The 144,179-nt window shown below is 40.2% G+C and overlaps 4 protein-coding genes across 8 annotated transcripts; 3 read left to right on the top strand and 1 right to left on the bottom strand.

The window, feature by feature from the left end:
- The first annotated feature begins 7,279 nt into the window (after nt 1-7,279).
- Nucleotides 7,280-12,913, top strand: H2AZ1 (H2A.Z variant histone 1). Its single transcript, XM_067553728.1, has 5 exons — nt 7,280-8,107; nt 8,601-8,678; nt 9,315-9,428; nt 10,193-10,322; nt 10,508-12,913. Exons 1-5 carry the CDS (start codon nt 8,105-8,107, stop codon nt 10,567-10,569), a joined length of 387 nt encoding a protein of 128 aa, XP_067409829.1. The 5' UTR covers nt 7,280-8,104; the 3' UTR covers nt 10,570-12,913.
- A 402-nt stretch (nt 12,914-13,315) lies between these two features.
- DNAJB14 (DnaJ heat shock protein family (Hsp40) member B14) lies at nt 13,316-45,293 on the top strand. 2 transcript variants are annotated; one of them, XM_067553705.1, is made up of 8 exons: nt 13,316-13,668; nt 22,605-22,779; nt 34,089-34,234; nt 36,389-36,574; nt 36,942-37,036; nt 38,527-38,636; nt 39,625-39,797; nt 42,829-45,293. In XM_067553705.1, the coding sequence occupies exons 1-8, from the start codon at nt 13,536-13,538 to the stop codon at nt 42,951-42,953; spliced, it is 1,143 nt and encodes a 380-aa protein (XP_067409806.1). In that variant the 5' UTR covers nt 13,316-13,535; the 3' UTR covers nt 42,954-45,293. The 2 variants fall into 2 exon arrangements, with proteins under 2 accessions (XP_067409806.1, XP_067409817.1); XM_067553716.1 differs by lacking the exon at nt 22,605-22,779.
- Nucleotides 45,294-54,498: 9,205 nt separating this feature from the next.
- Nucleotides 54,499-63,542, top strand: LAMTOR3 (late endosomal/lysosomal adaptor, MAPK and MTOR activator 3). 3 transcript variants are annotated; one of them, XM_067553818.1, is made up of 7 exons: nt 54,499-54,535; nt 56,842-56,894; nt 58,222-58,256; nt 59,112-59,170; nt 60,168-60,301; nt 61,433-61,496; nt 62,662-63,542. In XM_067553818.1, exons 2-7 carry the CDS (start codon nt 56,886-56,888, stop codon nt 62,733-62,735), a joined length of 375 nt encoding a protein of 124 aa, XP_067409919.1. In that variant the 5' UTR covers nt 54,499-54,535; nt 56,842-56,885; the 3' UTR covers nt 62,736-63,542. The 3 variants fall into 3 exon arrangements, with proteins under 3 accessions (XP_067409919.1, XP_067409909.1, XP_067409924.1); XM_067553808.1 differs by lacking the exon at nt 54,499-54,535 and adding an exon at nt 54,554-54,657; XM_067553823.1 differs by lacking the exon at nt 54,499-54,535 and adding an exon at nt 55,408-55,871.
- Nucleotides 63,543-64,963: 1,421 nt separating this feature from the next.
- Nucleotides 64,964-114,033, bottom strand: DAPP1 (dual adaptor of phosphotyrosine and 3-phosphoinositides 1). Of its 2 annotated transcripts, none has more exons than XM_067553796.1 (9): nt 113,743-114,033; nt 93,905-94,027; nt 89,114-89,247; nt 77,460-77,590; nt 74,763-74,810; nt 71,816-71,878; nt 69,228-69,313; nt 67,343-67,430; nt 64,964-66,173 (listed from the first exon to the last, which is right to left on the bottom strand). In XM_067553796.1, the coding sequence occupies exons 1-9, from the start codon at nt 113,829-113,831 to the stop codon at nt 66,123-66,125; spliced, it is 813 nt and encodes a 270-aa protein (XP_067409897.1). In that variant the 5' UTR covers nt 113,832-114,033; the 3' UTR covers nt 64,964-66,122. The 2 variants fall into 2 exon arrangements, with proteins under 2 accessions (XP_067409897.1, XP_067409889.1); XM_067553788.1 differs by lacking the exon at nt 113,743-114,033 and adding an exon at nt 101,652-101,764.
- Nucleotides 114,034-144,179: the final 30,146 nt, after the last annotated feature.

Genomic DNA, 144,179 nt, shown 5'->3' on the forward strand with positions numbered 1-144,179 from the left:
GCCCTAATCCCTTTCTTTACAGCTGCTAACATCTCTTAGGGCTTGTCTATATGAACACTTAGTTCAGGGCAAAGGTGGGGTGTAAATCTACTTTGCACTAGCCTAGCATGCTCTAAACATCTGCGTGGTTCCTAGTGCACTTTAATCTACCCACTTTGAAACAGAAATAGATTAAAGCTCACTAAGAAACCTTGTGTGTGTGTGGCAACAGGGTCCACACAGACACAGTACATAGCCGACTAGTGCAGGGTAGATTTAAACCGCAGCTTGCCACAAATTATATTCATATGGACAGGCCCTTAGACTCATTTGAGTCAGCATTCAGTACATGACCTATTTCCCCATTTAATTTTAAAGGGATATTTTGACTCCTAAAGGGATTTCTTCTAATTATTATCTGACCGATCAACACCCATCACTCAGCCCTCCCCTTCAAACAGCTGAACAATTCCTGCTCCCATGAGGCAGTGTAGACTCATTATAAAAAGGTAGTCAAGTAGGGTGGCTGGTGTTGCTTAGTGAGAGAGTTTTTAGGAGCACAGTTCTGTAAGAATATGGTGGTAAGATACCCTTATATTCTATAATATATAGTACTTGGAATTCTTTTGTTTTTGTGCAACACTTTTGTTTATAAGCTGTCTCTTACCTTTTGTTTAGCTAAGTAGTTTGGCCCTTCCCTGTTAAGATGCTGCTCATTTCTTTTTCAATATATTCTTGCTTTTTTTGTATTATGTTAGTATTCATAGTACCTTTCTGAATAATGCACTATACTTGTACTCAGAAAGTGACTTCTTGCTCGGCTTAGACCTTGTCTGAACAGAGTTACACTTTTTTAGGTGGTGATTCTTTTAATCTAAACTGACACAAATTTTTGTGTAGACACTCCCTTTTTGATTTTAAACATCTTACATCAGTAAGGGAAAAAATGACATGTTAAGCTTAAATGGAGTTGAATGATAACACATAATTAACTAAATCTGTTCAAAATAATACCCTTAGTGAAGTCGGATCACATGAAAATAAAAGATTTGTGGCTGATGTAGCGATGTAAGCCACCCGAGGAGTGGGGGAAAGGGAAGAATGCCAGTCTATGGCAGACCTACTTTCATTTCTTCAGCTCTGTTCTTACAGAGTTCTCTACAATACTTCCTAGCCCAGACTTGTGGGAAGAAAGAAAGGAGGATGAAAACAAGTTTCCTTTTACTATACCAGCTGTGCTATTCCCACAATGTCTTATGGAGCCCAGTTTTCTATCCCTTTGTAGGGAAAAAGGGGGAACTAATCCTTTGAGGTAACTCCATATACAAATCGCTTGGCTAAACAAGTCTAAAATATACTAATTCATGTCAACATATTGCAGAAAACACACTTATATCAGTAGTCTCAGCTCTAGCTTTCTAGAGAACTGCAATAAATAGTAATACTTAATGCTAATAAGTAACTATGTGGAAGTGAATTTCCAAAATGGTGTTTCTAATTTTCCATGGAACCTTGCTATGGTATTCATGTTTAGCAGCAGGTCTCTCATTCTGATACCATAGGACTTGGATAAGTTTAGCACTGGCACATACCAAAAAAAAAAAAAAGTCTGAAGAATATGATCCCATACACAGTCTGGGCTACCATGCTGAAACAGCATGAAGTGTGACCTCCAAGTATTATATTAGTGATGAGTCATGGCTGGTGTCCAAAATAACTGGGCTTCATTTAGCAAGGTGACCCTTGTCTTGCCTTCTACTGTCCCCCACAGACTGAATGTATCTTGAAATTGTGGGTGGGAACCTGGGCAATATTGTGAAGGGGGATAGGGGGAACAATTACAGGGAAGAATTGTGGCGGAGGAGAATAAGAAAGCATGGTGGGCAAGTGAGAAGTAAAAGACTATCCGCTCCCCTATCATCCCCTTTTGGAACAGGAAAATAAGGATACTTCTAGTCTAAAGAATGGACCGAGGGCAAACAGTACTTATCCCCTTGGTGTCCTTTCCTAGTTCCATGCTCTCCCCTTGCTACCCCTGCTCCTAAATACCACCAATCCACCCAAATCTTTGTTCACAAACTGATCCCATTCACATTGCCTGCAATAACCCAATCTGTTTCCTACTCAGTTTAAAACCAGCCCAAGCTTCTTCCAACCACTCCCCCATTTGCTCAGAAGCATACCTATACTTTCAGGTTGGGAACCACTCCTCATACCTAATCTCTCTACAGTTCAGAATCTCCCCCCCCCCCCTCAAAGCCCAAAGACATACACCTGACCCACATGCGCACAACACTCCAGCTTAGAAGAGCTATCTGAATAATGTGCCCTGCTTGTTGCTGCATTTGGACAAACAAGCAACAGGAAAGGGCTCTGGCTGCAGAAAGCTCTGTATCTTCATTCCAAGGTCAAAGAAAATCTGCACCACAGAAGCCTGGTTTTCCCTTCTCTGTACCTCCTAGACATGTTTCCCTAAGAGTTTCTGGCTTTCCTAGCATGAGGAGCACTAATCTTGGGGCTCTGGGCACTATTAAATACATGTATTCCCCTTCCTAGAAGGAAGGTCTTATGTTTGTTAAAGTAGAGGAATCTGAGTCACACCTAGATTCTATTCATAGCTCTCATGCAGACTTGTGATTGGGTTTTTTGTTTGTTTTTTAAGGCAAATAATTCATGGCCTGTTAAAAATTGCTACCTTAGGACTAGCTCCATAGGTGTGAGCTTATTTGGGAACAAGAATACCTTGTTCAGATTTAGTTTAACCTGTTCCTGAATATCTCCATGTGTCGACAAGCCCTTAGAGGAGGGTGTTCAGTGTCTCTTGAAAAATCAGACCATAAATGTATTCGTCACTTATCTGTTTAAAATAGTGATACTTACCTCTTTCACAAAGGTGTTCTGAGGTTTAAATGTCTGCCAAACTGATCTCTGGATGAAAAGCTGTATAAATGCAAAGCAGTATTAGAAATAACTCTCTATTGCATTTGAGGAAATTGGAAACGGATCTCATTAAAACTAACCTATATAAGAGAGGTAAATAGTCGTGTCCTCCAGGGGTCTGGACCGGGACCAGTACTGCTCAACATTCATAAATCTGCAAATTTTGCTACCTCATTGTTTACCTCCCTCCCCCCGCTGCCTTTTTTTTTTTTTTTTTTTTTTTTTTTTTGAGATGATCCAAAACTACTTAAGATAGTTAAGTCCAAAGCAGACTGCTAAGAGTTACAAAGGGCTCTCTCAGAACTGGATGACTGAGCAACAAAATAGTAGATGAAATTCAGTATTGATAAATACAAAGTACTGCACACCGGAAAACATAAGCCCGGCTATACATATAGTAACCACTCAGAGATCTTGGAGTCATTGTGGACAGGTGAAAACATCCACTCAATGTACAGCAGCAGTCAAAAACGCTACCAATGTTGGGAGTCATTAGGAAAGGGATAGATAATGAGACAGAAAATATCATATTGCCTCTTTATAAATCCATGGTGTGCCTACATCTTGAATACTGCGTGCAGATCTGGTCACCCCATCTCAAAGAAAAATCTATTGGAATTGGAAAAGGTACAGAAGAGGGCAACAAAATGATTAGGGGTATGGAACAGCTGCCATATGAGGAGAGATTAATAAGACTGGGACTTCTCAGCTTGGAAAAGAGAAGACTAAGGGGGGATATGATAGAGGTCTATAAAATCATGACTGGGATGGAGAAAGTAAATAAGGAAGTGTTGTTTACTCCTTCTCATAACATAAGAACTAGGGGTCACCCAATGAAATTAACAGGAAGCAGATTTAAAATGAACAAAAGAAAGTATTTCTTCATACAATGCACAAGCAATGAGTTCCAGAGGTTGACAGAAAATGTTGTGAAGGGCAAGACTATAATAGAGTTCAGAAAAAAAGTAGATGAGTTTATGGAGGATAGATCCATCAGGGGCTATTAGCCAGGATGGGCAGGGAGGCAAAACCATGCTCTGAAGTGTCCCTAGCCCCTGTTTGCCAGAAGCTGGGAATGGGAATAGGAGCTGGATCACTTGATTACCTGGTCTGTCCATTCCCTCTGAAGCACCTTGCATTGGCCACTACTGGAAGAGAGGATACTGGGCTAGATTGACCATCGGTCTGACCCAGTATGGCTGCTCTTATAATATAAAAAGGCAGGATTAAAGTTTGAGTTGTCAGGAAATGCAAGTTAGGTTTTAGGTACCTAACTGGACATCAGTGTCGCATGAAGTTCCGCCCTTTGGGTTTTTTTTTCTTCCAAAAAAACCCCAACAAACTTACAAATAACTTGTTGCAACTGGAATTTGAAACATGCACCTCACTGAGGTGGGGGGTCACATCTGCTGCTGCAGTCTAGTTTGACACACTTAAATTTTTTGATTCCATCAACTGTAAAATTACAACAAACTGTGGGGCTCCTGCTATAACAGCCTCTCCATACAATGGCTGGGCAAGGAACTGGTTACTACATAGTTAAATAGTTCAGCATGGCTTATTCTTGCAGTGTCAATGTGACCTTAACTGTCCATATTTTGGAACATCATCATCCAGGCTCCTTACAATATGGACTAGATTTACAAAGAAACTTTGGCATAGTGATGTTCAGCTTCACAACACTTAACTTTTAGGCATTTAGAAATTTACTGGGATTCACAAAGCCTGGGTTAGGTGCTGGCTCCCTATGTGATGACTGGGGGGGAGATGGGTACCTCAGAATCAGATTCACACGAGTGAGCAACTTGGGCAGCTCTTCTGCTACAATAGCCATGGGCGATGCCAAGCTGGAAGGGAGGGTGTGCTCAGCCCCACCACCCTCCTGGAGCTAGGTGCCAAAGCCCAGGCTGCAGGGAGGTGCCTCTCACTGTCTGGGCTCCTCGGATGCAAACCTTCTCTTGGTGCTAAGCTCTATGCTGTTCTAGCAAGAGGCCTGTGAGGAGCACTACTTCCCTCATAACTTTTAGTCCAGTAACTTGATTCCCACCCAAGATGTGGGAGACCCCCAGTTCCAGTCCCTGTCCCCCCCCTCAACCCCACAGAGTGAGAAGGGCTCTTTCAAGTGAATGCCCTAAGCCCTGGGCAATGGGGTATCCTGGTGTGGGGCTCCCTCAGTCTCCACTGTTGAAGCTGTTCCACTATGGATGAATAACACCCTCCCCCCCCCCCCCCCACACACACACAAAAAGCACTGAAGCACGAGGGATGGTGCTGGGTCTTTCGCCTCCCAGGTGAGTACTACAACCACCAGACTGGCTACAGAGTCATTCTCATACATGGGGTCTCTCTACCCAAGAGTCCAGTGGTTGGGGCACTCACTGATTAGATGGGAGATTAAGTTCAAGTCTCTGTGCCATAGCAGGGATTTGAAAATAGGTCTCCCTCTCTCTTCCTAGGTGAGTACCCTAACCACTGGATTGTTGGCTCTAACAGATGTATTTAAGCACGTCACTCCAGGAGAGTGTTCCTGGCTGTGAATCGTGAGCAGAGACTGACATTTATCTACCTTTGAAGAACTTAAGCCCTGCCCCTTCACATTTCTTATTGACTATCTCAAGCAGTCCCTGCTCAGCTTGCTGGCTGTTGTGAATCCCATTCTTATGTACTTAACTCTTCCTATGCATTGGGCACCTCACTAGCAGCTGAGAATACCGCTGTGTGGAAGGGCACACATGAAAGTTTCTCTGTGGATCTAGACTTAGGTATCAAAGATGCAGATGGGGCTTAGAGGGAGTCTCAAAAATACCTGGATGCCCAACTCCCATTGACTTCAGTGGAAATTGAGTGCCTAGGCACAACTGAAAATTCTGCATCTTTAGACATCCAAATACCTTTGAAAATCTGCCCCCTTGTCACTAGAGACACTTAACATAACTATCCAATAGTCGTCTCCCTCTAAAGTAGATTTTATTAAAAAGTGCTGATGATACGGTCAAGATGGACATGCTACAATACCTAGAAATGCCACCTGTTTAGATTTGTCAGAACTGCATTTCTTTGAGCAGTCATCTGCTGTGGTATGTTCAGGATCTATGTACAGAAGCTTAAAATATAAATATCAGGGCTTCTTATTTTTGTATTTGATTTAAAAACTCACCCATCACTAATTAATTGGGGGTGTATGTACATAAAAATATACTAGAACTCTTGACCAAAAGTTAGCTAAAGTGACTGCCTGCCTTCCTCCAGAACATTACTTGAGCAAATTCCAGTATTATCCTCTCTCAGGCAAAAGCCTGAAAATGATTTTATCTAGCACTGATAACTAGAACTGGATGACTTGTCACATCAGAATACTGATTTGTCAAAACTTTAAACATTCTGCAGAGATGGTTCAATTGCAATGAAGGCCAGATGGAAAGCTGGCAGAGTTCTAATGCAGTCCTGCCTGGGTTTGTGCCTGCTGCCTGGTTGACTGATGAGGAACATGGAAGTGCTGGCTCCCAAGCTTTTGGTTCCTTGACATACTGAGTTTCCATTATCCATGACAGTCAGCTGAGGTGGCTATCCCTGAGACAGGAATTCCAGGGTTTTCCTTTTCAAGCAAAACTTCCAAATTTAAGCTTTTTGTTCCAAAATAAAACACAACTAAACTTTTATTTAAATAATCCTGTTTGTTTTTATTTTTCAGCATAGCTGATAATCCAGTTGATGGAAAATGAATTCATAAATCAAGGGGCTTCACCAAGAATATCCAGCCACTACATGTTCTGATTTTATGACAGCTGACTAGGATATATAGGAATTGCCATACTGCATCAAACAATAATGCCTTTGGTCTCCTATCCTGACAGTGGTTCATACCAGCTCCTGCAAAGAATATTGCAAGATGCCTAATGGAGTTATAGAAAAATCAGCCTAGGAAAGCTCCCCCCCCCCCAGCAAAATGTCTACACAGGATTTTAGGCGAGTTCAGATTGCCAATTAATTTTAACTGATGGTTTGGGAGGTGGGAGGATGAGCTTGTGTAGACATACACAGAGGCTGCAACATGCCTTCAAAGGTTTAAGCTTAGGAAGGGTGAGCATTTCAAACTGTTGTTAATGTTAAACTAATTGAACTGGAAACACCTTCCTTGCTATCAACTCAGGATTGGAGCCTTTATGGCCCGGGGAACCTGTGGCTACGAAGGATAACACTCCTGCGACTCTGGAAGAAATGAGAAAGTCCTAAAGAAATCTCACTCTTAGGCCTGAGTCTGGGGTAAGCAGGCAGCACCTGGGCAGTTGCCACAAACTGCCCTGCTGTGGTAGTGAAGACATGTAGTATGGCCAGCTCATGCAATTGCTGGTACCTGCCATGAAGTGCTAGCTGTTGGAATGGTGACTATAGGAGACTCCTTTGGGCTCTTTTAAGGAAACCTTTCTAAGTGCCCTGCTCAGGTGTAAAAAACTAAACTGGGATCTGAGAGCAGCCAACTCTACCGGCTCAAACTCCAGGGGAAAAGGACACCCCACGCCTGCCTCAACACACGGGGTGTTTGATGCGCCTGGTTTTTAAAGCCAGCCCCCATGCCGGGTGGGGCTCATGATTCCTGAACGTCAGCGTTTGGCAGTGGTGCTCGCTGCACCCTCAGGCTCTCCCGGGCTGAGACGAGCCGGGCCCGCGGAGGGGAGAAGCTGGACAGCTGTAGACAAGCACGGGGCAGAGGCGGCCCCAGCTTCCCCCGGGCAATGGGGAAGGCAACTAGGCGATCGCAGCAGCAGCACGCCGCCTCCAGAGGAAGTAGCGCGCGCGCGAGGCCTGAGGACGAGTATAGCCGGAGCTAGGTGGGGCGACGTCACTCTAAATATGGGCGGAGTCTCCATGGAGGACTAGATTTAGCGGGTTCCCCGCCCCGTCAATCAATCAACACTGGCAGCCCTGGCTGGTGTGTGATTGGGCCCGGCGGCTCAGCGAAGCCCCATCCTCGCTCTGTAGCGATTGGCTGGTGGTGGGATCCAGGTTCCCGGATGCGGGCACGTTCGGCGGTTATAAAGCGCTCGCGGGAGAGCGGGCGTAGTTTGAATCGCGGCGGGTGCGGGGGGGAGCGCTGGTAGAGCTAGTTGGGCGCGCGCGGTGGCTGTGGTACGATCTCTTCCGCCTTCTCCTGTCCCCGCGTGGAGCTGCAAAAACACCGCTTATAATGGTAAGGGAGAGCGGGAACAGGGCTGAGTCAGCGACGAGAATGAGGGTGGGGGAGGGCGATCGCGTCGCCTTGGTGCGGCAATGACAGAAGTGAACGACCCTTAGCCGTGGAAGCGCGCGAGGGAAAAAGGCGGTTGTGAGTGGGTGGTGGTCGGACGAATGGAGGCGTTCGTGGTAAACCTCTACGAGGAGGGGGAGGGAAGTGGCAACTCCAGTCCGCACGCGCACTGGGGCCGCCGGTGGAGACGGAGTGAGCTTCGGGCGCATGCGCCCTCGAAGCAGCCCGTGCCACTAAGCGGGGGGGGGGGGAGGGCGCATGCGCATCAGTGGTGGCGCACGCGCGGGGTGGGCGCGTGGCGCCTAGAGCCGCTCGCGGCTAGGGGGCGGGGGGCACCAGCGCAGCTGCCTTTGCCGCCTAAATTCGGTGGCGCAGGATAGAGCACGCGGCGCCTGAGGCATTTGCTGTTGCTCACACAAATCTCTCTTTGCATTAGGCTGGTGGTAAAGCTGGGAAAGACTCCGGAAAGACCAAGACGAAGGCGGTGTCCCGCTCGCAGAGAGCCGGTCTGCAGGTGAGTGCCGGGCCTCCTGTGTGTAGCACAACTGCCCCGAACTGGGAGGGGTTTGCCTGAGGGCCATCCAAAGTTACAGGGGAGCCTGCCTTTTACTGCAAGTCTTGTGATTTGTGGTGCCCTATTTTAAAAGTCCTAGCTCCTTCTATTGGTTATGTGACCTCGTTTTTCTTAACTTCAGCTTGTTTCCCTCTTGTTCAGACAAATGTCAAGGTTTTTATGCTTTCTGGGTAGAACCTCTAGGATCTGTGTTTAAATCTAATCATTGTAAAAGATCATTTCTATTTTGTGAGTGGCTGACTCTTGACCCTCAGCTGGCTGGGTTTTGATGAGGCAGGCCTTCAGCAAGTGTTGCTTCGGGTGGGGAAGGGACTGAATCTATGCTGTTCATAGCAGCATCAGCCACACTGACTGCAGTGACCAGGTCAGAGCCATGCCAATGGACTCCCCAACTGGGGTGGAGATCTGCTAGAAGCACGCTCAAAAAATTGCTACCTTAAATGCAGACATATTTATGGCAAATCCAATATATATTGCCTCAGTGCTATACACAAGCAAGAGGTGTAATGGTTGCAGCTTGGCATGCACTTTTGCCCAGTGATATCTACAACACTTACCCATTCTGATCTCTTGCAGTTCCCTGTTGGCCGCATCCACAGGCATCTGAAATCTAGAACCACCAGCCATGGGCGTGTGGGAGCTACAGCTGCTGTATACAGTGCTGCCATCCTCGAGTACCTGACAGCTGAGGTAAAATGGCTGATGGGGAGATATAGACGAAAGCTGAAGCTGCATAATGACCAGGGCTGCTTGTATTCTGCAATTGTATGATCATGGAATTTGCTGTAGAGCTGTGCTCCAGAATCTCAGTTTTCCCTGTTTCCTTTTTTCCCTGTTTTTCACTTTCAAGTTAGTAAAAACAAACTGATGTCCCTGAGGCCAGATCTTCACTAAAAAGTTATGTTGCAACAGCTGCATTGCTTCAGAGTGAAAAATCCACACCCCTGAGCAGTGTAGTTACACCATGCTAATCCTTGGTGTAGATAGTGCTGGGGTGATGAAAAGTCTTTTGTTGACCTACCTGCTGCCTTTTGGGGAGGTGGATTACCTATGCTGGTGGGAGGACCACTCCTGTTGGTGTAGGTAATGTTTTTGTAACTTGAAATGTTGCAGTGACAGCACTGTAGCTGTGCTGCTGTAGTATTTCAAATGTAGACGAGGCCTCTGTTTGCAGACCTGAAACTGGCTTGAAATGTGAGCAAACCCAGTCATGTCACATGGAGAGCCATGGACTTCCCTAACTAGGCAGTTGTGGGATTTGCCTCCCCCCCCCCCCCCAAGATGCCGCAATACTCTGCGTTTTTTGTTGCAGAATGAGTATCTTCAACTATAAGGCCCTTTATAACCTCTTACGGAGCCCTAACCTACCGTGCCTGCCAGATATTGTTTGAGATTTCATTAACTACTGCAATCTGTGCATGATGGGCAGGGACTGAAAGTGCTTCTGTCTGCAGGTTCTTGAGCTGGCAGGAAATGCATCCAAAGACTTAAAAGTGAAACGTATCACTCCCCGTCACTTGCAGCTTGCAATAAGAGGAGATGAAGAATTGGACTCTCTCATTAAGGCAACAATTGCTGGTGGTGGTATGTAACTTCAACTCATTAGTATTCAAACTAAACTTCAAATCAATTAGGCTTCTCACCACTGATTGCTTTTTACAAAACTTTTTTGATCATAATACACACATACAATACTAATATCTGGGTTTCAGATGATACAGGGAAAATCCACTTCAACCTTGCCTTAATTCTTGTATTTTTTATCTTAGGTGTAATACCACACATCCATAAATCTCTTATTGGAAAGAAAGGACAACAGAAAACTGTCTAAAGGATACCGGTATTCCTTGTTATCTCAGGACTCTTAAGTACTTAAAACAATTGTCCAGTGTTGGTGATTCCAGTGGACTGTATCTGTGAAACACAATTTTGCCTTTTGTAACTTTGAGAAGCTAAAGCTCACTGAGCATTCTAACAAACCAAATTTCTGCATTGAAGTCTTAACCATATTTAAGTGTCACCATGGCTTCAAAGAAGCTGTTGTATCTGTAGGGATTTTTGATTGAGCTGACTGTTTTAGATCTGTTTGATTTTAATGTGAAGCAGAAGTTAAAGGAAATGTTTGGTTTTTGTACAGACTCTTCATCCACTAGAGTGGAAGTATTCAATAAATGTTATATCAATACTAGTTTGTATGCATTAGCTGTTGCTAAAATTTTGATAGTGGATCTTCACCAAAAGGAACTGTTAGGAAGAGCTATCGCCACATTTCTGGACCCAAGGAAATGTCATCTTACTGCTACAAGTTGCGAATACTTTAACATGATTCAAGCAAGTTGTATTGCCAGAATGTTATTCTATTTAAATTGTGATGCTACTTAAAATGACGCTTTATGATCTGTAATGTAATCAAACAGTGTAGACCCTAAGCTCAAAGCTGTTTAATGGGACATAGGAATGTAGCATGTAGTTTGAGGGGCAGATTAATCTGTACTTAGGGGGGAGCGCCCCTTCTTACTGTCATGTATAAATGGTCCCAAAGACTATAAAATCTTCACAGTATTTAAAAAAAGCTTTTCTCAGATGCTACAATTGAGGAAAGACTTCTACCTCTTGTTTTAGCTTTTTATACAAACATTAATGTTAACCTCTGCAAACACATGCAGTATTGGCATAACTAACAAATACTGCCTTTTTTAGTATTGCACTTTATCATACAATACTACACTAACCTTAATGGGCTCTTGAAATTGTTTAGCTACTTGTTACGCTACTTAGTGGGTATAGTGCTAAGCTGGAGCCACAATGTCTCAATACTACTACTGTAGGCTTTACAAAACCTGTAGAGGCATCTTAAAGTACACTACACAATAGGGTGTAAAATTAGAACCATGTCAAGCAAAGTAGTGCATCAATTACTTAATCTTGAATACTTGATTGATCTAGTAAAATACAGTACAGTAAAATACCTCCATTGGCTCTTGGTGAATCTTAATGTTTGGTCTAGTACAAATGGGACCCAACTCCTACATCTTGTTAAAGCATATGGTGGCTTGCAGCCTCCATCTGCAGAAACTGCTTCAGTTATCCAACACTACCCCTAATTTTGCTGCTCAGTTAAAGGATACAACTCCAGTACTAAAAGTTGCTGTTAACAGTGGGATATCTTTATTTAAGTAGTAGTTCTGCATTTTTATTTTAAAACTACTCAAGCATTTTTCCTGCTTACCAAGCCCCAGCAAACACATAACTAGAGGGGAAACTAAATCCTGGTTAGCCATCAGCTCTTGACTGATGAAAGTGTCATTACACCTGTGGTCAAAGTAGGAAATTGACCTGTAAGTGAATTCTTGTCAAGTGTTCTGGGGCAAACTTCTACTGGAGGGGGTGGCTGTAGTTTAGAGCTAGAGTGGTGGCAGGGGCTTTGACTGAAGTGTCATCGAGCTTGTTGAGAACAGGTAGCATCTACAGGAACTTTGTTCCACAACTGGTAGAACTGCAGCAGGTTTCAAGGGCTTGAATCTTGCCAAAAGCCCTGCAGATGCAGCCTTAAATTAAAATGCATTCTGGAGAGCAAATTTTAGAGCACTTCTAGGGCCTACTGCAAAGTGTTTTATACTTCCCTAATAGAACATGTACATAGCAGTCAGCAGAATATCAGTTTCCTAGGATTCAGCCCATCAGTTAAGCTTATAGGATAAAGAGTTGATTCTGCTTTGGAGGGATAATCTGTCACTAGGTTATGACAACTCAATGCTATATAACATGCTCTATGCTGTAGAATAGTTTAACATTTTTTTTTTTAATTTGATTAGATAAATACTAAACTACAACCAGCTACTTCATTCTTATCTAAAGCAAGGGAAAACTAAGTGCTCTCCATTTAGGAAATAATTCTGCTGCTAATTAGTTTCTGGTGCTAGGAAAATAGCCCCAGGAATCTGAAATGTTTCTACACTTACTATTGGCCTTTCTAAAAACAGACCCGCTGTGTACCATCCTCTGCACAGTGTAGCTTGTTGCGCTGTGTATAGTCCTATGTTTTAGCGATACTCAGTTATTGTGGCCTGCGGCTGTGCTTCACAACACCCCCATGACTGCAGCTTTCTACTGTCCCTAGTTCCTGATGCTGCTCTGGGTTTGTCTGGGGGACAGATCCCGTTTGGGTGAAGAAAGTTAAAATCAGTTGTTTCAAAGGCAAACCCTGCCTCTCTGCTTCAGAGCACGGTGAGCTCGTCTGTAAGTGGCTGGCGCCCACCAGGGCACTGGTAAGAGCATGCCATCCTACTCCTAGACACTTGCCCCTGCCCGCCTCCATCTTCTTGCCAGCAGATGCCCTACACAAAAGCCATCTGCCCAGGGCTCACCATGCTGCGGACGGCGGGGGCGTCTGCCCGTTTTCTCCAATAGTCCCGCAGTGTCGCTAGAGGGGGTGCAGCAGGCTGCACCTGTCGGAGGGGGCAGGGAGGCGCGCGGGGACGGACGGTGGACAAGCGAACCCTCGCAAGTTCTCCGGACCGTCGCTGGGCACCCCCGGAGTAGTGCGCATGCGCGCGCAGTGCCTGCCAGCTCTCCGTCACGCGCAGTTTGGCCCGGAAGTAGCTCGCTGCCCGGCCGGTCGCTGTCAGAGCCGCGCGCTGCAGTTGCCGTAGCGGCGGGCAGGAAGATGAGACGAGCCGCCGGGATGGCTCGTGCGGAGTGAGGCGGAAGCCCAGCCCTCCCACCCGCGGCTCCGCTCTGGCTTCAGGCCCCTTTTCTCTGCGCTGCGGCGGGCGGAGGCGGCGCAAGGAGAAGCCCATGGAGGGGAACCGGGACGAGGCGGAGAAATGTATCGGGATCGCCCGGGAGGCGCTGGAGGCCGCCAACCGCGACCGGGCGCTGCGCTTCCTCCACAAGGCCCAGAAGCTCTACCCCACCGACACCGCCCGAGGTGAGGACTGGACACCGCTTCCCGGCGGGCCGCCCCGCCACACCCCTCTCTTGGGCCGCTGTCGCCTCGAGCTGAGCCCTCACTCCCCACCAGCTGCCCCGCTGGCCAGGCACCCCAGGAGGAGTCCCCGAGCCCTTGGAGAAAGCCCAGATGAGCTCTCCTCGGCCTACCTAGTCTTGAGGCTCCCTCCAGCCTGCTGCTTCCCCTCTTCTGGGTTTGCCCAAAGTAACACCCCCTGGGCTGCCAGTGCCTTGGGTATTGCTCATCCGGGGGGGGCGGGGAGGAGACCCCAGTTAGTAACTTCTGGGCCACCTTCACCCAATGTGCCCTCTTTGTGGCCATGCCCCATAAGCCCAGATGCACACAGATGAGCAGAACGTGTCCCTGAGCTTTGTGCCTGTGAAATCACTCACCTGAGACTTCAGGTGATGTGCACAGAAAATTGCACGTGTTCTGTTGTGCCTGTATAGCTACAGGCCAAGGACAGGCCCCTAGAAGTGAACCAAAAATGATTCATTTATTTGTTCACTTGTATTCCAACTGGTAAGGCTGTATACATGTAATGGGGAAACGGAACTGTAGAAGATTTAACTGCTGATAGATTAGATGTTTGTGTATTTAAAAGGAGAAAGTGGAGTCAGGGAGAGAATCCTTTGGCTGGAATCTGGAATTGAAATCAGTCATATACAAGCACAAGTTCAGTTTTATTCTACTTCCCAGGACTCATATTTCATACATGTTGCCAAAGGATATGTCTACACAGCAGCTAGAAACCCATGGCTGACCTGTGCCAGCTGCTGATGTCTAGTTGCTGTGTAGACGTAACCTAAATGGCTTGAAGAGTTAACTGAAATTCAGAAAAGCACTTGGCTAAAATGCTTAGTACTTAACTAAAACAATTGGAAGGAACATGATTTTGGTTTACCATATTCTCTTGTTAAAAGGATTTATTGTAGGTCAGCCGAAGTTCTTGTTTGCACTTTTAGCCACCGGCATAGCTGAACTGGGGCAAATCATTAGTGCATATGTGCTTTATACCAGAGTATGTTGCACTAGTGCAAGTTGTCCTACTCCATTGTGAACTGGGTCTATAGTAGTGGGCTGCACTGGTAGCTAAAATCTTAGTATAGATAATGCCTTAGTTTTAAAAATTATCAATGTTCCCCTTTTGACTATACAGCATCAAAAAAGGGAACAGAAGAGAGGTCCAGCAATATTGGGGAAATTGGGACAAGTCACTCTAGAATTTAATAGTGTCTTTGGCCAGTTACCCACTGAAATTTGAAAAAGTATTAGCATCTTTCTAGCAGTTGTTTAAAAGATGGTCCTTAAGAGAAAACAATAGCATAATTTCAAGTTTCATTGTCGATGGGGCCATTTTCTGTTTTAGGATCTTCTAGTCATGTTATGCCAGAAGTTTATTCTAAATGTTACTGCATGCAGTGGCTTATTGAGTTTCTAGTCTCCACTTAAATTCCCATTATTTTGTTCAAGGGATAAGGAAGTTTCCTTTTATTCTTTTTACTGAAATGAAGATTTCCTCAAAATTAAATATTACAGTATAGAATACTTCAAATTAAAATTGCACACTAGGGTGATGCTCCAAAAATATTAACCCTAGCTGCTGCAGATTTATGCTGTAATATCAGGTGTATATTTACCAAACACTTTCCCTCCTCCTGTGCCTGCCTGTTAAATTTTGTGAGCAAAGCATTCAATACAAGGGCTTACAATATCTGGGTTGGGTTTTTTTTTTTAATTTAAATTTTTTCTGAAATACAAGATAGATGTATTACGGATCATTAGGAAGAGGGAAATCCATTGCCTCCTTATCTCTGACCAGAGCCTGAAGCAGAATTGATAGGTCAGATAATTTGCACCTCTTCCACGTTAAATGCGTGTCTTAAGTAAGTATTACCAAAAGCCTGTGATAACCAAAAAACCTGCCATGGCTTAGTTGGATGGCCTCCATGGCCTCTATCTTTTGTCTATAAAAAGGAATATTGGACTGGAAGAAGGAGACCATGAGTATGAGTCTCGCCTCTTACACTGACTAGTGTTAATAATTTTGTACACTTGACAGTCTATATGGCCTTATGCCCCTACTTTAGGAGGCAGGCAAAAAATTTCATATTTTGTAGGTAAGGTATCTAAGTGGTGCAAGGCCACTTTTTGGGAATACAACCTAAGACTAATGTGGCAGATCTAAATTTCACCCACTTGGCCACACTGCCTCTCAGAATGAAGATGGCAAAAAAATGTTTGATTGTGATGTCTGTAAAATGAGACTTGCTGCCTACCTTTCTTTGTAAAGTGTTTGTTTCACTGCACAGAATGGATGGTTAATGAGGCTATAGTGTATAGGACCCTTATTTTATTCATTGTGGAAATTGGTAAGTGTGTCATGAATGAGACAGAGGGCTGCAGGAAAAGAGGATAACTGTATGGCTATGGCACTTGACTGTAACCAAGGAGAGTTGTGTTCTATCTATTGTACCACAGATTTCCTATGTAATGTTGGGCAAGTCACTTAAATGAAAATTTTTGCAGATGACCACTACTTTTGTACATTTCATTTTTCAGGTATTTAACTTAAGACACCTAGAGCCTGATTTGTTTGAGCTCTTACAGTTCCATCTGTAGCCAATGAGAGTTGCAAATGTTCAATCCTATGAAATATCAGGCCCTAAGAGTATGTCTACACTGTAATCTGAGCCCAGGATTAGTGGGACTCGAGTCAGCTGCCCCATGTTTGGGAACCCTGGGCTCGACTATCTTTGTATTGTATTTTAACCGTAGGTTAAGAATTTTCTGAGCCAGGTTCAAGCCTATGGCTCTGGGGTCCCCACTGTAGTGTGCAGACCTGAGTTGAAGTAACCATATCCCAGAGTCCCCAGCTGACAATCACTGTTCTAGCCCATCACAGTGTGTAGTTCTTTCCTGTTCCAGGTCCATATTAGAATCTTAGAAGATCTGAAAACTATTGAGAAGTGTTTGGGGCTTTTTAGTGTGTCTACACTACTATTTTTTAGGAAATTTCTCACTGTCATACCAGTGCAGCTCCCTCTGTGGTAACAATGATGAGAATGCTCATGGAGACAGGCATTTGATGTTTTTTACCACTATGTCATCCAAGTCACTGCTGTTTGTTGTGGCAGACTTTACAAAAAGATGGAGAAGAAGGTTTTAACTGCTGTTTCAGAAATCGTGCCAAACAATTGTGACTGCATGTTCAGTGCTTGTTCAGCTGCACCCATTGCTGGCACCAATTGTCAGCAAAGTTTTTTTTGCTAGTGTAAACAAGACTTCTTCGTAAAATATGCTGACTGCTGTGATGCTGTTTCATAGGTTTTATGAGGGTGAAATATAAAGTGATAGTTTATCAAGTGGTCTTAGCTAATGACTTCACTATAGCATATTTATATCATTCTTAATCATTTTAAAATTGGACTTGACTCTAAATCTGCAGTTTTGATTGGTACCAGAAGTGTGGCCAAAATTGTAACTGAATGGGAAACTGTGATTACAAATCTTTGCTGGACAAGCAGATGTTGATTAGCGTAAAATGGCAGAAATACGGATTTGACACCTCAGAGACCATATTCTTCCCACAAATGTGTGCACGATTCCAACTGAAGTCTAACGGTGTGTCTGTGGGAAGATCATAACTCTAAAGTTGGTACCTAACAGATTTTAGTGAGAGCAATGATCTTTCTCGGTAATTCCCTAAGATTTTCATCTATTTTCTTATTTAACTATGGTTTTTCATTAAAAGGGTGGTGAAGCACTGGAATGGGTTACCTAGGAAGGTGGTAGATCTCCATCCTTAGAGGTTTTTAAGGCCCGGCTTGACAAAGCCCTTGCTGGGATGATTTAGTTGGGTTTGGTCCTGCTTTGAGCAGGCAGTTGGACTAGATGACCTCCTGAGGTTCCTTCCAACCTTAATCTTCGATGACTCTATTTCTGGCATTATGCTTCATAGACTTCCAGAGTTCCTTGCAGAAATACCAGAGCTCATTTGGGCAGTTTAATTGGGTGTCAACTAAACTATTGAAATCAAAACTGTATTTTCTTCACCAAAAGGTTATTTGAAAGTAAATGTTGTATTTATTGCATATTTGAAGCAAATGTAGTGCAGTAAGCTTTCATTCAAAAGCAAAGAGCAGAAAAATTTTGGGGGAGTTGGGGGGGAAACTTTGGTTTCCATTTGAAGAGGAGAAAATTTTATCTGTTAATGAAACAAAAGCATTGTGTCTTTTCGAATATCAATACATGCACTCTGTAAATCAGTTTTAAAATGTCATTAGTATTAGCACGCTCACTGCTGTCTTTGCACACCAAAAGTCTTGTTTCTGGCATGCAAACTGGATCTTTCATTTAGAGGAAATGATCACCCCCCACCTTTTTCTTTTTTAGTTTAAATTAGTAAGATGTTTGTAACTATGCATCCAAGTAACTTAAATATGATGTTTTGCAGTTCTAATACTTGCAACTCTCAATGGTTAAAATCTGTGCTTCTGATCTTTGGAACCTTTGTATGCAGACTTTGAATGTTAGCTTTTGAAATGTCTTAATTATGAAATTTGCTACCTCTTGATCTATAGAAAAGAAATAGAATGAACATTAGCACTGCCAGCTTTTCACACTGACCAGCCAATAGACATCCACTCTCTGGGGATAACAATAATTCAGTTCATATAATCCATTAAATCCTTAGCCTCTTAGGCCTTGTTCACATTTAACATTTTTCTTAATCCCCCCAAGTTCTCCCCAATTACACTATCAGTGATGCAGCTACAATGGTGGTAGCAATGGTGGGAGTGCTAGTGCAGACATGCCAGCATCTTAATCAACTTCCTATCTAGACTTTCTCAAAGCATGTTTAGTTATTACAATGCTAGCTGCCAGTCTTCACTAACATTCCCACCATTGCTACCACTTGTGATCTGCACCAGTCCTTGTGCAATGATGGGAGAAATGCCACTTAAATCCGCCGGTGCAGTGTTGTATGTGGTAGTAATTTCTAATGTCAGTTCCTGTCCAGTAGGAAAATAAGTCCATAATCAGTTTTATTCATAAGACCACCAAAAGAAACTGAACAGCCACAGCTTCGAGTCCTTGTTAACCTGGGCCAAATATGAACTAGGAATGCTACAATTTAAAGTTTCCGTTGTCTATTACCAGTCTGCCTCTATGTCCAGCATAATTGGTAGAGTCACCCTCTTAAGTTCTGAAGTTAGTGAATGACATCAGTAAGATTCCTTGAGAGAAGAAACTCTTGAATAGATTATAATTCAAAGTGAGTACAGCTGGTTTATTTTCAGTTTTCATTTAATGGAAACCATGAAACTGGCCATAAAATCTCTACAGAAAATCTTAATGCGTCTGACTTATTTCTCATGCACAGAGAGGGAAGAAAACCTAATGTGACCTGTTGGTCACTCTTGCTGAGGTAGGAATGAGTGCAGGAGGCATAGGCGAATGTTGAAGCCAGCTGACTTTCCAGACTGAGATTGCAGACCCTAGACCACTGAAACCAGTGGTAGAAAGAATGGATGAGAAAATGGGAGAAAGGGAGAGATTTTCCCATAGAAAACAGTTCTTTTCCTTTTCTTTTCCCTCTGCTATTTTTTGGTATAGTTTAAAAGTTAGGCTCATTATTTCTGCTTTCTGAATGAGAATAAACTAATCAGAAGTGGGGGGAGGAAAGGCGGGAGGGAAGAGAACCCTCAGTAGGTTTAGGAGAAAAGTTCTAGTTCTCTATTCCCAGCCTTTTAGAGAGAACAATGTTATTTAATAAAGTAAAACTCCAACAAGCTTAAAAAGTGAGTAGAAATTTTTTCTTCATGAACTTATAAAGCATTGTGTTGTTGATAGCTTATGAAACTTAATATCTCCCTTATGCAGTCTGCCATCTTATTCTGTTGAAAAGTCACTTTATAGCTCTGGACTCTGTCAACCCCCTAAGTTAGGATAAAGTTGCTCCCCCTCTATTGATGGGATAAATAACCACTGACTACGTGAAATCAAAATCGGAACAAGTCACAGTGCGTCTTCCATTGCATATTAAAAATTGGCAAATTTCAGCTCTATTGGAGTTTAAATAAGAGAGAAGGATATTTAAGAGCCCAGTAAAGCCCTACCACCAGTGTCATGGGTTCAACCTTAGAGACAGATGTAAGGTAGATCCTGGGTCATCCAGTGCTTCGGACAATAATCAATACTTTGAATTTCACTTGTAAGTGGATTGGGAGCTAGTGCAGAGCAAGGAGCGTGAAAGCTGTATTGATGTTGGCCCAGCTCAGGTTAGAAATGAACAACCATATTTTTGGTAGCTGAAGATTAACAATGGCTTTCAAGGATACCCCTAAGTAGAGGGCATTAGAACTTTCCAGCCTGGCATAAGAAGGCATAAGAACTGAGATGTGGTCCACTTTCAAATTTTGTTTCTCATCACTTTAGTTAGTATCTGAGCATCTTATAATCATTAATAGTATTTAATTTATATAATTTATTTATATTTTATTTATATAGACACTTTATTCCCAAAGGATTCCAAAACAAACACATGGATTTATCAATTTATAAATTATCAATAAAAGAGAACCTCTCTTATCTCACTCTGCTAATTTACAAATCTGATCATTCTCACTAAAATTCCAGTGTATCACCCTACTTTTCATTGATTTAATGGTAAGTGTTGTAATATTTCTGACTTCTGATATACAGTCCAGTTTAGCTATAATTAAATCTAAATAACACCTTTCAGAATAAATGAAGTGACTTGGTTTTTTTATCACATTGGTTCACTGATTTACAAAATGAAGTAACCTGCAATGGGTCTTGTAGTCATCAGAGTGAGTTAGCAGGTTTCTTCTGTAGTCAGAGATTCTCTCATTCTCCACTGAAAGGCACATCTTGTGAAGTGATTAGTCACAACTACTTAACAACACACAGCAACACAACCATTCAGGACAGCAGTTTATTAATTCTTTATTGTTATATTTAATACATTTTGTTTTTAGGGACATGCCTCTTTATAATTAGATGTAGTGATTAGAGTCTTCAATATTAGTGTGTGTTCCTTTGTGGCATCTAAAAATATAGTGGAATTAATTGTTGAAAATTATGCTTAAACTATATCTTGGCAAGCTTCTTCCAGATTCCCATCTTCATTTCTGCAAACAGTCTTAAATTTCCCAGTAGAAGAGGTGTCATTGTTGGGAAAGTAAATTAATCCAGAAGTTAGATGGAGATCAGTAAAGGTTTGTTTCCTCCACTAAAATGTACAAACAGTATCCACAGATAACAGTCAGGCATCTTGGCTTCTACAGAGGACATAGGCCCAGATTCTGTCTTGCTTTGTGACTACTTTATGCCACCCTGCCAGTATGAAGCATTTCTAAAGTCCAAAGTACAGTGATCCTCTGGTGGCATAGAGCCAGCTACTGGTCATAATAGGTGACATGATTGTTAAATTTCACTGCTGCCCAGAGGGTTCTGAGTTGCAGCAGAGAAATTGTATACAGTATTGTTACAGCCATGTTGGTCCCAGAATATAAGAGAAACAAGGTGGGTGAGATAATATCTTTTATTGGACCAACTTCTGTTGGAGAGAGAGAGAGAAGCTTCCAAGCTTACACAAAGCTCTTCAGCTCATCTCTCCCCCAACAGAAATTGGTCCAATAAAAGATAATTATCTCACCCACCTTGTGTCTCTAAGAAGAGAAATTGATCAATCTTGTTAATTTCATTCTTCTACTTATCCTTCCTAATCAACAGTAGAAACACAGGAGCTGTTTGGAGACTCAGGAAGACAACAGTTCATTGGTTTGTGTTCAGTTCACATTTGGCAGGATATCTCAGCCCCATAAGTGTTAGAAACTTAATATTTTTATAAAGAAAAACATCTGTATTCTTCTGTAGAAATTGATCACTTAAAACCCACACTAGCCAGGAAAAGCTTCCTATTCATTTCTAGCAAATAAGTGAATGGATTTATTATTTTTCAAGCCCTCCATATGCTATCTTTGTGAATGGAATGTAAAAATGTCAATGTCTGATGACATCTGTTTCAGTGAATTGCCTCCTCTTTATTGGATCTCTTTTGTATTCCTTTCAGAGCTCTGGGGATATGTACTACTTTCACATGTCCTCACCTTCCAGTGTGTACCCTTCTCTTCATACTGCTTTTCTTAAGACTGCTGTTCTTCTAGATAAAGACGATTGACTGATACTGGGACTCACTTTGTATTCTCCAAGAACCGTTCCCTAATCTGCTGTTGTGACATGAAGCACTCCTGCTCCTTGAGTCTCAGCACTTTGCTTTGTATAGCACTTCAAGCTCTTGGACCAGGAGAAAGGGCCAAGAATTAAGCCCAAGATTTCTGTATAAGTACCTCCATATTTGTTGTTTGGCCAATCCTGCACTGGTCCTAGGGGATGAACTAAATAACCTATTTCAGTATTTCTCAGACTCTGGTCTGTGGACTGCTGATGGTCCGTGGAGAGCTGACTCCTCCTTTCTATATCCATGTACTTATTCAGACATCTAGGGCTTTCATTGCAAAAGGAGGATGAATGCTTGTAAAAATCAGTTGGAAATTCAGTATCCAGCCTAGCTGACTCCACTACTAAGTGTTGCTACATTAGAAGAGAAGAAGGAGGGGACATTGGGGACATGAGATGGCCACTTACCAATTTCTAAATGCTTTCCCTTGTAAGCAATTGCCTGCTATAATTGCTTCAGTAATTTTGTGTTTGTGACTAGGAAAGGATGTGGACCAGGTGATTTTGAATGGGGGAGGAGAGGATCCATCAGACACACTCTTAAAATGTGGTTCATGTAATGAATACGTTTCAGAGCCCCTGCCCTAATAGGTCTCTTCCATCTGCAATGCGTATTATGAAATTATGGTTATACTGTCTCTTTACAGTTTTGTTGGAAGCAATTATGAAGAATGGAAGTGCTGCTGGGAGTGCTCCTTACTGCCAAAAGCCAGCAAATGGCACTGATCAAAGTAAGCCCAGTAGTACAAAGGACAGCAATGTATCTGCTGCAGGTGAAAGTGGGAAAGGCTACACCAAAGATCAAGTGGAAGGAGTACTCAGGTATCGACTTACATAAACATATCACCTCTTGTTATCATAGTTTTATTCACTTAAGCTTCCAGGTGAAGAATCTAAATAAGCATCTCTCAGCTCTAGCTCAGTTTTAGAGCAGAGATGCTGTTACTGAATGAATACTTTTTTTTTAATACAAAATTGTGATATACATTCATACCTTGTGAGAGTATTGTACCAATCTACTTTGCAAATATCCCTACCTTTTAACAAATCCAAGATAGTTATTGATGAGCTGTCATAGTGACAGTGATTGTGGAAGTCCTGATGTAAAAATCTACAAGTCAGTGTTTCTATTTTAGATATTTATAAGATATCTAAAATATATTTCTTCAAAGTGAGGCTAAAAGTCCAGGGGTTAGAACTATGAGGAAAAGTATTAATACATTCACAGCTAATATTCAAATTTTCAAGACAGTTGCACTATGCATATGGGTTTTGGACTAATTCGAATATTAAAATAAGCTCCTTATTTGAAGGTGCTGTGTCTGAGGAACCTCTTGAGTAATTGACTCCCAATTTTGCTCCAAGAAGTATACCCCCGCCCCTGTTGTGGAATACCAAGTCAAGCTAATTTCACTACCCATGTGTATTTTAGAGCATTTTGAAAATGAAAAGCTCAGTATGTTGGCAGTAACCATGTATTGAAAGCACCACAAATTCTGTCCCCAGCCACTGTTGTAGCATACCTTCAAGATAGTCTGAGGAACCGCTTGACTATGTGAGCTCAGCTTGGACCACTAATTCTATCCCTGGGCCTATTGTAGCGCAGCAGTAGTGCCACCACAGTTAACGTTGCACCTTGATTTCCATTCTGTCAAAATGAAAAAGGTCTACAGAAAATTCTGTTTTTTGGGTTACAATATCATTTAAAAATGTTTATTGTAGCTTGAGCAATGCTTGATTTTTTTCCCCCCACTTTTATAGCAATTTGCTGGGGAAAAATTGAGATCTGCTATAAGTATTTTTTTAAAAGGGGCATGTGACTAAAATTTTTCTAGTGTCTTGCATTTCCTTTGGACCTTTTTTCCCCAAGGAACTACAGCACTTAGAGAGATGAAATCAATAGTTGTGTCCCTGTTGGTTTGTGTAGATTGTATAAATTATCTTAGAAAATAAAACCATTGTTTTCTGTTTCTTTTTCATGTTAAACGTAAGTTACTTTTTTGATTGATGACAATATCCTGCACGTTAGTCAATATCAACCATATACCAATGTTTAGATTAGGGCTCCCTGTTACGGATTTGTTTCCTTAAGCTCAGTAACCCCTTTGGTCATACTGATGTTAATAAAAGTTGCTTTTTCGTCTCAGTCCCATTGTTCAGGAAACTAGCGAGGAGCATGCATCATAATTATATTGCCTTCGTGCTGCTGCTTACTAGAGTCTTTCATCATCTCTCTATTTAATATCATTTTCCTTGACAATATTTATAAAGTAAAAGGTGAGTGTGTGTGTGGATTTTAGAGCACTTCAAAATTTCAGCTTTTAAATTGAAAGCTTTGCTTTCAGGGTAAAACTTCCAGAAGCAGCCCTTATAGAATGCAGGCTGTGAGCAACATATACTGAGAAAACTGACAAGGGCAAGATTTGAACTCTCAATACTGGATGCTGCCAGTATGCAATGGACACAGCAAGTCACTGTGAGACACGCATTAGTAATTCTGACATCAGGCGCTGTGCAAGTACTTGGGCATGCATCAGAGCTCCAGTCCTGCTGTACATATGCAAATGACTTTCTTTGGTTTGTCAGCTTCACTCAAGTCACATTGTAGATCCAGATTTTACCCTGAATAACTTTTTAAATATTGTTTCCCTGAAGGGGCAGTGTGTGCTGCACTGCCAATCCCGAGAGTTTGGCGAGGATCAAAGTAATAGTTTGAGCCCCATTTGTGTGCAGAAAAAGTTGTTATTGCCACATCGGTTTTTTTTGTTTGTTTGTTTGTTTGTTTTTTTAGGAGTTGTAGCACACTGCTGGCTCTACTCCAGTGGGTCTCGTGCTTTTTCCTTTTGTAGTGGGTCAGGGTGCCACCAGTTATCCCATCTCCAAGTGGGGTCGCTCCAGTAATGTCCCATGGGAAGGGAGGGAAGGGACCCGGGCCCGCCCTCTACACCAGGTCCCAGCCCAGGGGCCCTATGAATGGCAGTTATGCACTGCTGACACTGTCCAAGTCTGCAACTCTTTCCCCTGGGCTATTTCCCCCTCTGCCTCTTCAGCTCCTTGTTCCCTGCCCTCTCTCTGCCTGGGCAGGGCTTCTTCTCTCAGGCCTCAGTGGCTGGAGAGTGTCTCCACTCTGCTTGCACCAGTTTTCCCCGACCTGGTCCCAGTACCTTTCTCAGGATTCTCCTTTGCACTCTGCCTCCAGATTGCTCTCCGGCCTGCGTGGAGCAGGGGTTTTTATAAGGTACCTGACTGGGTCTTAATTGGCTTCAGGTGCTCCCAATTGCCCTGGTTGTAATCCTTGCTTAGTCAGCAGGGAATGGGCGGATCATTCTAGGGGTTACATCTCTCCCTGTATCACTCTCTGGCTGCCCCCAGTCCTGCTATCTTACAGAGTCTATTGCTCAAGAACTTCTTGCTCAAGCAATGTCAGATTTGGACTACTAACCCTACACTGGATTTTTCAAGGCAATCTGAATAAATGTGGAATATAGAGCACTTGGTAAAATTCGGCTGTTAAACAGTAAACTAGTCTCACCATTAATGACAGTAGTCCTACCGACCCACGATAACGTAGATTGTAAGCTCTTTGGGACAGAAGTTATCTTGTTGTTTAGTGTCTGTACAAGTGCCAAGCACAGGGGAATCCCAATCCCTGATTGGAGTTTCTAGGTGTCGCCGCATAGTAAATTAATAATAATGTTGACTCACAATATATAAAACATATAGTTTAGGGGGGAAAGCTTCAATTTTTCCCTAATGGGGACAGGATTAAACACATGATATACTAAAACTAAATTAAAACTGTAACTTCATGTCATCTCTGAACAAATTCAATTACAATTGGGGAATGAAGTTCATATTTCAGGTATAGCGAGATTGCGTTTGTTTGCTAGGGACATGACAGATGGAACGCTGCAATATGATATAGCAGTATTCTTAATGGTATCCAGCTCTTCTCCCCTAAACGCAGTTGCCACACCACAACTGAATGGTTTCCAGGCCTCATATAGTTTAAGGCCAGAAGGGACCACCAGACTATATAGTCCAACCTCTTGTGTATCAGGGGCCACCAACACCACTGCACCTGCACACTAAATCCAGCAACCAAAATTACAATCCACAGAAGGTAATTAGTGCCACAGTCAGAAAATAGGAGGGACCGAGGTGCATTGATTAAGCAAGATATACCCTTGTAATCCTAGGAAGTGACCCATAGTCCATGCTGCAAAAGAAGGTGAAAAACCCCCAGCGGCATTGCCAATTTGACCTGGGTTGGAAATCCCTTCTCAACCCCATATATGGTGATCAGTTAGACCTTGAGTAGGTGAGCAAGAACCAGCCAGCTATGTGCCACCTCAGACCACTGATGCATCCCATCTCCATCTCATAGACTATGACTCAAAAGGTCAGAAGGAATCATTACGATGATCTAGTCTGGCCTCTTGCAAAATGCAGGCCACAGAACTTCACACACCCACTCCTGTAATAGACCCGTAACCTAAGACTGAGTTATTGAAGTCCTCAAATAATGATTTAAAGAGTTCAAGATACAGAGAATCCACCAGTAAGTGAGCCATGCCCAATGCTGCAGAGGAAGGCGAAAACCCCCCAGGGCCTGTGCCAATCTGCCCTGGGGGAAAATTCCTTCCCGACCCCAAATATGGCGATCAGCTAAACCCTGAGCATGTGGGCAAGACTCACCAGCCAGACACCCAGAAAGAATTCTCTGTAGTAACTCAGAACCCACCCTATCTAACAGGCCATTGAGCATATTTACCGCTAGGAGTCAAAGATCAGTCAATTGCCAAATTAGGCTGTCCCATCATACCATACCCTTCATGAACTTATCAAGCTCAGAGTCTTGAAGCCAGCTAGGTTTCTTGTCCCCACAGCTCCCATTGGAAGGCTGTTCCAGAACTTCAATCTCCTGATGGTTAGAAATTTTCATCTAATCTCAAGTCTAAACTTCCTGATGACTAGTTTATATCCATTTGTTCTGTGGCCAACTCTGATGCTTCAGAGGAAGGAGACCAAAAAAACCTGAGAATACATGGGGCGGGAGGGGAAGAATCTCTTCCTGACCCCTGCAGGTAATTGGCTGATGCCTTGAAGCGTGACCTTTAGGAACATAAGATATAAACCAGAAGGGACCCCAGATACTGCCAAGTCCTGCCTCCTACCATCACAAGCAACTGCGTCATACAATCCCACTCATAAATGTGTCCAGCTCTCCCTTAAAATTAATTAACTTGTTAGTGCCCACAACTCCTAATGGGAGGCTGTTCCAGAAACTCATTCCCCTGATGGTCAGAAACCTTCTAATTTCTAGTCTACATTTGTTCATGGCCAGTTTATTTGTTCTTGTGCCAGCATTGCCCTTTTAGCTTAAATGGATGTATTTATAGAGAGCAATCATTCATATCCTCTCTTAGCCTTTTTGATAGGTTAAGCAAACCAAGCTCTTACAGTCTCTTCTCATAAGGTAGGCCCTCTATTCTCCTGATCTTCCTAGTAGTGCTTCTCTGCATCTTTTCCAAATTAAATTTGTCTGTCTTGAACATGGATAATGAGATTTGTACACAATATTCCAAATGAACTCTTAACAGTTCAATGGCATTAATATTTCTCTCTACTGGAAACGTTTTGCCTGATACATCCTAGAATCGCATTTGCCTGTTTTGCAGCCACATCACATTGGTGGCTTATCAGCCTGTGATCAACCAACACACCCACATCTCTCTTTTCTGTTGCTTCCTTCCAACTGCTGAGTCTGCAGCTTGTAGCAGAAATTCTTATTAGACCCTAAGTGCATGCTTTTACATCATGTACTATTGAATTTCATCCCTTTTCTGTTACTCTACAAGGTCATCCAGATATTCCTCTATAATATGAGGATCCTCCTCCGTACTGACAGTGCACCCCAACTTTGTGTCATCAGCAAATTTCATTAGCACATTCCTACTTTTTGTGGCAAATTCATTAATAAAAATATTCAATAAGTGTAGTCCTAAGACCAATTCTTAAGGAACTCAACTAGTAACCTCCTTCCAGTCTGATAGCTACTTTTCAGCACAACTCCCGTTGCCTTCTGTCCATTAGCCAGCTCCTTATCAACCTTACAATTGTAGTACTAATCCCCATTTTCTCTCATTTAACTAGTAATTTCCCACATAGTTCCATGTCAAATGCCTTACTGAAATCCAAGTATATTAGATCTCCTGCTTTTCCTTATATAAAAATATCAGTTATTTTCTCAAAGAAGGAAATCAGGTTAGTCTGGCACGATCTATCTTTGGCGAACGTGTGTTGCATTACATCTTTCTGTTTACCTCCATGAATTTAATTATTCTTTCCTTCATAATTTGTTCCAAAGTTTTAATTACTAGTGAGGTTAGATAACAGGTCTGTAAAATTGCCTGCATCACTTTTGTCCTCTTTCTTAAGTATAAGTATGATGTTAGTTATTTTCCAGTCATACAGTACTGCTCCCAAATCGATAGATTTATTAAAAAATACTCTTGCTACCAGACTAACAGTCTCAAACAGTTACTCAAATGTGGTAGATCTGAGTAAAGGATAGGGAAATACTATATGAGTACAGACAGGATTAATATGCTGAAGTATTTTATGTATTTTTGATGTTTTTGTAACTATTAATAAATTAGTTGTACATGTAAGTAATGAACGAATTCCTTAGTCAAATGTGTTTTCCATACTTTTTCCATTTTGTGTGAGATAAATCCCAAAATTGCAATCTGTTTTCAGTTTTGCTGAATGAGTTTTTGCATGAATCTGACTATACAATTAAAACTGTTTTGGATGTTTAAAATACTTATTTGAAGTATGACCCATCTTCTTTTCCATTGCCCCAGCTTCCCTCCTGCAGCATCTGGATACATATTGATAATCTAATGGATACTGAAAGAAGATATTTAAAGATCCAGCTACAATGGATTTTTATTTTTTCATACAGGGTTTTGTTTGTTTTCATCAGCACTGACATGCCCCTAGAATAGAGGGACCTTACCTTTGAGATCACGATAATGGAACATTCTGCATTAGAATTCCTGTTATCAGACTGTCCTAAATTTGCTTGTTATAACAGTAGACTTAAGACACACAGTGGAGACAAGTCTGGCAGAGAACAACTCAACAAATGGGTTTACTGCATTGGTTTTCATCAGTGTTGCTCTGGTATTGTTGGTAGATACAAATATAAACAAGCACCTCAGTGCTGATTTTTTTTAATTTCTTCCATATACACAAGGGACACAGCTCACCAACAAGCTACCATAGCACTTCTATAGAGCATTGCATGATTGTGCAAACAAGTTGCTCAATGGGGAGAAGTGTAAGATGCAATACCTCTCTGTTGATTGCATAAGTACCATGTGATATGCTATGAACAGTAAGAAAAGTTTAAAAGAAAACTACTCGTTCAGTGCAAAAGTTTGAAAATTCATACGCTGGGAAGCACTTCTCTTGTGAACTGAAATGTATTTGAAAATAATGATTTTTAAATGTGTATATTTTTCTTGCTAAAGGTGATCATCTTGTTCAAAATTTACATAAATAATGAGGGTAGTATAAGAGCCAAATGCGGGACAGATTGAAACAGCTCCTTTTTGTTTTAATGCTATCTCCATCTCAAAACCACTACTTTACTCTTTGCTTCTTAATCATAGCTGAAATTACAGTAAACAAACACAACAAAAACAGACATGAAGCAGCCAAGCAGCAATGGGAGAAGCTTGATTCCCCCCCCCCCCCCGCGCCCAATTTCACTATGCTCCCAATCTCACAAAATCTATAAAAGGGTCCTGGACAGGCTTACAGCTATTAGGAACAAGAATTTCTTGAAGGTGTGTGATTGGGTGTCTGGGATGGGCCACACTGAGAATGTGGGCAGACTTCAAGAAACATGGCAGACAATCCCCCAAAACTGGTGATTTATTCTATAATTAGAGTCACCAAACCAGTATCAAAAGAACTTCTGAAGCACCACACTGGTTAACAAGAAGCCAAACACACTCCCCTTTAAGTATTCCAGCCCTTGGCTCCCAACTAGGCAAACAGTTATAATATAGTGAAAGGTTACTGAAAGCCTAATTCACCATATGTGAGGTTCTACTAATCCCAAACAATCAGACACACTTACCCCCAGGCCACTATGTATATCACGTCTTACCCAAATATGACACTGCCAGCCAATCCTTAGTAAACTGACTAAAGATTTATTAATAAAAGAAAAAAGAGATATTGAATGGTTAAAAGATTACATACATTACAAATGCTTGCATGATCTTTATATTAGATTTGTAGCAGTGATGGATGAGTCTGCTGGCTTGCAAAAGTCTCTTTGAAATCATCCCCAAAAGCTATCATTCAAATGCAGTTTTGATGTAGAGTCTGTTAGTCTTTCCATGAATTTTTCAGGGTATTCTAAGTAACTACTTGGAAGATCTCAGTCCCCCAGCTTAAAGTCCCTTATTTAAAGTTCAGCAGTCTAGAGATGCAGGATCAGGCCCGAGGTTTCACTTTTATACCTGAAGCAGGCTGTCAAGTGTTTGGAGCACAGCATGTGACTGAGGATTCTTCTTTGTTGAGCATACACTGACCCACCACTTTGAAGTTAACATTCAATTATGCATACACAGGTAATCTAGTTACGCTATAAAGCAACAGCCGGTCATTCATTATAACAGGGATAAACAAATTGAAGGCAATGCAGTGTCTTACATCTTTGATGGTAATGTTAACTGAACATAGTCACATACATAATGTAAGGCAATTAAGACACGAAACGGATTTAGCATTTAAAAGCTAATTTGGTTACACTGGTAAACTTCTAGCAGGATACAGGTACAGACAAATGCATTAGGCATTTACCCTTGATTTCAATTACTACAAATGAATAGGTTAGTGATTGTTGATCTAGTGCATCTCTTTGATATTCACATACAAGTGAATTGTCCTGATAGAATTGTAATGCCTCCTGTTGAATTGTTATGGGTCAATACACAGGTTAGCTGGTTTGCCAGTATCACAGGTGAAGACATGCTTTGTCATTCCACTAGAAGCACCACAGCAGAACATCTGGAATGGTTCTGTGCGCTACCAGTGATCCACAGAGGACAGTTATTCTGTTTTTATATGTGTTTTAAAATCCCTTTAATGAGAAATTATTTGTGAAACATGTTAATCCTTCCTATTTCTTTCAGTGCTATCAAGTGTGGGCATGTAACTGTCTCTGGCAGCTCCAGAAGAGGAGTCTAAGAAACACAGAAATGTTACATTTTACATCTTTTTTCTATAATTTAAAATGAATAAGGTGTTCCATGTCTTACATTTGTTTAAAATAATATAAAAAGCCTTAGCACAAATAGGTTGTTCCATACCTAAAAAAATTCCTGCTATGATTAAAAATGTTGCTAAGGTTGAGACGTATTCTTGTGAAGAATTAGTTGAAGTATTGCATCCCTTGCCGCGTCTTCTGTTCTTTTATGGGTACCAAGAGGAAGGCTTGGAAAAAGAGTCCTTAATCTGAACTGGAACTATCCTAGTCTGTGAGTCATGAGATAATAGCAACAAGAATTTTACCAAACAGGATTAATATTTACTGTAAATGCAGTTTACTTGAGGTTAGAAAGTAAGCCAAAAAATTGCCGGAAAACATTTCCATAGATCCAAAACCATCCAGCAAAAACTGCAAGTCACGTGGCCAGATTGAAGTCCACTCCAGTCTTTCTTCATCTGCTCTGCAAACTCTGTGAAAAGAGAGAGATCATTGTTGCAATCTTAGTGTAGAGGATGAGCAAGAACATAGGTGAAAGGGTTTAAACTGAAAATGTCCCAAACTATTGTCATGCTTAGGTCAAAAAACTAACTGAAGAGTGAGAATTCATCCTGGATTAGAACAGAAAAAGAAGCAAAGAAATTGGAGAATTTATTTAATTAGGTTGTCAGAAATGTGAAATTTTCAGCAATTATGTTTACTTTTTTTACATCATTACTCTCCCCACTCTCTTCCCTCCCCCTCCCCCCACCGGGGCCAGGAGTGGGGCCACGGTTAGGGCTGGGGCAAGAGTTGCAGCTGGAGCGTTACCAAGGCTAGGGCCGGAGCCAGGGCTAGAAGCGGAACCGTGGCTTGATCATGGTCAGAGCCAGGGGCCAAGGCTGGCAGCAGGGTTGTGACAGGGGTTGGGGCCAGAGCAGAGCTGGGAGCAGAGCAGGGCTCGGTGGTGCTCCTCCCTACCCCCTATGGGGGCTGGCCCAGGCCCTGCCACACACCCCCAAACGTTCCTCTGTGTCCCTCTAGGGGGGCATGCCCCAAAGTTTATGGACCTCATTCATAGAGAACTGTTGTGAATTGAAGCTAAATCAATTATGTTTTTCAACAATGTAACCTGTGTTTTTGTCTTAATTCTATGAGGAATTTTGGTAGGCTGTAAAGATTTTTTGGGATGAGTGATATTAGGTGAGTGGCATTACAGCATTTAAGTTTTTAATAACTTTTTTAATACTAACTAAACAAACCGTGTCAATTAGTGGTCATTTATTACTTGATAATATACCCGTACATGTTTTTCAAGTTGTGTTAATAATAAAAGTAATCCAGACACTGAAGACTTTAAAGGAACAATGAATTAAGGCAGATTCCTTAAATCAAAATAGAAGCATAGGGAATTCATGCAGGCAGCTCCACACTTGATCCAAATGCTCTTGTGGTCATTATGCATAAGCATTGTCTCTGCTACTTAAACACAGGTAAAGTGATCCCTCCAATAAGACATCACTTGATCAATCTGTGATCTCAACTGTACCACATAACATAGTCTGGTCTGACTTCTCATGCTAGCATCCCTTTAATTGTAGAATTCGCATTCCTGTATAAAATTGCTTCATTTCATGAGCCGGCCAACGGCCTGCTTAACCTTTTACTCTTTCCACTTTGGTAAGTGTTAGGGCTGGTTTTTGAACCACTGTAGTGGTATCAGTTTAGAAACTGGCATATTTAAAGCAAGACAAGCTCCTAATGTGGATACTGTCACAGACCAGTGTGAAGGTGCTTAAATTATTCCATACATATATTGTGGTACAAAAATCCTCAGGCAAACCTTTAGTCTGTAATGGTACTGTTAACCATCTTGCTGCCTAGTAGTCAGGAGGCCCCCTGCTTGGTGCTTTAATATTTAATTTCTGTGCATTAACTTTTCTATTTTTTGTTTGCATCAAATATTTTCTTCTAGATTTCACCAAATGTCAATGTACTGCAACACTGGCAAAACCTGTTTAGTTTAATTATGCAGGAGAATCTTGTAGTTCCAATATACTTTATTTATGTGGCTGAACTCACTACCCCTTAAGTCAGTGTGGATTTAAAATTAATGTCCTACTTTTGATCAAACCTTCCTGTTCCCATGGAATTAGGCTGCTGTCTGTCCCCTGTGGCTTCTGTTTCCCCACTTCACTTCTGGGTGTTTTAAAATGCATCAAGGTATTAAATGATTGTCCTGATATTACCATTCCTTTCAGGATGAAACAGAGTTTTAGTATCAAAGTTGTTAAGGCTTTGTGTAGCATTAATGCTATGTTAAGCATTTTAGGTCATCAGAATATAGGATTAGTGCTAATTTTTTTTAATTTATTATTTCTTTGGATTTATACAAGCAGGTTATAGAAGTAAAATAGGTTTCCAGAATCCAGATGTATTCCTGTCTATGACAATCTTTCATGTAGTTACAGCTAAAAACAGATTTTTCTGACTACCTACTCTGCCAATAACCAGTTAGGTTATTTCTGATTCATGGCAGCATTACCAAAAAAGATTCTCTAACTTGGAGTTAACAACTCTGTGGAAGTTGTGCAAGCCAGAATAGAATCCATATCCCTCTTTTACAACTATACTAGCTCCATAGCATGAAAATGAGTAAAAAGTACAATCTCTGAGTGCACAAAATAAAGTGTACAAAGTAAAATAATCTTTGTGAGAAGGTGCAATATTTATAAATTAATTTCTGGAATCTTTAGTTGTATAAATTGCTAATTTTGATATCTGCAGTGACTTCTCTGTGTTGCTGTTATATTCAACTTATATATAGATCTTTATTTGAAAACTTTTTTTTTTTTTGCAGTATAAAGAAAAGTAAAAATTATTATGAAGTACTTGGAGTATCAAAAGATGCAGGTGAAGAAGACTTGAAGAAGGCTTATCGAAAGCTTGCTTTGAAATTTCATCCAGACAAAAACCATGCACCTGGAGCAACAGATGCTTTTAAAAGTAAGTTTTTATAATTAAACTTTTTATATGGATGAAGCCTTTTAGAACATAAGGCGCCCATCTACTGTACAGAACTAGCTGTTTTAAAACACAGAGGTTTAGTACTGATTAATCCTATCTGTATAGAATGGACCAAGCAACAGTTTGTTGTACAGCTCAAAAAGAGCCTTTAAATAATTATTTTTTTGCAAAAAATGATTGGTCTTATGTGTAAATTAAGTGACATCTCAATATATTTTGGAAGGAAAATGAGGCAAAATGGACCTCTGATTTTGGCTTCAGTATAGATTTTATTTGAGATACAGGAGAAAAGAATGACAGATGCTTAGCTTGTGAAATTATCAATTTTATGCCATTTTATCAGCATCCTCAGCTCACTCTTCACTATGGTTAGGTTAATTTACTAGGAAGACACATTTTACATGATTATGCATACTATGCCAACATAATGTTTACATATTTACCATTGATTTTGGTCCCTGGGGCATATGTAACAAGAAGAGCTTCATAACTGAAGAACTGTACTTATTGGTGATAGCTGTTACAAAACTGTGTTTTCTTGATATTTTTCTTGTAGCATCCTGGCTAAAAGAACACAAAATGAGACATGGATTTGCATTACTTAGTACAGTATATCTAGATTGGCAATGAAATTTTTATAATGTAACATATTAATTGATATAATTAATTTATCTTATGAAGACAAGTAATTTGTTTTCCAGTGTAAACATTGATATTTGCCATTCCAAGCATCTAGACTAACTGTGAAAAATTACATCAGGCGAGTTCATGCTTGATTTAATCCAGTGCAGTTGTATGAACTATAAATTTGACTGTGCCTTTGATATTGAAGGGTTTTAAAAAATCCAACAGTTTGCATTAAAGTACAGTTTTCACTCAGTCACGATATGCTACATTATCTTTTTCTTAGAGTTTTGTGTGTATAACTCTTTTCAGACAAAAACAGATTTGTTCAAAGGGACCAAATTGCAACTGCCTTTTGACCAATCCCTCACTTGATTTAATATTCAGGCAGCTAGGACTGCCAAGATTGCTCCTAGATACGGCTAAATTGCTGATGGGAAAACTTTTGGCGAAAAAGCATCCATTAATATTTCATATATACTTGAAGGAAAATGTAAACTTTTCAGAAATAATTGTTTTTCTCAAGTACAATCTAACTATGGTATTTTTACATTTTTGTTTTGTTTGGTGATGGAACAAATCAAAATAATATCAAGGCTCTTATTTGTAGTTTAAGCCCTGAGCAGGACTTCCTATGTAGACCTGGCCAAAAGTACTAATTATGACACATTAAGGGGTTAAGATGGGAAATAGATTACTCATAGCAATCAAGTTAATTGCTAATAATTGTTGTACATGTTTTTTATTGTTAAACTTTATTCTACATAATATATAATTTATTTAAAGAGTCACTGTAATTAAAAAAATAGTTTAAATTTTTTCACCTTGTGACTAATAATAATTTAAATAATTAGCTTTGACATTTTCAAAATCAAATTTTACTATTTGTGATTTTAAAAATATATTAACTCTTTATTCAGGTTAGACAATTTAAACTAAATTACTCATATTCTGGTTCTTAAGTGAATGCACATTGCTTCAGTGTATGGGTTGAAAATGGAAGCAGGGGAATGTTGGTGTCCAAACTGCTTTAAAAGGACTGTGTATTGTATTTAACATTTAAGAAGTATTATTTGATCAGTTTCTGGCGTACTGCCAGACAACAAGTATTTATAATTTATTAGTGAAGAGGTTTCTTGGGTTTGTTTTTTTAAGAATACCTCCTTAGTGGGGCTTCAGACTAGCAGATCACATGGTCGAAATAAGAATGTAAGATTATTTTCTCAATACGAAACCCAGATGAAGATAAAATCACTTTTCAAATATCTTGGAATATATTTTACTAAGTTGTCCGAGAGTCTGTTTTTTTATTTTAAGAATATTGGAAGGGATAGGAAACTTAAGATGTTTCTAAATACCCTATTCTACTGCAGTTGATTTTGTAATGTACAGTATCACCTCTGACTGACGCTAGGCTTAGGCAAGTTCTTGACTTTGAAATTACAACTGTAATTACAGAACAGTTCTTTACTATTCATTTGTGAGAGCTCTCTCTGTTTCCTATTTCAGAGATTGGAAATGCATATGCTGTGCTGAGCAATCCAGAAAAACGAAAGCAATATGACCTTACAGGCAGTGAAGAGCAAGCATGCAATCTCCCTGGCAATGGTAGATTTAATTTCCACAGAGGTTGTGAGGCTGATATTACTCCAGAGGATTTATTCAATATGTTCTTCGGGGGAGCGTTTCCATCAGGTATTTACCCATTAATATTTCATGGGTATTTATCAGAGCTGCACTATAGAATTCATATGATGATTTTAGAATATTTAATCCAAATTATTATTTTCCTAATCTACTGTAAGCAATTTATTTTCCTCTGTGTGTTGCTAAATACTAAAGTTGTTCATTTGCTTTTCTGATTTGCTATGGTGACCTTGAGAGCATATGAAATCATAAATTGATAAACGTAGGTTTTCAAAAATAAGGCTGTTTATTTAATGCAACTTTGAAAGTAAAAGAAGTATTAATTCTTCAGTCTATAGTCATCAAGGTGTTGTAGTTTCTCTCTTATTTTGTGTGTTCATAACGTGTTTTCTTGACTTGGTGTTTCTTTTCTTAGGTAGTGTACATTCATTTTCTAATGGTCGAGCTGGTTACAGTCATCCTAATCAACACCGTCATAGTGGACATGAGAGAGAAGAGGAGAGGGGTGATGTATGTTTGAGTGGATTTTGACTTGCGTCTGTTTCCAGGAAAAGAAGATTGTAGTTATGTACCTGGCATGATTGCAGGGGAGTCATGTGCTCTGTAGGAAGACCTGAATTTGCAAGTGAAATAGTTTACAGACCTAGTGTAGAACAGCTTAGCTCCTTTAATAAACAGACATGAAGATTTGCAAAGGTGCAGTAAACAAAACAAAAGATCCCAAACTGTGTGTCACTAATATCCTAAATGATTGAAGTTAGTTCTGGTCAGTAAGGGTTTGTCGGCACTTGAAAATTAATTTGAATCAAGCATAATGGATCACCATTAAAATCACCAAGTGGAAACCCTCGATTTTAAATAATCAGTTTTAATAAACTTTTCCATCTGTACATCTAAAGAAAGTTGCATTCTCAGTGCTTGATATAACCATTAAAATATGATGATTTACAACTAGAGCCTTTATTCTAGATGTGGTACTGGTACATCTTTTTGCTGCCTAGCAAGGTACATTATAACTATATACATTTATTTAAATAATTATATAGCTTAACATTTTCAGATTATTAATTTTACATTTAAATATGTTAAAAATGGTGATATTGTTCATGCTATATAATTATTTTTTTGCTCATGATTTGTGTCAAGCTGTATTAGGATGGTAACTGGAATTTGATTAAACACCACAAAATAGCTATAACGTTTATTTTTATTAAAACCGTGTTAAAAGTTTTGCATATATAAACTTCTCTTATCAAAATGTTTCACATTTACAACTAAATTATAATAAGTTTAAGCCGTAACACATTGAGATTTCATTTTTAAACAGGTTATTTTCAAAAAGCAAGTTATAATTTAAATAACAAAAGCAAAAAAAATCCAATTTAATTTTAAAGATCTGATTTTATTTTAAATTTTTCCACCTTGATATTAACATAGGGAGTGAATTTAAAGCACAATAGCTATTCCTGAGAATAACTTCATATGTGGAAGCTCTTGTTCTGGAGTGAGAGTGCCTTATTCCTGTTTACTTTAATCAACTTTAAAAGTCGATTAAGTTAAACTGGAACAAAGTGCTCATTTTGGAATAGGAGCATTCACACATAGAGTTACTTAGGAGTAGCTTTTCTGGAATAACTACAGACAATCCCTAAGTGTGACCTGCTGTGTACCTACATTTAGCTTCTTTGACATCTACATAAACTGGTCTAGGTCCATTAAGTCAGTGAAAAGACTCGTTGACTTCAGTGGGCTTTGAATTACATCTCTGGAGTCTTAAATGCATCTCTTCAGTGTTGTATGATGGAACGTGTATTGCACTGCTGTTAGTAAACCAATGCAATTTATGTCTACAAAGCAGTTGTTCTGGCAACTTTTAGATTATTGGTATAGTGTTGAACCTTAAAAAGCAAATCCCAGTTGGAATTAAACCCTGTCAAATTTGCTTACTATCTTGATCCTGTTCTATTAAATGTCCAAATCTTATCTGTTTTGTTCCATAGGGAGGCTTCTCTATGTTCATCCAGCTGATGCCTATTATTGTACTGATCCTTGTCTCTTTGTTGAGTCAGTTGATGGTTTCTAATCCTCCTTATGCTTTATACCCAAGATCGTAAGTAATGCTGATTGAATTTGTTAAAAAAAAAACGCACACCCTCATTTAAAAGATGCTCTTTTTCTTTCTTTGCATGTCTTTTAACATCTGCTTTGCTGAGTCATCGTCTTCTTGCGCCAAGTCAGGAAGCTGACTAAAACAGCTTCCTGATGTGTGTTGCTAAGGTCTGAATTATGATAAAAGCTGGAGAAATTCTCTATTCTTCCATTTCCCCCATAGTAGACTTCATTACAATATTTAATCCCTGCCTGTCTGGATAAAATACCCATACAAGTATTGAAACTCCTATCTGTTTAATATGGAGGGATATCTAAAACTCCATTTTTTTCCTTGAAAGAAATAACTTCCTTGACAAATCATCCAGGAGGTAGTGAATAGATTTAATCCTCCTTGCCATCACTGCTTGAAGGGTTCTCACTTGCTGAACTTCATAGGAGGAAGGCTCCTTCTCCTTCAGCGTTCATGAGCTCCACAGGAGAGAGATGCGCTTCCCCTCTGAGACTAAGCTCCTGTTGATACTAACAACACCACTCCACCAGAGCGTGCAAGAACCATGAGTTTTTAATCCGCAGCATACCAGCATGCAGGTGGATTTGTCAAGGGCTGCAGTAAAACATTTTAGAGTGAAATGCTACTGTTTTTGATGGCTGCAGGGTGGTAACCTAATTTTTTGTTTTGCCAGGTTCCAGTGTTGCTTGTTGTTACATACATCTTATTTATTTGTAAGGTTTTAAAACAAAGATGGCTTACTAAAAGGACTTTTGGAGATGGAGAGATGTAAAAGGCCGAAGCTTTGTTTTCATATCAATGTAAACATTTTCTTCTGTTAAACATGACACTCACACTACTTCTCATTACAACTGACTTTTCTGCATCTTGAAATAGTGTACTCAGTGAAAACTTATTGGTCCTTTTCACTAATGGCAACATTTGAAACATACAAATTATGCATATAAAGAGACTAACAAGCACATGTCTCTTACAGAGCTACAGGACAGACCATTAAAATGAAGACCGAAAACTTGGGTGTAATTTATTATGTCAACAAGGATTTCAGAAATGAATACAAAGGAGTGTCATTACAGAAGGTGGAAAAGAGTGTAGAAGAGGACTACGTGTCTAACATTCGAAATAACTGTTGGAAGGAGAGGCAGCAAAGTAAGTTTACCCAATGAGTAATGTTTAACACTTCTCAAAAATGCATTACCATGAAAAGCTTATTTCTGTGTTAGGATACAATGAAATGATTATTTTTACTAATAAGTGTTTACATGTGAATTGAATGGAAAAACCAATACAAAGGCCATTCTTTTGCATTTGTTACATTTTCAAAAAATACACCCAGTAGTCAGTGTTAATTCCCAAGATTTTTACTTGATGACTGGAGGAAACAACTGCCACCTGCAAAATGATAGGTTCTTATTATACTTTTTGTTCTGTTACCTGTGACCATTTCTTAGAAAGTGAACTGCTGCAATTTTTTGGCACTGAATGACAGACTTATTAATTTGACTACATTAGTAATGGGGAAAAAATATTCTTCCCCACCCTTAACCTGAAACAATTTGCAGAGCAATACTTCATCTGTTCTATGTCATTCTCGTTATGACATCATCATTTTTATTCCAGTACAAATGTTTACAGGACCATAAAGTCTTTCATTCACTGGTGATGGACTAATCAACAGAAATAAACAAAAATTAGATCCCTATTTTGTGTCCCTCCAACATAAATTAACATCCTAGAATAAAACTTAGAGCTTATCCTCATTAATACAAGAGTCGGCCAAAATAGATTTTTTTCCCATAAAAGATTTTGATCAAATATTTTTCATTCATGTTTTTCGAGAAATGTTGAAATAAAATTAAAAAATTTTTGCTTAAAATTTTGGGTTCTTAATTCTGAGATTTTTTCCTCCTCTTTCTCCCTCTTCACTTTCCCCTATTTTTCCCCACTAGAAACACTGATGTGGTAGAGATTTTTTTTTTAAATGTGTGAAAGTGGGATGGGGACACTTCCTCACTTTATTTGTTTCAATGGGAAAAATAAATACAAGTGGTATTTCCCCCTGCCCCCCCACTTTTGAGGTTTTTTTAAAAAGGGGTATGCGCTCTACCTTCTCACACTTAAAAAAACAAAACAAAAAAACCAACAACCCATACTTTTGTTCAACATTGCCCTAAGGGGAAAAGTACAAAAGACAGGGAGGAATAGTTTTTCCTACTTTCTGAGGTTTAATCTTGAACGCCTTTTACGCTTGGTTTTTTCCAGTAGCAAAATGTGGGGGAGTAAACAAGGGTAGGAAGGGGTGGGTAAAGATTACAAAAGTAAAAAAGCAAAATAGTTCAGTTTTGAAACCTAACTGAAAGGAGAAAACATAAGAAATGAAAACTTGCATTTTGCAATTTCTTGTTTAAAAAAAAAAAAAAAAAGTGGTCAAATAACATTTTCCTGTTTTTAAAAAAAAATGGTTTACAACTAAATCCCATTTTTTACAGGGTACATTTGCTGTTTGGAATAGTAAACCTACACATTTATTTGTAGATTTGAGCTTAAATGTTATGACTAGTCTCATTTTTTAAACAATGTTTTAAAGAACTGCTCAAGTACTACGGTAACAAGGGCCATATAAGTACATAGGTACCATCTCGTAATAGATTCAATACAATCTTTTTTTATGGTGAAGTAATACCACATTATTGTGTATTCATGCTGTGTGTAGTCCCTTTATTAATATCTTTGTTTCTGTTTTACAGTGTATTTTTGCATAATGCAAGATGCTACAGAGAAAAGGGGAGGGATGTAGAGGCTAGGGAGTCTGCAGAAGTTCTCTAAATCAAAAATTGATTTAAATATCCTATCAAATTAGGGTTGGGGGCAGGTTTGGAATTTTTTTCTTCCAGGTTTAAAACTGTCAATGTAAATATGAAATGAAAGTCTCACACACTATAAAATGGTTGAAACAGCAAATCCAGGTAGGGGATCAGCAAGTGGCTGGATTAAATGGCTGCCATAACTCTGAGTTCTGAAGAGAGAGTCACTGTGCTAGAAATTTCTGGCCTAGGAGAAAACAAGTGAGATTGAGAAAGAGCTGTATGGCACTGTTAGAGCAAAGAGAGAGAAAGATGTAGCATGAATTAGATGAGATAGAAAATAGACCAAGGAGAAACAACATTAGAATTAATGGATTGCCTAAAAATTCTGAAGCAGAAAATCCAATTTGGCATGTAAACGTTTCAGTTACAGAGTTGATAAATCAGAGCTCTCTGGGGCATGTGAAAGGGGAGAGAGCGCATACATAGGGTGCTATTTTCTCCATCTAGACCTCCTAAGGGTCCTGATTGTGATATTTCATCATAATCAGCAGAAAGATTAAATTATGAAAAAAGCAAGAGGTCATCTAGCGCTTGTACTCAAAGGAGATAAGCTACAATTTTTCCAAAACCTTTCTGCCCTAACTAGAGCTGTGTGAAGAAGTTGCATTTTGCAAAGAATTTAAAGGTTTTTGGAATTTGGCTTCATTCTGAATCAGAATGGAAGCCAAAATCTTTAAAATTATCCATGAAGGAAAATTCCAGAAGAAAAATCATTTCGGGTTGATTGAAACGTTTTGTTTTGACAGTCTAAAAGTTTTGTTGTTTTGTATTACGGTGTATGGTACACAATTTTTAAAAATTCAAAATAAAGTAATTTCAAAATGAAAAATTTAAATGTCATTCCAAAAAGCTGAAATGAGATATTTAAATGTTAGAACTTTTTTCTGAGTTTTCTCCTGCAATGAAATGCTGCTGAAATCAACCTGTTTTTGCAAAGTGTTTCAGTTTAGACAGAAGAAGAGGTATTATTAAGACCACACAATAGATCATTGATCACAGGGGTAAAGTGGTGAACATCTGTATTTGTGAACAGTAAGCAAGTAGTGGGGGATAGGGAATATCTCTTAAATCAGTAACTATTGATTGAATATACTGGTAAGTAACGCTGATGGAAATCCAGCAGAGGGAAGCCTGCAATAAAACTACAGGTGGATGTCACAATGGTTATCAATTGGGAGCAGCAAACAGAGTGAAGCAAGGTGTGAGAAGGATTTAGATGTCAGATGTTTGGGATAGTTCTGAGAGAGAGAGTCCTTATATGCATGTGCAATTATTATTTTAACCCTAAAAATCTTTTCTTTATTTTTGTTAAGAAACAGACTTGCTATACGCAGCAAAAGTGTACCGAGATGATCGCCTCCGAATGAAGGCAGAGTCCATGCCGATGGACAACTGCAAAGAACTAGAAAGGCTGACCAGTATCTATCGAGGAGGATGAACTAGAATTTTACATGTGCATCTTTAAATACGCTATTATATCTCTCCTGTAAAATAAGAAGAGATTTAGTTTCATCCTGAAAGCTGAAAAGAAGGTGGATGTAAAACTCTACTGTGTAGCTGTTTCCAGAATCCTTATGATGAAATATCATTTAATGGCTTCTTTACCTACTATGAACTATAGGACAAAGTCAGTTTACATATTTTAATTGTTTAGATTTTACTTCAAAACTTCCGTTAATTCTTTCAGCAGAGAGAGTAGCTCAGAAAGGATGCCATATTTGTAGTCATAGTGGTTCTCCTCTAACATACTTGTCATGTAAATATCTGTGGAAAGAACACTTTGTGTATATACAAGTTAAATGACTTTCTATTTAAAATCTCAGAAATTTAGCTCCATAAAACATTTTGTCTCACTGATGAAATAAATAGTATAACTACATCACTCCTTATTCAAATGTCAAGTGTGTGTAGTTTAAACATAATATTTTAAACACTATCTCTAACTTTATGTAAATCTTCAGGCTTTACCAGCTGAGAGGAACTTGATATTTTTAAAATATAGCAGTATATATTCCTAAATATATGTTGGGGTAAATTGATTTGGCGTAGAGTAACAGTTAGCTGTTGTTGTTTTTAAGAATTTCTGAGCAATGCTAAGAAAACTAAGAGCTTAACTAGTCTCTTTTAAAAGTAAATATTTGTAAAGTGCTGTACAGAAGTTATAAACATTGCTTTTAGTACTTGGAGTAATTTACAAAAACTCTGCCATTTGGTATTTCAGTAGTATATAAGTCCATAAGCATGTTGAACATGCATTCCCAGATTCCTTAATTTTCACTGAAAAGGTAGAGGGAAAACCTGCAATAGCAATTAGAGTAAAAAAAACCAACCCCACAATGTTTCCTCTCTGGAGATTTGCAGTTTCTCATTTCAGGCTAATATCCTAAAACTGATTCCTGTACAGTTATCACAAATAGAACAGGAAAATCACTGCTTAAGTCAAGCCTTGTGCCTTTTAACATTTCTGTCAACTATTAAATGCTTCACTAATTTGTAACATTCTGCTGTGATCAGAGCCCCACGAATTTGACCAAGTACTAGAACAAGAGGAAGTTACAGGATATAAAGTTGTTTCAGTCCAGAATCTTGCTGGATGGTCTTCATATAGATGAGAAAACATTCCATTAAACTATTAAATACATTTAATAGTTTGTTTAATTTAGTTTCATGGACTGAACATGTAAGTTATATGTATCCACATATGCTGACAAATTAAGGGGCATTCTGAAACAGCTAGATACAGGGTGTGTGGTGCCTATAGAAAGAATGAGTGTTTTGAGTGTAGTAGGTGACCTTTCAACATCATTGTACTATTTGTCAGCGCAACGTAGCAAAATATTTTGTCTCATTTGCGAATGCTGGGAGTTTGGTAAAAAGGGCAGTACATTGTTTGAGAATTTGTGTCTTTAAATAATTTATCAAATCTCAAGAAGCCTAATTCTGCTCTCAGGTTATAACAAGTGTAGCTACTTAACTGAAGTCATTTCATTGGGCTTACTTTGGATTTACACTGGTGTAACTTGTGAGCACAGTTTATTCCTCAGATACTAATTTGAGTGTCCCTTAAACCTTTTGCGTGTACTTTTTTTAAAGTGTTTCACTGGAAATGCCCAATATTATATATAGTGGTGTAACATGGAACAGGCTGGCTGGTGACATACCACGTGAATAGCCAAACCAAAACATAGTTGGTCATTTGAAAGAGGTAGTGTTCAAAGTAGATAGCAAAGGTAAACTTCACAGCAGAGTGAAAACTGAAACTAAGCAGGGGTTTCTATGCTGAATGTCCCCACTAATCAGGTTTTGGGGCAAAGGAAAGAGGGGTGATACATCACATTCCTCTGTTTATTTTAAAAATCATCCAAATGTTTGCAGTTTGCCTCAGAAAGAAAGAAAGAAAGAAAGAAAGAAAAAGCAAATGTGGATTCCCTAACTTCTAAAAATATCCAGAAAGTATCATAAGTATGCCAATTTGGAGAACATAACATGAAAGAACGTGTCAAATTTGCAATATAGTTTTAATAAAGGAATTTTTTCAATGGGCTTGAACAAGTGCACTGGCCTCCTGTTTCATAGATACACCTGTATGCATGTGGGTGCCATTTTTTCAGTGAACACAAAGGGATGTGATTTTATAGTATGTTCATAAAATACTGGGGCTGTGAAGCCACGGTTAAGAAATGTGTTTAATAAAGCTGCTTACTATAAACATATAGTTACTGCACAGTTAGAACTAGGCTGCTACATTCCATTGAATTATAAATTATTTAAAAAATTACCTTTCTAAGAATATTGTTTAAAAAACATGTTTTGATTAGTTGAAAAAATGCTGCTAAACACTTAATCTATTAAGTATTTGCAAGGTCTCTTACTGAGATGGGTATGAGGACTGGGGGAGGATGGGTATTACTTCCTGTAGAACAAAGACCTGCCTATCTTAAAAGTGATCTGCAATGATTGGTTTGAAATTGGCAATGTGTCCTCTTTTGTTTCTTTATGAAGTATTTTAAAAATAAAAGCCTGGGGTTTCTTTTACCTTTTTTTTAAACCGTAAAAATATCAGGAATGTCAAGTCTCCTCTTCCTTGGCTAGGGAAGGGTACCTTGAAGGATCTTTGGGATAGCTCAAAGCATGATTCTTGTGAGCAAGATGTTAATCGAAGAGGTTTGAATTTTTTTAATTTCCTTTCTCAAATATGTTAATTAGTCATAATTTAAATATTAACATAAAACCAAACCAGAGTTTTAAGCAGTCTGACTCAAAATCCTTGCACTTTTTAGCTGATCTTGACTCTTTTTTGAGTCAGTCATTTCACTAGTTCTCCAGTCACCATAGAATTTTCCAGGATGCACAGAACCTGAATTTCTCAACTGAAAAACAAGCTGAGAAAAATCATTTAAGAAAACAGATGTTTGGAGGCCAACATGATATATAATAAAGAAAAAAATAACAAGCCCATTTATATCTTTTGCAAGGTGACCTTTTAAAAAAAAAACAACACACACACACTACATAACATCTCTGGTTTAGTCAATGAAGAACCCTGATTTGTTACCAATGTAAGGTTAAAATATATTTTGCACATTTGGTAAAAATTTCAGTGGAAGTTCTGTTTGTTTTACTAAAAACCAAACTTAGAAGTAAATTTGGGACTTCAAAAAAAATACTTTTTATAAGATTACAAAAAACAAAAGTTTATAGCCATTAAAATATGGTTAGCACTTTATTTTAAAGGGACAGAAAGTCAACTTAAAAACTTTCTTCTGAAATCTTTGACCTACTATTGTTACAAGTTTAACAAGTAAGAGTGCTGTTACTGACAAATTGAAGTGGGGAAAAATATCTATTTTTAAAGTGTATTTTATATTAGTTTCACTGATTCCCCTGAATAATGAGTCAGTCACTGTCCTCTGTGTTGCTCTTTCACACAGCAACAAGGAAAGGAATATGTAGGAAAATGTGGTAGTAAAACCAAAAACTGGCAGGGGAGCTTAAAGGTAGGTGTCATTACCTGAAACTATCATCCTTTTCTTTAATTCACCTAGGTTTCAAGGTAAATGTATCTCTTTAACAAATTTTAGATAACTCTAAAAAAAAAAAAAAAAAAAAAAAAAAAAAAAAAAAAGCATGGTCTGGTGATTAAGGATGAGGACTGAGAATCAGAAGCCCTAGACTCTATTCCCTATGCTACCATAGACTTACTGTGATCTTAGAAGTATCACTTTGTGGATCAGTTCTACTATCTTCCTTTGCTAAATGCTATGAGAGAACTAGATGAAAGGCACTGTATATTATGAATGTAGAATATTATTACCAGCATCTAGTTATCTCCACTGCAACTTTCTTGGTTTCTTTTCAAAAGTGAACAAACATCACATGTCATAGATATATTGTAGGTGTGATAGAAATATTTCATTATTTAAACCCCCTATTTTCCTGTTCCCTGCAGTACTTGTGGTACCACTATAGCAGAAAATGTGGAGCTCAGATTTCTCAGGACCTTGGAAGTAATTTTGTTGAAGATGTAGTGCTTAATTACAATTTTACGTAGCCAAATACTTTTTCCTTCTTAGGACCAGAGTTTGCAAGCAGACTCGTATACATACAAACTTTGACACTGTTTTCATTGAAATGAGTAGCAAAATTCCATTTCATTGAAATCAATGGCAAATTTTAACTATTAAATACAATACAGTATAATTCCATGGACTGGAACGTGCGTTATGTGCGGGTCCCAAGGGTAATTTTTTCAGGCCTAGTACAAATTTGTAACATGGGCCTCTTCTCACACACATACCACAATCCCTCCCCATACGTACAATCTCATGAGCCATGAAAAATGTTTTCCTCATGGTAATGGGGATTGCAGCCTGGGCCAGGACCTCTGGGCCCCAGTAAAATGTACCCTTTCCCCCACATATGTGGGGGCTCTGGTTATATGAATCCACACACTGATAAATTAAGGGACTTTCTGAAACAGTTGGATACAGGGTACATGATGCCTGTAGAAAAAGTGAATGAGTGTGTTTGAGTGTAGTAGGTGACAGTGATGCAGTTACAGCTTGTGGACTTCAGTGGGGCTCTGTGTGAAAAAACAAGTAGAATTAACCATTTGCAGGATCAGGCCCATAGCCCTTAGCAAAGCCATTGCATTTTACCTTCAAAACATTTTTTGTGTACAGTGAGGAATAGTTTAATCTTAAACCTCTGTTTACCATTCACTTTTTTCCCCATGTAGCCATTTCAATTATACCAGAAGCTCCCTTAGTCTGTTAATGAGGTTGTTGATTGCAGTTGAAGATTTTACAGGGATCTTACTTTACTGGGAATCTCCTTAGGAATTACCATAGTAGCACCAAATCCATTATCTTAACCTACGTTCCTGTGATTATTTTGGGGAGGAGATGGTGGTGGGTGTTCAACTTTCATTAAAACTAATCTTTTTTAATATTCTGCGAGAATGATTTGTATCTCTTTATGCCTAACCTGGTGAGGGTTTTTTTGTTTTTGTTTTTTTTAACACAAGACCAGATGTTCAAAAGTGTTCAGCATTTGTTGTGGAGCTGGATTTTCAAAAGTGCTTAGCTCCTATTCAGTCACTTAAACAAAATAGTCAGATTTTCAAAAGTTCCCAGCATCCAGCAGCTCACTGTTGAGGACAGTAAGAGCTGTTGGGTGCTGACCTCTTTTGAAAGTATGTCCCTGTAGTCTTGGGGTTTTTAAAGTTGTTCTTTATACTATAATAGTCTGAACAAACAAAATAATTAATACTGACAACTACCATTTGTATGTTATAAAAATGCAGGCAGTCTTGCATTATGAGCCAGCTTGGTTTTGAATATAGTACGTAATACATATACAGTATCATGCAGATCCATAGTCCTATGACACATGCAAATACTAACATATGCATACACGTATATAAAAATGCTTTTACAGGAAATAGGCATCAATGGGGAAGAGTTCATGACTTACTTTCTATCTCGATAAGGTCTATGAGCATAAATACATTTCAACCTTTCACCTTCTACTCTGTTAACTTTGATGCATTTCCTTTCCAAATTGTGCTGTTTCTCCAGCACACTCTAAAAGACTAACGTTGCTGGCATTGTTAAAAAAAATTTTTTAATCCATTCTAGCTTTTTGTGTATTAACCACCAAAGCAGATACATTTATAATACTACTATAATACTATAATTCTACAATGCTTGATTATTGTGAATTGACTATTTAATTTTCAATTTTTCTCTTTTAAAATGAAGGAAGCATCTTGTTTGGAATCTTAACCTTTGTCCTAAATGAGTCAGTTGGCCACTTGGACTAGATGGATTGTAAACCACTGAGTAACCACATGGGAAACTTAGGTTCATGATCATGAACCAACACAAGTTTTCCTTCCTGAATAAGCCATGGAGATGTTGGGTTTTTCCTCCCCACAGGGCAGTAGAGGAATGAATAAACATAGTGATCACTGTGTCCAATTTTGGGCACTTAATAGAATAATAGATGGTTGCATCTACATTTCTAACCCCATCAGCTTTAGCTATAGAAGGCAGGAGGGGAAACTGATAGAAAAACTCTGAGAAGGAAAAAGAAACCCACTCTTTTAACCTTCATACAGATCTAGTCTGTCTGTTTAAGGGAAAATAGGTTGAATAAGGCGTCTTGGTATAATCTTTTAGATGATTTTGTAATCTTTAAAGAAAGCTTCAGGTTTCAGGCTCCCTTTTCAGTTTGGTTACTCTCTATTAAAGATAGGAATTCTTTCCAGTGTGTTTAAATAATTTCCTTTTTAAGCATGTTAAACAGAAAAAATATCCTTATATTAAGGATTATGTGAAATATAGTTTTTAAAGCTTCTTTGCATGTATAATTTCCCTGACAGGTGTATGATTCCTTTTCACTAAATATCAAGGTTTGCTGGTCTTGGGACCACTAGACTTATGAATACTGTGTGTGCATGTGTGTATAGGTGTATATATTTCTTTTCCAGCTAATACCTCAAACTTGTGATAGTTTAATATTGTACCACTGTAAGTTTGCACAGAACAGGGCTTCCATTAGGAATGAGAATTATCCATCCAATTTTGAGGCTTCTGGTGTCACTGATCCTTAAAGGTGTTCTCAGCCCCTCCCCCCTCCCCACCCCCCAAGTGTGTTAGGCATTCCCATTATCGGATCCATTCTTAAAAGAAAATTATACCTGCTCTGTCCAGCAGTCTGAAAGCTCACAAGATAAAAAAACATTTTTCAACTTGAATAAACTTTGAATTGTGGCTGGAAATGCTTACATTTCAAATGACATTTCTGAACCTGCTGCTGGCATTGGTTTTGCTCAGTTGTGATACTGATATTTTACAAGTGTGTGTTGGAGAATGTAAAGTCCCTCACCTACTTTAAAAATCTGAAGGAACTTGAATGCTTGTTCTTCAGACTTTTAAAAAGGCAATGCAGTACAGGAGAGATTATGCAGTCTTTGCAAATCATGTTAAAGATGCCTAATAAATGCAATGGAAGCCTTGCAAAGGAAATCCATTGAAATGAAAGTGGTATCTTAACAAAGATTTTATTTTGTCTAACTATATGGCACATTCAGGATTTAAAAATTGTTTGACTTAAAAGACTTGTCTGATTTATACTCTCTAATGTAATATTAGACATATCAAAATAAAATTTTCAGTGTGAAAAATGTGCAAACATCTTACTTTTTTACATGTTGAAGAAAACTCCTGGTTGACTGTTCATTCTAGTTCTGCTTTAAATTCAGTGTGCATTTAAAAGGAAGCAACTATTTTATTGTATTCTCAGCTCATGTAGATACTGAGAGGGAATATATTTCATCTTATAAAATCAATTATTCCTTTTTAAGGCAAAGTGTTCTAGTTACTAAAATGGTGTTTAATCTTAAATTCTTCTTATATAATTTGAAAATGCAGCTGAATTGGTTTATAAATTGAGACTTTTCTACACAGCTGTTAATTACCAAAAGGAAGACCACCTACTTGCAATAAACCATTTTTCCTTTCCCCTTGGAAAGAGTACTTTTTATCAAAGTGCAACATTCTAGTGCCACATACTCCTTTTAACAAATGACTTAGAAGATGAAAGTAAAAAGATTGCACCATCTAGTTTGTAATTAATTTAAATGTCGTTGAGACATTGGGTGATGGTGATGCATGTAAAGCATGAAGAGCTCTGGACTTCTGGCAGACCTAAAACAGGTTCTGATATATCTGCAATCTTATGCTATTCACCTAAGGTGAAATCCAGGTCCCCCTGCAATCAGTGGCAAAACCCCCATTTTAATGGGACCAAGTTTTCACCTCTAAATAACTGTAAGCAAGATTGTGTTTATGAATTTGTTGCACACACATATCTGAGATTAATATTAAAAATGGGCATAAGATTTATTATGGTTGTATATGTATGTTTCCCCTTTAAGTAACAATGTTCCTCTTCAAGTTGAAAAAAATTAAGTAGCAGAATTACAGCACATATGTACACCTCTGGGTGTGGAGGTGGGAAATCCTTTATAATGTATTAAAGCCAAGTGGAGATCTAATATAATTGCATGTCTACTGTTTATATAATTAGATAACACATAAGATGCCTCATATAAAATTGAATAAACTGCAGTGATAATGGACATGAGCTATTCAGAAAAGTGATGTAAAACTGAAGTTCATCATTTTGGGGAGATTTTTAAAAGATGACTAGACATTTCATTCCTGGGAAGATGCATATAAACAGCAAAAGTCTAAGCACATCAAAAATGATATACAGGAGCACTAACCCCATTTGGATAACCTGCCTTACAGTACTAAAAGAAGAAAATGATTTTTAAATCTTGGAGAGAAATTTAAAACACGATAGTAAACATCCACTCTTGTCCTCTTTAAGCAAATAAAAAAATCAAGTAAAGCATTTAACTTTAGTCTAATCCCTGTTTTAAAAAATACATCAGTGTGACTTATTAGAACAAATGCTGTTTAGCTGCTCTACGTACATAATGGCAAACTCAGCCTATCAGCTTCTGCCACCAATGTTTACTGAATTACATAATATCTTTAAAAAGCAACTACAACTTATTTGCTCAGCCCCCCCAGGAGGTGGAAACCCCTCCAACAGGAATAATGGATAAAACATCTGAAAATTGCCTTCTGAATTGCAACTGGCCTGTCTCCATCTCCTGTCAGAGAATGTGAAAACAACGGGATTGCCAGATATTTTGCTGTTCAAGCACTATTTTACTTCATTTTGGATGAAAAATTTAGCAGAGGTGACAGATTAGCATAAAGTATAATTCTAGCTGCATCACAACTTTTCAAAAAAGCTTACAAAAATTCATTGTTGTTCTTTCTGTCCCTTTTGTTCCTGAATTGATCAGTATCTTCTCTCCAGCTTCATCCATTTTCCAGGCATGTCTAAATATATATATTTGCAGAGGGGTAGCCGTGTTAGTCTGTATACAGCAAAAACAACGGGAGTTCTGTGGCACTTTAAAGACTAACAAATTTAATATTTGTAGATATAAGCTTTTGAGAGACTTCAGCTCTCTTCTTCAGATGCAGTAATACAGAAAATAGGTAACACAGAGGCATCTTATAGATATCCAAGTGCATTGAGAACAACGGGGGAGGCAGAGTCCGGTACTTAAGACCTAATGACGACCATTGAATAGGAGGTGAGAATGGGTGAGCAAACTAATTTACCTTCTGTAGTGAGAGAGCCACTCCAAGTCTCTGTTTAAACCCAGTTTGAATGTATCAAGTTTGCAGATCATTTCTAACTCAGCAGTTTCTCTTTGAAGTCTGTTTTTGGAGTTTTTGGCAGAATATTCTTCCCTCCTTCTTTATAATGTATTATGAAAAGAGATTGCCAAGATTTATCCTTAGTTAAACTGAATAGTTATTGATACAATCCTTTCCAAACATGTAAGACAACTCTTTGCATTATAACATGTGGACCCATGGAGGATAGGTTCGTCAATGGCTATTAGCCAAGATGGGTAGGGATGCAAAACCATGCTCTGAAGTCCCTCAATTTGCCAGAGGGAAATGGCGACAGAATGGGTGATGGGCTGGATCACTTGATGATTACCTGTTCTGTTCATTCCCTCTAAACCACTTGGCATTGGTCACTATCGGAAGACAGGATACTGGGCTACATGGACCATTGGTCGACCCAGTATGGTCATTCTTATGATTTACATTGTATAGCATCTTTCATCCAGAAGGTCCCAAAGTATTTACAAAACATAAATCACTGTGCAAATGAGATCACTTTGTCAATCTGACATGATGCTAATTCTAACATCAAATTTTGGAATTGTTCAACAGTGTACAGTAACATTATACCATAATTTAGGTGATGAAGTGCAGGTTGTCATATGAAACAACTAGTGAAACTATAGATGGGATGCACATAACATAAATTTGGCTAGGAATTTGATGTAATACCCTCTACCTTAAGAAACATATATGACCTTAAGTAGCTAGACTTCAGTTTTGCATTTGTTGCACAAAACAAGATCTTATGTTCTATCTAATTATATAAACAGGTCTTGTTTTGTTAACATCTCGCTGAGAAGAAAGTGACCTACCAAGTTATCACACCATTTTATGCAGCATCCCTTTCTTTGGAGGCCCTTCAACACTGACCGAGCCCAATTATTTAGTTTATGAGAGCTGATCTGCACAGCAGGATGTGCTTTATCTTCTTCATAAGTCATTCTAACAGCTGTGGTGTAAATATACATACATACATACATACATAATTTGTTATCCTGGATTAACAATCATGCATAATACACCATTTATATCTTTTTCTAAAGATGATGACTGTAAATGATGAATTAATATTGAAATAAGTTGAACAGCACTGCACCTCTAACTGAGTGAGGTCTTCAGTCTGCTGAGGGGAGATCCCTCTCCATCTCCACTGGCTGTGTGTCAGCTGTAAACTACCTGACTCCCAAAAGTCTGAAATTTTGGAAGAGCTGCCCTGCCCTAGCAAGAATGAAAGCAAGCCACCTGCTAAGGAGAGGATTATTTATATTTGTAAGTTGCCGCATGTCCTGTTGCTTTACTCCTGTTGCATGTCCTGTTGCTTTACTCTACAGCTGCGGGGACTGCAGAGGAAATGCACAGAATCTCTGTGCTACCTTTGTCCCTGAAATGTCAAAGTCTCTCAGATGCCAAACTGCAAACTCTATGTTCCTAGAATGACAGTGGGATTTGCAGGGGCGGTGTAGCCGTGGCGGTCCCAAGGCCTCAGAGCAACAAGGGGGGTGAGATAAACTCGTCTTTTTCACCAGCAGAAGTTGGTGCAGTAAATGGTGTCACCTCAGCCGCCTTGTCTCCCTAGCATTACAAACAGAAGTACCAGCCAAGCCCGGGGCACAACCGGGGCGGGCCGGTGTCACTGTGATCGCATCAAGCATTAGGGCGTGGGGCGGTGGGGCCTTAAGGCAGTGTTTGTTTCAGGGTTAAAAAGTGTTACACGGGGGGGCGCACTGAAAATCCCCCCCCCCCAGCAAAGGGTTAGGTAATTCACCCACCGCCCAGACCTCTTTGTAGGATTCCTGCCCAGCCAGGGCCAACAGCTCCTGCTTACAGGAAAATTAGAGCTGGGGCTCGCGCGGCCCTCGCACCTTCCCCCGCCCCCCAGCTGTGCGTCCTGCAGCAGGCGCCCCTAGGGCACAACCGCTGCACTAGCAGCTACAACCACAGAGCGCGCGCATGCTGAGAGACGGGCGCGCGCCCCTCTTGTCACCTTGTCTCGCGCGGTCCCAGCCCCACTGCAGTCACATGACCCCTTCTGCTCCGCTTGGAAGCGGAAGACGCAGGCAGAGACGCCGCCGTCGCTCCGCCCTCCTGCGCCTGCCCCCTCCCGGTCCTACTAGCGCAAAGCGCGCGGGCGCAGCCCTGTCGCGGCTCTCACCGAGCAGGCGCAGACGGGTGAGCATGCTCATTAGCTGCCAGGGAGCCCGATCTGACGCGACCCGGAAGTGAGGGCGAGGTATGTGTTATGTAGCGACCCTTTGGGGGGGGGGGTCATGTGATCGAGGGTTAAGGGGAAGCCGCCGCTGCTGGGATATTTTTGTGGGGAAGCCCGAAAGAAGCGGCCCGTTGGACTCTAGGGTAAGGGGGGGCCGGGTCTTGGGGGGTCGCCTGGACGAGGGGGACCCGCCCCCCAAGCAGAGGTCAGGTGTTGTGGTTATTGTTATTATAGGGCCTACGATATTGATCCCCACCCCCGTCCCTCAGGGGACCGTCTCCGCCGCGGGCCGCGCTGCTCCGGGAACTAGCGGCTGGGTCTGGCCCGCTCTGCCCAGTGCTGCGGGGAGCGGGAGGGGCCCGGCGACCGCGGCAGGGGAGCCCCCAGGCCCATCCTGCTGCCGCCTCCCGGAAAACCCTCCCCGGGCCCCTCTCCTCCCTCCCGCGCCTGCGAGACTCGGAGCCCCGCCAGCCTGGCCCTTGGCAGCACGTCCACGGGCCTGCCCGCCGGGGCCGCTCGGGGCCGCTCGGGGCACGGCTGCGGGAGCCCTGGAGGGGCCGGTTCTCGGGGGCAATCCGCTCCCTTGCGGGAGGGCTTCTGTCCTGGACCCCGGGAAAGGCGGGGGCTGAGCGATCGGCCCATTCCCCCACCACCGGGGCCAAGTGACCCTAGAGCAGCCTTGCCAGGTGTTTGTCCAGCCTGGTCTAACAGCCGCCCTTGGAAACCTGGCCCGGGGCTGAGCTGTCCTTGTAGCTGGGAGCCTGGTCTTAGTATCTAACCTAAAGCTCCCTGGGTGCAGATTCGCTCCATTCCTTCTCCTCCTCCTCTCCGTGGACACGGAGAACGATTGATCCCCATCCTTCTTCTAACAACCTCTTCTGTATTTGAAGACTGTGGGGATCCCCCATCAGTCTTCTCTTCTTTACACTAAATCTCCCCACCTTTTTTTTCCCTTTTCCTCCTGGAGCAGGTTTTCTCAACCTTCTGTCGTTTTGGTTGCTCTTTTCTGAATTCTTGCCGTTTTGTTCACATCTTTTCGGAAGGGTGGCACACAAAGCTGGACACAATACTCCTGCTGAGACCTCACCAGCGCAGAGACAGTTACCACCCCCCTGTGCATGTGATGCTGACTGACAGCAGTCTGCGCTAGTTGAAACTGCCTTTGGAAGTAGTCTCGTGCAGAGAGTGTTTCCAGTGGGAAGGTGACAAAGACAGAGATGACGGACTGAGTGTCTTCATGATAAAAGGAACAGCGTACCTAGGCGACTGAAGGGGCGGTGGGCAGCGCTTGCACCAACTGACACTCCTGCTGTCTGGACATCCAGAAACAGACGCAGATTCCAGCTGGCAAGCTTTGGTAACAAAACAGTGGCAGATTTCAATCCAAGGCGCAGATAGTGCTTTCAGTTACTTCCTCTGCCATGCTAGTGTTACATTTCCTCTCAACAGAGTTCAAGCTGACTGACACACATCCATGTCTGTGTGATGTGGTTCTGTGATTAGCGGGTAGGCTGGAAAGGGGCTCTCAGAAAATACCTAGAATAACAGCTGCCTAGGTTTGTCCCATTCAAGTGTTTGTTGTTGAAACATACAAACCTGCTGACAGAGAGGCTGAGGTGGCTGTCAGGCAGGTTTATCATGGAGAATATCCAGGAATAACATGTTGCACCTACCTTCACCTTACTCTCATTCCTCTCTGTAGCACTTCATCACTGAGGCCAAGTCTACAGTACAAACTTACATTGGTATAACTATGTCGCTCATGGGGTGTGAAAAATCCACATGCGTGAGCAGTGCCGTTATACTTACCTAACTCTTGGTGTAGACAGTGCTGTATCGACAGGAGAGTTTCTCCTGTTGACATAGTTACTGCGTCTCACGAAGGTGGATTAACTATGCTGATGGGAGAAGCTCAGCATGGTAGCGTCTTCACTAACACGTTACAGCAGTACAGCTATGCTGTTGCAGCTTTTTAAGTTTAGGTCTGCCCAAAGACTCCCTCTACCTAGTTTGTGCAGCTTTTGACCTATGTTTCCTCCTGAGGTGGGTCGGACAGCTGTAACTGGGCTGCTTGGGGGGGGAGGCCCTCTGGGGAAGGGCTTGAGTGTAAGTCAGTTTCTTTTAAGATCATTTTAATGCCAAAAATTCATTCTCTTGGGCAAGGTACCTTCAGCGTTATCCTCTTCACATTGGCACCAGAAGGAGAGCCAGGGGATGCTGGAAATCTCCCTCCTCCTTAATTTTGTGTGTGTGTGTGTGTGTGTGTGTGTGAGAGAGAGAGAGAGAGAGAGAGAATTAAAGCTTTTGTGTTGACTCTTATTTTTCAGGAACTTTGACAGTACATCGGATTTGTTTGAAAAAGTTTCAAAACATGGCTGATGTAAGTATTTTGAAAATACACATTCCTGTTTGAAAATATTTTGTCTGTGTAATTATATATAATTTTTTTTGCTTCAGTATTTGTGAAGGAAAAAATTGTAGGTCCTGTCCAGAAAAGTTACTTTACAGCCCCAATCCTGTAAACTAATCCATATGGACACACCCTTATGAATAAGGCTGTACCAAATTCATGGTCTATTTTTATAAATTTCATGGTCATAACATATAAAAATCTTGAATTTCATGGTTTCAGATATTTAAATCTTATATTTCATGGTGTTGTAACAAAGTGTGAATATGTATTTTAAAACCACAAAATATAAACATGTAAAGCCCATGATGACTCTCCATCTCCTTCCTCCATCCCCCACCCCCCACCCCCCGCTTCCTCCCAACACCGTGCCACCCTTACGTCTGCGCCGCTCCTGGTGGCAGTGCTGACTTTAGAGCTGAGCGCCCGGCCAGCAGCCATCACTCTTCTGCACTGCCTTCAGAGCTGGACAGCCAAAGTAAGGGTGGCAATACAGAAATACACACCCCCTTCCCCGCTACAATAGCTTTGTGACTCCCTTTTGGATTGGGACCCCCAGTTTGAGAGAGGCTGTTATAGGGTAAAAGACCAGATTCACCGTCCATGACGTGTTTTTCACAGCCATGAATTTGATAGGGCTCTACTTATGAAGCCTCTTTTAATTCAGTGAGACTACTTGTGTCAGTAAAGTTATGCATGAGCTGAAGTATTTGCAGGACTGAGGACTTAGAAGACTATTAACATTTTGAAAGGAGAACAGGCCTTGACTGATTGAGAATGACATGTTTATGCAAAAGGAGGGCGAATATGCTCTTTGGTCAGTATTTATATTCTATATTTGGAAGATGCTAAAACAAAGTTCAGATGTGTCTGGGACATGCATTTGTGGCAGCGAATATGTTAAAATGTTCAAGTGCTATGCATTTAGTGTGTTAACATGAAATGTGATATTCAAAATACTTTGGGAAGAGAGTGAAATACAACCGTATGCTTGCTGCCACTTCATTGCATTATTGGATGCCTTTTGGTTGGTTAACAAATATCAATAGGTACGTTCTCAGAGTCACTGAAATGATTAACAGAAATAAAGTTGAAGTGGGTGTATTTTGGGGGGGGTGTCAGATTTAGAATTCAAAATACTTCACACAGTGCAATTTAAAATAAGTGTAGTAGAACTGAAGAGGAAGTTTTAAAAAATGACATGAATTGTTTCTACTGTGATAAAATTGAGAGAGTTTCATACATATGATTATTTTGAAAAATAAAGCATATTTTATACTCTTATTTTTCTTTATAGGACCTGAAAAGGTTCCTGTACAAAAAATTACCAAGGTAACATAACCATTATGCTTCAGTAAAGTGTTCACTCTGCACTGTGTGCTGCTTTGCAATTAATGTGTGTTAAAATATATTTGGATTTTAGTGGGCTGTAGTGAAAGTAATATAACAGATTGTCTATACTCTCTGGATACTTTTTAAAAAGAATCTATTAAGTTTTAAATTGCAGGTTCCTATACACTGAATAATATTTATTTGGCTACAAAAACTTATCATTTGGTAACCCAGCTCAATATTAAAGAGACATTTATCTTGAAATTTACTACACTTTTATTTTTTAATGAGTTAAAAGTAAATTCAGATGGAAACAACTCAAACCTTTCCATTGGTCCACTCCAGAAGAAGTACAGTACACCTCATTTCATGTTAAGAGAGTAGTGTTTAAAAAAAGGCTCTGGTTACTGGAGCAACACTTCTTACTGGCTTTTTGAAGCTTGGTAATTCTTGATGACTTCCTTTTTCTGATAACTGCAAGTAGCTAGGCTGGGTCAGTCATTAGCAGCACTAAATAGTTACGCTTTTGGACTGTGTGCAAATACAGTGAAACCTGCACTAAGGACTATCTCCAATAACCATCTCCTTTCTGAAACTGAAAGACCTCCAAGATTTCCAATACTATTCTGTTTGAACTTCTGTTAAAAGTCTGCCTTGTAAGGCAAGGTGAATTTTGCAGATCCCTTGGGTGATTGCAAAACAAAAGCTAGTTTAACGGTGGACACTCCTTGCACTATCAAATCTCCTTGCTACTACTTCTGCTTTTACTTTGGCATGTGTTTGCTGAATAAAAATGAACCTCGCTGCCAACATTTAAACTTGGTAAAAACAACAGATTTGTTTTGTTTTCTCTAGTGTTGAAGGTCTTCATGCTATTTTAGTGTCAGACAGAGATGGTGTACCTGTTATCAAAGGTAAATCGTAACATTTGATTGTACATCTGCTGTATAATAATGGACATTTTTAATTGAAAGACAAAACCCTGCTTCTTAATGGAGAGGGGACTCTTTCCCCCCCCCCCCCCTCCTGTTTTGCTTTTAGTTTACTGTAAATATTGGAGGTTGATCTAAGTATTAAGTCAAACATGCTCAAAGTTGGGACATTTTAATAAGGATTTATCGAACACTAAATTATGTCTTAAAGGGAGCCCTCTATCTAGGCATATGCAGCGTGTTTAAAACCGTAGCCTGTAGGCACCTTACCATGTCATATCATCAGTGAAGACAGTTGGAATCATTTAACAAAATTATACCTTAAAGCTGCTTTCAGATTGCTACTAAACCAATCCTGTATTGTCTACGAGTCTTATCAGTAGACTGATATGGCCAAATGCTACCCAAGATAGATGCACCTAACTCCTCTTGACTTAACTCTGAATTTGTTTATGTTGATGGCCGTGCTGTCCTGACCTTACTTTCCAGTAGTACTAGATGTCTTGTGCTATTGGCACAATAGCACAAGTTAAGAATCTAAAGATTCAGGCATCTGCAGCTGGTTCTGATGTCCCATACAGGAGTTTCCTGTATGTGTGAATCTGAAGGCAGATATATGGCATAAGCATGATATGGGTGAAATGTGATGGGTTTGGTACACTACTGCAAATGAGACAATAAAACAAAACTTCATCAGCACAGATCATTGCTCAACAAACAAGCGTATAGAAAATAAGCCATCCTCAGAACATCAGGAAAGCTGGCTGCTGAAGTGGTGATAAAGACACATGTAAATGTTTTACTCTGTATATCTTCCAAAGCTCATCAATAGGCATTCATTATTGAGGGAAGGTGGGAAGCAGGTAAGGGCAGTTTGATATGTACGAGATTTTATCTTGTTAACTGTTGCCTCAGATGCAAGGTGCCTGACCCATATGTACAGAGATCACATAGGAATGTAAAATATGTTTTGTTCCAGTTGCCAATGATAATGCTCCAGAGCATGCACTTAGACCCGGTTTCTTGTCCACCTTTGCCCTTGCGACAGACCAGGGCAGCAAACTAGGGCTTTCAAAAAACAAGAGTATCATCTGTTACTACAACACATACCAGGTAAGGGATTTCGGCATTGCCTTGATCTGTTGGCCAGAGCTCTTCCTACATGACTTTTTTTTTTTTTTAACCATATACTGGCTCTCCTCTGGGGTTTGATTATATTTAAATGTGTATTTTATTTCCTGAAATACATAATAACTGGTTATGCTGGATTTTTGCAATAGTCATTGAAATTACCTTTTGTTTCCCAGCATCAGTTACTAGTACAGGGCAGTACTTGAAAACCACTGTGGTCTCCAGCAGATGGTGCCTGTTGCAAATCTCTAATATGTACTGTTGACATGTCCCTCTTCTAAATTTGTGTTTATTGCTGACAATTTAAAAATATTTCTCTTGAAAAAGTGTTCATGTTTATATACATGTGATCAGTGATATTTCTGAACAGACTGGGGCATCTGTCCACTTCAAACTGTCTATAGTTAAGTCCTGCTTCAGGAATAGTCTCTGGGCAAGGAAATTTACAAATAGCAGTTCACACTTTATACACTTGATTTTTTTTTTTTTCATGTGTCTACTGAAATCCATCATCCTTCAACAGATTCACACTCCTGCACTGTTCACAGTGGATTGAGGAGCAGAATTTTACAGTAGGGTGTTAATGCAAATAAATGAAAAAAGCCTAACTGTTTAGATTTGCTACATACAGCTTTGTTTGATGGAAAGTAAATGCAAAAAAGTAGCTGTTTGACCCTGACTGCATTGCTCTGACATTCTTTTGACACTACTAGTTTATGTTCAGCATTTCTGAATTCATGAATATCTGGGCAATAATATCTCCTTCCCTTGAGAATTTTTTTAATCATGTAACAAGAGGGAGGAAATAGCATACGCAGTATGCTACAACTTTTAAAATTGGTTAGATTTCATTGTGTATAACATACTGTACATAGCTGTGAGCCACAAAATGTGATTGCTGTCTATCTCTGCCAGCACCTTTTAAACTTGAATCTTTAAAAGCTATACATAAGAGCCAGCCTTTATTCCCATTTATAGTTTAAAAGTTGATGAGACCAGTTGCATTTGTAAGGATTGCAGGATTAGGGAATTAGTATAGCAAATTTCACAGTTTGTCTGACAAGCAATATATTGAGTTTTGTTTTTTGAGGAACTTTTGTTTTTGTTTTTAAGGTGGTCCAGTTCAATCGGTTACCTTTGGTAGTAAGTTTCATTGCTAGCAGCAATGCCAATACCGGTACGTTTTCATTATCAGTAATTTCCTAAACTGTTATGCCATTTTAAACTATTAGAGTGATATATTTTCAAGAAGACTTAAAATAATTCATTTGAAAATATCAGTTACATAAGCTTAGGTCAGTATTTGTTACAAAACTGCATATTGACTTGTCATCAGCATGGGATCCGTTAAAAAGGATGTCATGATCGAAGGAAAAAATATTTTCAGTGAAATTTTCAAGACTCTGTAAGTCCCAATGGGGGCTAATATTTGAAACTTTTGAAAACAGGACTCTAGCAAAATTTTCAAAAATGCCTATGATCTGTCTTAGAAGCAATTCATTTTCCCCCATGTTCGGATAATGCATTACCTTAAACAGGATGTGAACCTCACTTCTTTGGAACATGCACTGATAATTACCCCACAATACAAACCAGTTGACAACCTTTCTCCTCCTTCAATGCCCACAAAAAGTGAACCAAACATGAAAACAAACACTAACAAAAAAGACTCTACATTATTCCTTCCTCCAGGCTTCATTTTTTGTCTGTTCGTTGGTAAGCTCTGCAAGGAAGATACTGTCTTATCTTATGTCTTGAACAAATTAGTGCTTAATAAATTATTCTTATCACTACCAGTAACAAAGGTTCTGCAGGCCAGATTCTGCCCTCTGTTAACCTGTGCAACACCGTGTCTCAAAACTCCCTTCAGTTATGCAGGTCTCTGAGATTGGCACTCCAAAGTGTCCACCTGGCTCTCTGCTTGTTCTAGAGAGGATCCTCTTTTGTAGAGTCGTTCCCCAACTTTCCAACATACATGTTCTCCCAATGCTCCACAGAGCCTGCATTGTGTGGAAGGGATGCTGCAGGTGCCAGGGAAGAGGAAGACCGTGCTTGCATTGGTTCCATTCCTATGCCAGGGATTTTCCTGCCCTGTTTTGCTTGTTTGATCCCCCATCTGTGCTTCAAGGAGGAAGAGACCAGAAGACACTTAATACTGGCAATTGCTGGTCACTGCTGTGATAAGGTCTCATATGCGGTTTCCTTGCAGAGTGAGATGCCGAAATGAAATCAGTTTAGTTTTAGTAAACACTTTTTTTTTTTTTTGGCTGCTTTGGAGAGAGAATTAATGGATGCTGTGTAGTGTAACCATTTTGTATCTCTTCTCTTCTTTATTGTTACAGGATTGATCGTCAGCTTAGAGAAGGAGCTTGCTCCCTTGTTTGACGAGTTGAGGCAGGTTGTAGAGGTTTCTTAACCTGATGGTATCTTCAAGGTGTGGCATCTCTTCACTACCCAATGGGACAAAAAGATTCAGTAACTCTCAGCCCACCAAATAACAAATGTTTGAGAGGAAATACCGCGTCCCCTTACTGTCTAAATAAAAATGAATTTGTACATAGTGCTGAATCTGAAATGAGATAGGAGTGTATTGTAGATAGACTCTGACCATGCGTCTTGTATTGTACAGTACTGGAGAGACCACCAAATGGCTCCAGTGGAGCCACCTACTAAGAATCAGGCTTAACAGACTTGACCAGTATCAGCATCCTGTTGGTCCAGACAAGTGACTCACCGCTCCCTTGCTGTACAGGAAATGAAGCATCGAGTAGGTTTTGCCCTCTGACTAGCGACCACTACATAATGGGGAAATAGAATTCATTTTCACAGTTGTCCTGGAATGAATGCTTCTTTGCAAATGCTGGGAAAAAGAGAATATTTGCTGGCAGACATAGCAGTACAATCAATAACTATCCCATACGTTTCATTTTTGTGACGCTTTGGTAAGGGAATACTACTAATCTGAATGTGAGCTTCCTTGGTATAGGAGAAGGATGATGCTATTTCTATATAAGTTACTGCTTCAAGCGTTTTCCTTAGTGGGTACAAGTGCCCAATCAGCATTGCACTTTCTTGTATTTCTTTTGTACAGTGTAGATGTGATACCCATATCTGTCTTTTGTCCTGATATTTGTGGATATATTAGCGATAACACTTTATCTGCTCATTTATCTTTTTGGTTTTCCTAAGTAAATGTCTAAATAAAACATAGTATTTTTAAAAATGTTGTAGCCAGATCCATTTTTATGTGTTCTAAAATATTGCTTGGTAAACCTGCCTTTCCATGCAGATGACTGTCCCCCTTGTTGCTTTGTAAATGTTCAAAAACGTGGAGAATTTATGGGCTGAAAAATAACCAGTGTGGATCCCATGTCAGTCTCGTGATTTTTGAATTACTACATTTTTATAAAAACTTGCATCATTTGTTGTCAAATGTCAACCTCTACGTGTGTGTGGGTTTTAAGGCAGAACTTCATATTTTGGTGTGGGATTTCTAATTTAAAATAAATGGCAGTGATTTCCCTTAGTAACCATTATTAGAATTCCACTTCAGAATTGAGGATGGGCTGAGGGGACACTTCCTGTCTCAAAAAACCCTTACGAGTCAGACCTTGTATCCCTCAGCCCATTGCCTCTTCAGTTACCTGAGGGGGGGAAAAATAGGGGCTTCACAATATATTTCCAAAGTGATCACATTTGGGTTCTAGTCTATGGGATTGTGAATTCTACAGTTGAGGAGCCTTCAGTGAGAATGCTTTCCCAACAGCCATCTTCCACTTGTGCTGATTGTAACTGCAGAAGTAAGGCAAACACTTGAAATTCCACCTAGAAACTAACCAGTCAGCCTAAACCCAATCAACCAGTGTAATGTCCGTCTGTGTGAAGCTCCACTTGAAAAACAGCAAGCTGTATGCTGACCTGGCTTCAATTTGTGATTGTTTGAGAAAGATAGTGTATATTATATTTTGTTTCCAATATTCTGTAACCTGGCCTGTTCTCATGGGAAGAAGCAACATTGTGAGATGATTTGACTTCACATAGGCTTTACCAGCCATTAGTAGAGAGATGTGACTGCAGTCGGCTTACCAAGCAGGGTTGTAGAGCATATCTCTACTCTGTTGCAGTTATCTTGTAAACAATTTAGTTTATTTTAAAAACTTTCCTCAGAGATGGCATTGTTAAAAAATTTCTGTGGGAGGAAAAAGGAAATGGAAATAATTATTTTATAAAACTTTGTTGCAGGATGGTACCATTCTCCTAACTTCCTTGACTGCAGGTATCATAATCACAAGTTTAAAAAGAGCACCTTTTTAGTAGTATGATGAAACTGTATTTACTCAGACATTTTAATAGAGTTAATCTACACAAAAAACATTCACCCAATACTTTGAAAATCTAAGTTAAAACAAAATACTATTCCTGTAATTACAACTTTGGATTTTTCCTCTACTGTAATGGAGTCTCTTGTTTTTCCAGGCTCAGGTGCCTGTCTTCACACAGCAAAGGTAGCTATGCAAAATTAAACTGGTGTGTGTGCAAGCTTTATTTAAAAAAATGCCAAAGCAGTTTAGATGGAGGGAGAACATAACATGGCCTTGTCTGACGTAAAACATTTTTGAGCAGGTACAATTCAAGCAAACTTCATATTTAAAAAGAAATACATGATCCCTGCTTTATTTGTCTGGATAGTTGCTAGATGCTTTACAATTCATTTCCAGAATGTGACCCCTTGCTCCTGTCCACTAACACACACACACACACACACCCCTAATCAGCTAAAACTAATGGCATCTACTTGTAAACTCCCCATACTAATCAAGAAAAAATAATTACAAGCAGATGCTTATAGCAAAAATGCATAAAATTTAAAGATCGTCTTCATGCGGTAAGTGAAGGGTACCCCCCCTTGGCTAGAATTCCACTAGAAACAGACGGGGGGACTAAGGGATATGGTGGCTGTAGAACATTCTGTCCTCATTCCTTAAGATTTTATGGCTACTCCTTCATGGGTGTATTGGGAATAGAGAAGCTGGGGTCCAACTGCCCTGTGCCCTTACCAACCCCCCTGTGTATAAGCAAGGATGCTCTCTCAATAGAGTACTTTTCTGCAATACAGATTCTATTTAACAGAAAGAAGAAGAGGCAATCTACCCATATTTGCAATATAGGGCCAGACCATACGCTAATAGCTCTAATCATAACCAAGTATCATTCATCGCCCTTTGACACTGGACTTTAAAATATTAAGTTTATCTTTTTCCATGCAATAGGGGTGCACATTAATTACAAAAATATACTGTAGTCAGTTTCACAGCTACATACAGAAAATCCACTTTGGAGACATAATTTTCCTCTAGGATTTAAACCCTTAAAACACAATGCAAAAGAAATATTTAAGGTTTCAAGAATGAAGTTGATTTCAACTGAGTAGGCTAAACCCTGTACAACAGCTGTTGCTAATTTATTACAGAAGTTCAATGAAGCTGACACAAGAGTGCTTTACTATTGTACCAAAAGTTTTGAATACTGAATACTTTTGTGATGCATACGTGAGCAGAATAGAATTAAATGTACATTAAGAACAGGTGAGTGGGTAGGGAACGGACCGTGTTAGGCTGCAACAGTCTTCATTGATAACTCAACATTTCACAGTCAAAGTGCCTAGCTAGCAGTAATCCTATATGTGCAAGTACATGGATGTTCATTAGGTAAAGGATGTGCTGAAACTGGTGTGAAGAAGTGACACTGTCTTAAGGATGAAGACTGAATCTTGCTGAGGAAACAGCAATCTTTAGAGAAATAACTACAGAGTAGAGGTGGCATCACGCTGGTCCAGTTGTTTTCTTATTTGTGACTGAAACAAAAGACAATCCATTACTTATTCATGTATGTGGATAGTTAAAAAGAAATCTCAAAATAGAAATTGGTCAAATAGATCAAATGCTAGCTGCTAATTTGTGATCAAGTTAGATTTATAACACATTGCCTTGCCTTCTTGACTCTGATCTGATCACCCAATGTGTGTTGGCTGTGTTGTCCTGTATTCTCTACAATCTAGGTTAAAAAAAATTCCCTTGGTGCAGGGGCCATGTCTCTTTCTGTGTTCTGTAGAAGACTGGGGACGCAGAAGGCACTCAAGAAAACAGTAATATAGAATATGCACATTCAAAATACTTAACCAGTTTTATGCATGCATCTCTTAATGCAATGATTTCAAACTGCAGGTCCAGCCTAGTTAGTCTACCGGTTTGGGTATTTCCAGACATGTAGGGGAATTCCACCAAGAGTCTGGGGAAAAACCTAACACTCCCTTCCTATATGGCATATGCACTTTTAAAGGAACTATGTTGTATATATGCCTTACTGTTGTTACTTATCATATTTATTACAGTGGTGCCTAGGGACTAGTCAAGAACAGGGAGGCCATATTGTACCAGGTAGTATGCAAAAACAGAGTAATAGACAGGTTCTGCGCCAAAGAGCTTACAGTCTAAATAGGCAAGACAGACAAAGATAGGAAGAAGAGGCTGAACATATAAGCAGCAAGATCAAAGTGGTGGTGACAAATGTCGTGTAATGTACTTACTGTAATGCAATGTATACCTCATAAGCAGCAAAGTCTTATTCATGTGTTAGTCCTTGCAAAGTGCATACCTACAGGTTTCATAATGTGTTATGCACACAATGGAACAGATTCCAAGCCTGCAATTCTCACTCAAGTCAATAGAAGTTGCATGTTAATCTTCGAAGGTTCAGACTGGCTCACTGAAATTTTAACTGAGTGGGAGCAATAATTTCTCAGTTTTATGGTAATTCAAAATGGATAATGCTATATAGTCTCAACTAGGGCATGGCAATTCAGTCTTACCCGGCATTAATGCAGGTTTATGCATCTATCTGTTGTGCATGTAAACACAGAAAAGAGCCAACAAATGCTTGTCTGGTCTTTTGGTGTGCTAAATCATAGGTATTAGCCTTCTGCCCAGTGCCCCATTGCCATTTAACATCACACTATTTCCTTACCAATTTCCATCGCAGTATCTTAATCCACTCATCTGCTTCTACACCAGTCTTTGCACACAGGTAATATGTCCTTAGTGGGAATACTAAACTGTAAAGAAAACGTAATTAAAACTGTATATTAATCTATTAGAATAATCAGTGCTTCCTCCCATAGCTGTGCTTCCTTCCATATTGGCCCTGGCCAATCTTTGTTAAGACGGCAGGTGTTGGAGTAATGCTACATTTGCATGGCTAGTGTCTTACTGCCTATTGTGACCCTGTCTGGAATAGGGGGACCTTTTAGAATATGATTTAATATCAATAATGCAAAATTACAATAATTTATATGAAATAGGCTATGTCAGATACCATTAGAAAGGTTATAATTTGTTAGTATGATGATATTGTTTATGTGTATGTATCATCTTGGTACTATAAGTTATAATTATGTAACAGTATGGCATATCTGTATTTTAACTTGTGCTGTGTTTCTGGGTGACATCCTAGACAGAATGGAAGCAGCAATAAACCAGCTTAATTGCCCATCAAGGAAACTCATAGGTACAATGAGCCCAGGGAGAGAAGCCAGGGCTACACTTGATGAGTCACCAGGACATGTAAGAACGTGCCCTATGAGATTCTCTCTGGTTTTTCCATGTCATGTGCTGAGGGCTTGTGTTTGAAACAGCCATATAGCAATCCAAGCAGAGACTATAAAAGGCAGCTGCATCACAACCACACATGGTCTTCAGCCTTAGTTCAGGCTTCATTCCTGCTTCCTACTTAGGGACCAACTCATCTGCAACTGAAACTGAGAGACAAAGGACTGAAACCCATCCACATACTGGATGTACTCGCGGGACTATACAAGCCTGCAAACTCCACAATTCTACTGAAAACCTGATATATATGGACTTTCAAATCATTTGTATGTATCTGATTGCTTTGATCATATAACACCTCTCACCTTGTTTGTTTCTTTTCTTTTCTTTTCTTTTCTTTTATAATAAACCTTTAGTTTTAGTTACTAAAGGATTGGCTGGCAGCATGGTATTTTGGGTAAGATCCAAACTCATATTGATCTGGTAATGTGGCTGACCCTTTGGGGACAGGAGAACCTTTTTGGTTAAGCGCATAGAGTTGTAATAATTTCTCTCTTTACAGGAATTAGTGGCTGACTGGGAGTCAGAGACTGAAATGCAGTAAAGTGTATTTTTGTTTTAGCTTCTTGATAACCAGTGTGGGGAATCAGAAGCACGGTTTGTGGCTGGTTGGGTAGTCTGTCAGGGTTACCCACCAGTTTGGGAGAATCTGCTTTCCTTTTGCAACCTGCCCTGATCATGGCATTTTCAGGTGGTCTATCCTAGGCACAGACGGGTCACATCTACAGTACAGTTTAAACTGTTTAACCAGAACTATTTTTTAATTCAGTTCTTGATCATGAGATTCTTGTTAATATATTGGTCTTGGCCAGTATAGACAAATGAACTGTGTTTTGCAGAATTGTGCTGGGGCTGGCATTCATGTACACCGCAAAAATAACCATGTTTAAATTCACCTGGTTGTGATCTAGCCTCAGTAAGCGTTACGCCTGCCTACCCGGGGACAAAATTCAGTTTACTGAGTGGAAGTGCAAATCAGTAATGAATGAGCCCCATAGCCCACGCAAGAGTTCCAGCACCAGCAGTGACTCTTGAAGACTCATAGCTGTGTGGAATTGATCAAGAGATCTGGTTGAGATAAGTGGATAAAATAAAGAGTAGGAGACACCCTCTAAGGCTCACTCATTATCATCAGGTGGCTGTCAGAAGTGGCTAGCAATAACAAATCGATGTTTCCTTGGTATATTAGGGCTTTCAGAAAAGCTAGGGGAAAAAATCAAGGGTTCATTTGGACTACGACTTACCAAAAACAGTTGACTCGTTCCTGTGAGTAATCAAATTGCACTGCTGAGCATTCTGTTAAGTCTAGTGCTCGAATTGGTTCTGTGGACTTGAAAATAAAATATTTTTAAAATGAGAACGTATGAAACTGGAAGAAAGACATTAGTTGACCTCATTCCCAAGGCTTCCCTTTCTTTGCATGTACTAACAGTGACCAGGGGGCCAGATTGTGCTCTCAGTTATGTTGAAGTAAATCCAGAGTAACTACATTGACATCAGTGGAGTCGATCCAAATTTACAGCAGTGTATCTGACAGCAGAATTTAGTTGAATACAAGGAACAGGAAAATACCTTTAAATTTAGAGTTAGGTTGATGCCAGCTGGAAGATAAGAGGTTAGGGGCAGACTTCCAAGGAGATACCTGATGAATCATACTGCTACCAAAATAACAAGGATTTTCATATAGCTTCCAACTAAAATGGGACTTCTGGTGAAGGGGGAAAGGGTGTGTTGGTGGCTATATGCCCCATGATGGGTTTGGCAGGAAAGTTTGTTAGAGGCAGAGCTGCCTTCTCACCGCACCACAGAGGACCTAGCCCAGTTGTGAAGGAGTTAATTAATTCCTCAGCATACTGAAAGGAGTGAATCTGGGTAAGAAGAGAAACAAAAAGGAGGTTAGGGAAAGCAGCAAGTACAGGAGATGGGGTTGCTCTTTGGATGATTCTGGATGGAGTAATGTGTGCTTTAAATTTCTTTGGGCAAGTGTATGTGTTTGTGTTTCTGTGGTTGAAAAACACCTACACTTTACAATCAAATATCCTCCCAGGTATTTGAACTTTCTCCAGGTATGAGACTTTGTTTGATCAGCTCTGTTTGGGCCAGCTTGTCACTAGGGAGCCTACAAAGTGAAAGAACAGACTGTTCTATACCAAAGCAACCTTGGCTTTCTTGCTTTTTAATTGAAGAGATAAGCGTGACGTACATGCAACTTTCCTCTTTTCGTCTCAGATCCTATAACTGTTCTGGGGCCCTAACCACACACTAGCTACAGACGAGCCAGTTGTATGGAGACGCCAGTAAATCAAGCCAACTTGTCAGTCAGTAAGTTGTGGTTTGCTTTTTCATATACATTTCATTGTCTGCAGATATTCACAAGCCACCCAGCACAATATTTTCTAATACAGAAAACTCCTCCCTGGTAGGCAACGCTATTCGGACATTTGTCTCAGTGCCCATGGAAGGTTATCCTGGAAACATAATTAAAATTGGCTTGAATATGAGGACAGAGACTGAAAACTGGTTGAAGGACCATAAATAAATGGTCATTATAAATGCCAACGTACTGAGCTGTGAGAGAAATGTCCACTGTAGAGCCTATACAGTGCGTGGGGAGCAGGAAGCTGTCATGCGGCCAAGCCCTTAGGATGAGGTGGCCATGGCAGTGCTTATACAGGTTCAGGGAGAAATGTCGGGTCCAAGGTGGGTTGGGTCTGCTTGGGCTCAGGTAGGGTTTGGGGGGCTTTAAAATTAGGCCCAAGCCAACCTCTAGTTCAGTGTTGTGTTGCTCTTATTTAATATCTCTGTTAATGATCTGGAATGAGGAAGTGTAGGGGTAAACAGCATGTTAGTTACTTTTGCAGAGGATACTAAACTGAGAGGTGTTACAAACAACAGCAAGACCAGAGAAATTATATAAAGGGGTGTACGAAGATTAGAAATTTAGGCAGATAATGAAGTAAGATTCAATCAAGAAAAATTCAAGCTGTTACATCTGGGGCAAAGTAATATAAGACAGAGCAATAGGGAGTAAATGCTTGGAAAGCAGGAATGCCAAAGGGGGAAAAAAGGCACTGTGTAACTCAGAATAATGGGGTGAAACTGAGGAAAGGAAAATATACCCTGAATATCAGGAAAAATATCCCAATAATAATTCTATTAGGTTGTGGAATAGCATTCTCAAGTGAAAGTCCCATTGTGGTGCTCAATGATGATACACGGATTCAGACTTGCAAGAAATCTGCTGTGTTCTGTGTCCAGTTCCAACTGTCTATGCATAAGAACATGAACTTCACAGAACCTTATCCTGACTTCCTCTCTCAGAAATTTAGCCCTTAAAGACACAGTCCCCAATCCCACACATCGCTTCTGTCATTTAAATTAAAGCAAATTTAAACTAAATTTAAAATTTAAACTAAATTTAAACTAAAGCAATTAAGAATATACTGTAAAGAACAACTTTGTATTGGGTTATGGCCAAGATAATCAAACACCTACTAGGTTATATATTTACAATTCTTCTCTAAAGTCAATGACAAAACTACTATTGACTTCAGTGGGAGCAGGATCAATCTGTCATCACCTGGCATGTGATCGCTAAAAATATGCATGAGTTCCACAAGTGGAATCATGATGTGTGAAAAGTGTGAGGTCACAGGAGCATGGCATTGCAGGAATTTAAATAGTGGAATTGATGCCAATTGGACTCATCGTGAGAGATGGTAGGACACCTACAACTCCCACTGAAGTCCAAAGGATTTGAATGCTCTCAGGATCAGGCCCTACTTGAGATCAGATAATTTTAAACCATATCAAATTACAGTTTGATACTCACCATCTGGTCTTTGAAATATTTAAGTTCATTCCTATACAATGTAAACCACCTAGTTTTCCAATTCTGAGTGATCAAAAAAGAAAGCAAATTTTGAGAATTTTAAAACAAAGTAAAAAAATTCAGCAGTTAAAATCAAACAACCGTTGCTTAAAGATGAGAGGCTCTACATAGAATTGAAGAGCACTTTCCTTTAACAGGAAGTGTCCTATACCAAACTAGACCAGCATTCAAAAAGATAATATAGATATTATATAAAATAAAATAGGAATTAGCTGCATTAAAATGAAGCCCTTGACCATGAAAGGCCTACACTTGGTTATAACAGTAATTAATATTACCATACATTTTCTGTCTCAGGATTGCAAAATTCTTTACAAATATGTTTTATCACCATTTTATAGATGGGAAAATTGAGGTACAGAGAGGTTAGATGACTTGCCCCAGACTCCTGGCCTGAAAAGGCACAGTAGCTGCCTCTCAGATCAAACAAAGCCCCAGTGGCAGCCCAGAACTTGAGACCTGAAGTCACAGATTGCCTGGTACTGATAGACCTTAGCATCCAGATTGGTTTATTATATCAAGGGACCTTGTGAGGTTCTGAACAGCCTCAACCATGGAAGCTGAGGGAGCTCAGCACCTTGCTTGATTAGGACTGAAGTCATGAGATACAGCACATCAGACTGAGAGAGAACACTTTAAAAAAATCAGTTCGACAAATGTGTATCTATTACTGTACAACATTTATTCTCAAACCAATGAAATGGCCCTTTGAGCTATAGACTGAGATAAAGAGATCAAAGACATACATGAGAACATAAGAATGGCCATATGAGATCAGGCCAATGGTCCATCTAGCTCAGTATACTGTCTCTGACAGTGGCTGGTGCCAGATACTTCAGCAGGCGTGATCAGAACAGGGCCATTAGAGAGTAATCCATTCCCTGTCATCCAGTCCCAGCATCTAGCAGTCAGAGGCTTGGGGACACCCAGAGCATGGGGCTGCATCCCTGACCATCCTGGCTAATAGCCATTAATGGATCTACCCTCCATTAACTTATCTAATTCTTTTTTCAACCCAGTTATACTTTTGGGCTTCACAGCATCCCTGAGCCATGAGGTCCACAAGTTGACTGTATGTTGTGTGAAGTACTCACTTATATTTGTTTAAAACCTGTGGCCTATTAATTTTATTGGATGACTCCTGGTGGTTTGTGTGTTATGTGATGGGGTAAATAACACTTCCTTATTCACGTTCTCCACACCATTCCTGATTTTACCAACCTCTGCCATAACCCCCCTCAGTCATCTCTTTTCCAAGCTGAACGGTCTTGGTCTTTTTAATCTCTCCTCATATAGAAGCTAATAATTTTTTTTGCCCTTCACTGTACTTTTTCCAGTTCTAACATATCTTTTTTGAGATGGTGTGTCCAGAACTGCATGCAGTATGCAAGGTGTGGGCATAGCATGGCTTTATATAGTGCCATTATGATATTTTCTGTCTTTTTAGTCATCTCTTTCCTAATGTTTCCTAAAAGTCTGTTAACTTTTTTGACTACCACTGCACAAATGAGCAGATGTTTTCAGAGAACTATCCACAATGACACCAAGATCTCTTTCTTGAGTGGTAACAGTTAATTTAGACTTCATCGTTTTGTATGTATAGGTAGGATTATGTTTTCCAATGTGCATTATTTTGCATTTATTAACATTAAATTTCATCTGCTTTTTTCTTGCTCACTCATCCAGTTTTGTGAGATTACTTTGTAACTCTTCAGAGTCTGCTTTGGATCTAACTATCTTGAGTAATTTTGTATAATCTGCAAACTTTGCCATCTCACCTCACTGTTTACCCCTTTTTCCAGATCATTTATGAATATGTTGAACAGTACAGTACAGATCCTTGGTGGACCCTGCTGTTTATCTCTCTACTGTGAAAACTAACCGTTTATTCCTACCTTTAATTTCCTATCATTTAACCAGTTACTGATCCATGCGAGGATCTTCCCTCTTATCCCATGACTACTTAGTTTGCTTACGAGCCTTTGGTGAGGGAATGTTATCAAAGCCTTTCTGAAAGTCCAAGTACACTCTACCCACTGGATTACCCTTGTCCACATGTTTGTTGACCTCCTCAAAGAAATCTAATAGCTTGGTGAGGCCTGATTTCCCTTTACGAAAGTTGTGTTGACTCTTCCTCAATATATTCTGTTCATCTATGTGTCTGCTAATTCTGTTCTTTACTACCATTTCAACCAGTTTGTCTGGTACCGAAGTCAGGCTTACTGGCCTATAACTGGCAGGATCGCTTTTGGAGCCTTTTTTAAAAATCGTTGTCACATTAGCTATCCGCCAGTCATCAAGTACAGAGGCTGACTTAAGTGACAGGTTACATATCACAGTTAGAAGTTCTACAATTTCATATTTGAGTTCCTTCAGAACTCTTGGGTGATTATCATCTGGTCCTGGTGACTTATTACTGTTTAATTTATCAATTTGTTGAAAAACCTCCTCCATTGGCATTTCTATCTGGGACAGTTCCTCAGATTTGTCACCTAAAAAGAATGGCTCAAGTGTGGGAATCTCCCTGACATCCTCTGCAGCGAAGACTGACGCGAAGTATTAATTTAGCTTCTCCACAACAGCCTTGTCTTTCTCCATTGCTCCTTTAGCAACTCAATCATCCAGTGGCTGCACTGATTATTTGGAAGGCTTCCTGCTCCTGAGGTATTTAAAAAATTAGTTTTTGTGTCTTTTGCTAGTTGCTCTTCACATTCTTTTTTGGCCTGCCTAATTGTACTTTTACACTTCACTTGCCAGAGTTTTTCTGTTTTCCTCTGTAATGGTTTATTTCTCATTTCGCTATATATGATGTTAAACCACAGAGTTGCTAAGTTAAACCTGGGCTTTTCTCTTGGAATGGAAGAGAGGAGTGTGACATTTTTCTTACCTTTACTATTTTGCCTTGTTTTATTAAGTATCCTTCTTTTGTACCCAGCTGCGAAGAAATAAGGAAATGGATCAAAATTAAAGCCCGAGTTGTGTTTGTATTTTGTTCCTTTTTATTATGAGCAAAACAAAACTATAACTCATTCTCCTCCAGATACCTCCCACAACCACTCAACTTACCCTTGCGTGGCTTCTGTACTGTCCTAATGGTGCAGGCCAAATTACCCCAAAGTCATTCCATTGACTTCAAAGAAGTACCTCTTACACCAGGGTTCAAATTGTCCCTTTGTGAGAATGTGCAGGCCAGAATCTATTCAAAGTTCTTCAGGTATATAATGGCCAAATTCAGTAAAATATACACAGCGATTAAGTCACAATTGACCCATTATACATGTGCAGCAAGATGCCATGTGTCGTAATGCTTAAGCACTATAATAGATCTAACCAGATATTAGATTAATAATCTAATTTAATAATAACCAGCTAATGGGATTATCCATGAAAACTTTTCTGGAAACATTAAAAAAAAAAAACCAAAAGCTGGGACATATTTTAATTTGCTTTGGCTAAATATTCTCTGTACTTCCCTTCCTACTAAAGATGAGCAGAGTATGAACAGAACATTGTGTAACACAAAAGCATGTGCTAGGGAATTTTTGATGCAGAAAGGCAAAAACACCTGTTTGACTTCAGTGGGAATGTTTGATGCACAATTTTGGCCTCAATTTTCAAAAGTGACTAATGATTTGGGGTGCTTAAACTTCTTGGGTGTGCCCCTTGAAACATCATGAAAGGACTTGTCATTATCTTCACCAGAAACATCTGGAAATCATAGAATCATAGAAGTGTAGGCCTGGAATGGACCTTGAGAGGTCATCTAGTCCTGTCCCCTGCACTCAAGGCAGGACTAAGTAATAACTAGACCATCCCTGACAGGTGTTTGTCCATCCAGTTCTTAAAAGCCTCCTATGATGGAGATTCCACAGCCTCCCTAAACAATTTGTTTCAATGCTTAACTACCCTGACAATTAGGAAGTTTTTCCTAACCTAAACCTTCCTTGCTGCAATTTAAGCCCATTGCTTCTTGTCCTATCCTCAGAGGTTTACGAGAACAATTTTTCTCCCTCCCTCTTGTAACAATCTTTCATGTACTTGAAAACTGTTATCATGTCCCCCCTCAGTCTTTTCTTTTCCAAACTAAACAAACCCAATTTTAAAATCTTTCCTCATAGGTCATGTTTTCTAGACTATTAGTCATTTTTGTTGCCCTCCTCTGGACTTTCTCCAATTTTTCACATCTTTCCTGAAATGTGGCACCCAGAACTGGACACAATACTCCAGTTGAGGTCTAATTAGCATGGAGTATAGCAGAAGAATTACTTCATGTGTCTTGCTTACAACACTCCTGCTAATACATCCCAGAATGATGTTCCCTTTTTTGCAACAGAGTTACACTGTTGATTCCTTTTTAGCTTGTGATCCACCGTAACCCCCTAGATCCTTTTCTGCAGTACTTCTTCCTAGGCAATCATTTCCCATTTTGTATGTAGGCAATTGATTGATCCTTCCTAAGTGAAGTACTTTGCATTTATCATTATTGAATTTCATGCTATTTACTTCAGACCATTTCTCCATTTTGTCCAGATCATTTCAAATTTTAATCCTATTCTCCAAAACACTTGCAACCCCTCCCATCTTGGTACCATCCGCAAACGTTGTAAGTATACTCTCCATGCCATTATCTAGATCATTTATGAAGATACCGAACAGAACTGCGCCCGGGACCAATCCCTGTGGGACTCCACCCAATATATCCTTCCCACTTGACTGTCACCCACTGGTAACTATTTTCAACCAGTTATGCACCCACCTTATAGTAGCTCCAATCTAGGCTATATTTCCCTAGTTTGTTTATGAGATGGTCATGCGACACAGTATCAAACACCTTACTAAAGTCCAGATATTTCACATATACCACCTCCCCCTATCCACAAGGCTTGTTACCCTGCCAAAGAAAGCTATTAGGTTGGTTTGATATGATTTGTTCTTCACAAATCCATGTTGACAGTTACTTATCATCTTATTATATTTTAGGAGTTTGCAAATTGATTGCTTAATTATTTGCTCCATTGTCTTTCTGGGTACCGAAGTTAAGCTGACTGATCTGTAATTCCATGGATTGTCCTTATTCCCCTTTTTATAGATGGGCACTACATTTGGACTCTTCCAGTCCTTTGGAATCTCTCTCATCTTTCATGAGTTTTCAAAGGTAATCACTAATGATTCAGATATCTCCTCTGTCAGCTCCTTGAGTATTCTAGGATGTATTTCATCATTAAATCATTTTGGCCTATGATTTCTTTTTTTAAACTAACTAGTTTAAAAGCTTTTTAAAGTTAATAAATATTCTAAAGAGATAGCAGTGGAGGTCTGGTTCTTTAAGAGTCAAAATAATTTTTGTTAGGAGGGAAAGATTTGCATATGAAATATCTCTTATTAACATTTTCTAATTCTCATCATCCTGAGGAGAATGGTGAAAAGGTTCTTATTCATTACAAGACTTTTTACAGCCAGCGTTGTTTTCTTGGCTATAACAATTTTTAAAAGGGCAGATCATCTGTGCATGCTCTAGGGCTCACTTTGCTGTCTGTGTTACATTCAGTCGGGAAAGACCCGTAATAACAGAATAGTAACTTACCGAGGGAGCATTCGGAACAAGATCATTTTCGGTTTTTCCTGTCTGCATTGCAGTGTGAACTCGAACAGATTCATAAATAGAAGGTTCTTCCACTTTCCGGGGATATGGATGTTTCAGTACAATTAGGGTGCCTGAATAAAAGATAGCACTAGTGAGTTATGTGGCAAGATGGATTATATAAAATGATTGTTCCAGCTGTCTGTGTGTCTGATTTTAAAACATATTTCCCTTTTAAATGCAAGAATGCACAGGAATCATGAACAATATCCCATGGAATTCTGGAGCACTTCTGTGTTCTCAGGTTCCTAACACAAGCAGGATTTTGGCCACACACATATCAGAGGACAATCAGATGTAATCATGTCATAAATGATACTTAAATTATTGATAAAATAAGGCAAATCATTTCCAAAGTGCACAGCCTAAGTAGCTGGACTGTAAATAAGATTTTCCACAGGGAAAAAGAATCTTTCCCTGCAAACTGCAGAGAGACTAATGGATCTGTGTACTGATGGTTCCACCTGACTAGAACGTGAATCCTTCACCCTTGGCTGTACCCTGCCCTGCTCCCAAGAAGTCCTGGAGGTCTGTTCCACTGTACATGTGGAGTCAGGATCTCCTTATGGGCTACCCAAATCCTGCCCCAGTCCCCTTTTTTAATGGTCCTGCTGTATCTGAAAACCTCTGCTCTGCTCTGCATGCCCAACTGTCCCTCTTCTTTTCTAGTCCTTCAAGCAGTTGCTAAGGTTATGTCTACACCATAGAGCTGATGCTAGCACAGCTATGTTGACGTAGCCATACCATCATAGCCCCCTAGTGTAGTTGCAGCATGCACCAACAGAAGGAGGAGTTCTGCTGATGCAGGAACACCACCTCCCCAGATGACATCAGCTAGGCCAACAAAAGCCCTTTGTCTACACTGCGGCCTTCTCTACACTAGAGTGTTGTCGACGCAAGTTACAGCAATGATCCAAACGCACTGTAATACACTTGTGCCTGTCCACATAGCACTCGTGTCACCGAAGCACGTCCACACTCGGTGCTCTAGCACCGACCGTGAGAGCAGTGCATTGTGTGCAGCTATCCCACTGTGCAACTCGCCACCTTGTGCCACTAGGAATTGTGGGAAGGCAGAGAGGATGACCGTGCATCATGCGTGTGGGGCTCAACGTCCCATGATGCAGTGATTTCCATTCCATCATTCCATGGGTTTCCAGCTGCATTTCACGGCATTTTTCAACAGCCCCAGTTTCCTGCACGCCCGCCATCTCTATCTGAAAGGATGAATCCTGCGCTGCTCTCAAGAGACAAATAAAGATGGCTTATCCTTCACAAAGCATGTCTTTATTGAACAACCATTATTCACAACACACACAAACAGCTGGGCTGGAGGGGAGAAAGCAGTGAGGGGGAATGTGAACTATGACAGCTGGGTGTAAGTCCAACTATCATTCTGGAAGCTGTCTGAAGGGATGGAACGTACAGGGTACCGAGATGGCCCAGGGGTTTGGTAGGATGTGTGGGTGGAGTTTGAGGAGAGTATGGAAAGCAGTTCTATAGTGGCTCAAGGGGGGGCGATGAGCACACATTAATTCAGTCTGCAGCATTATGAGTGACTTTAGCAACTCTGTTTGCTCCTCCATGGCTTTTATCATGCGCCCGTGAACTGCTATTACTCGCTCCTGGTTTTCTCTCCTCTCCTCTCCTACCTATCACACTGAATGCCCTTTTTTCTTTTTTCCTGCCTCAAAGCACTGGAGAAGTTCTTGGAACATCGCCTCTATGCTTCTCTGTGGTCATTTTCTTATCAGTCACGGGTGCTCGGCAGGTGTGTAGGGGTTTCCTGGCAAGGGCACATCCGAAGCAGCATAATAAACAATGAACAGAAGCATTATTGTGAGTGCACTAACAGCATTGATTCATTACTATAAAATACACTTCTTTCTCACTTTCCCCTGGCAAGCACACAGCTCAATGATCACCCAGAGCAAGGTGAGTTGTGCCCGGGGGGGGAGGAGACACTCAAGTTGGGGAAAAGATTCCAGGTGGTTGTTTGGGGTACTGCTGCAGGTAGATGGGGACAAAATTTCAAACTGTGCCACCAAATGGCGGGAGCTATAGAAGCCAATATCTCACTCCTGAGAGTAGGTAGGGATGTTAGGATGCATCCCCTCCATGCGAGCAACTTCTAACCAGGTCCCTATGCTGCTCACCTGTGTGTCACTTTGATCCCTCCACAAGTGCTTGCAGATTGGCATGGGAAATTTTCCTACAATGGGGGAAGAAACAAAGCAGCTCTGCTGAGGAATCTCTGGCAGAGGACTGACGAGTACCTCCAAGAAAGTTTCCTAGCGATCTCTCTGGAGGATTCCAGTGAAATCTCAGTGGGCACTACACCCTTTTCAGCTGTACTTCCTAGCTGTACAGGAGAATGAGAAGCATGCAAACACAGCTACTCTTGTGCATTTCTATCCTTTCAACCAGCTGCATAATGCAACAAAGCAAAGGACAACTGTACCTCATGTAACTGAGCAGCATCAGCTCAAAAAAATCACCAGCGCTCCCCTCGCCTGCAACCTGCATGCCAGAGCTGGAGGGCTGGGACTGGCTGGAACTCTCCAGTGTCAAGAAGAGGTTCTGACTCCTCACGTCACCAAATGACCCAGTCCCCTTGCTCCGCATCATCCTCCAACTTGACTTCCTCCTCCATGACTTCTTTATCAGGGTTGAGTCCAGTGTCGGCTGTCTCTGGGCCCATGGAGGTATTGCTTTGTCAGGTCTCTTGGCAGTGGAGGTGGGGTCGTTGCCAAGGATGGCTTCCAGCTCCTTATGGAAGCAGCAGGTCTTTGGCTCTGCACCAGAGCGACGGTTTGGTCTAGCCTTTTGGTACCCCTGCTGTAGCTCCTTGATTTTCACAGGACACTGCAGCATGTCCCATTCATAGCCCCTCTCGGCCATGCCATGAGAAATCTGACCATACATATGGAAGTTCCTTTGGCTGGAGCAGAGCTGGGACTGCACAGTCTCCTCTCCGCAAATGCTGATCAGGTCCAGAAGCTCCGATGTGCTCCAAGCAGGAGAGCGTTTGGTACATGGAGTCACCATGGTAGCTGGGAAGATGCAGTGTGATCTCTCCACACCAGCCAAGCAGGAAGTGGAATTTCAAAAATGCCCAGGACTTTAAAGGGGGTGGGGCGGATGGCTGCAGTGCAAGCTGATGGTCAGCATGGTCAGGATGGGCATTATGGGACACTTCCTGGAGCCATTTACCACAACATACCCAAGCACAGTGTCTACACTGATGCATTTCGCTAAAAGTTTGGCGCAAAAAAGCTCTATGCCTCTTGTCGAGGTGGTTTTATTTTGTTGCAAAATCTGGGGAGTTGCGTCGGCATAGAGAGAAGGGGGGATTGTAATGTGTTCGCCACTGTTTTGGCACAAAAAGCTGACTTTGGTTGACAAGAGTCTGTAGTGTAGACCAGCCCTGAGTCTCTACTGGGGTTTTTGTCAGCAGAGATATTACACTAGCTGTGGGTTTTTTTTCACACCCCTGAATGACATAGCTAAACTGATGTAAGATTTAAGTGCAGACCAGGCCTAACTTTTTAAATCTGCCTTCAAGCAGATATTCACATAAACTTCCTCCCTAATGTGATATGGGTGGGAAAGCCAAGAAGGCAGCACCACTGAACTTTCAACATCTTCATGAGGCAAGAATAGTATGTTTTCTTTGTTCCCTCTAGCACTGTAGTTTGAATCTGATTTGGCTCATGGAATCATCAATTAATATTAGGATAATCGGAGTAGACATCCAACATAAGGCTTTCATGGTTATCAAACACCTAATCTGTGTTTCAGTCTTCAGTCACAATTGGTTGGAAGCCATTTCTTGCCTCACATAATTCTCTGCCATGGATAAACACCCTTCTCATTAGATGAGATTAAACTATATGGCTATGCCCGTATCCTCAAATTTTCATAGTTGTGTATAAAAACACTGTGCCTTTTTTAAACCTCCAAACTCAGAGTAGTCGATATACGGAACCAAAGTTTAAGGCTAGTGCAAAGATGGAGAGAAGTTCGCTTCCCTCTTTTGTGCACAATGAAGGGGGGTGGTTAATGATCCAGTAGCTGGGACCCCAGACCAGGCATCAGGAGACTGTAGTTAGCTTCCTGGCTATGCCTCCGACCTACTGTATGGCACTGGGCAAATCACTTAATCTCCCTGGGCTTTCATTTCCCCATTCGCAAAATGGGAACAATAAAACTGACCCACCTTTAATAATTAATCTATGGATGAAAAGTGCTTTATTCTACTGTAAATGCTTCATGTTAGTTATTACAGCAAACTTACAAATTCTATTTTATGGAAATTCCCCAGTAAATACAATCTTGCCTGCAGAATGTCTGAGGTAATATCCCGAAGGCAGTGTTTGCTTTTGTTTTTTAAACACGTTCTATTTGTGAAAGAGAAACAGACTACATGAAATGAACTGTTTGAGGTCTTCCCTCCACTTAGCATACGCTAAAATATCTATTATTTGATTTCCATGATTGAAACTTGACTAGTCATGTTCTCTTGAGCTTGTGATCATGGGTTCTCACAAGCCAAGCAAAGTTAAGACTGATAAAGACTTGGATTAGAAAGCCACAAGAAAAGCCTAGAGTGCTGCAGGAAGAGGTGTTGATGTCAGCTGAACCAGTGACTTGATAGGGTTCTTAGGGACACTGCTGCTACCTAAGGCCCTAATCTTGCAAACAATGCTTGAAGCCTGGGGTGCTCAGGGTTAACTCAGTGCTTAAGGAGCTTGCAAGAGATCTCTTTATTCTGGGTCCAGTTCCAGCTGGCTCTGCATAACAAGAGCTTCACAGCACCCCGCCCAGATATCTAGGAAGCTCAGCCCTTAAAGACACAATCCTCAATACCAAACGATCCCATGTACGCTAGAAAAGGTTTAGTGGTATAACTATATAGGCAAACCCTCCTAATGTAGCTGCGCCATATACTGGCAACAGAGTACTTTACCAGTTCCCAAACAAAACAAGATGTACCAACAAAAGCACTTTTTGGCTAGTATAACTGTGTCTATTTTGGTGGAACAAACATTGTGTAAAAAAAATTAAATCCTTGCCTGACAATACTAAACTGGCAATGTTCATATAAGTACACCGGGTTTAATTTTATACACTGCAATTAGTCCCATTTAAATCAATAAGTTTACTTGGTATATACATTTAAGCATATAATTAAATCTTTTCAGGATCAAGGCTTAAGAGAGCCATCCTGAGAGAAATACAATGGCAGCCCGGAGCCGATGTGATCAGCTGATGGGGTTTGTGTTTGTGTTGTGTTGTAGTGTTAAAGAAGAAGGGTGTTAAGTCTGATATCTTGGCAATATTCTGACTCAGCTACAGTCTGTCCACCTGCAGAGTGCTTGGGATGAAAGGCGTGAGAGGAAATCTTTAAAACAGTAAACCAGTGATGAAACAAAAATGAATCCAGATTTTCATTATTCAAAGCTAACAGAATAGAAGGACATAAATATCCGTAACTTGAAAACATCCTGTTTTCATTGGTATCTCACACCAAGATCCCTAACATTTAGGAAGTTACTAACCTAGCTTGTCTTCATTGTTTAAACTGCACCACCTGTTTTTAGTATATCTAGTCACACCTGTTTTTCTCCACACTTGGTTCATTCATTGTATAAGGTCCATTCCCAGAATGCTTGCTTCCAGTAGCCAATCCTTTAAAACCAGGGGAAACAACCAACTGCAGCTTTCAGGGGCCTATTTTAGCCAGAGATAGTGGATCACAGCTGGCTGTATATCTGGTAAGTATTCTAACTGGTAAGTATTTGGCTCATTTTTTAGTTTTCCTTAGCCTTTTCTTTCTAGGCTCAGCAAATTCCTTTCAGGGTGGCTTTTAAACCACACTCCAAGCTTCTCACACAGGCTCAAGTCACATAATTAATTAAACCCCTTTGCCAGCTAGCTGATCTGATAGCTAATAAGGCTACAGATATCCCAGATAGAACCTGCTACCTTCCCTCAAAGTAATGAAGAAACTAAGATACAGCAGGCTCTGTTAGAGGGAAAAGAATGATGACTCAGACATGCCTCTATTTGTCTATTCTTACTCCAGCAGGGCTAAAGGAATCTCTTTATCTAAGGAATCTACTGAGGTCAGCCAAAGGGACCAGTAACCTTTGATAATCAGAAAGGGCACTTCCATTCTCTTCTCTTACTCCTGAGCAGGTGACACATCCTCATGCTGCTATATAAATGTAAGACATTACTACTACTACTACTACTAATAATAATAATACACTTGGATAGATTTTTTTATCTATCTATCTCAAAGTGCTTTAAATGGTGAGTAAGCATTATCCCCATTGCATAGATAGGGAAAGTGAAACATCATCACATACTGAATCAATAGTAAAATCAGGAATAAAAACCAGATTCCTTGACTCCCAGTTTGCTAATCTATACAGTGGGTCACACAGTCTCAATAAAACAAAAACATATTATTCTGTTGTCAGTCAGTTTGTTCCAGTTAGCACTTTGACTTGGTTAAAATGTCTTGCCTTTAACATTTAACTTTGGTTTTTACGGTATCAGATTTTTTAAAACAATGTATTAATATTTTTGCTCACTCTGTCACTGCTTAGTGAAAGGATGTTTTAGATGTCATCAAGTATGTTATCCATATGTTGTTCAAACTAACCTTCATGGAACTATAATTAAACAGCGGAGAGTTTGTTTGCAGCAAAACACTAGCAAAGGAGCTCTCTAAAATTAGATCATGCTTCAGGTCCAATCTGCCTCACTACCCACATTTCGTTTTCTAATACTGTAAAGCTCACAAGCCTAGTTGAAAAAGATCAAAGAGACAATCCAAAACAGACTTTCAAAATGAGTGTTAATGATTTAAATTCTGCAGGTTAGCTATATTTTGCAAAAGGGGATGGGGGGAAAAAGAGAATTTGAATTGACTACTGTAGCTGACATTTGATCACAGAAACAGGGAAGCATGCAAATGTGATATGCTTAACTTGAGCTATGTGGTGTCGGTCAAGGGTCATAGTCAGTTTAATTCTCCCTAGCCCTGTGGAAAATTGCTTTTGCATTTAATAGGGATGGAACCAAGAGGCTTCTATTAGCAATTGCTTGAAATAATCCTACAGAATTGAATAGAGAGTGATATCCTGTGTATTAAGTTTAATAGAAAATGATATATTTGCTGCAAAATTGCATGCACTAGTTTAAACACTATAAAATTATAGTATTTTCTATTATGTTCTGTAACGTTTTTCCATAAGGAATATTTTATGTAGTGTCATTCAGTAAATACATAAGAAATAGAAATATCCAATTTAATCTGTAGCAAGACATTTTTGTGGTGTGTTGGGGTTTGGGTTTTACTGGTATGTATTTCTACTTTCCAACGAACCGGGATGGTCTGAAAACAGACAGAACAGGGAAATATCAGTATGTGACTGTTTCTTAGAAGTTTTAAGCTGATTAAGCCACAATTTGGTTTTCGTGTCCGGTTAATGACTTAAAGCTTACACATGGTTTTTAAAAACACTAATGGAGAACTGGGAAAGAATGCAAACAAACAGGAAAGCATAACCTTCTGACTATGTCAGTTTGGCAAGAAGACAGAAATATGATAGTGTATTGCTTCTACCCTTGTTACTGAAGTGAGCTTTTATAACAGTCCATTCTGTTCAAGAAACTGTCTCAGAGCAAATACTAGCCTGAATTACATTTGTTTGGATTTTGTGCATTTTCTGAAGTACAGGAAGAAGTGTACATGTTGGATTACTGAAGTAAAATCAGCACTGATGTGCACAGCTATTTGCAATGACTAATGAAGATATAGACAGAAATGAAGGTAGTTAGAATTATAATGCTTAGGTCCAATCCAGTGCAAAAGAACCCCTGAACCCATAGGCATCACTTCACAGGATCTCAGGGTCTTATGCAACTTCTAATCCATAGACTTCTAAACGCTTTACAAAACTTGGGTTTGTAATCTTCTCATCTGATAGGTAACTGAGGCACAGAGCATCTAAATGACTTAGCTAAGGTTTCACAGTGAGTTGATGATAAAGTGGAAAGGGAAATAAACTCTCCTGACTCAGTGATGCTCTCATCAGTGGGACTACACTAAAAACACATAACGGTTTAAAAGTGAGCACAAAACAACCATTAGTGTTGTAGACAAGTTACTAGAGCTGGTCACAAATGAGTTCAATACAATATTTCAAATATGTTTCCACTCTAAAGGGTTTGAAATCGAGCCATTTTTCATTTTTAAAAATATTTTTCACAACACTTTGCAAAACGTTTGTCTAAAACATCAGAAAAGTTATCAATTTTTTAATTTAATTTTGTTGTTTAATAAATAAAATTGCATTTACTGACAACCAGGGTTTTGGTAAATGGAAATTTTTAATTAAAAGGAACTTTTGGGAACATTTCTGGTAATGTCAACTTTTGTGACATTGTCATTTTCAGAAGTTTATTTTTAAATTAACTAACTTTTTGTTGAAAAAATGTCGACCGGCTCCATTAAGTTATACCCTCCTTACTCAGTAGCATGGAATTTAGGCTTGAGAACCATGTGATAGTTTGCCTTTTTTTCCTGCACCTCTACAACCTCTCAGAGCCCAAAATAACTCAACCTTAAAATGTAACAAAATATAAATTGGAGGGAGGGGGAAGAAGCCATTGAAAAATATTTCTATTTCCCTGTTGGTGATACTATGTGTTTATGAAGTCCTTTGTTTATAAACCAGCCAGAGGGGGGGAAAATAATTCAGTATCTTTGCTTATTGGGTCTCATTGCTGAGCTGTCAGTTCTATCATATAACATCCCATGCAAGCATTTTTTCAAAACAAAACAAGGATTATACAATTACTGTCCACTAGTGCATGAGCCAAAGTTTCCACATTATCTATCACTGAGTGAGAGCATGGACTGGGAGCTAGGAAACCTGGATTCTGTTCCCGGCTCTGCCATTGACTTGCTTTCTGACTTTGGGCCAGTTATTGCCTAATGACATTTACCTCCTTATGGGCAACAGCTAAGTATGTTTGCTTTGTTTGTTTTTTTTTAAAAAAGGCTGTGCTTGAACAGACAACTCACTGCTCCTTCTCCATTAAATCAGCCATTCCTCTACAGGCTGCTGCTATTAATCGTGTTTATTACAGTAGTGCCTAAGGACCAACCAAGGAGTTCTACATATAGGAAAATAAGGTGGAAGGGAGCAAGGTTGTTGGTGAGATACATTAAAACCCATTTCCAGCCTATAGCTTTGTCTGACTTAAACAGATGAAAGGGGTTTCACAGAGCTAGCAGAATCTGATTAGGGGCCTGAAGCCAACTGCTGAGCACATCATTCAGCACCAGGGATCCAGCTCACAGAGATCATATAGCAGCAAATCCTTATTCACTAATGGATGTAACACATGGAGTGAAGGAAGGAAAAATCATAATTTTCTACATGTCGTCTGAAATATTTAGAAGGTTAAACTTGCTGGTATATTTCTGACTTCAGAAAAGAATCTTCTCATAGCCCAAAATGTATATTTAGATTGAAACATTCTCCTGCTATACTTTAAATCAAAACAATTCTTACAAACTAGTACTTTGAAATGTCCTATAGTATGGTTGCATTTTTAAATAAACCTTTTAAACGATGTGATTGGATTAATACTTTTGTCTCAAATATACAAAAGGGCTTGAGTGACTATTTATTGATGTACATGCCATCACAGTAATTGCACCTGCAAATAATCATTTAGGTGTCTATCTGATCTTTTGCATGTACAATTACCACTTTTGCACATACAAATTATTTGCATATTTTTGCGCACACAATACTAAATTTTTGGCCCCTAATTATTAACACTTTTCTGCCTTACAAATGTTAATTAGTCTAGTAATTTCCACTGTGGAAATACTTTAAGTCTTAGCCTTATTTTAGAGCTATGAAAGCCAGAACAAGGAAGGCTGGCTCAAGGCCACAGAAGTGACCATGCCAGAGCTAGGATTAGAACTCATGAGTGCCTGGCAGCTAGACTTAAACTATACTTTTAGCACTAGACTATACCCCTCTTTCTCTCAGGATTAGTGCTAGAAATTTGAACTCCGTGTTTTAAATTTCATCCCTACAAGTAAGTTGGTCTATAATCTGATGGTAGGAAGAGTCTTTCTCCTTCTCCTTGACCCCATTCAAGCAGCAGCTGTCAGTTGAAATGGTCTGTGCTCTTCATATTTTAATAACACACTGATTAAGCAAATATGTAAAAACAAAAAAATCCCTGTTTCAGGACAGAGCAAATCAACAAACAGGCTGCTCTGCCCCAGCAGAGGAAAGGCAAAGGAGATTACTTGCTAATGGTGAGGTAGAGGGCATGTCAGCTGCAGGTGAGGTGAGGAAATCATTGTGGATGTCTGGGATGGAAAGTAATGGAAATAAACACTTGCATAGCTCTCTCCTTTCTTCGCTCTCACCCCCATCTCTCCATGGCTACTCTTTTGAAACGTTTAAATGTTATTTTGGGAGAGTCATCACATTATAGTGTGTAACCTTTTCTTGCTTAACCTATTAAAATCAAAAAGTGGGGTGGGAGTTTAAGGGTCTTATTCTCCTCAGCCATAGGCACATTCTGAATGCTTCTTCTGAGCGAAGATTGTGTTAGCCGCAAAGACTAGGCAACAACAGAAGCTTCTTATAGCATGTGATTGTTTTAACCTATCATGAATTTATTGTTAGACAAGTGCATAAATGAGCACAGGAATTTCACTGGTAAGTAGCAGCATGTGATCATCCTCTGTTCTCAGCAACCAATTCTTCTCTGAGAATAAATGAAAACTAACTCTATTGACTTCACTACTGACAGCAATTTCTATACTTCCGTGCCACATCCATCAAACTGCTCTAACCTGTTTCAGACACTGGCTAACTCTAACAGATACAAAGTTCTACCACAAGGTTCCATAAAACAGCTATGATTCCCTCCTTTCTCCAGGGTGGATCCAAGCACAGGTCTCTGTCTCAGAAATGGGAGACAGCCTCGGTATCAGGGTCTTATGTTCAGACTGATGGTGGCAAAATTGCCGCCGCTGGATCGATCTTTCTTGATTGATTGAGTGGTCAGTGAGACCTGCTCAATCGATCTGGAAGTTGACTGAGTAAGTCCACCCCCTCAAATAGCGTAGCGCTGAGCCGACGGGAAGCGCAGTGAGAACAGCACGCAGAAGGGAAGCAGAGCAGTTGACGTCAGTTACGCAAACTACGCAGAGTAGTTTGCATAACTCCCGTCAACTGCCACCGAATCACACGGTAAGTGTGAACCAGCCCTAAGTCTACCCTGACACCAAAACGGGCTTGTGTCCCAGGCTGGTAAAATCACAACCTGCTTCCCTTGGTTTGTGTTTAGATGAAACAGAAGGCATCCCTAAGGGATATTCACCTCTGGTACATTTAACATTGGCCCACCCAAATTAATATCTGAAGAGGAACATCTGAGCAACAAATACATCTGAGCAGGTTTTGAGTAAAAACGGCTGTCTGATGTGACTATGAAGTGGGTTCCCTAAAACCCCCTCCATACACACGACACACATTGTTTACCTGTCTCGCTTCCAATTAAAGGCTGGTTTGCAAAATGCATGACTAAGTCCTTCAAGCTAGGAAATTCATTAAAGCCAAACTTGAATGAAGACCCCGTACGCTCCACATGGAAATGTTTGACAGAATCTTTTGCTCTAAAAGAAAAAAGAAAATTGTCCAAATAAGTGAAGTTTGCAAATTAAGCAATGATGCTGAAGGAAAATGTAAACCCTTATTGCTTTGTGCATGCACAGCACCAACCATCTGAAGAACTCTGAACTTTATGAACGTTGGGACTGATTATCAAAAATACTGCATGTTCAGAGTTCCCATTCACTCCATTTGGAGTTGTAGGTGCTTGACACCTCTGAAAGTCAGGCCTATTAAGTAAGAACTGCAATGCCACTATGAGATGGGTTAAGTATTATCACTATTTTGCAGATGTGGTAATGAAAGCACAGAAAGGTTAAGTGACTTGATTCTGTCATTGGCTCACAATGTAACCTTAGACAAGACTAGAACCCAAGAATCCTTTCTCTTAGCTTCCTGCTCTAGCCATCAGGGTGCATGACCAGTTAGCAGCACTACTGCTAATTCTTAAGGTACAATCTTTCTGCTCAGTGTACGTTTTATTATTGGATAACATTTTCAAACATTAGGTGCGTAATTTAGGCACATTTAAAGGTGGCCTAACTTTTTTCAGCAGTCTCCCTAATCTCTTTATGAAGTCCCTTGTGTTACGGGTGCTCAGTACCTTTTGAAAATAATGCCTCCTTTATGTCTGTGACTAAATATTGATTTAGGAGCTTAATTTTAGGCATGCAGGTGTGAGAAATTCTTACTATTTACTTTCACTACCAAAGGCTCCAGTCAGAACAGGGGTTCCATTGTGCTAGGCACTATACAAATACACACAGGAAGACAATCTATATTTAAAAAAAATAAAAATTAAAAAAAAAAAATCAGTACAATACCATTCAGGACCACTTGACTGCATGTACAAAGAGCTATGCAAGTCCTAACTTCCTTGCTGGATGTTGTTCATCCATAAGGTAGTGAAGCAGCCTCTTAAAGTGAATCCTATTAACACTAGCACCTAAGATAGTCCAGAGAATCTTTAAAAGAAAAGGTTAGGAAAAAAGTTAACAAGAAACAAATACATTTAAAATAGTGGAGAAAAGGAGGGGGTATGAATTCCTAGGATTTTTCTCATCATTTAGTAGGAACTACTTTTCATAGTGGATAGTTACAATCCCTGAAATATTTGTAATGGGTCTTATTAATTACATTTAATTGAAAAAGCCATATTCTAAGCACATCTGGCCACTCCAAGTTGGGTATGCATTGGCTTTTTGTGCACCTCTTGTGGTTGAAAACATCTTATGCCTTCAGCCCCCCCACCCCTTCCCCAAATCACATAATGCACAAAAGGCATGTGCCGATGGCATGCTAGGGTGTATGCTGTCATGGCTTCTTGCTACAGTGAAGTCATGTTTTCATGTCTTCTCCTAATTTCACAGGAAATAGTGTGCCAATGAGAGTAGACTCTACTCATTTCTTAGTTCCTCTTTAGAGTTAGTGACTAACTAGGGGAAAAGACAATTTGTATGTGATCTCCCTCAGTAGCTTCAGACTGCAAATGTCAATCAAAATACCAAGTGATATCTGAGCATAGTTTCATACTGAAGCAACCCACTAATGATGACTGAGAGTCTGCACATGCGCACGTGTGTTAAATAAAGGATAGATAGAAAGTATTCAGGAAAGAAAAGCAACTATACACTAAGAAATAGGGCTGGTCAAAAAATGGTATGTTTTCCATAAAAAATATCTGAATACATTTAAAACTTTACATTTTGAAATGAAAATTAGCTTCATCAAAAAAATCCAAGGAAAAACTTAGAGTGAAACGAGCATTTTTCATTTTGTTTGAAATTTTTCACAGGATCCTTCAATTAACCAAATTATCGTTTAAAAGAGATTTTTTTTTCACTTTTTAATGTTTATTTGAATCAAACATTTGCAATTCATTTTGCTGAAAAATCAAAAATCAAGGGAAATTTTTGTTAAAAATTTCCTTTTCCTTTGACAAGCCATTTTTTGTATTTTAAAAAAAAATTGACCAGTTCTACTGAGGTATCTGTTGATCCACAGCATCAAAAGATGGAAGCAGACATTTATATCAGACTGTAAAGAACTTGGAGAACTAAATTTAATTATTCCTTGACTCAGAGTTTTGGGTGCTAATTTTTCACATCAAGCCAGTTTTCATCCATACACCGCATCCAAAGATGACACTTTTGTATAAGAATAAAAAATGCAGATAAATTAAACTAGTATGTATCACTCAAAGACTTAGTCTGGTTTCATCTTCTAAATAACATTCCCTCAAAAGGAATTTGCTAAATGTTTGGTTTGTGCATTTCTTCCTCTCCTTCACAGTGCAATCAGCATCTACTTTGGCAGATATGTCTCTTCATAATAAGTTATTACATGCATCTCTGAAGGAACCATCAATGGGCATCCAAGAGATCAGGGCAGACGAGTTGTCAGTGAAACTTAATGACTATTGGACTGATTCTCTACTCCATTAACCACTTCTGTGCTGGAGTAACTCCACTGACTTCAATAGAGATATACCAGCATAAAAGTGCTATAATGGAGAAAAGAATCGGAGATCCTGGACTGTGATTTTTATTTCAGCTAATAAAGTAATAAATCAATGACACTATCAATTTTTTACTACACAATTTTCAAGGATGAATAAACCCTTCCAGATATTATAAACTTAGAGTTAGGGAGCTATTTTCTTTTTATCAGTTCTTTACAAATATTTAATTCTTCAGTTAGCAACCCTTTTTAAATACATTTTTTGGTTTATATATAACTTTCAGATTGTCATGCAAAACTGGCTTGGATTTTTTGAGAAATTGCCAGTGGCAGGAGCTTATTTCAAACAGTGCTTAATTTTTTCTGCTAATTAAAAAATATTCAGGCCGACAAGATATTGTACCCTTTTAAAAAAAAAAAATTACCTTCCATTTTTAACAAATGTTCCTTACGGTTTTCCTTTTCATGTTCTTTACACTTATGCACATGTTATCATTACTTATTGTTTGTGTTGCAGTACTTCCTACAGGCCCTAATCAATGCCCCATTGTGCTAGGCACTGTATAAATGAGGGTGTTTATTTTTTTAAGGCATTCCCCACCCCACAGAGCTCAGTCTGGGAGCATGTCTGTACTGAAGATATTGGTGCTGGTGTCTTTACACTGATCACAAAACTGGCCTTTACAAGTGCAGCTGACCTTGGTTTCGAAGTGCAATATATTACAATGATGCCAGACAATGCATAAACGGCAAGTCTTTAATTTGAAGGGTGTGTCGGATGTTCTTGTCTGCAAGTTATTCATAGCCGTTCATGCAATGTCCTGAATACAACCTGTAACTGCAAGTGTCTTTCCCTGCCCATGTGCTGTGAGTTTGTTTGAAACAAGCCACGTGGCAAACCAGATTATAAAATGCAGCTTCACCAACTCCATCTTGAGTTGTTCCAGAGGTAGGAAGCTGGAATGAAAACATGTACAACTGAAGCTTTGATACAAAAGACTGAGGCCCATCCAGGTACTGGATGTACACCAGAGGAACTGTACAAGCTTGTGAACTCCACAGTTCTGCTGCGAATCTGATATAGATGGACTTTAAAGTCCCTGTATGCATCTGATTGCTTTGACCATTTAACGTTCTTAGTTTTTCCTTTTATAATAAACCTTTAGTTTTAGTTACTAAAGTTTGGCTGGCAGCGTGGTATTTTGTGTAAGATCCAAACTTACATTGATCTGACAATGTGGCTTCATCACCTTTGGGGATGAGAAGAACACTTTGGTAAAGGGAATAGAGTTTTAAATAATTTATCTCTTTACTGGACCCAGCTGCTGATTGAGAGCCAGAGACTGAAATGCTATAAAGGCGGCTGTGTATTTCTAGTTTTAGCTTCTTGATAACCAGTGTAGGAAATCAGGAGCAATGTTTGTGACTGGTTGGGGACTCTAACTTCAGTGTTAGCCACCAGTTCTGGCAGAATCTGCTCTCCTATTGAAGCATGCCCTGACCTTGGCATTTTCAAGTGGGCTACACTAGGCACAGACGGGTCACACATTCCCTTTAAAATCCTGTTGTGTCCTAGTTACTGTGAGCTAAAGCTCCTTAAATCACGACACTGACTCAGCAGTTAAGTATATAAACTTTTAGCATCTTGGCTCTGTATGGGCTACATCCTCAATTGGTGGGAAAAGCTGGGAAGGGCCTCAGGGGGTACGTCTTGGTGTTCCTAGGTTGTGATCAGGATATAATCTGGAGAAGTTATCTCCAGGCTACTAAAGTTAATTGCTGTGTTTACTACCGTAAACTGCTTACCATAGAGCCTTTCTTCTCACTTCAGTCCGTCTCCGTTTATTATTATGACTGCTAATCTAATTGACTTTACCATGATCGAGGTTTTTTAAGTGATTTGAACAATGTTTAATTTTAAAGCGGTTCATGGAATGAAGCACCTCCCAGAAAGATGAACTCTTATGAACTTCTGAAGCTGGGCACAAATATTAGGAGGTGGGATATTATTCAGTGGGATTTCACTCTGTCACAGCTTACTGGTCAACCTTTTTTGATGATCAGATCACAAACTATTAATATGGTTATTATAAATTAATATCGCAATCCATGTTGCAAACATATGGTGGCAAGTGAAGGATACTTATAACTGGTGATAATGTAGAGTCATGTAAGTTAATTCAGTTTTTTCCCATATTGTACCTTACTGAGAGAGAATACAGGTCAATCCTTTCATTACTCTTCCTTAAGAGATAGCTTCCATCACATCCATTGGAAAGAAGAAGAGCCTCTGCTGCATGGCGGGTGAGATTATCGTGATACCACCTAGCAAGACACAATCGTTAAAGCTTCACTCAATTTTGGTTGACATGTAGTAAGTTGTGAAGCAATAACTCTACAGTTGGGGCTGCAAACAGTTCTCTGTTATAATCCTGAACAATCGCACCTGCAAATGCCCATGCTCATGTCACATGCGTGTGCGTGCTTGCTTGCTCGTGCTCTCTCTCTCTCAGGCACACATGCGCACACACATGCACACATTTTGTAGGACAACTCCTTTTGGCCTGGAAATTTTCAAGATGTCTTTTTAGAAAGTTTGAAAGAAATTGGTTCAGACATTTTTTTCAGTTAATAAATCAACATGATTCTGACGCTTGGGGGTTGGAGAAGGGAAAGTCTAGCCTTTTTGTTCAATTATATCTCATTTTATATTTTAAATATCCAAACCTCCTGCAGTTAGATCTTCCAAGGAACTAGTTCAGACTTTGTTTGAAAACCCCAAATGTAACTGTAAAGCCACTTGCTTCCTTCCATTGAGTAATGCAGGGGGTAACAAATTGTGGCATACTAGGGGAAAAAATCCAAGTTCTTCCAACTTAATCAAACTGGGCCTTGAGACACCATAGTGAATAGGAAAATTGTGGGGGACAGACCCAAAGCAGGGCAGAGTAGGAACTCGTGAGAACCCTGGTTTCCACAGCATGCTTCTTTCAAGTCTAGGTCAATTTCTGATTTGAAATCCACCCAAAAGTTACTACTGTTCTCACCAACAGTTAGTATCTCTTGGGCAGTGAAATTCCACCTTCAGAAGGGGGGGGAAGGGTGCTGTAGTGATGAGTCGCTTTAAGCTATTGTACTGTTAACTGAACCACTCCAGTAGTTCTTAAAGTAAGACAAGCACACAAGCTCTTACCATGTGGAGCAGGCTGTTGGTACATGGTTGGTAAAACAACATCAGCCCTCCACTGAGCTGACTGTATTTCCTTCCCAAAGACTCCGTAGAAGAAGCCAACAGAGTTGGGTAGCCTGTTGTACAGAACCTCTGCATGGATGCCCTTGCCTCATGCAGATTGTGATCACCTCCATCTTGGAGACTCCATCTACTTGTCTCTGGGCAAAGATTCTGATTCAGGCTTTAAGCAGGAGACCTGGACCCATACTGCATCAGTTATTGAGGGGACACTAGTGGAACCCCAGGAAAGGATTGCAGGAGCTAGGCTGGAAGCAACTCAGCCACAGGGAAAGAGCAGTCCACAGGGTTCAACTTAACCTGTGCTCAGCTTCATGCTGTGTGAATCAAACCCAGACGGGCACGTTGTGGGGGCTCTCTAGGATAAATTCAGTACCAGTTTTTAGGATGTAGAGTGTTTTCCCAGGTGGAAGCAATCTCCACACCCTGCATGCAGGCTTTATCCTAAGGAACTTTGCAGGGCAACCTTGGGTAACCTCATTATACAAGTGGGAGTCATGGAGTTTAAGGCCATAAGGAACCACCAGATCACCTAGTCTGACATTCTGTGTCACCAGGCAACTGGTCCAATTTCAGTCGTTGAGTTTAAAATGCAAAGTATCCCAACCTGCAGGAGACTAAACAGTGTGCTACAGACAGGGAATAGCAAGGTAGGGGACTGATTAAGTGAGATATACCCAGATAATTGTGGAAAGTGGCCAGTACCCCATGATGCAGAGGAAAATGAAACTCCCAAAGTCATCGCCCATATGAGCTATGGGGAAAAATCCTGCCCGACCCCAGTTAGGGTGATCAGTTAGACACTGAATGTGTGAACAAGAACAGTCACCCATGCACCTTAGAGAGAAAATGCTCAGTGCCACCTCAGAGCACTGGCCAGCCCCACCCAATGTCCCATCTCCTGCTGGGCCATTCCTGATGCGGTGGAGGGAGGAGATTTAAAAAAATAAATAAAAAATGGAATACAGTGGGGGGGCGAAATCCCTTCTTGACCCTTACAGGTGCCTGGCTGAGGCTCTGAACCATGAGCTTTTAGGAATATAAGAGGCGAGATGAAAGGGACCCTCTCACAGGGCTGCTGGGCTCTACCATCACAAGCAAGTCTGTCCTACAATCCATAAATCTGTCTGGGTTTCTCTTAATTAGTGAAGCTGTTTGCCCCCACGACTCCTATGGGGAGGCTGTTCCACAACCTCACTCCTCTAATGGTTAGAAACCTCCTAATTTGCAACCTGAGTTTGATCAGGGCTAGTTTATATCCATTTGTTCTTGTGCCAACATTGCCCTTCAGTAGGGTGACTAGATAGCAAGTGTAAAAAATCGGGCTGGGGGTAATAGGCACCTATATAAGAAAAAGCCCTGAATATTGGGACTGTCCCTATAAAATCAGGACATCTGGTCATACTATCCTTTAGCTTTAATAGCTCTTCACCTCCCTGATGTGTACCTCCTGATCTAGCTATAAAGAGCTATCATATCCCCTTTCAGCCTTCTTTCTGCTAGGCTAAACCAGCCAAGTATCCTCTCATAAGAGCAATGGCTATATTCTAAAGGCCTCAATAAGCATTCAGAACTGGACAATGAAAACACAGCTGGTGAGAAGTGCACCCTGGATTTATTTACACCACCAAGAGGTTAAGAAAAGGGTGGATAAACAAATGCAATGCAAATAGTATATAAAATCAGAAGCCAATTTGCCACCTGTTCAGCTCCACTGATGTTCATGGCATTGGGAGCCCTGACATGATGAGCTGCTAGAATTTTAAGCACTATGTCATACAATTTTGCTCAGTGCCTTGTTCGCTCAAAAAGCTCAGTGGCAGCTGCTCCCCTCTAGGGCTCCCAACATTGCTCGGTGGGGCTGGACCAGTGGTAGCAACAGTGAACATTTTCCACAATTTCCCCCTAGTGTGGACTGGGTCATAGCAGAACAAAGGGTGTTTGGAGCCAGACAACATTTAATGCATTAGCTTCTGTAAATAACAGGCTTACATTAGATACACTGTTATGACAAACAGCCTTTCAGCATGGATATTAAGAAGGGATGATCCTCTGATGGAAAATCTAATAGTAGTATTCTCCTGGAATGTATTGTGCTCATCTTACGCTTTTGACTCAAGTAACGCTCAAGATTATTTAAACTGAAAGGGAACCACCAATGACTTTTTATTCTATTTTTCCAGTTTGTACACTCTGTGCATTTGACAGCACTTTGTGTATAGAAATGGACTAAGTGAACAGACCCTTTCAGACATCAACGGGCAAGCAGAAAAACACTTATTTTAAAAAAAATCAAGGTAGACTGTTTAAAAGCTGCTCTCTCAGAAAATGAATTTTAAAAACCCAAGTTGACAATGTATCACTAAATACTTAATCACAGCTCATTGGTTGTAGTTTCTACAAAAATCTAAGTAATTTGCAGGACTGAAGGAAAATAATTTTCTCACAGACCTAGATTTAGGTGGAAGAAATTTCTTTGCCCTTTTCGAGATCTGTCTGCTATGTTCTAAATCTGTATTTCCTGAAATGTGTTTTCAGTGGTACACTTCCTCTTTTGGGCAAATGTCTCATGCAGCACATAATACTGTAGCCAAAAAGACAATGGTGTTAAGAAAACCCCTTAAACTAATGCATCATCTCAGCAACCCAATTCATCCAAATCATTAAACAGACTGCAGACAAATAGATCTGTCTTGATTTAAAATCTTTAGTGGAGGAAGTATAACTTTTTTCAAAGGAGGGAAAGGGAGTGAAATTATTCTGTCATCTAAAAATGTTAAGTAGTCTTTTCTATAGCTGGGACGCGGTCCTGCAAAGTTCTGGCTCCAGTCCAGCAAAGTATTTAAGAACATTCTTAATTTTAAGCACATGAGTAACCTCAGCGATTCCCATTGGGAAGACATTTTGTGGGATGTAGGTTACCTGGCTTAATGTCTGGAAGAAGGTAACAGAGAATAGAGAAAATCAGAATAGAAAGGGGGCAGTGGATCAATTGGAAGATCTCACCGAAATTGTCCTGGTACAACTTAAGGGTAGACTGGATACCAAAAAAGGGCACAGACCCTACAGGCCCAACTGCCAAACCCTGTTAAAGGCCCTGCACCTAAATATGAAAACTGTCCACATATAAAATGTCTAAAAATGAGTAGGAGAGGAGAGAATACAATATCTGGCAGTCACATGGTAGGGTGGGCCCTGTAAGAGGGAACTGATCCAGAACACCTGTGCCTCATTACCGGCTTCACATGGCATCTGAGAGAGAGCAGCTGGTCTCTATAAACAAAGGGAAACAGAAAAGAAGCTGTGGTAGAGGCCATAGATGGGAGGCCATGAGTAGGCGCATGTAGGAGACCCTTAACTAGCTAGGAAGGGCTGCCAACACTAGGCAAACAGAAGCCTGAGAAGAGCTGCCAACAGCAGGTTGCAGGGGAGAAGAAAAGAACCCTCCAGCTAGGAAGGTCGGGGAGTGGCCTGCTAAAAGCAGGGAATTGAGTTGAACTTTGTAGACTTTATTGGGGGGCTTTGAGTTTTGTTCTGAGCTTTGATGTTCATAAATCCAGACCCTAAGGAGGGTCGGAAAACAGAGAGAGATGCTTGTGTGTGGAGTTTGAGGATCTCTGGTGAGAGGGAATGAAATAGGGTGCTGGAGAGCCACCACAGCCAAAAAGGGGCCCTCATGAGGCAGCCAGTCCACAGACTGGCAAGTGAAACTATTCCTGCTAATCAATAAATTACTAGTGATACTGTGGTGTCTTAAGAGAGAATTGGGATTTAAAGGATGTGCTAGGCATGATCTGGGTTATCTTTTTGTTTTGAAACCTAAGGAAATCTGAGTTTAGCAGGGGGGTTTCCTTTCTTTGGTCTGTATATGCAAGAAAAGTTATTGGGACAAATTCTGGTCTCGGCTACACCAACAATGCATATAGTTTTAATTTAGACCAATGGAACTGAAAGCAGAAGTTGTACAACAGCATTTCCTGGCATTCATGATACAGCAGTCACTAAACTGGCACATGTTAACAAGGTGTCCCCCTTTTCTCCTCATTCATCAGTGCGAATCAATATTTAAATGAACGCGTCCTACAAAGTTTGAATTATAATTTAAGAATGCTGCTTGAGACCTATTTAAGAAGTAAAGACCAGTTAGTCAGTATGTCACCTTACTAAAAAAGACTTCACAATTTTAAACCCTGTGGAAGACAAGATCCCAATGAAACATAATGCAGCTAGAAACTTAACACTAACAAGATTGTTTGGGTTTAGGATCTGCTCAGAGAACCACCTACACAGTGTGCAATAAAACATAATGCATATTGAAAGATCAAAGCATCATCCTTTACAACACCTGTTAGCCAAAATGGGCTTTGTAACTAAGCCCCAGAATGACTAACAGTCAAAGGTCAAATCTGTGTTGTTCCAACACCATGGTGATGAGATCAGTGTACACAGTCCTAGAGCTGGAAGAAAGGACAATGTTTTTTTGGAGGAGGGGGGAATTTAATGTAAAATGTTTCCTTACTTCATTCTGTGATCAAGAAACACAGGCTTTTCCCCTAAAATGTCCAGAACATATCTATTCTCATATTGAAGGCATGTTAAACTTGAAGTTGTTCATGTGCACTATTGTTCATTCAAGATAAATGAGAAATTTCAAAAGGACATCTTTCTGAGATTTAAAAATGAGCCATTTTCCCTTTCAAATACAGTTTCTTTTCAAGCACAAAAAATGAAATAGTTTTAATGAAAGGGGACTGTTTAAAAATATTGAAAATTAAATGGGAAAACTTAACTTTCATAAATTAAAGGGTTTGTGGGTTTTCTAGTTTTTGTTCAAAATGTTCTCACACCTTTGATTGTATCTATTTTGGCTTTTAGGTGGAGGTATTATTTTGGAGAGTGTTTGTATTCCAAAAAAGCCATCACACAAACAAAAATCCGTTAAATCCTAGTATGGTCATCCTAGTCAACTCATAAGGAATGTATAAATGGATGTAGCAATATCAATTGGCAGCTACCAAAACAACTGTGTCAGACTTAGTAGAATTACTTTCTTTTTGCTCTCTGGCACAATGAAAGGTCTCAGTAATTTAGCAATTAAATTTTTATTATTGACTGATCCTTGAGATGGTCACTCAAAATCTGTTTTCTTTGGCCTACAGCGTATATTTAGAAATAACCTTTTTTGTTAAAGCCTGCAAACAAATCAAATATTTTTCACGCAAATATCACCAGGAAAATCTGTAAATGGCCATATATGCATGTAAATAGATTATTTGCTCTTCTGTCATAGTAATTATATACACAAATGTAAGTAAAAAATAAAATGTGTCTCTTAAAGGAAAACTGGACCCCGTTTTCCTCAAGTCAGCAGTGTGGATGTTCAAAAGGTCAGAATTCATCTCAGTACAACTCAGCTATGAAATGCATTTGACAAAAAAGTTTTTAATTACACTTGGCATTGCTGCTAGTGCTGGTCACCTGTTTGCAAAGGGAGTTGTGTGTGACGCGGGCCATGGGGCTCTCCACTATCAAAGGGCTGTAGATCAGTTTCTGACCTGCACTAACCTTGATTTAACAATCAGTAGAAATATTTTAATGTTAAATATATATCTACAATGCATTAAACCTTTTTAAACTCCACATTTTTATATTGTTCTTTCTTTATTTATACTGCAATAGTGCCTAGGAGCCTCGCTTACGTCCCACTGTGCTAGGCATTGTGCAAACAGTCAATTATAGTTGTTAATATTAAAATATTAAAACAAGATCAAGACATCCTTTTACTGTCTCTCACAGTGAACTCCTCTACCTCTGCACACTTTTAACCACACAGAAAGCTCATTAAAGCATCCTTGGTTAATCTGGGGAGCCACCAAGAGCCAATTTTTATTTACAATACAGATAATCGTCAACTCAATTTGTGCATCTTCAGGAAAACCCCATTTCATTTTGGAAATAAACTTTCAGCCAAACCCCTTGCATGTGACTGAAGAAAAGCAGTATAAAATAAAGCCATGGTTGTGTATAACTGGGTTCCAAAAAAGAATCCGATAACTTCATGAAGGATAGGCCCATCAATGACCATTAGTCAACATGGTCAGGGATGGATCCTCCCCCCTAGCTCCCCGCCCATGCTCCAGGTGTCCCTAAACCTCTGACTGCTAGAAGCTGGGACTGGTCGACAGGATGGATCACTCCATAATTGCCCTGTTCTGTTCACTCCCTCTGAAGCAGCTGGCACCAGCCACTGTCAGAAGACAGGATACTGGATTACATGGACCACTGGTGCCCCGTATGGCCATTCTTAAATTCTTATGTGAATAAACAGTTCATTCTAAGTATGTCTGCATATTACAGTACACTTGCTAATCACACATTGATAAATACGATTTTTGGATGTGAATATAGTACATCCAGCTAAGAGACGTGGTCCACATTAACATCTATGTGATGCCTGAAGCAGACAACTAGATTAGGGAATTCCCGCTAGTTCAGTGGCTTCTTAAATACAGAAGGGATTGGGCCAACCCGAGAGGGAAACAATGTGTAGGTGGAGAAGGCAATTTATATTCTTCACTGATAATTTAAAACAAGTATTGCTTATGTTATGAGGAGGAAACTAATATTGCTGATAGTATTATCTAAAATGAAAAGACAGTTTATTGTTAAAGTATCTGTCTCTTTGAATGCATCACTAACCTCAGCCACATGTAATTCCAGTTCTTCACTTTCTTTGAATACACTGAAAAACATCTTATGTGACATTTGTTTGAATTTGCATCAAGGTGCATTTTGTCTTGAGTTATGTACACTTCCGAGAGAAATGTTTTTTTGTAAGGTCCATCCAAAAATAACTTCCCTACTTTACTCAGAATAAATAGCTTGCTTCTATGAGTAATGTTCCAAAAACAGAGCTCTTCACACAGTAGACATATTGTACTGAAGGTCAGCCAGGGACACACAACCGGGACTCCCCTCCCTGGGAGCTGTGCTGAATTAGTGCCTCTCCGAGGCACAGTCACCCTGACCCTTTGGCCTTGGAACTCTTCCAGTAGGTCTGAGAGATGTACATTATTGGATGTTACTTTTTCTCCAAATGTTCTCATTTCTCCCAGCAAAACCTTAGCTCTTCAGTTAACTTTCCATGTTTTTATTCCTCTTTTTTAAATTCTGGGCTCTCCACTATTTGTCACTCTGCTTCTGTGATACAGAATTTCATTTTTAACCTCTCCTGGAAGGACATTCTTGTTTTCATGTGTTTTGTTGCTTCAATTACTTGTTACCCTATGTAATCTCATCTCTTTATTCCATGCTCATTATCATGGTAATGTCTGAGTGTCTAAGAGCACTTTTAATGAATTTACTATGGGGAGGAGTATCCTCTGATAGGATATTTTCCTTGCTCATTCATGTGGGGAACAACATTTCCTTTTGATTCTGGTCAAAGATGGTGCTGGTCAGATGCTGGCATTTCTTGAGTCTGTACATAGCAATAATAAGCACTGACTTCTCTTGCTTCAGAGGAGAATAACTTTCAGCAACTAAAGTCACCTTCTACTAGACTACTGTTTTATTGCTAGATTAAATTAATGATAGGCTAAGCTTTACTGGAGCTGCTGTTTACAGAAAAGATGACAAGAGAACTCCCCTGAAAGGCAAGATCAGAGCTCAGCCTTGTTTTAAAGACTTATCTACATTTGACTTTTAGCCACCCAATGCAAACCCCTGCTGTAGAACAGGATAAGTTGTGCAACAGTGCAAATTTTGTCTATACTAGGAGTCTGCATTGGTACAGCTACATTGGTGGTTAAAATCCCAGTGTAGACAATGTGTTAGTCTTATAGCCTCTTATTTTACAATATTAGTATGTACTGGTGACAGGTGCTTTGTAAATAGTGGTCAAAAGTTTTTTCCATCAAAACATTTCTGGTTTTTCACCTAAGGAAATCTCTGCAGAAAATGTCTGTTTTCATTAAAATCCCAATAAATTAAATGTTTAAATTATTATTAATTAATTATACTGCACTATGTGGCACTGTACAGACAAATATGAGAAAACATCTCTATCCTAAAGAGTTGACAATCTGAGACCTTTCTGCTTCTCCCACTGAAGTCGACAAACTCCCATTGACTTAAATAGGTACATGACTAGATTAGCAGCTTAGACATAACACAGTTAGAGATAGCAATGATGGGGACAGATGACTGGGTTACTACAATAGCATCAGGAAATTGCTTTGGATTATTCTGCACGCATCTGTTTGGTTACAAATTTTTAAAATGAAAGTTTTGTTTTCAGTGTAGAAGCTAAAGAATTTTTTTCTTTTTGCTTATTTATGGCACTTTTCTATATACCCACATACACTTTATTTCACTTTTATGGAAACTAGAGGCCTGATCTAAAGCTCACTGAAGTCAATGGAAAGAATCCTATTCATTTCAAAGGACTTTGACTCACTGCTAAATCAGTATCTTATTTGCCCTATTAGCCCTTTTCAACAACAACAAGGAGTCTTTCTCCTTTCAGTGCAAAGTAGGCAGCCCACTAAAAAGAAACACACAAGTAAGTCCTTCTGTACGCCAGGACTTTTTAAGAATTAAATCTACCGTATGTCTGGATAAGTACATCACTGTGTTTTCCCTGTGTACCCTCAAGATAAACATTGGATGACATCTGGATAATTCTGTCCTCAGCCATTTTGGTACATACTGTAGTTATTGGCCAGGTAACAGAAAAACAAATCTGTTTTCACTGTAAGGATAAAACAGAGCCAAACCTTGTATATAACATGGGAGGAAGGTTTTCTTCCAATTTTTTTTTTTTTAAAGCTCTCAGGAATGATGCTTGCTTCAGCAAATGTTATACCTGAAAATCAGATACCATTTTTCTTTTTGCAAGAACGGCCTTATCTCCACTTTTTCACATTTTTGTGTCTTCAGCAGAATATTTCCCCCGCCGATAAGACTTAATGGAGAGAAACTAGTTGTAAACCAGAACATCCACATAGTTTCACATAAGAAGAAATTAGGCAACCTTCATTTTCTTCTTAGCTACACCAATAGGTTCACTGTTTTTCACCGGGGTCACTTCCCTATTTAATTTTATGGAGCAGCAAGCGATGGATCATTGGCAGCAGGGAGTGAACCTGGGACCTCTAGATCTTAATGCAGGAGCCTCTTCCCTAAACTAAAAGAGCCTGCTTCGTTAAGTGAGACTGTAGAAGGCTTATGAATCTCTCTATGTGGCCCAGCCACCCTGTGAAGGGTACAAAGTTGCACTGAGTGGGTTTGGGTGACACATGGTTCCCCATCAAGAATCTTTTTTCCCCATCGGGTGAATTTTCACAGCTGTACTCTAAAGCTTGAATTGAAAACAACATTGTGCAGAGGTGTCCTCTTCCTACCCTCCACCTACTTCAAGAGTGACCCATGATTCTCTCCTGTGCCCAAGCTTTTACCAGCTTGAGGATTCTTTCTATCCCTAGTGTAGTAAAATCTCATTCTATGGGCAAGTTAGTGACAGAAAGGTAAGGGAGCTGTCATTTGATTTGTAAAGATCTACAGAACCATAATTTCAATATTGTCACCCCCTGCAGCATGGCAAGGGGGACTTGATGCCCCACCCACCCACCCACCGCCTGGCTCCCAGCTCCCGATCCTCCAGCTGGTGGAAATTTTGATAATGCATTGTCATTGGAAATGGGTCAAGTTGGGTATCATTCAAAAACCCTTTCTCCCATGAACACAATGGTACGTACCAACCATGACAAACCTCAAACAATTATGTAAATATATATATTTGAGAAAATGTTTTTAAAAAAATCAACATTTTTTTAATTATACTTTAACATAAAGATGCCCTGCTTACACAACAAAGACATTGACCTTGGGTAATCCTAGGGAAGCTAGCCTTGACATGTAGGACTGAAAACATTCATTCATCAAAGTCATCATCTGTGTCATCTCCACCTAGGGCACACATTATCACATCGATCCTTGTCCATGCCTCACTCCCACATCCCCATACAAGGCAGACTGCTGGCCAAACATTTGCAGAGTGGTGAGCATCTGGTCTTTGCACATGATCATTTGATTAACTGAAGGACTGATTGCAGAGCGCATGGTATTTCACACATCGCTGGTGCGATCAGTCCATCCTCCAAGACCCATCCATGCCTGATTGGGGAGGATAGCTTTGGATGTGCTCAGTCATCCTGGAGCCATTCCATTGCTTGATGATTTGCTCTCTTGATAGCAGGTATAAATGCACCTCTTGTCGTTGGCAATTTTTCTCTGTGTCTGCTTCTTGGAAACCAATCACCAACATAGCTCAGCAAGTGTCGTAATATTGATCCACAAATGGTAAATTCGGCTTATGAATGCCTCTAGTGCATTTATAACCTAATCAGTGACTGTCTCAGCCATTCTGAGCACCTTCAGAGGGAGGAGAAAGTCATCAGTGGCTGAATCAAATGCCTTCCAGTAGGATAATTTGGTCTTTCCTAGCTAACCTTCCAGTAGTGTCACATCCTGAAAGGAGCTGGAAACCTGGCAGTGTGGCAGATTTAATGGTCGAAGTGATCGGAACATGTCTCTGAGGGATAAACAGCAACATCAGGCACAAAAATAGAATCTTGCAGAAGTCTTGGGCAGGGTCTCACAGAGAGTACTAGAACATCTGTCTCTTGTGCAAAAATCCAGAATTTAGTAGCATCTCTCTGTGGTGTTGATGGCATGCAACATAATTTTAGTGTCAATTTCCTCCTGGCTCTTTGAACAATAAGAGGCAGCAGATTCACTGTGCCACATGATGACAAAATTCTCTGAGCAATTCTTCGCATGCTGGAGCATTTTTCCTGCAAGATATGCAGTGAACTCATCCTTTGTGTGAGCATGAGACAGTAGCTGCTTCATTATGACATTGGAGGTGTTTGTGAAGTCTATGATTTTGTAGTGGAAAGGTGAAAACCCATGGAAACTTTTTTTTTGGTAATATTTTTAATTGATTCCTCTGCATATGTATCATACACGGGGTGGACTTTATCACAGGTCTAGTATTTTCTCTGCAGCCTCATAACAAAGCGTTCAGCCAAATCTTGACAGATGTTACTATAATAACCCTGGCCCTGGCACCAGCACCTGCTGCAGCTGTGATGCAGCAGCACAGAATGCTGTCCTGGGGAGAGAGACAGCCCATGAGAGGGCAGCTTGAGCTGGGGAAGGGGCTCAGAATCTGCCTGGAGCAGACAGTTGGAAAGCGGTTAGAGAAAAAGGAGGTGAAAAGTGACTGTGCTGGGGTGAAAAGGGGACTGGCCAGGAGAGACTGTGTTAGAGGAAGTTGGACTGTGAAGGGCCATATGCAAGGGACCCAGCATGTGACTCGTGAGATTGACATTTCGGATACTGACAAGAGAGAATACAGTTTGGCCACTTGGGAAATGGGCCTGGCCCTGCAGGTGAGGAGCTATTATTCACTGATGGACCAGTTGGAAAGAAGTGCACTTACTGCCGCCTCAAAACAAAGGAGCATCGCAAGTCAGAAAGAGGTGAAGGTGGGACAGCAGGGGTGAAGCTGGACTTCACAGCCAGGGAGAGGAGAAATTGATTCCACAGTCAGATGACACAGCATGTTGTTGAAAAAATTGCTTTTATTGTGACAGCAATTTACAGTTTATTTTCCGAAGCAAGTATTTGATATTTTATATTACATTATTGTTCTGTTATTTACATTGATCCTGCCAAATTTCTGCATTTTCCTTTATAATATTTAAAATTTTACGGTTATATTCATTGCACTGGTTTGCCTCAGCCATGCCTCACAGTAGGCATAGCCTAACCAAAGCCTGGGTCACTCCATTAACAGTTTCTGGTTTGTTGAGAGCTTAGGCCTTATAGTAAAAGGCCTCTGCTCGATGGCGTATGGAGGGTCTCCGGCACACGGGGGCCAAGCCTACATTTATGCCCCGCCCCTCCCCACCGCATTCCTCCCCCCCGCATAGGGCAGGAGTGGTCCCTGTGCTGCCCCCAGCTGCCCCAGGGAGCGGGGGGGTCTGTACCTGTGGGGGAGGGGCTGTGAGGCGTGTACAAGGAAAATGCTTCAAAAATAATATTACATAATCCTGCTGTTGCCTTCATACCAGAAAGAACAGAAAATGAACAAGTAGCACTGCAACTCATACTTTAGGAATTACATTGCAGAACTGGCCTCTTGCTTCTCAGATGACAAGCTGATCCACATTCTAATCTCTTATGAAAATCTGTGAATTACAAGAAGATGGAGTTCCCCCAAATCCATTATGCCCCATGCTTGTATCAAATGCAGGGGTGCTTGAATTAGGGGTGTGGCTTGAAGTAGTAATAACAACCAAACACATGGTTTCTGCTTTCAGCACCCCCAATATAAAAATTGTTCCAGCACCCTTGATCAAAGGTGTTTCTAACTGTGACAAAAATAGAAGTTAGCATATATGAACAGAAACAGCAATAATCACTATTAAAATGTGGATCACAGGAGCAACCAAATTCAGTATTTTAAAAATAGTCTTATTTCCTCCTTTTTCCGTAAGAAGTCTCGCTAACAATCTTTTGCAGACTCCTCTGCGTATCTCTCGGGGAATTTCAATACTTCCCTTTTAATCTTTTCAGTAATTTCAGAGAAGAGAGTTTTAATTGATGACTCCAATATATCTTAGGCTATTCATGATGTTCCAGCTTTCTTCTCTTCATTCTTTCCCCCAGACATCTTTTCAGTGCACCAAACACTTTCCTAGTATGGCTAACAGTGTTGTTTTCACACTCAACGCATAATTATCTGACCCCAAAAACTCTTGGTTATCCAAAGGGCTCCAAACATTTACTGCCTATATTAGAGCCCTGCAAATCCATAGATAACTGCTTTATATCCGCAGATATCCACATCTGCAGACCATGTTTGCACAAGGAGGATGGATGTGGATCCAAATTTTATATTTAGAGCCTTGCAAATCTGCCGATATCTGCTTTATATCCGCGGACCATGTTTGTGGATCACGAATCGGATGTGGATATAAATTTTGTATCTCTGCAAGGCTCTACCTATACTGCCCACTCTCTTCCCCAGGAATGGGTGGCCAAAGGGAAGAGAGTGGAAAGAGAAAAAAATTATTGTGGTGGCCGGGTTCTCCAAGACTGTATGGTGGCTAAACAAAAGACAGAGGAGAGTGAGGATTGGCTAGTTTCTGGTTTTCATTTGAAAGGCAAACGTCTCAATCAGAAAGGTTAAAAATATGTTTCTTGAAAGAAAACTGAGATTCTGGAGACAAATAACCCAATCTGAGGAAAATCTGCAGTCAGACCACAAAGAACTGGATTTATCATGCCTGAGATTATCCTCGTTTACAATTTTCAGGTAAAAATCTTAACTCCTGGTTGCTGACATCGTGAGCGAGTGATGTTTTTGAGTTAGGGCGGGGAGGGGGGAGGAAAGAGGTGTTTTTTGCAAGTATTGGTTTCAATGTTTTGACACAACAAGAATACAAACAACTCTTGCCAAAATTAGTACACTGAGTACCTGAAGTTACTGCATTACTCTGGGCATCTAGGGATGGATTTCACCATGGGGTTTGTGGGTTTTATCTATTGCATTCATTTTACATTCCTGTCCACTTCTGATTTCATGGCTAGATGACATACATAATGACATGAGGCATTTCCTGTGACCTCTCTCCTTTCTCTCAATCATAAAGAAATATTTTTCTCTCTCACTCTTCAATTGAAATTGTTTCCCATTTCTGATGGCTACTTCTTCAAACCCTCTCCAATTTCTTTGTTTCTGTTGTACAGTGAAGCAGAAGGTGTGTCTGTTTCAGTTTCTCCACTGGTACATGAATTGCAAAGCTACTCCTCTTTTGGAGGTGTAGTGTGCCTTACGTCTAATGGCTTTTATTTTAACAATGAGCCTCTATAAAGTATGACAGAGCAGACCACTGCTGCTTGGCCTCGGTCATCTAACAACCCAAAAAGTGTGCCAGTAACCTATAAAGATTTAGTGTTGTTAGATTATGACGCACTGACTTTAAAGTTAATTTATTTAAAAAAAAAAATATGTGGAGTTTATGCAGTGTGAATCCTTCCACTCTGAAAACTAGTATCTATTCAAAAGATGATACAAAATAGTAGGGAAAAGGTTATAAACACCTGTTCTCAACTATTCTAATTATATTGTTTTTATTTTTTTCTGACATTAACTTCTTTTTCCAAAGTTCCTGGAGTATTTGTGTTCTTATCTCCCCTGTCCTGTGCCCCAGATGTCTAGCTGCCTTTTCAACAGCTGGGTATGGCCTAACAATCACTTTCAAATCACTTCCTTCTGGGGTTTTTTTTTTTTTTTTTTAAGTTAAATAATGAACAACTCCCAGTTTTAGCTTTTATAGTAGAAAGTGGATTACAAATAGCTGAAAAGCCACAAACCACTGTCGAAAGGGCAGACTGGCACAGAAAGGAGCAGTTTAAAACTGTCATATTTCCTCCCCAAGACTTTCCCCCTTTTTGTTTCAATTTGATCTTATCCATCCACTTCTTCAATTAAGGTGTTATAGAACTTACAATAAACATCTCATAGTATGCCCAACAAGACCTCCAGCAAATCAGAGTTGACACTCCTGATAAATCAAAGTAACAACAAGTGGACAAAAAAACATTTCAAATAAATGAACAAAAAAACAATCAACCATTCAGGCCTGTTTATCCACCATAAGAAAACAAACAAAAAAAGGGATTATGGGATTAAACTAAATCAAGCCTTAAACTAGTTTAGCTGTATCTATCTTAGGGGTTTGCACTGGTGCAATTTGATTGATTTTTTTTTAAATTGTTACACTGGTCCAACTTTTCTAATATAGGCCAGGTTTAATCCAATGTATTACAAAAGTCCCAGCATTTTCCATTTTATTTTTTCCTTTAATTATTTTCCCATTTGATTCTCATATTACACATTGGAATAAATGCGCAGGCATTTTTTTCAGTGTGTATGATCACTCACTATTTATTTTTTCTTTAAAGAATTTCAATTTTAAAAAATTACTTACGTTTAAAGTAATACTGAGAAGTCCCAGTAAGATTCAGAGTCTTGTGGCACAAGGAACTGCACAAATGTATGGGTAGTCATTGTCCTTGCTGCAAGGACTGCCGTTAACCAAAAAACCTGTGTTATGGGTGAGAATTTAAGGCTACGATCTGGCAAGACGGCCCATGTGGATAGAACCCCATGTCCAGTGCAGGTGAGAGGCTCCAAGGAGCCAGCTCTCAAACCCAAGAGAAAACTGGTGGAATAATCTCTTTTGAGAGAAGGTTTTATTTCTGAGTCTCTTCAGAATACAGTCCAATTTACTCTCTTCATTAATTAAACTTGTCATTAAAAGAAATACATATAATCTCCACCTTTATATTAAGCATTTTCCCCCTTTGTTGTGGGTCTTCTAATCTTCACCAACTTCCTCAGAAATGATAGATGCCCTTCCAGCCTTTCTGCTTCTGGGATTTTATTGGTCTTTTCCTTCCTTCTTTCTTTGCTTTTTCTCCATCTCCCCCCATTCCCATCTGTGCTGCTGCTTCTATCCACAGCTTTCCCCTAGAGCAACACAGCCAGCCTGAAACTGATGCAAGCCTAGTCAGTTTGACTTTCTAGGCATTGTGAAATCTCTGTAGGCAGGTCTTGCAAAATGCACTCAACCATTTGCGAGTAAGGAACTGGCCCTGGGGAAGGCTCCACTTAGTTTAAGCTTTTGTATATAGAGATATACAGTAAAACCTGCCTCAGAGACCACCTCTGAAGAGAGATCCCCTGTCATAAGTGACAACCCGCAGAAGCCACGGAACATCATCACTCTCTGGTGTGCAAAACCTGTGGGAGAGACCCACCTGTTACAAGCAACCACTTTTGCTAACTCCTGTGAGTGGTTGCTCTTGGCAGGTTTTACAGTATATAAAAGCTAACCATTTCAATAGTGACTAGTAATTTTGAGCAACTCTGTTTCTGGGCACCCAACTTGTGACACCTTTTCCGAAGTGCTGTGTGACAAGCTGGGCATGTTTGACTGAAATTCTGCCCTGTTAGCAGATGATGATCCAGTGGGAAAAATGTTGTGTGTTTTGCTGAACTCCCTGTTTTAGATGATTCACTAACTCAATCAGGTATTAAGGAGGTGGGAATGGCTCTCTAGAAATGATGAAGGCTGTGCAGTCCTTGGAAAGGAACTTGGGGAGCAGCCAAGCCTGGTGAAAATGCTTTGGCCGGATTTTGTGTTTCAACAGGAGTTATTCTGGTGAATAAAACCAAACTGCAGGAAGATGGTTAAAGTTTTGGTCTGCTGAGACCACTGATAATGTATTTCCATCACTCTTGTTCTGCTGCTGCTTCTTCTGTTATCAGTGAGGGAACCTCTTTGTAGGGGCAGCCATGCCAGCACAAACATTGCCTTTGAGATTGTCCTGTAGGAGAATATTTAAATTGTGAAGAGACTGTGTTGGGTATCAGTGGGATATTTGCAATCTTCAGCCAGCCTTAAGCCCCATTATATTTGAATATTTTGACCTTTGACCATTTACATTTTCAATCATAACTGCTGGGTCTAGGCCATGATGATGGAGTCAGTGGAAGAATCTAGATAGATATCTTTCTTTACTTTTGTGTATGCATACATATATGTGGTGTGTATACATATTCGGTAATGCACAATATGGATGTTTTTGGTGCAGGATCATTGTCACTTCACTGTGGCCCTTTTGCTGCAGTTTTCTGGTTGCAACATCTAATTGCTGGACATTGTATGATGAGATTTGCAAAAGACAACATTTTGTCATAACAAAATATCCCAGGCAACAAATATACAAGGATTGTGACTTTATAATGTTACACTTGTATACCAGACGGGTGTGACGTCATCACAGTAAAACACTATACAATCAGGTGTCATCACTACTGGACAAAAGGTCATCAAAGGGATGCTCTGGTTCTGTACAGAGGTGAATAGGGAGGAAATAGAAACTACAGAGGTGAGCGGGGATGAAATAGAAAACTAACACGGCTTTTAAAATTGCCAACTGTGGCAACTGCTTTCAACAGAAATATGTCATTATGAAATATGTCATTCAAACTGCAATAATGAATTTGCTGCAGTACACGATCCATACGCTGATAGCTCATTCCCTGAAGCATTATAATGTAGAAAGCTTTTACAAATTATAGAATCTAACTTAGTTCTAAGACTTCACATAAATTAGACCAATTCCAAACTGACAATCACTAGGAAACAGTGTTCCAAATGCCGTGGTCAATGGAACCCCCCATTGCAACCTCATTAGAAATTAATGGAAGTGCAAAGGGTGTAAGTCAGCACAGAATTTGGCCACATGAAGAGAGAGAGGGAGGCCAAATTCTGTCCTTCTATGCACACCCAGAGCTTCCTTTGTAGTTAATAGGAGGCTCATGTAGTTCCAGAAAAAGCATTTGGTCTGTAACTTGCCAGCTCCTGCCATTTCAGTACAGTAATATTGCTCTTTTCTGATCAAGTCTAAGGACACACATTTTAGCTATCATTATTTCCCAGTTCATAATGATAATAGCAGAGAAGATACCAAATACAAGCAAATAGCAATCCAAAACCCTTATTATTTTTTTCTCTCTCCTCACCTCAGGAAAGTCCCTTATTTTTTCAACTGTACACTCAAAATAAATCAATCCTAATTCTATTAAAATGTTCTGAAAAAATGCTCACTCTAAAGACTATCCAGCAGCAGCAGCAGACAAACTCAAATCCTAGCAGCTGCGCTGACATGTCCCCTTTCAATCTATAAAGCTTGTTGCAGGCTTTTCCTCACTTTTTTGCACTATGTACATTGTGGCTGATTTAACAGATCATTCTCTTCTTCTTTTGAAAAAATAATGGAGACTCAGATGCTTTGAATGATCCCGTCAGCCCATGCTGCCATACCACAAATACACCCGGCTACATGGAGATAAACTCGCAAAGACACAGAGCTGGTGACAACTTCCTCATTCTTGGTGGGGAAGGAGAAAAGGGGTAACAACCATCACAAGATGAGTCCCCTTGGGCTGGAGAGCCCGAACCCACCAACCCTTCTGCATCTACCCTGGTTTGAAACAGACCAGATCACCTTTTCGGGGCAAGCCAGGACTGTCCCTTGATTGCCCAGCATCCACCCAAAGTAAAGCCAGTCCTGCTTTCTCGCTGGCTCCCAAGCCAAGAGGACAAAGAGGCGCAATGCCAGCAGGAGTGACCTGCAGCTAGGTACCAGCAATGTGATGTCTGGCAGGGTTGCTAACCTTGCCTTTTAGTTTTTACTGCCATGAAGATCTGAAGTTGATTTTTTTTTGGTTACTGACAGGGTCCACTTCTTACTGCCATCACGAAAAATACCATAAGCGATACAATAGCATCACAAAAGTGGGTCCTCGCTCGCGATATTCTGTACCCCGCAATGGTTGTAGCTGCAGTTACATTGATCAAGGGGGTTCTTGGGCCGTGGGCCGTCACAGAAACCAGGAAATGGCTAAAGTCAGGGTCAGTGTAGCTGTCCCACCCAAGCAGTGATTCTGCAGGAGGACACTCGGTGTCAAAACACAACAGCGTTTATCTCTACCCCGTTCCACCGACACTTTCACTTACTCGCGGCCCCTGTCACAACTGTACATCTCTGCACTGACTGTCGGGAAAGGTGCAGCCCGTCACCCCGGGGAGAGGGTTTCAAGCACTGGCCGCGCCCGCCCAGTCCAGTTTGGCCCTTTCCTTACCCCAGGCTCTGCAGCGCCTCGAGCACTTCCTCGCGCCCCTCCTGGGCCCCGCTCATCTTCGCGCCCACTCCCGGCTCGGCTCTTCCCATCCGCCCCACCTGGCGCCGGGTACAGCTCTCCGGAAGAGCAGGCAGACCGGGCGCCCGGCTCCCCGCTCGGCAGCCGAGAAACGCCCGCCGCTGCGCCGCGAGCCCGAGGAGGAAGTGAGGGCGAGTCCCGCTCTGCACCTCCCCGGTCACCACCCGCCCCGCGAGGGAGGCCCCTGGGGAATGTCGCCCGGGCTGTTCTGCTTCTGTGCCTTCCCGCGCTGCTGCGCTGCGGGGGGAAGGGGTCGGCTCTGGCTGAGGAGCTGGAGGGGGGGCGGGGGGGAGGAATGGGGCAACCTGGACACTTCCCCTCCTCCAATCCAAACAGCCTTTTCTTTGCTGCTCCATAGTCTGAGACTCCCCATCGCGCCCGGGGGAGAGTTTCCTAGCTCTGGCACAACATGGGATTTTTGCCTCCATCCCCCTGCTGGAGACCCCTGGAGGGGCTTCCCTTCCCCACTGCAGAAAGTGAGGAAGAGCTGGGCTGATCCCCGGGGCTAGGCTCAGCGTGAGCGCTCAGCTACTGAGACAAGTGTGCCGTCTAACTAGCTCAGCACGGCGATTCCTGGCGCAGTGCTTGGGTTTTGGAAAGAGAGCACGGACCTTCACCTGACTCCAGGTGGTTTACGTTTTTCTTTATGGAACAGATAATTTTTCAGCTCCTTTGTGGTTTCCATGTGCAGCGGATCAGTGCCTTTCTGCAAACTGTGCTCCTCTTAGGTATTGGGATTGCCAGACTGGGTCAGGCCTGAGGGACTCTAGTCCATCTCTGACAGTGCCCAGCATGGGATGTTTCAGAGGAAGATGCAAGAACCCTGCAGCAGGCAGATATGGAACAACGTCACCTCCTCCTTTTTCCCTCCACATTAGATGTCATCACGGTCTCTACTAGTTAGAGATTGGCTTAATCCTAAAGCATGAAATGTAATATCCTGTCCCAAATTTGTCAGACTAAATTATAATTTTTGGGGGGTGAATATGTCATTCCAACGAGAAAAAAAAATGTTAAAAAAAGAAAGGCAACTGAAAAGATTTGGGCTCATTGTGAGTGCAGTCCTTCATGAACATATTTTGTCTATTGTGTATGCAAACAAATGCTTCCCTGTGTTCAGATGACTTGTGTGTCATGTAATAATCTGTAAACATTACGTGTTTGCAGATGTCATAAAAATGAGTTAAAATCTTGGTTTACACTCAACAATCTTTTATTTACCATGCTAATGTAAATATTGATAACAAAATGATATAGTTTTCCTTACCCATAGCAGCTGTGATTTACACTGATGTTTAAATTACAGTTGCTGTTAAACTGGTTTTAAAAACATTACACGTCTGAGGTGTATGCATAGCCTAAGAATTATATCACATTGTTTCTAGTTCACACACATATGTAAATGGTTTTTTTTCCCCGCAGTGAGAACCCCCTTGCCTTTTACAAAGGACGGTAAATTCACAGTCAGTAAATTTAAGGCTTAATTAATCTACAGTTAAATTGCTCTGTATATATGCCTTTTTTACATGTGTGTAACATGCCAATGATAGCATTGTCCAGATCCAACAATAAGATTACTAGCTACTTTCTTACCATGTATATTAGTGTTTTGAATCCATGCTCATAGAATAATATCTGGCACTTTATCTAGTTTTAGATTGTACCATTTATGTGCTGCCCTGAGAGTGGGACACAGACACCCTGCCTGGGGGGGGGAGGGTGGACTCTCAAAGCAACTGTGCCTCAGAAACACAATCCTTCCATGAGTGACCTGTATGCAGGCTGCACTACCCTTGACAATGATGCAGCTTGATAACCTGCACCTGACCCACTCTGACTGCTTATTAGGGAATTATTGGAAGAATTAGAACATGTAATGTGGCTGCATTTTGTGCATCTTTTTATATGTGTTTGAGGCAATGTTTCTGCTGAGTTTTCTGGGTTATGTATTTTTTTCAGTGCTTTTTAAATTGTTTTTATTCATACTCTTATATTTTATACATTTTGATTATGCGGATGCTAGCAAATTCTTGTCTTTGTTAAGCCACTTTATTATTGTGAAAATGTTTCAATAAACCTGTTATGTTCATGACATAGAAATAGAAAAGTTAGCTAAAAGCATAAAATACTCTTTCTGGGAGGCTGAAACGTAATAGGACTTTATTTCTTAAAATACAGAACCTTTACATACAAGAACCAAAAACAGAGAGAGAGAGAGAAAGCAGGCTGCTCCATAAGGCCAAGAGGCATAACTTAACCCATCTAGCTGCAGGCTGGCTCATTGCAAACTGACTGCCGATAGACTCAGAGTGCACACTTCTCTAAAGAGCCCCTTAACCTACAAGTAGAACCAGCAAAACCCTAAAGAAATTTAAGTGATAGTATACAATCTTAACACAGTTTCTAAATGCATCCAGGCCTGCTGATGGGGGCGGGTAGGGGGTGCAAAAGGGGCAATTGCCCAGGGACCTGGTGATTTTAAAAGGAGCCTGGGCCATGTGCGGTAGGGTGAAAGCTTCCCTTCAGGGAGGCTAATTCCCCATCTCACCTCTTTTGCCTGTGGGCTCCCACCCACAATCAAACCCTGCTCTGCCCCAGGTGCTGCCTGCACCCCACTTGCTGCGCCATCCCTCCCCACCAGCCTCCCTACCCCCCCATTGTTCGCCGCATGTGTCTCTCCTCTCCTCCCCCCTGCTTGTCCACGCCCAGCTGTCACTCGCTGCCTGGGGGAATGGGAGTGTGGAAGATAGGAGGAGGACCAAGTGACCCGGGAGTGGGGGGATGACACATGGTGGCAAGCGGGCCGAGTGGGGCCTGGGTGGAGAGGGGATGGGGCCTGGGGTGGACTGTGGGTAGGGCTGCAGGCAGAAGAGGCGGGGTGGGGCGGGGCAGGACTGTTCTGCCCTGGGGCCTGGAATTCCTGTCAATGGGCTTCAATGCACAACCAAAAATTGCTTGTAGCAGATATTTTAATGTAGCATACTGTCTGAAATTTACACATTATGCCCATTGTTGAATAATTGGTATATACTCAAAGAAGTGATCAGAACTGATACTAATAGTTTTCTGATATACACAGTAATGTGTATAACACATGCTGTTACAGTGTATTGGTCAAACATGAAAGGTTAGCAAGAACAGCCAGATACCCTGCTAATTAAAGATTCATAGATCATAAAGACAGAAGGGACCACTGTCATCAGCTAGTCTGATCTCCTGTATGACACAGGCCAGAGAACTTCGCTGAATTAATTCCAGATCATCTCTTTCAAAAAAACATTCAATCTAGATTTTAAAATTGAAGATATATGTTACACATAACCTAAAATCCATAATATATTCAGGTACAACTTTCAAATAGTTAGAAATCCAGCCCAGAACCACATCTTATTTGGAGGATTATCCCTTAGGGAAAAAAAAAGTAATGTTGACAACTATGTGCATAACCAGTGACTCTAGAGAGTACCAGACTCCTTCCTTTTTCTTCTCCCCACACCATACTCAAACAGTTCCTGAATTTATGAATTTACCAATGTATCTTGGTTAAACTCACCAGACCTTTGAATTTCTGAGTGGTGGTTCTGCAGAGCCTCACTCTGTGTCCTACCATTAGACCCCTTGCTCATTTGTTGACTTGGGACTTTATGCTTAAATCTTCTGTAAACCTTCCTTTCATTTCAATTCAGAGTTTGCTTCGCCATATTAAGAAGTCTTACATTAAAGATGTGCAAACATCCTCCCAACCATTGCTGCTTGCATGTGAAAGCAAAACTTCATGTGTACGAAAAGGTCATGCTCTTCGTTGTGGCACTGACTTCTCAGTTAAAATATGCACTAAAATGAAAGTAGTCCATTGCAAATCAAATGAATTGCTCTAAAGGCCTACTTCTTTGTTGCTCTTTGTCTTAAAACTAATCAATTTAAAGCTTCTGTGACCTCATCGATGGCTAATGCTCCACAAGATTTTCCACAGGTTAGGCAGGAATTGTTTGCTGGTTGTGCCAGATACTATTTTTGCTAGATTCCCACAGGTTGAAATTGGTTACAATGTGACAGGCTTTTTCCCACAGCATCTTTGGATAAAAAATTTGTATCCATTAAAAATTTCACTAGATAATATTTCCTTTGGGATCCTGGAACTGTAATCCATAATTTTTTTGGCAATCATAGCTATATTTGCCATCGTCATGTCCTTTTCAGCTTGAATTTTTTTCTTTCCTTTCTTACCAGCTGCCTTGCTTCTATTGAAGTTTGCAGAGATGTTGTAAAGACCTTTTATTTATTTTATTTTATTTTTTCTCCATGACTGGGTTATCTCATTGTAAGAATAAGAAAGGTGCATATCAAAACTTCTCTTTATTTGAAAGAAGACTAAAGAAGAAATTTAATAAAATCCAAACAACAAACCACAACAAGCCTAATTTAAGCATTTCCAGTTACCAACTGCATCACAAATCAGCACAACATAGCCCAATGCTCATAGCTTGAAACAGGTTTTTATAAGCTCTTGTGTTGCCTGCAGCATCCTGGTAGGTGAATGTTTCCTAGCTGTCCAGCTCAGCTCATTTTAGGGAAGTTGCTACCTCCTACTTGGCATGTAAGCAAACTTCCTCTTCATACAGAAAAAAAAAATCAACTTGCATGTAGTGCATATTAATTGTCACTCTAATTAACTACATCTAATAATTATTAAAATCCCATTCTTCACTTGAACCAGTTACAGACACACCAGGAACAGAAAGGCCACCTGATTCCTAAACTGCATTTCCCAGAATACCACAGGCTCTAGGGTCAGGGTTTCTTCCTCATTCCCTGATACAAAAGCTGCTGCCACTGAATTCATTACAGAGAGTAATTAGTGCAGGGAGGAGACTGGTAGGTAGCTGCAGTGTTCCGGCTCACTGGTCACCCTGATAGTCAAACATAATCAACAAACAACACAATCAGGTACTGTTTTGATGATAAAGGCATAGTTTGATTGCATTCCTCCTTTTTTCCCTGTCCCCAGTATATGCTCAGCTTTGTGTTTCTTTTTTCTCAAAAATAAACTCTTAAATATCCCCTACTTGGTATTCAGATAGCTATGGAAAGTACAGATTTTTAAACACTTTTCTCCAGCCCCAGCACAGCCTTTGTCTCAGGGCAATACTTGCATATTTCACATTCACCTCACAATAAAAACAAAATGGGGAGGGGGAAAAAAAGACTCCTGTACCTACACACATAGTATCAGTGCCCTTTGTTTCCTGTCTCAAGTATTTTTATTGCTAATCCAAGCAGTAATAGGGCATCCTAATTATGGTCTGGCTTTAAGTTCCAATAGATACTTTCTAATTAGAGGCTCCCATGCTTCACAGACTCTTGAAGTCTTTGCATCAAGATTGGATGTCTTTTTAAAACATATGCTCTTGTTCAACTAGCAGTTATGGGAGTGATGCAGACATTACTGGATGTGGTTTGTGTTATTCAGGAGCTCAGACTAGATGTTATAATGGTCTCTGCTGGCCTTAAAGTTTATGAAACAGTTGTTTAAAGTTGGTTGGAATAATTTCAATTAGCTTTAGAATGAGCAACAGCTAATTATTAAATGAACATTATAGAAGTTTATCAACATTCATGGATGTTATAGGGAATAATTATGAGCTAAATTCTGCTCTCAGTTAGACATGTAAATCTGAACTTTGGTTTCAGTAGACGTAGGAATGTAATACAGAATAGAATTTGGCTTATACGGTTGTTACACCTAATAAACGTGTTCAAGTGACACTGTTTAAAAACACTTATTGTGTCTGTTACTAATAATACTTTCCGAATTCTCTCAGTTTCAATTATCTAAACTCTAATGTCCTTTTCATCATTTATGCTGGTTTATGTTTTTCATATCACTCCTTGTAAGCAACATGAGTAGGTTAATCAGTTTTAGCGTCTCGATCACTTGTACTAACTAGCAGAATGCAGCAATATTTGGGTTGCAAAAACTGAAAGGGAATGCTTTCATCCACGCAAACTTTTCTTTGAAATAAAAAATCATTATTAGATTTTTCCTAAACCTTGTTAAACCAAATCTAAATTTGCTTCTAAATTATCTGGACTGAACTATGAGGTCGTTATTCAGCCTTTACTCAGACAAAACTCAGTCAATGAACATTTTGCCCAAATATGGGCTGAGCCAAAATCTGAAAATTTTGCCTTTCCATATTTGTCCTGGTCAGATCAAATTTGGGGTTTAAAATACTTATTTGAAGTTGCCATAACTTTGTGAGTATTATATATTTGGCTTCTAGATATATGAAGCTACCCCTGTGCAACCTTGCTTATTTCAGTGTGGTTGTCTGGGTGTAACTGAGGACAGAATCTGGTCTGGTCCCTCATGGTGGTGGTTTTATGTTTGTTTTTCCCAAATCCACTATTCTACTGAAAAGGAACATCTCTGACACATCTAAGACATAGCTGAAAACAAGTTATGGTGCTTTTGTGTGCCCTCTGCTGGCTCTGAAACAGTTAATTTACACATCTTACTCCCAAAGCCAGGGGATATCCTTGTTGATGCTGGTGAGCATACAACAGAGGGACTAGACTTCAAATAGAGCTTGGAAAGATTAGATATTTATGGGTAAATGTTGGTAAATGTCACATTCACAGTACACACACAAACCGATGAAAAACCGCTTCCATCGATAATAATTGATAGGAAAAGTAGGAAAATGCTGCTTTAAAACTTGGTATATTTTGACATGTGATGTTAACAATTTGTGTTTTAATGGTGTTAAAGCTTTAACTTTTTGAAGCTTATTGTCTATTGTCATTGAATATGTCATTGTATGGATCACTTGATTACCTGTTCCATTCATTCCCTCTGAAGCACCTGGCATTGGCCACTGTCAGAAGACAGGATACTGGGCCAGATGGACCATTGGTTTGACCCAGTGTGGCTGTTCTTATGTTCTTATGAATAATTATTGTCTGACACACACACACCTCATAATTTCCTACAACTGTGAAAATTTAGTTAATACAAAATTTTAAAAACTATATTAGCCATCAAAATTATTTTTTTTTTAAAAACCGAATTTGCCAAGTCTATCTTTAAGGCACTCATACTCCGGCCCCTGAAAAAGTAAACAAAAGTGGATTGTTAATGTCAGGCTCCAGCAGCATTACTGAGAGGAAAAATCTATCTGCAAGATAAAAAGAGATAAAATGGCTAGGAAAATAAAATGTATATTTAGACTTTTAAATGGTTTGAAGGAAATGGGAGTAGATTAAAGCACACTGACAAGGAAATTTATGGAGCACAGTGGCAGGATCCACATGGTACACAGCAGATTAGTGCAGCGTAGTTTTACATCCCAGCTTTCTGCAAACTAAGTGTTTCTCCAAACAAGCCCTGAGGGTATTGCAAATCATGGAGTAAAACTGTAAAACTAAAAATCCAGTAAAGTTATAAACAGTTTTATTTGCCTGCTTGAAAAACTTAGTTTAGTTTTACCATAAGAACTCTTTTCCCCTCACCTCCTGATATATGCACACCTTATCCATGGCCCCACGAAGTCGTGAGACCTTGTCAACTTCATCCTGGCACTGGCCAACGTGGCAGTCCACCACACCAGAAGGAAAAAGCTGAATGGGGGAGGTTCTCTGTGACTGTGGGGCCTATTTCCGATTCTCCCTTAGGTCACATCTCTGGGCAGAGTTCCTCTGTGCCATGTCCCCTGGCTCCCTAGATGCCTTTGAGGAGCAACGGGTGCTGTCCAGGGTTCTCTCCTTGGTGTCCCCCTCTAGATCCCTGCTTTTGACCCTGTGATCCTCACTCCCATCCCTGTTTTTTCATTTTTTGTTCCCTTTAATCTTTTGATACCTGGGCCCAGTGGTTCCTTCCCTTTGGCTGGGGGGGGGGAGGGGGGCGTGAGGGGACCTCCAGATGTGGGTGGGCCAGAGCCTCAATAGGTACCATCCATATGGCTGTAACTGAAAGTAGAATTTGGCTCTTGTGTTTCATTAGCATAGTCTAGATTGTCATATCTGTAAATCCATGAGAAATCTGCCAGATCTTAGCTTTCTGCAACTTCAAAGTCTAGATTCAAAGAACATCTGTACTTAATTTATCAAACTTCATGGCCTATTTTTTCTGCCACATAGGCTTATTGAACTTTTAACTCTGGGACAAATTGCCTGAGCAATAGGTGCTCACTGATAGGTAGGTTAGTGGATTATTTTACCCAAATAAAGTTATATTTTGTCAATAAATGTAAACCATTGAATGTTGCAGGATGTTCATTATGTTACAATGATCTATCCAAAGAGTACTGTTCATATGCTGAGGTAAAAAAAAAATATGTACATTTCTTTTTTTGTGAGGACAATGATATTGGCTTAAACTCCTCTTCGTTTCTGGAGGGACATGGGTTGATGTGCTGCTCACATCTGTGTAATTGAAACCCAGAAGGCACTAAGCAGGAATTATGGATGCCAGGAATTTTCCAAAGTGGTGTTGACAGCTCTGTTTGCTGCCAGTTGTTTATTTAAAGTTAAAAATGCCCTCTGGCATGAAAATCCTCTAAAAGAATAAGATCCTAATCTTACGCAGCATGCACATGCTTCACTGTAAACATCTCGTAGGCTTTATTCAACTCGATTTGTGTTTAATGCCTTGCATGCCATGTATTTGAATTGATCCTTTTCTCTCTGTCCTTCAGCAGCAAATGATATGAATGATGTATTTACAAGCCATCATCAGTTTCATCTTCCATTTTGAGTTGAGGCATTTTGGTCACTCTAAAAACCAGTACTTTGTCACATTAACACCCTGCACTAACCACCTACCAGGATGCTAGTTATATATAGAGATCCTCTCTAGAGGCATTGGTTTACCTGGGATAGCCATCTGTGAGAATTACAAAGCATGATCCTTGCATGTCTATTATTTGGCATTTGCTATTGATTGATTTTGCTTTGGAAGGGAGGAGGCAGGAAGTATGTATTTCATTACTGTGTACAATGTGTTTTGCCAGTTAATATTAAAACTCCTGTTAAATGAAAATGTAGGAAGCAAGTGCATGATTTTTCTTTAGCAGAGGGACACACATAAGTATCCTCAGAGGCATTATTTTAATGGCTGGTGGAGTGAGAGAGGTAGGCAATCATGATGTGTCTTGATCCAATTCATTCTTAACCTCTGAGCTTTATATGCTGCTAGTAGCATCATCTTCACATGTTTTAAACTGCAAGTATGTAATTGTTGTGATTTCTCGCTCTTCCTGCACCAATTTGTACACATTTGTGTAGCCAAGTGGCACAGTAGGTGGTATTCCACCCAGAAAATCTATTGTGACCAAGCACCTTCCCATGGTTATTTATTGTAACACAGACTACAACAGCTGCACTCAGGTCCCATGTGATATACATGCTGGGTCTCTGCCAGCATGTCAGTCCACCAAGTCCTTTATTTTTATATAGTGCCTTTCATAATAGCGATCTTGTTCCTCTTCATAAAAATTATAATTAGACTTTTAAAAACTGTTCAGATAAACAAAAATAAAATTTTATAAATCCCCAAAATGATTCATAAAATGAAATCAAACCGTGATAACTCCAGAGGCTTGGTTTTGGTGTGCTCTTATCAACATCACTCTGGCACAGCAGAGTATCTTTGCTTTGGTTAGTGAAACTGCTGCTTTTTTTAATGGTTCTACTTTATGGTCCCAGAGTCATCCCTGGAATTTAAGTCACATAGCTATATTCATCCCTTGTGAATTCTACTTGCAATGTAGCAGTCATATGATTATGTTAACATAAAATAGATTTAGTTTTATCTTTGTTGTTCTGTCTGTTTAAAAGTTCGTGTCTACACAGTGGGTTTGCCCTAGTTGCTGTAACTGGTGTAATTGCATTGATGCAACCATTAGTGTAGATAGGCAAAGCTGCTCTAAACCATGACTGTGTACAACTCTGCTAATAAATGAAATCCCCAGTGTAGACAAGTTCTGGATTATAACAGAATTAGAGATATTTCCTGTGCAATAAGAAATAAAATTAACTTTAAAGGAGACTATTCAGCAGCCATATAGATTCACCGGTAAAGTGTTCCTTCATCTGCATATGATTAGAATAAAGCACTGAGAGTTTGGGGCTGACTGAAGTGGAAGGATTGAAAAACTGAAGATTGTAGACACAAACAGACCTGATACTCTGAAGGGAAGTGGATTAAGATGGGGGCTGGTGGAGTGCCTTGATTTGGTTTCAGGGAATTAAGGGTTGCTTCTCTGAGACTCAGAGAATGGATTTGCATGTATATCAGCCAGTAGCGTTTGCTGTTTGTGCAAGTCCTGATGCATTGCAAAACAGAATAGCTAAATCTGGAACTCCGCTTCTTTTACTGACTATCTTTATTTTCAGCACTTTCCCAGTTATTGAAGTTGAAATGTAATGTGCAATGTTTGTTTTAAACATTTGACTCTTACAAACAAAGGATAAGTATATGTTTCAAGAAAATCTCAAACCTAGGACAAACAGATCAGAAGTTGATGATGGTGTACCACTAATTAGAAGCAAGCATTTCCCTAGAAACCTTTATTTTTATGGATTTTAAAATTTGACACAATAAATGCAAATTTGACATGTTCAGGTTCAAAAGTATTCTGTAGCCCGAGAGCCCAGACACAAAAAAGACAGACTTGTTTACCAAACTTGTTTACCAAAAGTTCACACACCATATTCTGTAGAGAGTTCTGTCCATAGAAGCTTGCATATCCTGAAAACCATGCCCATGTTTATAGCAACCCAAATCTTGGCAGACATGAAAAAACAGAATGTCACTTCTGCCAGAGCTGGTCAGAATAGTTGTAGATGTGTTATGCCCATAGCCATGCTGATTTCCTCAGCTGGTGTATAAAACTAGACACAGTGCATGGATATCTTTTATTTCAAATATTTCAAATATTGTAAGAGCTTCATGCACAAAACATTCCTTGACAAACATTATTTCTGTAAGTACCATAGGATCCTGCTAATATCTCATCACCCCCAAAGTCCCAGCTTGGGTATAATAATGTCTCAGCTTGAGGATCTCAAAATGTTTTACAGACATCAGCTAGTTTGCACAAGGTGCTGGTGAGGTGGGTAAATGTTATGTGCATTTTGGACATGGGTGTACTCAGGCACAGAGGGGACGAGCGATTTGCCCAAAGTCAAACAGTAAGTACCCTAGATGGGAATAGAACCCAACTGTTTTACCTGCTATTTCCCTTCTCTTCTCACAAGACCAATCTGTCTCCCTACAGATTCCTACCTGCCTAAGAGGTGTCATGAGGTTAAATTAAGTATATTGCTCAATACTTGGAATTCTTCAGAAGAAACGTGCTACAGGAATGACAAGTATTATTGTGATTTAGGAACTTTTTAAACTTCAGCAAAAATCTGAATCTCAAAGTGACCTCAGTCAACTGTTTAGACCTGATCCTGTACCACTAAAATACAGGGCAGTCTTGACATTGATTTAGCAGGAATGTTGAGAAGGATTTGAATAGATTGAAGCCTTGTAAATTAGAAGTCTATTTTTTATAATCCCTCTGATCTGAAATGGAGAGCCAGTGTAAGGGACTGGGAATACAGCGAAATATTCCATTTGCTTCAGGTGGCAGGGGTCGTTCCGGCTGCTACATTCTGGACCGATCACAAGTCATGTACAGGTATTCCTGGCAAAGCCACAAATGAAGAATTTACAGTAATCTAATCTGGATGTAACAAAAAACATGGATCCACAGCAGTTGGCCAGCAGTTAATATGTGGCATATTTTCACAGGCCATATTAAGCTGTTTAAATAGTAAACATATATTTTTAAATGTCGTTGTAAAAAGAGACTTGCAAATCCAAAATAAGCTGTGGGTAGTTTGCTGGTGCATAAATAAGGATGCACAGAACTGCCTGAAGAAATCTAGCATAGTTGGATTAGGGTGTGCATTCTGTTTAATGCCAAGAATGAAAATGTCAGTTTGACTCTGGCACTTTGTCAGTGTGCTATAATGGGTACAAGAAGCAACCCATCCTGCAGCTTCTGCCAGTTCTCTGCAAAACAACACCAGGTTTCACTTTGTGAGGGGGACTCGGGTGAAAATTGCTCTTTGGGGCAAAAACGGTCAATTACTATATGTTCGTGCATCACTAAGTACAATGGGACCCTTATTTGGTTGGCCTTCAGGTGCTACCATGATATAAACATTCATTAAATATAATAATAATTTTCTTGAACATTTTCAGATCAGATTCAGGGAGAATGTTATCTCTTCTGCTGGCAAGCACAGCTCTTTGACTTTAGGTAATACCTTACATCTCTGTAGAACCTTTCAATGCCTTAGCATTTCATAGTTCTTTAAAATTGTTTAGTTGCAGCCACTTCTGGGATAGAGAATAGCAGAGAAACAGGCAATTAGTAACCAGTGGTAATGGGGGAGTAAAGAGAAGGGAAAATGTATCCAAGAGGAGTTTGCACATAGCTGTTACAAAAAGCATCATGGGGTCTTTAAAGTTCATGCAGAGCAGATAGGACCTTGGACTTCAAGGTCTCATGTGTAGGATACCACATAGGGTAAATTGCAGGGAACTTTGTCCATCCACTTCAGAAGGATGATGACTGAGTCAACCCCCTCATGATCTGGACTGGTGTTATTAGGAGTCTCAGTATTTTATTTCTGATGCTCAGCCCATTAAGCCCAGTAAGATATTTCTTTAGTGAACATGACATTTTCCCTGGAGAGAAATGTTGCCAGTGCTGGCATTTTACAATGAAACATCTATCAAAAATGCATTTAGTTACATTGAAATCTGGTGCAAAGTTGAGCATACCTGTGTGCTGCCTTCAGTGACAAACTGTGAATAGAGCTCTTGTGTCTGCAGAACAGTTCTGAAAATGCAATAGAGAGTGCATAGGGTCAATCAAGAGCTAACTGTGAATGGGGTCAGGTTATCTCCTTAGATCTAAAACTTCAGACCTATGTCTCAATGAGTCCTTTGAAAAGACAGCAGCTTTTATGCACCAAGAAGTAAAAGGATATTGCCAAAACTAGCCCCTGTTGGAGCCTACCTTACTGGTGTACCAATAAACAGATCATGAACAACGTTCACCCAAATTAACAGAGAGAGAGTTATCACCAAACTATTATATGAGCCAGGTCAATGTATACTGCCTGAAAGGCTATCCCAGGTTCAGTAGAGTCAATGCCCCATTCCTGTGAATTGCTGAATGTCCTCGCACTCACATGCTTTGTACTAACATCAGTTCCAAGTCCTGCTGGGAATCGGATTCTCGGCTGGTCACAGTATCCGGCCCAAAGTTCTCTGTTAGATTTAAGAGCAATATTGCACCCTCCCTTTATCTAAGCTGGCCTTGACTGCTCTATGAAAATAATAATGTTTCAACATGATTAGGAATCATATTTGTGGCCAGACTGTTATAATTTGGTGTAATTTTGCCTATTTGAGCAGCAGAAGAAAACAATGCATGTTATAACCACGTTGGAGAACCATGTTTCAGCATATATTAGTATGTAGCATGATAGGTTTATATATATCCCATTATAAATATGATTATAACATATCTTTGTCCATCTACACAGGCAAGAAAATCCACACTCTTTGGCCACAGTTATGTTTAAACATGTTTTTTTTTTTTTTTTTTGAAGTGTAGATGGGATCTACACTTGTCCTATGAGGTAGGTTTAGTTTGGTAAGTAGGGACCCATGTCCTCATCAATTCCATGGCCACAAAATCCCACCCTCACTGCAAAAGTGCTCCAAAATCTAAGCTTTCATTTAAGAATAAATTATTCTAGCTCCCCTGGCTGTGAAAATAACCTTGAAAATGTGACCCAATGCTGCTACAGAATTTCTAGTCTGCTGCACTGGAGTGCTGTTGAAACCAGGGACCATACTGCAGAACTTAGTTCCGGCTTGCCCCAGAGTAAGTGGGGCTTATACAGTTCTGAAGAGATCCAGAGCGAAGCTTCTCAGGAAAATTGTAGCAATTCAGATGGTTGGCATATCTACCATGTTTCCCTGGAACTTTTACCATCAAATAATCTAAAACAGGGAAGATGACTCAAAAAGTCTCCACTGACAAAAAGCTTTGCTCAAGTTCCAATGTCACTAATCCATCTGGAAGGAAGGTTCTCTTATGCCTGTTACGTGCCTATAAAACCAAGCAGGCAGGATAGAATGATAGTGTCATTCTAAATCAGTTTGACTAACAGCAGTCTTATTTAGACATCTGCTCCCCTACAGTAACCAAAGGTAACTGATCTCTTTGTACATGTACATGTCTAGACAGGCATGCAGTTCCAAATGACTAACTAAAATTATCCTATTTGGAGGGGAGTTTCTTGTAAATCTGTAGTGAATCCTGTATTCCCTTTGAATAAAAATAAAAAAAACCGAGCAGCAGTTTACTTACAGACCTTTTTTCTTGAGTGTTTTCATGCTTATCATTTCCTTCAAAGTCTGGTGATAGGAAAGTGATCATTTGTATATGGAGTGAAAGGAGTTCAGAACTGTAGGTTCAGCTTCTTTCAAATTACTATTAACTTCAAAATATGGGGCTGATCCAAAGTCAATGGAAACACACTCATTGACTTTAATGGGCTTTGGATGAGGTCCTTTGGGAGGCGGTGGACAGGGCATTCTAGTGGGAGTTGGAGATTTGGGTTCTGTTCCTGGGCTCTGTCGTCAGTTCCCTGTGGACTACTGAGTAAGCCACTTCATTGTTCTATGCCTCAGTTTCCCCATCTGTAAAATTGGGTAATGATACTTACCTACTTTGTAAAGCACCTTGAGATCTTGCATGAAAAGCAGTGTGACCTAGTAGACAGAGCATTGGCCTGGGACTCAGGAGACCTGGGTTCTATTTTCAGCTTTAATCACTGGCTGGCTGGGTGACCTTGGGCAAGTCATTTTGCCTCTGCATGCCTGAGTTTCCCCATCTGCAAGAAGAGGATCATGATATCTACTTTGTTTACACAGCACTGTGAGATCTATGGATGAAAAGCGCTGCATAAGAGTTATGCATTATATAAATGCTTGTTATATATGTTTGCATTCTATTTTATGTATAATTCAAAAAGCTATGATCCAAGTTTGTTCAAATGTTAGATAAATTGACTTTGGGCCCAAACCAAGTAGGTGATGTTTTCAGCTGAAAATAAAAAAATATTTCCAGAGGGTGCTGTCTGTCTGAAAGGAGGATTTTAGACTTGAAGTGCCCTTCTCTACTTGGGGCCAAAGACTCTGAAGCTTTGGCTACTTCTGCCCCAGAAGAGATGTGCCCCAATGGATGAAAAGTGCTGTTGCCACCAGCCCTTCTGCCTATCTGTTTCTGATGGGGCAGGAAAGATAGCTTTAGTTTTTGGCCTGTGGTCTATAGAAGCCCCACTGTCGGACTGCTGAAGGGGACACACTGAATAAGTATATCTGTCGGCTACTTTGGCTGCTTGCCCTTCCAGACAGCTTACTCTTTGGGCTTCCCTGGCTATCCGTCTGCCTATGTGTATTTATATTATGCTCTCCAGACATTATAGTGATGAGTGTGTATGGTTAGAGATGTAGCACACGCTTCACTGAGATATCTGAGTGTGGTATAAGTATGATTGGACAGATAGCCACAACCTGCCCTTTTTTGGGGAGATCTGTTTTCTGCTATGCAGGTTCTTCCCCTGCTGAACCTCCTGCCTTGGGTTTTTATGTCTAGGTTTACACTGAAGGAAGATAGGATAACCTTGGGCTGAATCTGTCCTTTTAGCTATAGCCTTGCTCCCAGTAACAGCATAAGAGACTCAACTAATAGTACTTTGCAGTTATGTAGCCCCTTAAACCTTTTATAAACATGAATGAACCCTCACAATAGTCCATGAGGTGAGTATGATCTCCACTTTCCGAATGGGGAAGCTGATAACACAGAGAGAGGTTAAACTGTATAGTCAAGAACTCAAAGCAAGTTAGCATCAAGTCCACAAAACCCAACTCCTGGCTTTCAGCCCTGTACTCTAGCCTCAAGACCCATCTTTCCCTGCATAAATGGGGAAACTGAGGTGCAGGCAGTTAAGTGAGAGAGCAATGGTCAGGCAGGAAGTTTGGGGCCCACTAATTTCTGCAGAGTTCTTTATCATTTATACGTTCTGTAGTTTCATGTTTGGGACTTGACACTGACATTTGTTAAAGGCTTAAAAGTTCTTGAATGCTAATACAGCTTAGGAGTTGCCATGTACATTATGTAAAATTTATAATAGAACTGAAGAAAAATCTAACCCTCCCCTGCAGCCTCCCCTCCCACCGATCCCCTATACTTTCTGTTGGTAAAGATTTTGGTTTAACATCTGCTTCAAGGTTCTCAATATATAGGTCCTCAAAGGAAATAAGTACTAAAGACTCTACTATTGTTTGGTGGAAGTTTTAACATTCAAACTGTCAAATGTGAGCATTCAGGAGGTTTAATGATTTGGCTAAAAAACTGAAACCAGTCCATCAGTTTCACTCAGTACACAAGGCTCTGGTTGTTTTTTTGTTCTTAATAGTTTAGTGAACAACTATTCAGTGTAACAAAGGGGGTGGTATTGTTTTTAGCAAAGTTAATTATTTATGAAAAACATATACATTCCAGGGTTCAAATTTTGAAACTTCCTCTGAAAATGCAGGCACGCATGCCTTCATTTTCCTTTGCAAAGAAGGGTCTCTTCAGACAAGTTGGGCAAATGCATTTTTAACTATGCATTTTGACCTTGCGCATGTTGGTTTGCACCCATAAAAGCAAATATCGTGGGCACAAATAAAGGCAAATGCAACGCTTTCTGGAACAATTTTGAAGGTCATTTTGAAAAATTGGCTTGATATATTCAATAACTGTGAAGAAGGTGGGTAGAGAAACTATAGAGGCAGCAGGTGACCATCTGCTGCTGGTTGCTATGGAGGATGTGAAAGAGAATTGCAAACTGTCCCAGGCTCTGCTCAAAGACTAATCTGCTGAGTGAGAGTCATGAACCCCCTGTCTCCCACGTGTGAAATTCTTGCAGGCTGTCCAGATAAGTTGCTGGGATGGCCCATCACCTAAATTTAAAGAAAAGATTTATACTACTACAACTGGAGATACCATATGATATCTGAGGCCAGAGGGGGAAAAAAAGAATTGTGTTTCATGGCAAAACTTTTGTCTGACTGGCATGAAGCCACCTTCTTTTTCATGCCACTTAATCCTGGAATATTTTTTTTAGAGTGGAAGAAACACAGACAGGATTTCAGCTAGCAATTGTGCTCTGAGTGGAGTTATGATATCGCAGCTAGGCTTTCCCATCTTGCTGTCCAGTGAACTGGAAAAAAATCAATACAAAAAATGTAACGTATATAAACGTATGTCAAACCTATTATGGATTTCACATCTGTGGCTTGTGTATACTGTATTGCTCTGAGCTTCAAAAGAACTTCATATGCATGCAGAGCTATGTAAGGTGATGAGACATGGCTGAGAGAAGGACAATCTTCTGTCTTGTTCGGTGAATTAGATGGTGACTTTTATTTTTGTCTTTTAAAGTAATTCAATGAACTGTGGCTATAATGGTCTGTTCTTATATGTGATCCAATTTGCATTATAAAATGTTGTGGTGCTTGGGCCACTCCTCTATAGCAAGCACAATCCAAAGATCTCAGGATCATGTTTGCAGGGAAGAGAACAGTGTAATTTATTATTCAAAGATTCTCTTATATTTTTCTTTCTTATATGTAGGTTTACTGCTGGTGGAAAAGTACCTGACTGACAGCCCTGGAGAATGAAATATTCTTTTCATCCATAGAGCTGCTATAGCACAGGTGGTGGCAGTGCAAGATTTCCCCAGACTGTACTACCATTGTGCCTGAACCCTGACCTACAGAGAAGGATTCAATGTCCATGCTATTTCATTTCTTGGTCTCTTCTAAAGCTGCAAACTAGGGAGCCCTTCCATTTTCCTCTCTTATCTATAGAGGCAGACAGAGCAGCATGTGCAAATTAGCTTGGCTGCAGGAAGGAAAATGCTCTCAATTTTCCCACATCATCCATAGAGAGAGCCAAAAAGCTTCTATTCCCACAATCTCACTAACTATAGCTGGCCAGAAATAAGATAGACATGTTTTCTGGGACAAAAATTAAAGATTTTTCACTTTGTTCAAAATTGTGCATGAAATATATCACCTTTTGACCAAAAAAACCCCCCAAAAAACGTATTGGTAGGGGAAAAAATACTTTTCCTTAAAAAGTAACAAACAAACAACATTTTTCCCCCTGGAAAAAGGTGGAGAAAAGCTCTTTTTATGACAGTAATATTTTTCATAGAAATCTCAACCCGCTTTGTTGCTAACCTTACTCACACGTAGGCTCAGATCCTGCAATCACTTATAAACCCATTGATTCCATGGGGCTAGTCAGTAGTAAAATTAAACATGTGGAGAAGTGTTTGCATGATTGGGGCTCTGGATTGTAAGCTTTTTGGAGCAGGGACCATCTTTTTGTTATAAGTATGTACAGTGCCTAGCACAATGGATTTGAGGCTGTAAAACAAGTAAATAGTAATATGTGAGACTGGACAGAAGGGTAGATTTGGGAGTTCTCAGAATAGAAGTGATAACTGAAATGGTGGGGGGAATTTGGGGGTTGCATATAAAGAAGGAGGAGGAAATGGAGATTAAGGACAGAACCCTGAGATATCTAAAACTAGGAAGAGAGGGGAGGGCAAGGATCTACCGAAGGGGGTGTTTAAGCATGGTAAGATGAAGCTAATAAATCACAGAGATACAGAGTCTGAGAGAAAAGAGTATTGCAGCCAGATAAGATTAAAAATGGAGAAGTGCCCCTTCAGTTTAGGAGGAGGTCATCATTAGTAGAGCTGGTTGAAATTTGGTTGGGCATCCTACCCGTCCATGAAATGTTTAAAAAGAAAACCCACATTCTAAACTTTTTAAAATAAAATGGAAGTTTTCAGTCCATTTAGAAAAAAATAATTTTTAGAATTTTTAGGGTTTCCCCTCCTTTATCTCACGTTTTAACTCCTGCTATCCCTTTTGTTTTAATTTTTTCTTATTTGAAAAAGAGGAAGGAAAAGTTAATACAAAAGTTTTGAAAAGGATTGAGTGATACTTTTTGTGCGGGGTTTTGTTGGTTTTTTTTTTTTGCCATGTCAAAATATTTTAATCAATTTGTTGTTGGAAGTATCTTCAAAAAATGTTAATGATAATGAAATTTGTCCATTAAAATGTTTGCTCTCATTAAAACTCCACTTTTTAAATCCCATTCTCCCCCCCAAAAAACAAACAAACCCAAAAACCAAAACACCCTATTTAGCTGGCTCTAGCCAGACCAGCAGGATGGAAGGAGCAAGGAATGCTGAAGGAGAAGACAACTAGCAGATGGAATACATAGCCCAGCTCATTCCAGGATTTTAGAGACTAATGAAAGGAGAGAGACAGGTCCACTAGATGGAGATGCAAATCAGGTTGAGGGAAAATTTGCTCATTTGTTTTTTCCCAACTTAGGGTTACAAAGGCCTGTTGCAAAAACAACATGTATCTGTGGACACATGTGGCAGACATTTACAAGTCAGATTAGATAGACAGCAGGTAAATAAAGGAGTAGAAAGGAGCTAGAGAACTGAATGAGGAATCAGATGGGAAAGGATGGATTTGAGGGGTTAGAGGCAGATAGGAAAAGGGCAAACTTGCATTAGTCTCATCAAGTACTTTGTCCAGACTATATTTAAATAGCATTCATTATTTGTGGGTCATGGAAGAGCTGCTCCGTCTCCATTGTAAAATCTGCAAAGATAACATATAATTCATAAAAATTGTAAACCCATGTAAATCTGTGGGTTCCAAATACAATTTGTACATTAAAAAATACCGGGTGTATTTGGCTCTGATGTGGAGAGGGCTTCTACATTACTCACCATTTCTAGAAGGAAAATAAGGATTTCCCTTTTTATTGACCATATTTGAGTATGTCTGCACTGCAGTTAGACACCAGTGGCTGGCCGGTGCCAGCTGACTCAAGCTGTTGAGACTCAGGCTAAGGGGCTGTTTAACTGCGGTGTAGATGTTTGGACTTGAGCTGCAGCCTGAACTCTTGGATCCTCCCATCTTGCAGAGTCCTGAACCCGGATGTTTGTGTCAATAGGGAACTGGAGAAAATGTATTTGGAAAGCAGGCTTTGATAAGTAGGTTGAGCGAGGGAAGCACTCACACTAGCAGTGCCATGCTGACAGGAGGAGCGAGTGATCAGAGGGAGAGGATTATTTTCGAGAGATAAAAGCTATTGGCTGCTCTTTTTTTCTTGGTGACTTGGATCAGAATGGCTAATCGGGTTTCGCTTAGGAAAAGGGTAAATCTAGAGATTGTTAAGCAAACCTTTTTTTAGTTTTAATTCCATTTTTGCGCTGTTCTTAATAAATCTTATTTTTTATCTCTGGGTTATTTTACACAGCCTGCCCTCAAAGAAGGAAAACGCCGTAACCTCTAAGATGGGGTGTTGAAGGGTAAAGAGTTTCTATTCTACTCCTCCCGTGCAGTCTCAGTCAAGGGGCTTGGGTGAAGGGTGTCCTGTCCTAGGGAGTTGTGTTGCCATCAGGATACAGTGGATGAGCACAGGAAAGAAGCCAAAAGAAACCAAGCCCAGCCCGGGGATGATTTAGTTGGGGTTGGTCCTGCTTTGAGCAGGGGTTGGACTAGATGACTTCCTGAGGTCCCTTCCAATCCTAATCTTCTATGATTTTATGAAAAGACCAAGGAGGAGACAATAGTTGATGGTGATGTTAGCTCCAAGACCATGTCAACATAAAGGAATTTACTAAATGAGGATTTCCCTTAATGTAGGGGTGGGCCTAAATAATGCTTACAGTACCTCCTGGGAGGGAGGTCAGTAAGTATTATCCCCATTTCCCCAGATGTGGAAACTGAGGCAGAGACGTGAAGAAGCTTGCCCAAGAACACAGAACAAATCAGTGGCAGAGACAGAATTATAATTCAGGAGTTCCCAGTTCCAAGCATTCATTCCTCTAGACCATGCTCTCTTTTAATTTTGCAAGAATGGAATTTGCATGATATTTAAAGAGCAGCGTATCATTTTCCACAGAGTTGAGACTAGAAAGGCACAGACAGCAGTTGATAGCTATATGTTGGCATTGAGAGGGTGATATCATACCCAGAGGAATCCAAGCCCTGAAGCACTGTGTCCCCCATTTGGAATTCTCTGAACGTGGAATAACTGATGAAGGAAGGAGTAAAATTAAGGGTTAGAATACAAATGTGTATGTTGTAAGGTATTGCCTATTGTACTTGTGCCAATGATTATAATGACTTTCCTAAGAAGTTCTCAAAGCACTTTATAAAGGTGGGTAAGCAGTAGATGCCCCATTGCATACACAGGATGAGAAGATGATTTGATGATACATTAGTTTTTAAAATCAGAAAAAATCGGGCAAGCCAAAACAATGCCAGGAGGGCCTCTTTCTCAAACCCCAATCAACCTTCAAGTAAACCAGAACTTTAAGTGAAAAAGGCCTTTAGCTACCCACGGAGGTGTGTGTTCATCGTTTTTGCAATCCTTCAGAATATGTCTGTGAATCAGGGCCCTTCATGTTTTTTTCCAGGAGGTGAGGAGGATGTATGCTCAATTGTGGAAAAACAGTAATATTTAGCAAGAACAGCAAAAGCGTACTTGTAATATCCTGCATTGTAATATCCTGAATAATGATGCAATTATTTTTAGAAAGATTTGAGGATCAGATGTAGTGAAGTGCAACTATGCAGCCCTCCCCAGGAGGAAACTTGAGGAAGACTGATAACTTGCTGTTCTGTTACATGTGCCCCACGGCTAAGTGAGTGGTGTTGAGGAAATCTTGCAAAACCCGCTTTTGTTTTGCCTTGGTAGTTAGTGCAAGTGTTCATGCTGCAAGCCTCTCTGTTTACTTCCCTATAAATGATAGTTTCATCCGCCCCTTGTTTTAATCAATGTAGTATATTCTTGATTGCCAGTTTGACAATCTGGACCAAATGAACTCTTGGATCAATCCATGGGTCCTATTGACTTTAATAGGACCTTGGTATCTGAGGGAAGAACTTTGGCCGCTGAATGCAGGTAAGTGGAATGGCAGAGGAGACGAAGATGGATATGGGTTGTGCTGAACCTAGAAGCTTACTGGTCTGAACAACCACTTTTCACTGACTGTAATATATTGTTTCCACACCCAGATGCTTATTGATTGTATTTTGTGTTGGGTAGGGAAGTGGTTTTCCAAGTAAAAGTAATGGTAACACGAAGGTGACTGTGACTGTTTTCACACACTCTGAAGCAGCAGTATCTTACACACCAGGTGATGTTTGTGATAGTGTCAGCTGTCCTGGGGTGCTGTGATTTGAGAGAAGAAATATTGCCCAGAACTGGGAGCTGCTTCCAAACTTGTTAAATAATGTTGCAAGTGCTTTAACTTAAACTTGAGCCCAGCCGCCCAGCTGTCAGATGGTAGGATGCAGCGCACAAGCAGCCGGAGGGAAGATGAATTCAGAGGGGTGAAAACTGAGACAGATGGCAGAGCTTTGAGGTTCACCCTTTGTGTTTGTCCATAGCTTTTAAAGGAATAGAGTACCTGGGCTTTTTTTTAAGGGTCCTCTGTGTATTCCCACGTTTGGGATAAAAAAACTGAAGGGTGGTTGGGCCACTCCCTCCTTTATGCCCTCAGAACTGTATGGAAGGGGTGAGTGGCTTCAATGCACTGTGCTCTCTGGAAGTTTCTGGAAGCTCACAGCACAGGCATATTGATCCAGAAAGTGGGAATATGCAGAGGTAAAACTATTGAATAACTCCTGTTACTGGCAAGTAACTTCTTTTCTCATTAGGGAAGCTGCTTAATAATAAACCACCTTTGGGTCTGGATTTTTAAAGGAAACTTTTCTTTTGCTGACCTTAAAAATATCTTACAAGTAAGGCTATGTCACTCTTACTAGTACAGCGAGGCTCTCTGTTCCCTGTAACAGCTAATCCACGTAAGAGGTTAATGAACCTGTTATAGCTGTAAGCTAGGATATTAACACTATGTCTACACTGCCCGGCAGGTTGGACTTCAGGAGTGTGAATAGCAGTGAGCACCAAAGTGCAGCACTTTGAACTTCCTTGTGTGGATGCTGTATGCACAAACTAAAAGGGGCCTAATTCATATTAATATAATCCAGGTGCTCGCTGCTATTCACACCCCTGTAGTCCAAACTACAGGTCCTTGAAGATAAACCCTAGGTCCTTTAGCTCAAGCAGTAAAGGCTCATGCTTTTAGAGCAAGAGGCCTTGGGTACAAGCTCTGATGATGTCCCAAGGGGCTGGTGACAAGTATATCAACAGCAACATAGAAAATCTTGAGAAATGTAATGAATGCAAATACTCTCGGTGATGAAAGGCAGCCAAGTCCTGTTCCACTTACTTGAACAAATAGTTCCACTAAAGTCGCAAGACTAAACCAAGATGGATTTTGACCAAAGATCTGATTTTGTAACAAAACACAAAACCATTCAAATTTCATGTGGCTTTGAGTGCCTTGTAGACATTTTGTTCAACTCTGGTTCTCAACAGTTATAGCACAACCAAACCATATAAGACCAGTGATTGGGTCCAATGCTTCAGCTACCAGGGAGATATGCAAGATACTGAGTCACATTATATATTAAGGTACAATATATAAATACTTCATGAAGGGTTAATAAATGATAAATAGATATTTTAATAAAAGTTTAATCAATTGTTAGAATCCAACAGGCCAATAGGTTGTTTATACCATCTATAACAGCTTCTTCTGATATGCTTACAGCTGACTAGCACATACTACTCTCTATAATATAGTTATTACAAGTATTACTCACTTATTAACCCTCTGTAAACCAATATTAAATGCAACCTTTATATTAAGTGTGAATGGATATTATATTGTACATTTTCTGCTGCTCCAAGAAAAATAAAATAAATCCATTCATGATGTTATATTAAACATCTAAGATTCCCCACACACTGTCTGTCCTCTCAGATGAATGAAATGGGAGAGAAACAATAAAGAAAATGTTTTAGCTTTTTAATCCTGGGAAGCATGTGATGGAGGACAATTTATTATTACAATAATTATGTTCCCTAACTGCAAAACTATATAGACCAACAATAAGGTTTTTAAAACAATTATTGTTAAATCTAACAAATTACATTAAAAATGACTAAATAAACAGGCAAATTTCCAATCTACTGACATAAGGCCCAACTCAGGAAATTGACATCAATGGAATTCTTGGAGAGCTGGGGTCAGTCTTTTGAGCAAGGGAAGATGCTTCTCAGCATTTGAATCTGTGAGAAGCCAAAGATTTTGACAGGCAATTTAAGGCACCTTCTGCTGTTGACAAAGTTTTTAAAAGAATGTAATATTGGTGTTCCTCCTTCAATGGGTCTGACTTGGTTAGAGTACAACATGATCCCTGGTCTGGAGCTATATAAATCCTTTTCTAAACCTGTGGCACTTTGTAGGGCGAGTCGTGCATTTTGTAGGGTGAGTGAGCCATTTTGTGGTACAAGGAGGTAGTTCCAATTTACACGGTGACATAACTGGTGCAGTTTCTTGCCAGAGGAAAGTCTGGCTCTAAAAATAGAAATGGCACAGTTTGTATTTCTGGCAAGATTGCACAAATACTTTGCAAATTACTCTGTTCATTAGAAAACAATTGTACTCAGTGCTCTAGCCACAGCAGCACCTGCTGTCTAAAGTTTATTCACAGCATGCATCATATGCACGCCTTATTGTGTGCTGGTGTTCAAGTTAGATTTATAGATTCAAAATATGTAAAAGCTTTGTCTTTTATGGAATACAATTACATGTTTGCATTTCTGGCAGGAAAGAAAGGATCTCAATTTTTATTCCTTTGGGACTTCGCTGTAGTGTCATTCCGATAGGGCAGACTACCAAGTACATGCAGCCAGGGCAGTAGCAATGTCCCACTTCACCCCCTCACAACTTCTCATCTTTGTCACCTGCACCCGTACCAGCACTGGACAACTTTAAATTGTCTAAAGAAGTTCTTATGCGAATTGCAGAGAATCTGGAGATAGAGACAAGAAAAATCTCATAAGTTGTTAGATACTTTTTCAACTTTATGAAATCCCTCCAAAAGAGTTCAGATATGCCTATCTAAACCTGGGCTCCTTGGTGATCTCAGCAGTTCAGGAGAAATCCAAGTTAAAAAAAAGCACCCCCAAGGACAAGGACCCAAGGAAACTTGACCTATTTGAGAGGAACTCCTGTTCCACCTTCCTTCAATTACAGGTGGCACACGATAAGGCCTTTCTGGTGAAATATTATATATATATATATATATATATATATATATATACCTAGGATGGAGTGACACCCTTTCTGTGAAAGCTCCTCCCTGTCAACAGGGAAGAGCTCTGAGAAATAATCGAAGAAGGCCGACTGACGGCTAAGACTGCCCTTCAGCCAGCAAAGCATGCTTCTAAAACCTCAAAATTTATCTGTAGCCATGGTGGTGATGATGCACCGAGCATGCCAGTAGCTGAGATCTGTAAATCAGCCACATGAAGCAATTGATTTCTGTTAAATATTAGACCCTTGACATGGCAGCTAGATCTGATGTCAAGTTTGTGGGAGAAATACTTTAAAATCTGTTAGACCAATCATAGAATCGTAGGACTGGAAGGGACCTGCACTCAAGTCAGGGCTAAGTATTATCTAGACCATCCTTTACAGGTGTTTGTCTAACCTGCTCTTTAAAACCTACAATGGCGGAGATCCCACAACCTCCTCAGGCAATTTATTCCAGTGTTTAACTAGTCTTTAATACAGCGGAAGCTCCTAATTCCCACCATTTAGAGGGGATAGATACTACTTGTTAGTCTCCTACAGTGGGAGCCAATTTGGGCTTTGAATTATGAAGGAACAGAGGGAGGGTGATGGCAAAATGTGCATGAGGCTCATGCATGCATGCCTACAGTGGGATCCACACTTAATCCAGCATCTCACTCTACCACAGTTATTGTAGAGTTAAGTAACGGCTCTCTTGTTTAATAAAGTCATTATAGTTTGTACTATTTCAAACATTTACCAATGCACAGTGCAGTGCAACGAGTAGGAGGCAAACTTTCTCCTAGTAGGATTGCCATTCTTGGAACACCTGTTGAAAGGGAGCTGGTGCTAACACCAGCTCAACCAGAATAACCATGCTCCTCTAAAAGTAGAAAATTTTGCAGCTGGGGAGAGGCCCGCATGAAAGCACTCTACCTGCAGCATGAGTTTGGCTGTAGAGTAGCTCCATCGTTCTCGATACTCCAAGACCAAAATGAGCTGAAGACGAAGTCTGTGGAGCTCTAAAGCTTGTCTCTTTCACCAACAGAAGTTGGTCCAGTAAAATATATCACCTCATCCACCTTGTGTGTGTCTCATATTCTGGGACCAACATAGCTACAACAACACTGCAAGCAACAAGAAGTTTCAAAATGTGATTGTAAACGGGGAATCATCATTATCAAGTGGGTGTCTTGCTAGGGGGTCCTGCAGGGATTGGTTCTTGTCCTTATGCTAATAATGCTTATTAATGACTTGGGGAAGTACAGAAGATCATCCCTGAGAAAATTTTCAGATGACACACAGGTTGAGGGAGTGGTAAATAATTAAGAGGACAAGTCACATGGAGAGATATGGAGCACTTTGTAAACTGGGCTCAAGCAAACAATATGTGTTCTAATATTGCTAAATGTAAACATATACTTCTCCGAACAAAGATTGTATGACTGACTTACAAGATGGGGGAGCTCTATTTTGGGAAGTGGTGACTCAGCAAAAGATTTGGGGGTCATGGTGGATAGTCAAATGAACATGAGTTTCCAGTGCAATGCTGTAGCCAAAAGGGCTAATTCCATCCTTTGATGCGTAAATGGGAATCTCAAGCAGGAGTAGAGAGTTTATTTCACTTCTGTATTGGTACTGGTGTGACTGTTGCTGCAATGTTGTGTTGAGTTCTGGTGTCCACATTTCATGGATATTGACAGATTGGTGTGGGTCCAGAGAAGCCTACCAAGAATGATTTAAAAGATTAGAAAACGTGTGTTATAGTGCAAAGAAACTCAATCTATTTAACTTAACAAAAAGAAGGATAAGAGGAGACTTGATTACAGTCTATGAATACCTACGTCAGGAACAAATATATGATAATGGGCTCTTCAGTCTAGCAGACAAAGGAATTACAAGATCCAATGATTGGAAGTTGAACCTAGACAAATTTAGCCCCGGTCTACAATTACCTGGCAGTCAGTGGGAGTTATGCAAGCTATGCAGAGCAGTGTGCATAACTCCCATCGACTGCTGTGCTTCCCTTCTGTGCACTGTCTTCACTGCACTGTGCCGAGGGAACCGTGTTCCCGTCGATGCAGTGCTACGCCACTTGAGGAGGAGGATTTACTGCATCAACTACTGATTGATTGAGCGGGTCTTTAGTGACCGCTCAATCGATCCAGAAAGATCCATCTGACAGTGCCGACTTTGCCACTGTCAGTATAGACATACCCTCAGACTGGAAATAAGGTGCAAATTTTTAAATGAGGGTACTTATCCACTGCAGTAATTACCAAGGGTTGTGGTGGATTCTCCATCACTGGCCATTTTTAAATCAAGGTTGGATGTTTGTTTAAAAATATGCTCTAGTTCAAAAGAATTTATTTTGGGAAAGTGCTGTGGACAGACAAGATGACCACAGTGATCCCATCTGGTCTTGGAATCTATGAATGGATCTGTGAAAGAGGTACAAGAAGCTGTGTTTTCGGCACTCACAATATGCAGAATTCCTTTGTGCTTCCTGCTCTGACAAGTTTTGAAAAGATTGAATGAAACAATTGCAACCCTAACCTAGCAGGAGCAAAACAATCATGCATCTGATTTCATTTTGCCTCCTTACTCCTTCCAGACTAACCAGCCATGTGGTCAAAGTAAATTCACATCCCTAATTACTTAATTGTGCCTACTTTTTCTGTGAGGATTACTCATGAGAGAAAACTGTCCATTTCTCTGTATTGTATGGAAAGTTTCACAGTAGCCAAGATGAAGAACCTAATTTAGAAGCAGCACAGCAAAAAGATGCTTAGTGACTGATTAAGGTTACAGGACCATCCCTTGGGACTTCTTCTCTGGAATAATGAAGGCCTTTCTCTTTCATCTGCTCTTCCTCTGTGCCACTGGGATGACTAGAGATGACTAAAGGGCCAGATGGCAGCTGGTATATTAAGCCCGGGAGAGGGTGGAAGGCTACTGATGTACCCCTGACAAGAAGCCAGCCACAATCTTAGTCCTTGCCTTTCTTTAACACAGAACCTGGAGCCTCTAACTTTGCCTGTGAGCAGGGAAAGGGTGAGACCATAAGTGCACCATTTATTATATTAACCAGTAGAGCTGAGCCTAAAACCAGCAAGTCCTTGTTTCATGTATTTGGGTTATGCTATCCTTGTTCACCTCTAGGTGTGGTACTGCATTTAGCATGTTCCATTTAAGGAGGGGATCCTTAAGAGCAGACATGCAGCTTCTCTGCTTCTGCAACCAAAGTTAAGGCGGAGGCTGAAGCTGGAACATTTCCCAGTCATTGATTCAATCATTTGTAAATGGAAACAGTCTTTCTCGTTCAGATTTCCTATTGTAGAGATTTGCAGAACTATAAACCAGCAGCTTCAGCGTGCTTTGGGATCAGGAAAGTTGGATTTGGTTAAGTGTGCAGTGTCTGCTGCTGCTTTTCACCAGTTAAGCTGGAAACAATTTTTTATTTAACTCTTTTTTTTTTTTTCAAGAACAGCTGTACTTCATGTTGTAGCAGGTTCTGCTGAAAAAACATAAAGGAAGAAATTAGTCCAGATTTTTTTTACGTTGCATTGAAATTAAATGTAAAAAGGAACTGACAGTTATACACATAGATCAATATGATGTGTGCCTATGATATCATCTGTTTGATTTCTTGGCTTATCTTCTAACCCTTCCCCCCACACACAGCTTTTTGGTTCAGACTGTGATCTCTGGGATATGGAGTGTATTGTATTACATAGCACCTAGCACAACAAGGCTCTGATCCTGATAGAGGCCTTTGACTGCTGTCATAATACAAATAGTAAATAATGAGAATAGTAGCTGGTATGCTATGTTATGTCCATTTCTCACCTGTTGTGCACATATATCGCTGGAGCTTGATATTCATCATAACCAAAAAATTAATACATATGAGCAACAGGGAATAGAAAATTCTGTTTCACCTATTTGTAGAAATCAGACCTACATTTCAAGTATCCCAAAACTCAGAGCTATTTGGGTCCAAGGTTTGTAGTTCAACTCTTTTATAAGGACTGTGACCTATCTTCAAAATTCAGATCTTGACCTGTGTTCAGATTTTGTCAGATATGATGGCTTAGAACAATAAACTGTAGGTGCGCTCTCTAAACCTGGGCTCCTTGGTGATCTCAACAGTGCAGGAGAAATCCAAGTTAAACAAAAGCACCATGGACAAGGACCCAAAGAAACTTGACCAATTTGAATGGAAATCCTATTCCACCTTCCTTCAGTTACAGGTGGAACATGATCAGGCCCTTCTGGTGAAATATTATATTTATATTTTTTATACCTAGGATGGAGTGACACCCTTTCTGTGAAAGCTCCTCCCTGTCAACAGGGAGGAGCTCTGAGAAATAATTAAAGAAGGCCAACTGATGGCTAAGACTGCCCTTCAGCTTGCAAAGTGTGCTTCTAAAACCTCAAAATTTATCTGTAGCCATGGTGGTGATGTTGCACAGAGCATGCCAGTAGCTGAGATCTGTAAATCAGCAACATGAAGCAGATGAGGATAGTTTGTTTGTACCCCACCTTATTTAATTGTGACAACTTTGTGCTTTGATAAGACTGTACCACTGCAAGCTGGACAGGGCATTAAAAAAGCCCTGAAAATGCCTCGAGGACTGGCATAATGTCATCACACTGTAACACTCAATCATTACATGAGAGAACAATGTGATATCACAATCTAGTGACATGAGGATGAAGTCTCAGATAACAGTTATATAGGTGGGGAAACTACATAGTAGGCGTAATTCTGCAACTACTGTCCCACTTCTTAGTAGTATCAAGGGATCCGTATAGTACCTTAGTCCTAGTGGGTGTGGCTTAGCATCTTTTTACTGGTGGTCAGGCCACAAGATGTTGCAGATCTCTGTATGAGCTGTTCTATGTCATAATCTGGAGAGCCAGGATGTATTTGCATATAAGAATAAGCTAACAGGATAACGAGAAAATGGTGT

The sequence above is a fragment of the Emydura macquarii genome, unplaced genomic scaffold, assembly GCF_026122565.2.
Source record: "Emydura macquarii macquarii isolate MOO-44397 ecotype Brisbane River unplaced genomic scaffold, CSIRO-AGI_Emac_v2 contig_302, whole genome shotgun sequence".
In the NCBI taxonomy this organism is placed as follows: Eukaryota; Metazoa; Chordata; order Testudines; family Chelidae; genus Emydura; species Emydura macquarii.

Excerpts from the sequence above, each read along its gene's own strand:
- DAPP1 (XM_067553788.1), bottom strand. The coding sequence starts at position 101,743 with ATGCACCTTGATGCAAATTCAAACAAATGTCACATAAGATGTTTTTCA. Across the intron at positions 77,591-89,113 it reads TTTAATTGGAAGCGAGACAG|GCACCCTAATTGTACTGAAA; the intron begins GTAAACAATGTG and ends TCTTTTATTCAG. Across the intron at positions 74,811-77,459 it reads TTGTTCCGAATGCTCCCTCG|CTGGGTACAAAAGAAGGATA; the intron begins GTAAGTTACTAT and ends ATTTCTTCGCAG.
- H2AZ1 (XM_067553728.1), top strand. Across the intron at positions 8,679-9,314 it reads CGCAGAGAGCCGGTCTGCAG|TTCCCTGTTGGCCGCATCCA; the intron begins GTGAGTGCCGGG and ends GATCTCTTGCAG. Across the intron at positions 9,429-10,192 it reads TCGAGTACCTGACAGCTGAG|GTTCTTGAGCTGGCAGGAAA; the intron begins GTAAAATGGCTG and ends TTCTGTCTGCAG.
- LAMTOR3 (XM_067553818.1), top strand. Across the intron at positions 58,257-59,111 it reads CTGTACAAAAAATTACCAAG|TGTTGAAGGTCTTCATGCTA; the intron begins GTAACATAACCA and ends TGTTTTCTCTAG. Across the intron at positions 60,302-61,432 it reads GTTACTACAACACATACCAG|GTGGTCCAGTTCAATCGGTT; the intron begins GTAAGGGATTTC and ends TTTGTTTTTAAG.
- DNAJB14 (XM_067553705.1), top strand. The coding sequence starts at position 13,536 with ATGGAGGGGAACCGGGACGAGGCGGAGAAATGTATCGGGATCGCCCGG. Across the intron at positions 34,235-36,388 it reads AGCAACAGATGCTTTTAAAA|AGATTGGAAATGCATATGCT; the intron begins GTAAGTTTTTAT and ends TTCCTATTTCAG. Across the intron at positions 38,637-39,624 it reads TATGCTTTATACCCAAGATC|AGCTACAGGACAGACCATTA; the intron begins GTAAGTAATGCT and ends TGTCTCTTACAG.